The sequence below is a fragment of the Phyllobates terribilis genome, unplaced genomic scaffold (genome assembly GCF_046119375.1).
Source record: "Phyllobates terribilis strain yellow unplaced genomic scaffold, ASM4611937v1 Scaffold_1__5_contigs__length_1240528914, whole genome shotgun sequence".
Lineage (NCBI taxonomy): Eukaryota > Metazoa > Chordata > Amphibia > Anura > Dendrobatidae > Phyllobates > Phyllobates terribilis.
The window spans coordinates 247,129,776-247,251,671 of record NW_027362761.1 but is presented as its reverse complement, the minus strand read 5'-3'; the positions used below and the strand labels follow the sequence as shown (position 1 = coordinate 247,251,671).

The following is a 121,896-nucleotide window of genomic DNA, read 5'->3' as shown; positions in this document are numbered from 1 at the left end:
CCCAATGAATGAGGAGAGGGAGAGCGCGCAGTGGATGCCGTGTGTGACACACAGCCCCATCACTCACCGTGGAGCGCAGCACTGTGTCACGCTTCGGCTGCAGCTGGAACATGACATGACATCAGCAGATGTCAGCGCCGGCTGCAGCCGGAGGTCACGTGATGCCTGTGAGCGGCCAGTGATAGCGCCGCTCACAGGCAAGAAGGACAAAGAGAGGTATTTACAAAAACCCTTATCTGAACAGGGAAAATACATTGGGGACATAGTAAAAAGTACTGGACATCTTCTTTAATTAGTGTACGTTAGATGCATCGATTGTCCAACAGCTATCTTTCCCGACTCCCTAATACACATGAATCCCCGACTTGGTCGATCACTCCTGCATTCTTCCTGCCAAACAAAAAGATCAGGTGTAGAAATTCCAAAGGCCTAATCCTCCTATTCCTAGACATGATTTGTTGGGGGGAGAGTCAAGAGGTCACCATAGACATTGGATGATTGGCTGATCCTGCCGAAATTGTTTGGTTTAGCTGACTTTTACCTGATATATGTGGGGGTCTTTAGTGAAAATGAGCTGGAATGCCAGATACAACCCATGGATAGGAGTGGTGCTGTTTCTGGAAAAAGAAGACAAGCTCTTTTTCTTCATTTTAGGCAATAGATATCTGGCCAAATATTGGTGGAACCCATCCTTTTCAAAATATAGGTGGCAGCAGGGAAATTGACTGCTACGGCAATCTATTTTCTTCTCACAATGTAGACTATACTTCTGATATTACTGTTATAATACAAACTCTGGGCTTTTATCAATGTGTTTAGTATCACAAATAATGAAAAGTTCATGAAAGTACTTCTAATATTACTACTATAGTACAAAATCTGGCCTTTTAGCAATGTGTTTAGAATCACAAATAATAAAAAGTTCATGAAACTAAGAGTATGTCCTACACTTTCAAGTACCAGCCATATCTGTTATCTTTACTAATGCCTTTAGGGAACTGTGATTCTTATCCTAACATATACACTGTGTTCTGAATTATTAGGCAAATGAGTATTTTGATCACATGATACTTTTTATATATGTTGTCCTACTCCAAGCTTCATAGGTTTGAGAGCCAACTACCAATTAAGTAAATCTGGTGATGTGCATCTCTGTAATGAGGAGGGGTGTTGACTAATGACATCAACACCCTTTATAAGGTGTGCTTAATTATTAGGCAACTTCCTTTCCTTTGGCAAAATGGGTCAGAAGAGAGTTTTGACGGGCTCTGAAAAGTCCAAAATTGTGAGATGTCTTGCAGAGGGATGCAGCAGTCTTGAAATTTCTAAACTTTTGAAGCGTGATCACCGAACAATCAAGCGTTTCATGGAAAATAACCAACAGGTTCGCAAGAAGCATGTTCGCCAAAAAAAGGCACAAAATAACTGCCCATGAATTGAGGAAAATCAAGCGTGAAGCTGCCAAGATGCCATTCGCCACCAGTTTTGCCATATTTCAGAGCTGCAACGTTACTGGAGTATCAAAAAGCACAAGGTGTGCAATACTCAGGGACATGGCCAAGGTAAGGAAGGCTGAAAAACGACCACCTTTGAACAAGAAACATAAGATAAAACTTCAAGAATGGTTCAAGAAATATCTTATGACTGATTTCTCAAAGGTTTTACGGACTGATGAAATGAGAGTGACTCGTGATGGGCCAGAGGCTGGATCAGTAAAGGGCAGAGAGCTCCACTCCGACTCAGAAGCCAGCAAGGTGGAGGTGGGGTACTGGTATGAGCTGGTATCATCAAAGATGAACTTGTGGGACCTTTTCGGGTTCTGATGGAGTGAAGCTCAACTCCCAGACCTACTGCCAGTTTCTGGAAGACAACTTCTTCAAGCAGTGATACAGGAAGAAGTCAGTATCGTTCAAGAAAAACATGATTTTCATGCAGGACAATGCGCCATCACATGCATCCAACTACTCCACAGCATGGCTGGCCAGTAAAGGTCTAAAAGAAGAAAAAATAATGACATGGGCCCCTTGTTCACCTGATCTGAACCCCATAGAGAACCTATGGTCCATCATAAAATGTGAGATCTACAGGGAGGGAAAACAGTACACCTCTCGGAACAGTGTCTGGGAGGCTGTGGTGACTGCTGCACGCAATGTTGATCGAAAACAGATCAAGCAACTGACAGAATCTATGGATGGAAGGCTGTTGAGTGTCATCATAAAGAAAGGTGGCTATATTAATCACTAATTATTTTGTTTTTTGTTTTTGCATGTCAGAAATGTTTATTTCTAAATTTTGTGCACTGATATTGGTTTACCTGGTGAAAATAAACAAGTGAGATGGGATTATATTTGTTTTTTATTAAGTTGCCTAATAATTCGGGACAGTAATAGTTACCTGCACAAACAGATATCCTCCTAAGATAGCCAAATCTAAAAAAAAAAACACTCCAATTTCCAAAAATATTAAGCTTGGATATTTATGAGTCTTTTGGGTTGATTGAGAACATAGTTGTTGATCAATAATAAAAATAATCTTCTAAAATACAACTTGCCTAATAATTCAGAACACAGTGTAGACTGGTATCAAATTGTTCAAAAAAAGTATTGTTGTGGTCTTCATCTCAGATGAATGAACGGAGATCCGAGAAAAGATGCTCTATTTTATGGTGGAGCAAGTGACTTCAGCATCCCAAGCAGAAATTGTACATGCGCTTCCATAGCCCAGTATGTATCTTATTCACAGTCTTTGTCAGCTGTTACCCACACATGTCATACAGGAGCACCACAAACAATTCACTGGTCCTAATATCTAAAGTGCTTAATACTACATTTTGTGACTAGTCCTTAGTGGTAGATTTTGTGTTCATTCAGTGAAGATTAAGTGGTATTATACATGCCAAATGGCAAGGAGCCCACTTTACGATAACTCAGTGGCATGATGCCAAGTCAATGCCAACAAAAAGGCACATTCTTCACCACTTTTCTCTTGAACATATGGTAGTATTTATTCACTATCTAGAGTCTTGTTGATTCAGCAGTTATTTGCTTGCTGTGTATTGTCCTATCGATTGTACTATTGTTTCTATGCCCCTTATCCTGCTCACCTGGGGACGTGCTGACAATGTATCATATGAGACACTCAAGTGCAAATAAAAATATAATACATCCCCCTAAGTGCACCCCTCCTGAAGAAAATGTGTTTATGTGTGTCGTACAAAGAAAAAAAATATGGAAAAATGCCAGGCAAGAAAGGGGGGTAAACTAAAACCAGAGATAAATAGGAAATGTTCACCCAAGTGCTTTAAAGGGATTAAAGCTGGGCTCAGTTGGCAGGAAGTTTGGTTGAATAGAGAAGGGGAGGCCAGCTGGTCTAACAGTGGGGGATATCTGCACCGTGAGCCTGGCAAGTCAAACATAATCGCTTAAATAATATTATCTGTAACCAGGACCTCTTGATCCCTTCTTCTTGCAATTCGTGAGAAGAATGAACGTTAGGCCTATGCTCAGCTGCTTTAGTCGCTGAAAATTAAGAAGACAGGAGCCATGGAAACCCAGCACCTTTTAATATGCAGCATTGGCTACAAATTCTCCGCTCTGTCCTGTTTGACGACATTAAGATGTAAATACTTACAGAAGCGCAGCACAAAAGCTGTACAAAGCTGCCATATTGTGATTGTGTTCTTGTACAGCTCAGCTCCTGTATACTGGCTGCTATTTACCACTGTATTTTTCCATTACCGTTTCTTACAGATGCAGCTGTAGGAGGAGGAACTTTATAAAACGCTCGTCTCCAATAAAGTAAGGCATGTCAGCCTAGAGAGTTCTGCTCTGAAGACCAAGTTGCCTTGTATATAAGGCGATGACTCCTGGTTTAACAATTACCATTAATTGCTAGACTGTGCTAAGAATCCAATGGGTTATATTGGATAAGATCCAGAGTTAGAGGACATATACACCAGTTCCTATTAATGTTCCCTTTGTATCGAAATATATATTTGTAAGAAAAATAAGCAACCTTTTTATCGCAGAGATTACTTTTATTAAACAAACACATTTCATATTTAAACTATAGTAAAAAAAACTATGTTCTCATAATTTCTCCTAACAAAACCAACTGTTCAGTATACATCTTTTACAGTTGACAGTCTATGTCTGCCTTCAAACACCAAAGTGTAGATAAAAGGTTGCCCAACAACCGCTTCTTAAATTATAAAGTCCCCCAGATAAAGTTAAACACATGCCTCTTGGACCGCAGTATGTTGGCACGGTTTCTGACGATGGTCACTTGGCCTCTGAGAGGCTGCAGCCTTCACACTTCCGTCTGACAGAATTGTAAAGGCTGTGGACCCTCAGCGACCACTATGAGTAGCACCAGTGATTCCATGCCAGTGCTTAGCCAGATGCAATACCAGTGCCAGTGCTTAGGAGGACTCAAAAGAGCATACAGACAAGACAGCATGGGATCACAGCTGCTGGTTTCTGTGAGGTAAAACATTTCCCTGCCTGTTTAAAAACTTGTTTTACCTCACAGAAAAAATCAGCTGTGATCCCCTGGTGTCCTGTCTGCATACTCTTTTGCTTCCTGCCCTGGTGTCCTGTCTGTATACTCTTTTACTTCCTCCTCTGCCCAGGAGCTGTGGTATGATCAGACCATGTTCCTGTACAGTCAGACACAGCCATTACACAGCACACAGCAGGGGCACATTTATAAGATTATCTCAGCACAGGAACATTTTTTTAACACATCCAATTGTGGAACTTATTATTATTCCAATATCTATTGTTTAAAATGTTCATGGGAAAACCCCTTCAAGGATCTGTTATGGTTCCAATTTTTAGTTTTCTTATGGCATGTGCAAAACCAAGAAGTAAACATAAAATGTTATTTCAAAATTTTGTGGATGGTGAAAATTTTGCAATCATGGTCTTTTGTCCTTTGGACTGTTAAATTAATTTGACATTGCTATAGCAGTGTCAGTCCGCAAGGTGAGTATGTTTTATCTGGAGGACTTTTGCTTTTATGAAAGGGTTATCCAGTAGTGGACACCCCCTTTAGTTTACAGAAACTGCACATACATTGCTTTACTGATCTTGTTCTGGTCCTCAGTTACAACCTCTAGGCTTTGGCAGCATAGTGACTTCGGCCGACTCACGTTGTGCTGCCAAAGACTGTTCTGTGCATCTGCTAAATTGCAGAGGAATGGAGTGGCAATGAGACTGCCAAGGTACCACAACTAGCAAGTCACAAAAAGTCAGAAACTGTTGGATCTTTCAAGACTTGCTTGTTTTGGTCGCCGTAACCTAGTGGTCGCAATGCAACCCCATTCACCTGCAACTGTGCAAACAATCTTTGGCGTGCGACCCGTGCCATGGCCAAAGTCGTCTCATTATTGCGCATTCTCATTCACAATTCAGCTGGCTATTAAGGTAAAACTTTCATGCAGGCCCTGTTGACTCTATAACAATATTGTTTGCTTTGGTGATTTGCATTAGATTGTAGTCCCAAGGCTAGTTTCATTATGAGCACATTACAGGCACATTTTAGCGCCCATGTTACGGCTGAGTATCCTAGACTGACTGCAGGTTTAAAAGGACTCTGTCAGGACAGAATGACTGTTTAACTCCAGTACAGACGCTCGGTGCATCAGGGCTGGGCCAATCATTTAAGTGCACCTCCCCACCTACTTGTTTTTCCTCCATCTCCACCACCCTCTTCTTTGATTGACAGCTCTGGCTTTATAGAGCCAGAAAAGGGTAGAGCTAGATGGAAAACCAGTAGGTATGAAGGTGCATTTAAATGTTTGGCCACACCAAAGGTGCACAGAACGCTTCTTCTTGGTCATTCTGTGCAGACAGGCACCCTTTAATTACCTGAAATGTCATCGATCTATGATCATATAATATACACTGTAAAATATCCTTTGAGGCTGGTTTTACACATCCATGAAACACAGGTTGTGCTTTGTCTGCAAAATCCATTTGAAAAGATGGGTGTCCTAACCTAGGCTAACTGCCTCATATATGCCTGTGAGGCAGTTAGCTCACGTCAGAAGACCTGGCGATTGGGTATTGTGATCTAAGTACGGTCATGTGAAAGCAGCCTAATTTGATGTACAAAATATCGACTATCTCAGAATGTAGTGCAGAAGTCAGCGCTAAATTATAGGAGCTCAGGAACTTGTCTGTCATGAGTTGCCTGCTAGCTCCATAAGCGACCAGCGGAATACACGCTGTAAGTCAGGACCAGTAAAAAGATGACCAGCTAAATGTATTTACAAAGTTGTGCTCTAATTTTTTTTTATATATCAGTAAACTGTAAGATGGTGTCAAAAAGCAGACATTGCTTTCAAGAGGGTTCAAAGCAGGTAGAGTTATTAATGCTTGGCTGGAAGCTATGACTAGAGGGGTTTTCTGGTCTTATGTCCATAATGCTTCTTCACAACGAGAAGTCTCCAACTATCTAATAGTGTGAGTTCCATCTTGTCACCATTTCTGCATCATTGTTTGTTAGCAAACCCGTCCTAATCAGAGGAGCTCTACAACAAGCCCTGCAGTTGGAGATGACCAGGACAGGCTTTTCAACCCCTGGATGCAAGCATAAAATTTTCCATTGACTAAAAGCAAGCACTCATCTTTATAAGTATATTAGAAAGATGCATAACTGTTCATTATAGAGCACTAGTACTTGTTACATAAAACAGAAAACCCCTTAATGGAGTTGTCAGGCTAGATAAAAAAAAGTGTTTAACATAGGTTTTTGACATATGAATTTTGACACAGGAAAGACCTTCTTCCTTTTTTATGATGGCGTAGGACCAGTGTCGTCTGTGAGGAGCAGGCTTGGACTGGCCCACAGGAGAACAGGAGAATCCTCCGGTGGACCCCTGTGCCAGAGTGGGCCACCACCCTCTTATATGAGCAGTACTTAGTACTATATACTGAATCACTATGTACAGACAAAGGCATCATCTTACTCATTTAATAGTCTTCCCAGATCTTTGTTATATACATTTGTGATTGAGGATAATGTCACATTTGCAATTAGCTGAAAAGTGGGGCCCTGGAGTTAGTTACTGGTGGGCCCTTGGCACCCCAGTCCGACACTGGTGAGGAGGACTGACTAGCTCATTTCAGGATCTAAACCAGTTCCCGAATGAGATATATATAGGCTGCTGGCTTATAAACTGGCAAGAGTAGGTAGGCCAGCCTGCTTATGCCCATCAGCGAGGGAATAAAGCTCTCTCTTGTGTAAAAACAAATGTCAAGTAAGTAAATTATTAAGGGGGGGGTTTCCACTTTACGGTAAGTGGACCTCAAACGGTCTTATATAACCAAAAATCACCCTCCGTAGGTCCAGCGCAGGATTCCTGTTGCTGGTTGGCACTCAGTGTTTTGTATGCAGCAGTGACGTCATGATGACAAGTACACATTACCCCTGAGCTTAGTGGCTGTGCCACTGCAGATAGCGCGAGCTGCTGAGCTCAGTGATTGGCTGCAATGGTGATGTGCGCTATTGACATGAGGTCACTGCTGCATGCGAAACACTAAGATATAAGCAGCGGCAGGGAGCCAGCGTTCGACCTGGGAAGGGTGAGTACTTGCTCTGTTAGTTATTTTAGGTATTTTAGAGTGTTTGCGTTCCGCTTTCCTTAAATGGAAAACCCCTTAAAATATTAATTTAGATTTTAAACACATTTCAATTATTATCTAGCAGGACATCCACTTTGGAGTTTGAAAGCAAGTTAGTATAATTATTAATAACAGTCATGAGTTTAAGGAGATGCTAATGATGAGCAGGGAAGAACAATGCTTTTATGTTGATATAATTTCTAAGAAAGCTATTTTATATAAGTTGTATGACATGAAGGAAAATGATAATATCTGTATAGTCCGGTTGTGTGATGCAGGATAAATTGTAATATATTCACATGGCTGTAAACTGATACTGAGTAAAAGACTATAAAGTAAATGTACGACACGGCGCAGCTTTAAATCTGATAAGAGCGAGTCCAGAAATATGTGACCGGTTGTGGGCACCATATTTACTAACCAGCTGAACATTTCATGCAGTTCTAACCACGGGGAGCATGAAACATAGACAGGCATTTCAGAAAAGACATAGGCCGATTCATCATTCTTTTTGCGCCCTTTGTAGAGTAAAAGTTTGCTAAGTTATTATGGCTTCTGTGCCATTTTTACTCTAGTTTTGGACACGGTTTTCATTATCCAGATTAATTAATAATTTGAGACTTTTCAAAACGTAGCAAAATTGTTTTGGGAATTGTACTGCATTACTCCTGTGGAACAAATGCAAAATCTCTCACATTTTTTTGTGAGCAGTTGGAAGACTTAGATGCATTGTTTTGAAGCTTATTGAAAGGGTCATACAATATTTTAATCAAATAAGGCGCGAAATAAAAAAAAATAGAGCAAAAAAAAAATCATCAAACATCATGCGCCATTTTGTTGAATTTGGTGCAAAACGTGCTAGGTCAAAAACAAGAACAAGTAAAAAAAAAATATAAAAAAAAAATGCAAATACTGAATCAGGGCCATAGTTTGTGTAGATTTCATGCTGCCCATCTTTCGGCAGCAGTCATCGGCTGACAGGTTCCCTTCATGTCCTATTTGTACAATTCCCAGCACAGAGATCATGACAAATGTTCGTGGCTTATTAGCTTTAGCTTCGGAGATAACGATAGTCTGCAGACAGAATACATTTACAACAGGTCAGACCTGATCTGGGGCTTACTCCTGTTGGTATTAGTAACCATTTATCAAGAGTTATACAACACAGTGCCCAGCAATATTATTGATATATCTGCCCCAATGTTTATGAAGGTGTTTCCCTTCATTCTGTACTGATTGCTATTGTTCTTTATGGCTAACGTTGACAATGCCGATATACCACATAGCTTCCTTTGAGTCATCAGATTTATGCAAATATACACTACATCCATAAGAGGAGTACATTTAAGCTCCTGAGCCTTAATGAAAATTACATCATTTATAGTTCTGGTGTGTGCTTATGGGGTAGTGGGTCCATTTGGGCTTCCTCAGGTTTCCGGGCCTAGCTGTGACCACAGCCTCTGCATTATGTATAACTTATCCCCTGGGATCTTTAATCATTATGTGTAATTAATACATTCTGCTTTAACCTTTACTGACAGATAAGGAAAAATAGTTCTTCTTAGCTTTTGACTACATTCTTGTAGAAGGCACCTTCTATGTGATAAAGATCGTATGGAACAAAAAAAAAGAGTAGAGTGAGGTAACAGGAAAGCTATGGATACTTCTACTATTCATCTATAGTATAGACTTTCCACAGATCTTTTACATTTTGTAGGTTTTGCTTATTTAAGTGTCTGCAATCCAGGTTGGAGATTTCATGACTTATAGTTCACGAGTGGCTGGCTTTACATATTCCATTTTTCTTCTCTCTCATAGGGTTTTGTCCTCTGATAAAATTTGTAATAGTTTCCTTATGATTCCAGCTGAATAGCTAATTCTGGATAACAATCTCTTTCCACTAACCTAAGTATTTACAATTTGACTGAGCTCTGAAGTTTGTCTAAAATACAATTTTCAAACTCATATTATGCAAGAAACCATAATCTTGGTTAGATAACTCGGATTTCATGAGGCGACTAATCATTAAACTTCTTTGTCTTCATTGTGTCTTCCTCCTGGGAAAGTTCATTGAGATTAGAACAACCTTTTTTAGTCAACCAGTGTCATTATGTCTATTTTCAGATCAGCCTTCTATTTCTCCTCTTTACCTGAGCTCTCATATAAAGCCTCTGTACCACCTGGAGGTTTTTCTTTAACTTCTATTAGCCCTCCAGCAGGAATGTGCCCAATTTTAGCTGCTCGCAAGCCAATCAAAGCTGGTGGTGTAATAACAGCAGTTGAAGAGTTGATGCTACCATTTGATGATGTAGGGCCACTAGTAAGATACGCAGTATATTGGTTCCAGAATGATAACGGACTAACTCCAACCAATTGTGTTGGAATATCTCTGGACAGGAAGTCTTGTAGCTTCACTGGGGTTCCGGATAGTAAGGGACCAAGATTATCCAAAGAGAGACGCCTTCCTCTTCTGGATGAGCTATTATTCCATACATGTGTGCTCATGTGGACCTGTGGTTCAAGAGAAAGGTTTGAAAATGTTAAAAAATAATGAAATGCATGTAGAAGTTTTTGAGAAATTATATTGAAGCAGGACTCCAATGCGTATTATTGAGGGCTTTTACATTTTGATTATTATATATACCTGTTCATCTTGCACTGCACTTACAGGAAGTTAATAGACTATTTATGTTCAGTTTATTCAGTAGTCTATATTATTGAGCCACTCATGTGGTCAGCTAAGGAGGTCTACCAACACTGAACCAACAAAAGGTGGTCAGGCAAGGAGGTCTACCAGCACTGAACCAACAATAGGTGGTCAGGCAAGGAGTCTACCAGCACTGAAAAAACAATAGGGGGTCAGACAAGGAGGTTTACCAGCACTAAACCAACAATGTGTGGTCAGGCAAGGAGCTCTACCTGCACTGAACCAACAATATGTGATCAGGCAAGGAGCTCTACCAGCACTGAACCAACAATAGGTGGTCACGTAAGAAGGTCTATCAGCACTGAACCATCAATAGGTGGTCTGACAAGAAGGTCTACCTGCACTGAACCAACAATATGTGATCAGGCAAGGAGCTCTACCAGCACTGAACCAACAATAGGTGGTCACGCAAGAAGGTCTACCAGCACTGAACCATCAATAGGTGGTCAGACAAGAAGGTCTACCAGCACTGAATTAACAAAGTGAAGCTTTCTTAGGAACAGCCTTCAATTTGACCAACTTAGCTACAATATATACAATTTGCTTGTGTTTAGAAGAGACTTCTAGCTAATTTATTACAAGCAATTCTTACAAGAAGTCACTACTAAAATCAAAATCATTTATGGTGTTTTGTAGTTCATAACATACTAAAATCAATACAGATTTTACATTTAATCTTGGTAATTCTGTGCGCTTTCATAAAAATTCTTTATAATTCTATATATATTAAAACTATGGCATATTTTGCGAACATTTCTACTTGTGCAATATATTTTAGAGTGGGTTTGTGTAATTCAGTGATTGTCACAAGTTTGAATTTCACTGAATAGTTCGTTGAGCTGGAGAGCCTACCTTTAGGTTCCCCCGTGTGGTGAACGCCCTTCCACACATATTGCAGGAAAAAGGCTTCTCTCCTGTATGTATCCTCTCATGTATCTGCAAAGCACTGGCCGAGGAGAACGTCTTCTTACATACTATGCACAGATGCTGCTTAGGGCTGCGTCTCAAAGGAGGGGACAGGGAAGAAGGCACCGTCAGCCGTGGAAGCTGGACCAATGCCAATGTCTGGGTTGGGTTTAATACTTCACTCTTCACTGCTCTCACCAGAAATGTCTGGCCTGGAGTTGGCAAATCTGCACTTGGGTGTTTAGGACTGCCAATTGGCTGCGGAGGGAAGTTTTGGCTCACCTGGTGTGCTTGGAGCATATGCTTCATCAGTATGGATGCCTCCAGGAAGCTCTGCTTGCAAACTAAGCAATGGAATAGCCCATCTTTGGTGTGGCATTTCATATGGTCCTCCAGTAACTCCTTGCTGGACAGTTTTTCAGAACACAGATTACATATGTGCATGTTATCCTTTTTATCTGGACTTTGCTCTGATGTATTGCTTGTATCTACTTCTGAATCCTCTTTCTTTTCATTGTTGCTTTTACCAACTTCCGATTTATTGTTGGCATCTTCCACTTTTTTGTCCTCCTCAGTTTTTTCTTCCACATCACTGTTCAGCTGTTCACAAATTATTTTTTCTTTTGATTCCTCAGGTTCTGTGGTAGTGCTTTGTTCTGGTTCTGTAACAATTTCAGCATTATTGTTAGCTGATATGTCATTCTCTTCTTTTTTCTTCATTACAGAAGCACCAGCATCATCATCCATGCTTGATATTTCTGACTCTACTAATGCTGCTTTTTCACTTTCTGATTCACTAGCATCTAAAGAGTCTTCATCTGTACTCATTTCGTCGGAAAAGTCTGGAGTACTTTTGTCTTCTATTGATTCTGTTTTGCTACCATCCGCGTGGGCAATGTCTCCATTTGGAATCTGCCCATCAAGATGCATCCGTATGTGTTGTTGGAGAGTAACTGCATTAGTAAACTTCTTCTGGCAAATTGGACATGAATTTTGGAGTTTTGAAGATAAACTTGATTTATGACCTACATAGTGAGCTTTCAAATTCCCCTTGGTTGAGAAAGCTCGGCCACATATTTTGCATTTGAATGGTCTTTCCCCACCATGTTGATTATAATGAAGTCTAAGTGCCCTGGGACAACTTAATACTCTTAAGCAGATGACGCACTGATTTGGTGCTGTTACCTGTTTATCAATTTTTTCTACCAATTGTTGCAATTTTGAAGTCTCTGAGTATCCTAATGGATCTACGGCATAAGAGAATGGGAAACTTCCAGACTTAAAGTGACTAGCAAGCAATGCCCAACTAGGAAGGGAAGTTACCAACTTGCTAATTTGCATCCTTCCCGTGGCATCAATTCCTCCAGTAACTGTTCTTTCAGCTGGAGGTGTGTTTTCATCAGACTTTGCCTTTGGACAACCATTGGGACCCTTTAATACTGAAGAAACATCTCCAGATTTCATGAGGACTAGTTTGTTAACTGGTGGCAGTCCTTGAGTACCTGAGCTAGAAAAGAGATTTAAGCCCTCAGTGTTCATTATTGGGGGTATTACAGGCTTCTTTTCTATTGTCTCCTCTTCTGCTTTCTCTGGAGGTACTGACATGCCATATGGGAGTCCATTACTGGTTAAAACATAATCCAAATGCTCAGGAACAGGATGTGGGTTCATTTGTATATGAGGGTACTTTTCCTTATGACGATGAAAATGTACTTTCAGATTGCCTCTAGTTGTAAAGCGGTTTCCACATATGTTGCATTTATATGGTCTTTCACCAGTATGAGACCTCAGGTGAATTTGGAGGGCACTGTCGCTGCCAAAAACCTTTGCACAAAACCGACACTTGTGCTTTCCTGATGCTCTTTCTTGTTGACTTTCAACACGTAGTGACTCGTTATTTTTTTGCTTTAGAAGGCTTGGGGTATTTTCCAGTACTCTTGCCCCTAAAAATAATCCAGTTGGTAAGTTAGGTAAACCTGGTGGAAAAATTGCATGTGGTGTAATGAGTTGGCTTGGTGGGGAGTTTGAAATAGCTGCCTGGCCTGTAGCGGATTTGTCACAAAACCCATCCATGAATTTGTCTTTCAAATTGGCAATACTTCTGGCTGCAAATGTCTGTCCAATAGGGTTGTAGAGATGAAGAAAGGATGGTTTTGATGTTTCATCTCTACAAAATATTTTTGCTGAGTCAGGCACAGATTCAGATTGTTTAGTTGGGCTAAAGATAGGTAAAGATTTTGCAGTAGTGTTTTTTTCTGGTGGAGATGTCTGTAGATTTGATGGAGTCATCGAAAGAGATCCAAGCATAAGTACCTGTTGACATATTTGCTCTGTTATTTGCATTTGATGTATCTGTCTTTGCTGGAGAACTCTCAGTTCTTCCAAGATCATGGGAATGTTAATGGGAGCTGCAGCAGTCTGACCTCCAGGTACAGCTTCCTGACTCATTGGTGCCAGCCCTGCTTTTGGTCCTGAGAGACCTTCCATAATCAGTCCTCCATTGGGAATGAGAAATCGTTGAGATGGGCCCACACCTTTTTTGTCCATTTCTGGTTTCATAGAGTCCATCATTTGAGAACATGCTTCTCTTTCATCTTGTTCAGTCACCATTGTGTGTTTTCCTGATGCAGTACTTTCAGGAGAGCTAGGTCCGGAAGGAGACTCTTCAATGATGCTGGTTTGTTGATTTTTCCTATTGGCTTCTCCTTGATTCTCTACAATTATCACAACATGGCTGTTCAGTGGGCAGCATTCCCTGTGCTTGGCAAATTCTGAAGGTTCATCAAACTGGGCGCAACACTTTCTGCATACTTGAACCTCTTCACCTGTGTCCCCTGTAAAAAGATTACATCAATAATTAAAGTTGGCAAATAGTTAAATCTAATAATGGGATTGACAAACACTATATGAATTCTCAAGTAATGATTTTTACTCAAAAAGGTAACTGTTCTTGCTACCCTTGTACACCTGTGCATTTACAAGTACATTAGTGATGTTGATTGGAGGCTAAATAATACTCAGCTATATTATACATTTGGATTTTTAGACAATAAAATTTGTAAAATAAAGTCTAACCTAGAACATTAGTTCCCTTTATTTTCGATGAAGCCCCTATTTCGATCTTCCTCCACCCCCACATAAACACACACACTCTCTCTTCATTTAACAGGGCTTTCTTTGTATCCCAGCTTTTGTCAAGCATTAATACTCTGGAGAGAAAAGCCAGCTTCACAGCTCCTGGTAATTGATTTGTATTCACACAAGAGCCAAGGGGACCGACTTCCAAGCATTGATATGGTAATCCTTTCATGGTAACTGTCCCTTGTTCTGGCTAATTTACTCCTGGGTTCTTCGAGCTTAATTAAACTTGTTGAATTGGCTGGGGGTACTAGGTCTTTGAGCTACAGCTTGGGAAGAGAAAGTACACAGCACCAAGTAACTGCTTCTTGGAATTTACTTTCATCTTCTATATGGATAGATTAATGTACACTATACAAGTTGTACTTATATCTATTTGCTTCTGGTAAAATAAGATAAGCCTTTTTTTATTTGCCCGAATATTGGATTGGGCTCCACCTTACAAATCTGAAGGTCCACATACACATTAAACTACTGTCGGCCAAACCCACCGATTTTGGCTGATACTGTAATGTGTATGGGAGCCGCAGACAATTGATTGTTGGGGCAGATATCGATCCAGCACATTTGATTTCGGACTACCAAAACATTGTTCACATGGCCTTTGTAATAGCTTGGATGAACAAGTGCTTCTGTGTATGGGATGGGTGCTGCAGATCAGCCAAGGGCAGTGCTCGACAATATCAAGAGTGAATGCAGCAGTTGTGCGCATGATCGACCTCGGATTCATTCAGCCAGGGTCTTGAAACCCCCGGTTCTCGAGATCACTGGGGGCCATGGTGGTCAGAACCCCAATGATTGAAAACGTATCCCCTATTCGGGGAATACGGGATAACTTTTAAACTTGAGAAGACAAGTTTCACAAATCGGACTTTCACAGCCTGAGTATGGACCATGATGTCTGAACCAACCATGGGATCCTAACCTGAACTTAACAGCCTCATGAGCATCAATGAGATTGTTGAGTTTGGGTCTGGATACCCGCTACTGGTTTGGACATTCTTGAACGTAAAACTTGGATGTGTGAAATCAGTGTAACTCCTAAGATATGTTAAAAAGAGTCAGATACATTGCAGATCAAGTCAGTTTATGCTTTACGTGACATTCAGAAGTAGTGCTGTTGCTTTAAAAGCATTCAGCAACTATTAGAAGTAACACAAGCACAGGAGACAGGAAGTGTTGTGCTCCACAAGCATCCAGCAACTAGAGGGGTTAACACAGTCACAGGAGAAGCGGAGTGTTTTAGCAGAGCCCCAGGGGGATTGTGAGGAAGTTGTTTACTGTCTGGCTGGAGCCAAAGAGAAAGGTGGTGTGTGTGTTCTGCATCTGACAGAAGCCCCCTGCAAGTGAATAGGATTCAAGTCAGGGGTGAAGCTAAGCACAGATCAGGTAGAGTTCCTGAACTAGCAGTGCAGAGTATTGCCAAGCGAAAAGATAAGGACTGCAAGAAATTGTGTCAGGCTATGTTCCTGCGAAATACATGCGGATTCACATGCGTTTCCGCATGCGGATTGACAAGCGCTTTCAAATCGATTTTATCATCACTTGGAATGTGCTTGTCAACTAGGCAAACAGCATGGATTTATATAGTGTGACTCGAGAGAATGGTTAAAAATAAAAAAATAAACCTATACTTACCTTCCGATGGCCCCGCATGTGTTGCTGCGCTCCTTCCTGGCTGCCAGCTGATCGGGGGACACTGCACTGAAAGACCTGCCATCACATGACTATGACTTCACCGCAGGTCCTTCAGTCCTGCCCGCAAGCACAGGGAAGGAGACCGGGGGGCCGTCGGAAGGTGAATATAATCTTTATTTTTTATTTTATTCTTGTTTTTACACTTTCTATGGTACCTGGGTGTGGAGGAGAGTCTTCTCTTCTCCACACCCGGGTACCATCCGCACATTAGAACGCGCCAATTACACAAGTACGGATGCAGTCTTGCGGAATTGGCGCGTTCTAATGCAAGTCAATGGCGGCAAAAACGCAGCGCTTCCGCAAAATAATTGGTAATGCTGCGTTTTTTTCCGCAATGATAATCCGCAGCGGAAATTTCCGCAGCATGTGCACAGCACATGCAGATTATCATTGGGGAACTTTGCTGCCCTTCTACCATGCGTTTTTAATGCGTTTCCGCAGCTGCAAAAACGCTGCGGAAATGCATTAAAAACGCATCGTGGGCACACAGCCTCACAGGCATTATCTCCCTCTCGCAAACCCTCCCCCCCTCCTCCATCTCACTATGCTGTAAAGAATGCTGTGTTCATTAATGTGCCTTTGCATTAGAACTGTGCTGTTCTGTACTACTGGGAAGACTATGAACTGCTGTGCTGCTAAGGAAACTGTACTGTTTGTCACTGGAGCCTGTTGCTCGTAAGACTTAACTTGCACTGGCTGTGCGGCTTCTTATTAAATGCTACTGTTATACCGTTTATAAGGACTCTTGTCAAGTGTTTCTGGTCAGCAAGTGAAACAACCTACATGTCTGTGACTGAGGGTCAATACCCCTGTGTGCCTGAGAGAAGCTGCAGCACATGGTCTATGGTTGCTCTGAGTAACGGTTCCCCCAGGATTCCAAAGAATTTATGTAACCTGTCTCGCCCCTATCTGAACCGAGTGACGTGTGTGTAACATTGGTGGCCCGTACGGGGAGTCCTGAGCGGGAATTAGCGTGTAGAGGGAGAAGAGGAAAAGTGTCTGGAAAAACACAGCACCTCAACTCAACTCTGCTACACCAGTTAAAGGGGACCAGCCCTAAAGAAAACTCACTAGCAGCAATAGATGTGAAAATACAAATGGACAGAATTAGTGAGCTGTTTCTTCAGTTAACCTGTGAAGAATTGAGAACAGTAGCAGAACATATAAAGAAGTCAGAAGAACAGATTTCTAAAGCACACAACCGCAGGCAACTGTTAGCTGCCATTAATGCAAAAATGGATGAGCTGGGGGAGAAAGAAGCTGCAGACATCATGGGGACATTCCTCCAGGAACTAACACAGTTGCTAACCAGGTTGAAGTTGGAGGATGGAGGGGCAGAACCAATTACCAAAAGCGGGAATCTCCATCCACAGACTGAACTACAGGAATTGAAAGAACAATTGCATTGAGCTCCAGACAGGAAGAGGAAGAGGAGGAGCCTGTTGGTGCTGGGAGTTTGTGCTGCTGTAGGAGCTGGGAAGGAGGGAAAAACATCTCCAGGACTTTTTCATCTGACCTCTTCCCAGCACTTGACCGGAAGTGAGAGCGTGCGTGGGGTGTGAGCACGTGGGCTGTGGTGTGGCTGTGGTGAGCGGCGTGCGGCGAGGTCCGACTCGGCTCGCGGCCCTCCGGCGAGGGAGCCAGGCGGAGGTGACCGAGTGGACCGGGTGGACCGGTAGGAGGCGACCGGAGGAACGAGTGCAAGAGAGCACTGTGATAGCGTGCAGCGCTGGCCGGCGGAGGGCGCCAGGTGCGGGTGACCAGGAGGTGACCAGGAGGACCGGTAAGAGGCGACCGGAGGGGCGAGCGCGCTGTGATAGTGTGCAGTGTCCCTAGAGGAGGTAAGTGAGGGGCAGGAGGCCGCGATAAGCGGCCCTACTGAACCCGAGTGTGTACTGTACTGTATTTGTATTGTAATTATATTATATTTAAGAGCTCCCCCCCCGGCCTTATTTAAATTAATCCCCTGTCCATACTTGATCGATCTCCCCCCTATCCATATTTAATACAACTCCCCCGGCCATCTTTAGTGATCCCCCAGTCCATATTTAATTGATCACCCCCCGTCCATATTTAAATTGATCCCCTGATCACCCCCATCCATATTTAACTGATCCCCCTGACCACATTTAAATTGACCACCCCGTCCTCATTTAATTGATCCCCCAACCAACCCCGTCCATATTAAATTGATCCCCCCGACCACATTTAACTGATCGACCCCCCCAGCCCATAATCAATTGATCCCCCTTGTCCATATTTAATAGATTCCCTCTGTCCACTTTTACTGATCCCCAGTCCCTATTTATTTGCCTTATCCCCATCCATATTTAATTAACCCCCTGTCCATAATTAATTGATTGATTCCCCAGTCCACAATTAATTATTTCCCCAGTCCATATTTATTGATCCCCAGTCCATAGTTAATTGACACACCGTCCATACTTAATTAATCCACCTGACCTACTTAGCTGATTCCCCCGTCCATACTTGATACTTAATTGATCCCCCGTCCATACTTAACTGATCCCCCGCCGATATCTAATTGATACACTTGCACATCCCTAATTGATCCCCGTCCATACACCTATATATAAATAATTGTGTTTTGGACTTGTATATATATACTGACTGTATCCCCGTATTTAGAATGACGTCCATGTTGGCCGGAGCCGTGCAGTGTACATCTTGCGCAATGTATGCATTCCGTGAGCAACCGCTCGAGGATCCATACTGCTGCGAGAGATGTGAGCATATCGTGCACTTAGAAGCCCAAATTCTGGATCTAAGTACTCAGATAGCGATACTGAGGAGCATCGACAACATGGAACGGAGTTTGCTGCTCACCGAGCAGACACTCAATGGGTCAATACTGGGGGTGGAGCATAGAGGGGAAGTGCAGGCTGAACAGGCAGGGAGCTGGATAACAGTTAGGAGGGATAGAGGGAAGAAGTATAGGAAGGCTGGTTCAGAACCGGCATTATTGGAGCACGACAGATCCTCTGACCGCCGGGGGAGTGTATGCTCCAGTAATGAGGGGGAGGGGGTAAGTGTAGGGCAGGCAAGACAGGTCCTGGTAGTGGGTGACTCTATTATTAGGGGGACAGACAGGGCAATCTGTCACAAAGACCGGGATCGCCGAACGGTGTGCTGCCTCCCTGGCGCTCGAGTCCGGCACATCGCGGATCAGGTTGACAGGTTACTGGGTGGGGCTGGCGAAGACCCAGCGGTCATGGTCCACATCGGCACCAATGACAAAGTGAGTGGTAGATGGAGGGTCCTTAAAAATGATTTCAGGGACCTAGGTAGGAAGCTTAGGGCAAGGACCTCCAAGGTAGTTTTCTCAGAAATACTACCAATCCCGCGAGCCACACAGGAGCGCCAACGGGAAGTTAGGGAGGTGAATAAGTGGCTAAAGAGTTGGTGCAAGGCAGAAGGGTTTGGGTTCATGGAGAACTGGGCCGACTTCGCGGTCGGCTACGGGCTCTACCGTAGGGACGGGCTGCACCTCAATGGGGAGGGTGCAGCGGTGCTGGAGAAGAAGATGGCTAATAGGTTGGAGGAGTTTTTAAACTAGAGACGGGGGGGGGGGAACCAAGGAGATAGGTGGGATGTGAGGCAAGCAAGGGGGAAGGGGAGAAGTGAATGTAATGAGGGTGGAGAGGGGGGTGGGGATAGTACAGTTAGATCGTTAGAGAAGAATAGGATGCTAAATAACCCTAAAGTTTTATCTTGCATGCTGACCAACGCAAGAAGCCTGACCAATAAGGCGGATGAGCTGCGGGCGCTTATATCGGAGGAGAGGTATGACATCGTAGGTATAACAGAGACTTGGCTAGACGATAGCTACGACTGGGCGGTAAATTTATTAGATTATAGTTTATTTAGAAGGGACCGGAAACAGGGGAAAGGCGGAGGAGTCTGCTTATATGTAAAGTCATGTCTAAAGCCCAGACTAAGGGAAGATATAGGAGAGGGAGAAGAGGGGGTCGAGTCCATGTGGGTAGAGATAGAGGGGGCAAAAAATAATAATAAAATATTACTGGGGGTCTGCTATAAGCCACCAAATATAACAGAGGAGAATGAGAATCTGCTATTAGGACAAATAGACAAAGTAGCAAAACATAATGAAGTGATTGTAATGGGGGATTTCAACTACCCGGATATTGACTGGGAAACAGAAACCTGTAGATCTCAGAAAGGAAAAAGGTTCTTGACAAATATTAAGGATAATTATCTCTCCCAACTAGTGCAGGAACCAACGAGAGGGAAGGCCGTGTTGGACTTAATATTGACTAATAGGCCTGATAGAATAACTGAGGTACAGATAGGGGGGCACCTAGGTAATAGCGATCATAATATTATCGACTTCAAAATGCCCTTCAGTAGGGTTATCAATAAGGGAACAACAAAAACATTAAACTTTAGGAGGGCGAAGTTTGATCAGCTGATAGAAAACCTTCAACTTATTGACTGGGACAAAGTTCTTAATCAAAGGAATACGAATAGTAAATGGGAAACCTTCAAAAGAATTCTGAATACTCAGTGCGAGAGATATATACCGTATGGGAATAAAAGGGCCAGAAATAAGAGGAAACCAATATGGTTGAACAAGAACGTAAAAGGGGCGTTAAATAGCAAAAAAGAGGCATTCAAGAGATTAAAACAGGAAAACAGTAAGGAGGCACTAATGTGTTACAAGGAAAAAACGAGAACCTGTAGAAAACAAATAAAAATAGCGAAGGAGGAAACAGAGAAACGTATTGCTAGGGAAAGTAGATCAAATCCCAAACTGTTCTTTACGTATATAAATAGTAAAAGGATTAAATCGGATAATATTGGACCGATAAAAAGTGAGGAAGGCAAAATCATAGAGAAAGATGAGGATAAAGCTAATCTATTAAATAATTTTTTTTCGACAACTTTCACAAAGGAAATAGAACTAACAGGAGAAATGAGAAGTGACAAGCTTAATCCTCCACTAAGTATGACTAATCTAACCCAAGTTGAGGTACAGAAATGCCTCAGTAACATTAAAATAAACAAATCACCAGGACCTGATGGCATACACCGACGGGTACTAAGGGAACTAAGTAATGTGATAGACAGACCGTTATATCTTATATTTAAGGACTCTGTTGAGACTGGGTCTGTACCACTTGATTGGCGACAGGCGAATGTAGTGCCAATATTCAAAAAGGGAGCAAAAAGTGACGCCGGAAACTATCGGCCGGTGAGTCTGACGTCCGTTGTGGGCAAAATTTTTGAAAGCTTCATTAAAGAGGCAATTACGGAGCATCTTGATGCTAATAATCTTTTAATCCCGAACCAACATGGATTCATGAGGAATCGCTCCTGCCAAACAAACCTGATTGACTTCTACGAGGAGGTTAGCTCTCGAGTAGATCAGGGGGAACCAGTGGATGTCGTGTATCTCGACTTCTCAAAAGCGTTCGATAGCGTGCCACATAATAGGTTGGTATACAAAATGAGAATGATGGGGCTGGGGGAAAATGTTTGCAAGTGGGTAGCAAACTGGCTAAGGGATAGAAGGCAGAGAGTGGTTATAAATGGAATATACTCAGATTGGGTAAGCGTCACTAGTGGGGTACCACAGGGGTCTGTACTAGGCCCAATGTTATTTAATATCTTTATTAACGACATAGTCAACGGGATAAATAGTAAAATATCAATATTTGCAGATGACACAAAGTTATGTAAAACAATTAATACAAAAGAGGACAGTGCAGACCTACAGAGGGATTTGGATAAGCTGGGTAGGTGGAGCATTAAATGGCAAATGAGGTTTAATGAGGAGAAATGTAAGGTCATACATATGGGAAGGAAAAATGGAAGTCACCAGTACTCACTGATTGGGAAATCATTGGGGAATTCAGAGATGGAGAAGGACTTGGGCATCTTAATTGATAGTAAACTAAATTGGAGTGCCCAAAGTCAGGCCGCTGCTGTAAGGGCAAACAGGGTAATGAGATGTATCAGAAGAGGTATAGCTGCAAAGGATGAGAACATTGTTCTTCCACTGTACAAAGCACTGGTCAGACCACACTTGGAATACTGTGCTCAGTTATGGGCCCCAATATATAGAAAGGATATAAATGAGCTTGAAAAAGTACAAAGGAGGGCAACAAAATTAATAAAGGGAATGGAGGGACTGCAATACCCAGAGAGGCTGGCAAAACTAGGACTATTCAGCCTGGAAAAAAGAAGGTTGAGGGGGGACATAATAAATGTGTACAAATATGTTAGGGGACAGTATAGAGATCTTGCCCGGGATTTGTTCAAAAGGAGGGATATTACGGTAACAAGAGGGCATTCACTAAGACTGGAAGGGAAAAGGTTTCAGCACCAGCATAGGAAGGGGTTCTTTACGGTAAGAGCAGTGAGAATATGGAATTCACTGAGTGAGGAGACGGTAATGTCGGATTCACTACACCAGTTCAAGCGGGGACTGGATGCATTTCTAGATACCAGGCAGATTTCAGCGTATACTTAAAAATAAAATAAAATAGTAGGTTGATACAGGGATTTATTCTGACTGCTGGTTTCAGAGTCGGGAGGGAATTTTTCCTCAGGTGAAGATTGGCTAAATCATTTGGGGTTTTTGCCCTCCTCTGGATCAACTTTAGCAATTACAGAACTAACAGGTCGAACTTGATGGACGCAAGTCTTTATTCGGCTTTACAAACTATGTTACTATGTAATTCAAAGCCCTAACAACAGCCCTGCAGGAATCGACCAAAACCTCTGAACGGGTGATAGACTCAGACAGGACCTTTAACCTGCTTGGGTTAGATAAATCAGGTAGACAGTCCTCTCTAACACCACAAATCACCATAAGGAAAGAATTCAAGATCCTGGGACCGATTGGAGAGTGTGAACAGAAAGAGAGACTGTCTTATATGAACTTGTTGCACCAGATAGATGCAGGCTTACAGAAAGGCTACCAGCCAGATGAGATCGTTGAGGGGGTGGTGAAAGCGATCAGCCCAGGACTGAACCTCCGTAGTATGCTAGAAATGAAGAGTCAACTGACCTTGCAACAGCTGAAGATGATTTTAAAAGGGCACTATAAAGAAGAGAGTACTTTAGAATTGTTCCACCGACTCATTAACATCTCACAGAAAAATAATGAATCACCCCAAAGTTTCTTGTTCAGAGCAATTGAACTGAAGGATAGACTGTTGTTTGCATCCAGAGATGTAGAAATGGAAGAGAAGTTTGTTACTGACTAGTCCAGAAGAATTTCTTGAGATCATTGGGAATGGGGTGAATCAGCAAAGACATCAAGTTGCAGCTGAAACAGTACCTAGAAGATCCTGGCATTTTGGATGAAGTCCTAATTTAAAAAATGAATGAGGCAGCTAGTTTGGAGTCAGAGAGCGAACAGAAGTTAAAGAAAGGCTCTGCTCCTAAAATCACCAAAATGAGTCAGCTGAAGCGCCCAGTGGCCAATCCGAAGATCATCATGGAGACCCTCCAGTGCCACCTCCAAGAGGGAACCTTAAATCACCAACAAAAGAGAGAACCGCCAGCGCTGACTGGGAGGGAGTAATAGGAGAACTGCGAGCCGAGTTGATTGAGGTGAAAAAGTTGATTTGTTCCAGGCCAGAACCTGTATCCCTCAGACCCAGGAGTGGGTTCCAAAACAGAAGATACCCGGCTTGTGAAGCGTGCCATTCATCAAATCTGAATATGGGGTGTGTCCACTGTCTAAGATGTGGTGAGGAAGGACATTATGCCAAGAAATGCCAGTGGTCATGGTCATTTGGGTTAAAAGACAGGGGGTTGCCAGTATGGGGTGACTGGTAACCACGACACGGAGGAGGCCCTAGAAGCAATCCAAATCTCATCAAACCCCTGAATGGCGCATGAGGTAAAACAGTTGCGTCAGTACTATCCCCAAGAGTGTTCCCATCTACAACAGCTGCAAGAGAGACAGGGGCATCAGTTACTTAATGACCAGTGCGGCGGTCAAACGATGTACTCCTGGGAGGAGGATTCCTCAGTCAGTAAAGATAGCCTCATCAGCCTAATCGGTGAAAGGTGCTTTATAAAGTGCCAGCTAGATGGACTCCTGGTAAGAGCACTGTGGGACACAGGAGCCCGAGCGAGCCTTTTAAATGAAGAAGGCGCTACTTGCCACATACCTGCCTTCGGTCGCTAAAAGAACTTTTAGGATCAGTGGAACTCCACAGCAAAGCTGTCAACCAGATCGAAATCCCTTTCTTAGGCTGGGTGGAAGTGACTTTCCAGCTGAGGGCCACGAAGAACAGCAACACCGTTGAGCTTTTCGTACCTTTTCTCGTGACCAGTCATCAGAACGTGGCAGAGGATCCTATCCTGGATTATAATGTAATCAGTGAGGTCATCACGAAACACAAGTCAGGGACGCTGGTGGTGGATGCAATTGCCACATCACTTGCCATACCCAACGCCGTGGCGGAAAATGTGATTCATAGAGTAAAGAAAGCACAGAATACAATGGACCTAAAAGAAATCAAGGTAGGCTGGAGCCCAACCATCATCCCTGCAAACCAAATGGTGGGGGTGAGGTGTGGAGTCCGGGTAGAACCAGGAAGAAAATTCCAGAAGAGACTGTTTGTGCCAAAAGACTCCTCAGAACTTCCGGAAGGCCTAGTTCAAGGTGAGACAGTGCTTACGATTTATACTGGTGGTTTTGCTCGAGTGACAGTACCGGTGATGAATATCACAAAACACGAAATTAGACTGGATCCAAAGACTGTGCTAGGTCACATTGAAACCGTTAAAACGGTATATCCAGCTAGTGTGAGACCAGCCCAGGGGTCTACCGTGAATTCAGTCTCCCCGCCAAGGAACAGGAGTTGTCCAGGGGAGGAAATTGCATGACCCACCTCAGGGTTATGGGATCCCCCAGAATCCCTGGAACACTTGTGTGCTGAAGATATAGCGATAGCAAAACAGATGCTGAGAGAAGAGTGTCATGCATTCTCTAAAGATGACTCTGATATAGGCTGTATCCCGTCATTGCAATTGAAAATCAATTTGAAAGACACGACCCCAGTAACCAGAAGTTACATGTCTGTGCTGAAACCATTACACCGTGAAGTGAAAGAATATTTACAAGATCTCATCAACAGAAATTGGGTCCAAAAGTCAAAGTCGTCTTATTCCTCTCCTATAGTCTGTGTTACGAAGAAGGACGGTACGTTGAGACTCTGTTGTGATTACCGGGAACTAAACCGAAAGTCAGTACCTGATCGACACCCGATACCAAAGATCCAAGATATGCTGGATAGCCTTTCACGAAGTACCTGGTTCTCTGTCCTCGATCAAGGTAAGGCATACCACCAAGGGTTTGTCAAAGAGTCCAGTAGACCCTTGACAGCATTCATCACACCGTGGGGATTATATGAGTGGATCCGCATACCGTTTGGGCTCAATTCAGCTCCAGCAGAATTGCAGAGGAACATGGAGACATGTTTAGAAGTATTGAGGGATGATATCTGCCAGCCGTACTTGGATGACAATGTGGTACACAGTAAAACCTTCCGGGAGCATGTTGAACACGTGAGGACCGTATTACAACGGTATCAACAACACAAAGTTAAGTTGACCCCAAAGAAGTGTGAACTGTTCAAAAGGCAAGTCTGATTTCTAGGGAAAATTGTGTCCATAGAAGGATATACCATGGACCCAGCAGAAATCGCTCCGCTACTGGCCTTAAAAGACAAGCGGCCCTCTACCGTCGGGGAGTTGAGGCAGATATTAGGATTCCTCTCCTACTATCGTAATTACATTCGGAACTTCTCCAGGATTGCCGCCCCACTATACCTCCTCTTGGGGGGGACGACAGAGACGACAACACCCACAGAGAAAAAGAAGAACGCGGGTAGGACTGAGCTTAAAAGAAGCAACGCCATTTCGTCCCAACAGTCCATTCTCTGGACAGCAGACCACCAGGAGGATGTTGACTCGAAAAGTGAGGAGGCCAGTGATGCTGACGTATGAGACACTTGGTGAACCGAGTGAAGTGCCAAGGACTGTCGACTGGAAACAGGTATCTCTGCCTGCAGACCAGATGAGCCCACTTGTGTGGTATTCACCACCGAGAGGCAGTATGGAAGATGCTGCCTACTGGAAAGACTAGTTTTCATGCTTTGATTTTTCTCAAAAGACTTTGTAGAAAAAAAGAACTGATAGAGCACAGATAGAGAGAGCTGGTTGAAGACGTACGAAAAGCTCCAGCTCAAGAGATGCTGATTGTTTTAATTGTGTTAATTGTTTATTTCTTACAGGCGTCCTACAAGAAAAAGGTTGTAAGAATAGGTTGTTATCAATGTTTATGAACGTTATACCAATTTGTCAATGCCAATTTGTATATAAAGCTATCCAACTTTCACCACTGTCTCAGAATTCATCAGATTGACCTATTCAGACGAATGTTGAGGATGACATTCAAAAAGGAGGGAAGAGTGTGACATGCAGAAGTGCTGTTGCTTTAAAAGCATTCAGCAACTATTAGAAGTAACATTGCGTGTAACATTTAGATGTCTACCTTTGCAATGCATAGGGTAAAATCCATAGCAAATCCACATGTGGATTTGGTTGTGGATTTTGATGCAGATTTGTTGCGGATACACAGCTAAATCTGCAATGAAAAATTGGTACATGTGAATGTAACCTTAAAGTGATGAACACATACAGTACATTTTATGATTTTCATGTAATCTCATTTCTTACATCTTTTTGCTCCATACTATCATTGTCCTACTTGTTCTGGACTATTTCTGGAAAGTTATTAATAGCAAAGGCACACATGATATGATGATAGGCCTCCCACCCTAGGCTATAATACAGTTCCGTACCTCAGCATGGAGCAGTAGGGCAGTACGGCACCCATACAAGTTTATTAGGCCATATCACATCCCTATATGCCTTTGAGTATGTTACGCACATGCCCGGACTAACTGGCGTGAGCGTGGTTAGTGATCCCACTGGACCATGAACCGAGGAGTGCCTGGAGAGGCGTGACTAAGTATCAACTCGGTCCGACCAAGGTCGCACGGCGGCTCAGTCGACTCCGTGAACCAGGGAGGAACCAAGCAGAGGGACCAGGTGCTACTCCAGGTCAGACCCCGGTCACAGCTGTTGACCTACATCGGGGAATGCAGGAACGGGCAGGCACAGCTGGTATGCAGACAGGTGGGTACTGGCAGGCGCGGCTGGTATGCAGACAGGCGGGTGCTGGCAGGCACGACTGGTATGCAGACAGGCAGATGCTGGCAGGCACGGCTGGTATGCAGACTGGCAGATACTGGCAGGTAGGAACACAGGCTGGATAGGGACCAGTACAGACTGGGATACAGGAACAGAGCCGCGGGTGTGGTGGACTAGCAGAGCAGAACCGCAGGCGCGGAGGACAAGCGGAGCAGAACAGAGTGAAACCGCAGGTGCGGTGGACAAGCAGAGTAGAGCGAAACCGCCGGTGCGGTGAACAAGCAGAGCAGAGCGAAACCGCAGGTGCGGTGATGAAGCAGAAGCGGAGCGAAACCGCAGGTGCGGTGGACAAGCAGAGCAGAGCGAAACCGCAGGTGCGGTGGACAAGCAGAGCAGAGTGAAACCGCAGGTGCGGTGGACAAGCAGAGCAGTGCGAAACTGCAGGTGTGGTGAACAATCAGAGCAGAGCGAAACCGCAGGTGCGGTGAACAAGCTGATCAGAGCGAAACCGCAGGTGCGATGAACAAGCAGAGCAGAGCGAAACCGCAGATGCGGTGGACAAGCAGAGCCAGATACACACAAGGTACTTACAATGAAGTAGAGAGTAGACACAAAACTCACAAACAGAAGTACAGAGACAATGAGTTGGAGTTAGGTGCAGGTTCAGACACTGCAGGAAAAGGGCAGCTACGGACATAGAGACAAACAGGTAACGGGCTAGGACACAGTTCAGACAGGAACTGAACCCGGAACAAGATACAGGAACGAGCCTGGGAACTCAGCCCCCAGGGTGGCGGAAACAGACTAGAAGTCACAGATACAGATAACGGGCCCGGGTATACAGCCCCCAGGGTGGCGGAACAGACTAGAAGTCACAGATACAGATAACGGGCCTGGGTATACAGCCCCCAGGGTGGCGGAACAGACTAGAAGTCACAGATACAGGTAACAGGCCTGGGTATACAGCCCCCAGGGTGGCGGAAACAGACAAGATACAGACAAGACCTGGCAACTCAGTTGCACAGAACACACTGAAAGATAGTGTTGCTCAGGCACCTCCAACTGGGTGGAGGGGGTTTAAGTATCCAGTGACTCACAGCAATAGGCTGGGGAGGCATTAGGAGTGCGCACACAGTAACTATAAGAATCAGGCAGTAACCACGCCACCGCCCTAAGCAATCAGACAAGAGACATGCGCACAGCAGGTACTGGAGCAAAGTGTGCAGCCTGGACTGATGGGTAAGATAACGGTCTTGCATGGTGGGAGGTGGTAAGCCATGCCAGCACGCCGCCAGGGATGTTACAGATTACACACAAAGATATTCTGTCTCATTAAAGAAGCCCTCCCATGAGCTTTATTTTTTCTCCCTACACCAATGTATACTCGCCTAGCGCCGTCTTCTCCTGTATCAGCTCCTCTTCTCAGTAATGTCACCATTCTTCAGACTAGCTGGCTCACTCTATGCATGAGCCGTAAGTCTCTTTAACAATGCAAGCCTATGGAGCCTTGTTCTGACACTCTTTAGGCTTACTTTGTAAAAGCCACTTCTGGGCCACACACAGCGCAGCGTTACAACGAGATTCTGCAGAGCGGAGACGTTATTGAGAAGTGGAGCAGAATAGCACTGGATAGGATGGCGGTAGGTCTGTATATTAACACAGTCACACTACAGTACATACACACATACTGTACATATGTTTAGAGAAAAAAATAGTCATGGGAGGGCCTCTTTAAATATGGATCTGTCAGAGAAAAATCATTGCTTGCTCTTTTGGATACCTCTGCATTGCAGGTATATATCCTGGTCCTGTATAAGGCTATGTGCCCATGATGCAGAAATGCTGCATATTTTTTACGCTTCTCCCTGGCAGGAAAAACGCATGCGGATTTTACATGCATTTTTCCCGCCAGGGAGAAGCGTTTGTAATGCGTTCTTCACATGCATTTCTGCATGCGGGTTATCAAGCGCTTTCCAAGCGATTTTAGCATCACTTGGAAAAGTGCTTGACAACTTGTTCACACTATATAAATCCATGCAACCGGCATGGATTTATAGTAGTGTGACCAAGTAATAGTTAAAAAAAAAGAATAATAATAAAAATAAAGTTTATCTCTGCTGCGTCCGGTGTTTGCACTGCTCGGGGTGGTGTGAAGGACCTGCGGTGACGTCATTGAGCCATGTGATGGGTCACATGACTCAGTGACGTCATGGCAGGTCCTTCACAACAGCGCGAGCAGTGCAAGACACTGGACGGAGCAGACAAAACACTGGGAGGACCACGGAAGGTGAGTATAAACTTTATTTTTTATTTTAAATTCTTTTTTTTACAGTTTCTATGGTACCCAGCTCTGGATGAGAGTCTCCTCTCCTCCAGACTTGGGTACCATCCGCACATAGAAACGCATAATATCCGTGTGTACAAATGTACTGACACGGATATTATGCGTTTCAATGCAAGTCAATGGCGGCATTTACGCTGCGTGTCCGCAAAATTAATGGACATGCTGCGGATTTTTGAGCACAGCATAAATGCTGCGGAAAAATCCGCAACATGGGCATTGACATTGCGGCTTGTCATTGGGGACCATGGGGGCGGATTACCAAGCGTTTCCCAAGCGTTTATGCTGCGGAAATTCCGCAGCATATACACTTGTAAAACGCTACTTGTAAAACGCTACGTGGGCACATATCCTGAGACAGTGCAGAAGATAGAAATTAAAGTGACGACTTAAAGGGATTGTCCAGCAGGACTTCATTGCTGTAGCAATAAATGAGGAGCAAGACTTTATCGCTGTAGCAGTAAGTAAAGACTGGAGGGTGACCAAATAGTGACAGAAGAGGAGCAGGGGGGAATAATGAGTGAGTGTGCCTTTTTTAAATATTTGAAATACCATTTTAGGAAATGTTTCCTTTAAAAAAGAGGGAACGCATACACATGGTTTTTTTTCTGTCTATCATGATTTTAGGTAACTTTTAGAACATTATTTCAGTGAGGAACAGTTTAGCATCTACAGTACAGTGGCTTGTAAAAGTATTCACCCCCTTGGCTTTTTCCCTATTTTGTTACATTACAAACTGTGTTTAAATATCTTTGTAACCTTATTTGTGTGTGATGCATCAGCACTATATAGTCTAAGTTGGAGAAGGGAAGTGGGAAAAATATAGGCATAAACTTAATTTGTGGGATCAAATAACTAAAAATTGTAATGTGCATACGTATTCACCCCTTTTTGTTATGAAGCCCCTAAAAAATTCTGGTGGAAGCAATTACCTTCATAAGTCACATGGTTAGGGAAAGGAAGACCAGCTGTGTGCAATCTAAGTGTCACTTGATCTGTCAGTATATACACACCTTTTCGGAAAGACCGCAGAGGCTGCAACACCATTAAGCAAGAGGCACCACTAGCCAAACAACACCATGAAGAAAGTTGTTCAGAAATACAAGTCAGGGTTGAGTTATAAAAAAATTTCCAATCTCTGATGATCTCCCAGAGAACTATGAAATCCAATATCATCAAATGGAAATAACATGATACCACAATAAACCTGCAAAGAGAGGGATGCCCACCAAAAAGAGAGGGATGCCCACCCACCTGGCAAGGAGGGCATTAATCAAAGAGGCAGTACAGAGACCAAAGGTAACCCTGAAGGAGCTGCAGAGTTCCCAAGCAGAGACTGGAGTATCTGTCCATACGATCACCATAAGCCGTACACTCCATACTATAGATGTGGCCTTTAAAGAAGAGTGGGCTGAAAAAAGCCTTTACTTACACACAAAAATTGTAAGGCTCTTTTTGAGTTTGTCAAAAGACGTGGGAGACTCCCCAAATGTATGGAGGAATGTGCTGTGGTCAGATGAAACCAAAATTTAACTTTTTCGTCACCAAGGTAAACGCTATCTCTGGCGCCAAACCAACACAGCTCATCACAGTTTTCGTTCCAACCCTAACTCATCTCTTTAATCTGTCACTAACAACTGGTGTCTTCCCCTCTTGCTTCAAACATGACAGAATCACACCCATCCTCAAAAAGCCCTCCCTTGACCAATCCTCTGTGTCTAGCTATCACCCAATATAACTTCTCCCTTATGCCTCAAAACTATTGTAACAACACGTCCATCTTAAACTGTCCTCCCACCTCTCCTCCCACTCCATCTTTGACTGCTTACAATCTAGTTTCAGACTGCATCACTTCACTGAAACTGCCCTGACTAAAGTCACCAATGACCTACGAACTGCCAAATCCAGACGACACTACTCTGTCCTCCTCCTGGACTCTGCCATCGACTCACTGGACCATTCCCTCTTACTACAAATGTTCTCATCTATGGGCCCTATCTTGGATCTCTTCATACCTAACATACCTAACAGACCGGACATTCAACGTCTCCCACTCACACACCACCTCCTCATCTCACCACCTATGTGTCGGTGTACCCTAAGATTCAGTTCTAGGACCCCTGCTCTTCTCCATTTACACCTTCAGCCTGGGACAGCTCATAGAGTCTCACGGCTTTCAGTATCATATCTATGCTGATGACACACAGATCTACCTCTCTGGATTCTAGATCAACTCCTTACAAACCAGAATCCCACAATGCTTGTCCACTATTTCATCTTTCTTCTCTGCTAGATTTCTAAAACTTAACATGGATAAAACAAAATTCATCATCTTTCCCCCATCTCCCTCAACCGCCCCAACAGACATATCCATCAAAGTCAAATGGCTGCTCACTTTCCCCACTACTTCAAGCTCGCTGCCTCGGAGTAACCCTTGACTCTGATCTCTCCTTCAAACCACATACCCAAGCCCTTTTCACTTCATGCCATCTCCAACTCAAAAATATCTCCCGGATCCGCACATTTCTTAATCAAGAATCTGCAAAAACACTAGTGCATGCTCTCATCATCTCCCATCTCAACTACTGCAACCTCCTGCTCTGTGGCCTCCCTTCTAACACTTTCGTACCCCTCCAATCTATTCTAAACTCTGCTGCCTGACTAATCCACCTGTCCCCCCGCTATTTCCCGGCTTCTACCCTCTGTCAATTCCTTCACTGACTCCCCATTGCCCAGAGGCTCCTGTTCAAAACCCTAACCATGGCATACAGAGCCATCCACAACCTGTCTTCTCCACACATTTGTGACCTAGGCTCCCGGTACTTACCCGCACGCAATCAATCTCCTATCCTCACAAGATCTCCTTCTCTACTCCACTCTTATCTCCTCTTCCCACAATCGCATACAAGATTTCTCCCATGCATCCCCAATACTCTGGAACTCTCTAACCCAACATATCAGACTCTTGCCTACCATGGAAACCTTCAAAAGGAACCTGAACACCTACCTCTTCCAACAAGCCTACAATCTGCAGTAACCCTCGTTCCACCATATTGCTGCACAACCACCTCTACCCTCACCTACTGTATCCTCACACATCCCTCGTAGACTGTGAGCTCTCGCGGGCAGGGTACTCTCTCCTCTTGTACCAGTTGGTGACTTGTATTGTTCAAAGATCATTCTACCTGTTTTTTTATTATGTATACCCCTTTTCACATGTAAAGTGCCATGGAATAAATGGCGCTATAATAATAAATAATAATAATAATCACCCCAAGAACACCATCCTCACAGTGAAACATGGAGGTAGCAGCATCATGCTGTGGGGATGTTTTTTGGCAGCAGGGACAAAGAAAATGGTCCAAGTTGAGGGGAAGATGGATGGTGCGAAATACAGGGATATTCTTGAGCAAAATCTGTTTCAGTCTGTCAGTGATTTGTGACTGGTTTAAGGGGAAACGTGTAAATGTTTTGGAGTGGCCTTCTCCAAGCCCAGACCTTAATCCAATTGAGAATCTGTGGTCAGACTTGAAGGAGCTGGAACAGTTTTCCTTGAGGAATGGGCAAAAATCCCTGTTGCAAGATGTAGAAAGCTTATAGAGACTTATCCAAAGCGACTTGCAGCTGTAATTGCCGCAATAGGAGGCTTTACAAAGTACTGACTTTAGGGGGTGAATAGTTATGCACACTGAAATTTTCAGTTACTTTGTCCTATTTGTTGTTTGCTTCACAATAAAAGAAGACCAAATGTTAACAGTTGTAGGCATGATCTGATGTAAACCGTCAAAATAAAAACTGTGAAATTCCAGGTTATGAGGTAGCAAAACATGAAAAATGCCAAGGCAGGGGGGAGGGAAATCCTTTCTCAAGCCACTGTATATGTTATGTTATGCCATGGCTACAGTTTTGCTAATTTTTATTTACTTTATTTTTTTAGCTAGAATATTTGTATTCTTATCCATTCCTAAATATGACAAAGAAAACCCAACTCATTAAAAAATGCTCCAAATCTGCACAGTCTAATCAAGGGCTGCATCAACTACATTATTTAGCACATTGTGACTTTTCTACCAGGATGAGCCTCCTACTCATTATGTTATTAAATCCTCTGACCAATGTGATGACATCATATGCAATTTATTGTTTGCAAGCCATTTATTGCTGCTTGGCACACCACACAATTGTACAATGATTGACAGGAAAGCATTGAAGAAAAACTGTGTGAACCAAAAATCTCAGTGTGAACCACAAGTCAGAAATTCCCAGCTGATACCACCTGCGAATTACGGACGACAGCACCAGCTAATTAGAACAAATCACTGATTTCACTGTAATTAGCAAAATATTGTTCCCAATACCAAGTTTTGATTCTGGATTTTAGCAGAATTGTGGACTTAGATTGATATAGTTGTATGCACTTAGTCATTCATCTCTTCATTTGTTAAATATTAACTTGTTAAATATCAAAAAGCAAGTTTGACAGCGCAATTTGTGCTGACCCTTCGGCAACAGTGGGCCCCCCTGTCTATCCCATCCTCAAGACTAATACATAGCATGCTTGTCCAGATGTACGTAGACTAGCTCAAGCCTGCTGGGCTTTGGCATCTTTTCAATCTATGTAGTAGGATACTGAGGCCATGATCAGGCATTGTGTTTCCAATTTTCCATAAATGTGGTAAAAATCAGCCTATTTATGTTTTTGGAAAATTGCAGCAAAATAAATGCATCAGGAAGGCGTAATGTGAACACTGCCTTAGGAAGAAAACACACATGGCATTTTTATGGATGCTTTTGACACAGGTTGTTGAACCAAAGCTAAGAGTGAATCCTAAAAGAAATAAAAATGTAATAAAAGTCTGATAAGTCTCATCTCTTTTGTATCTTATGTGTAGCTCAAAAGCCGCATCAAAACCTACATATATTACTCCACATCTCACCTCAAGTAAAATGCCCTTTATAGAAAATAAAAGTCCTTATATTGTAAAGGTCCCCATACACATAAGATAAAAGTAATCCAAACCTGCTGATTTTGGCAGGATCGGCCAACCACCTGATGTGCATTGGGGCGCACTATGTGAAGTGTATGGGGGCCTTTAGAATATAATCACTTTCATTTTTTTACAAAAATTATGTCACGGGAGAGAAGAATCCGGCCATTGGTATTTGAGCTGCTGATCTTTTTGTTTTTTTATTTCAGAACTGGAGTAGTGTCAATGATGATACTCATCAGCCGCTGTCTTCAGGTCTTCGGGGAGCCGCTGCGGTCCCGATTCGCCATCTTGTGACCATAACTTCTGACTGATTGGAAGTCGGCAGTAGCGGTCACAAGCTCTCAGTGCAAGTCTATGACAGCCTCCTCCTGGCTCTCATAGAATTGAGTTGTGACTTCCGCATAGCTCATCAAACACTGGAGCGATCCAGCAGGTCACAATCTGCATAAGACTGATAAGACTGATAAAAGATAAAGACGGAGGCCGAGAACTTACATTAGTGGCACCACTTCAGTGGTAAAAATAAAAAAAATGCTGGAGTGGTGCTTTAAAGATCCATAGCAATAGACAAGACAAGTCTGGCTCCACCCCCAGCAGGTGATTTACAATTCTCTTGCTATGGGTGAGTCCTGTCAATCATCTGCAGCGGCACTAGGAGAAGCTGGCCGAGGACCATAACCAGACACAAGTCATGCCCGACTCTGCTCCAGGCCGGCTCTTCCCAGTGTTGCTATAGGTTATTTGCAGGTCTATCACTCAGTTAGAGACATGTCAATCACCTGCAGAGGCACCGGCAGAAGCCAGACGAGGACCATAGCCAGACACAAGTGTGGTCCGGCTCTGCCCCAGACCGAATCTTCCCAGCTCTGCTATGGATGAGTTACAGGTCTCATCACACTCAGGGAGAGGCATGTCTATCATTTGCTGCAGCAATGGGAGAAGCTAGCTAAGGATCATAGCTGGAGATGAGACTAGATATATAAAGCATGTTTCCTCTGAAATGTCGGAGTGTTTTAGAGAAAAATATCCCTTGCTGCAATTGTGCTGCCGTTGAGCTGCATGAATCAGGTGACAGGTTCCCTTTAAGGCTGTGTGCCCACTATGCGTTTTTCAAGCGTTTTTGCCGCGGAATTTCCGCAGCGAAAACGCTTAAACACTTGGTAATACGTGCCCCATGGTCCCCAATGATAATCCGCATGTGCTGTGCACATGCTGCGGAAATTTCCGCTGCGGATTATCATTGTGGAAAAATACGCAGCATGTCCATTAATTTTGCGGACATGCAGCGTAATTGCCGCCATTGACTTGCATTGAAACGCTTCATATCCGCATCACTAGATGTGCACACGTGGATATGAAGCGATTCAATGTGCAGATGGTACCCAGGCCTGGAGAAGAGGAGACTCTCTTTCAGACCTGGGTACCATAGAAACTGTAAAAAAAAGAATTTAAAATAAAAAATAAAGATTATACTTACCTTCCGATGTCCCCCGGTCTCTATAGCGATGCGTGCGGTGTGTTGGGCGGCTCGCGGTGGTGTGAGGACCTGACATGACGTCATTGAGTCATGTGACAGGTCACGCGGCCGCTGACGTCGGTGACCTGTCACATGACTCAATGACGTCATCGCAGGTCCTTCACACCACCGCGAGACACCGGGGAGACCAGACGGAGCGGAGAAGGAGACCGGGGGCCATCGGAAGGTAATTATAATCTTTATTTTGTATTTTTTACCATTCTTACTCTTTTTTTTTTATTTTGTCACACTATATAAATTCATGCCGGTTGCATGGATTTATATAGTGTGATCAAGTTGCCAAGCACTTTTCCAAGTGATGCTAAAATCGCTTGGAAAAGCGCTTGATAACCCGCATTCAGAAATGCATGCAAAAACGCTTGACAAACGCTTCTACCTGGCAGGAAGAACGCATGTAAAATCCGCATGCATTTTTCCTGCCAGGGAGAAGCGGAAAAAATATGCAGCATTTCTGCGTCGTGGGCACTTAGCCTCAGACCAGAGCTCCACAACAATATTGCATTGTCTTGAGTCAAAGTAAAATTTCACCTGAACTAGAATTATTCCCTATGAGAAAAAAAGTTGCTGGCAATTAGGTGGCCATCACAATTTTTTTTCCGATGGTCACAAGATTACTTGCTATAAAACATTGCAGTTTCTGTCTGAGTCCTGTCTGAGTCCTGCTGTGAAAGTATGCTACCTGTAGACTGTTAGTAAGTTAACCCCTTCACGACCTATGATGTATAGGTACGTCATAGGTTGTGTATCCCCCTTTGATGCAGGCTCCGACGCTGAATCCGCATCTTTCCCAGCACATGACAGCTGATCTGATCAGCTGTCATGTGCCCCTAACACCCGCGGCTGTTAACATATTAAATGCCACTGTCAGTCTCTGGCAAACCCTGCCCATCAGCGCTCCTGTCACATGATCGCTGGGCGCTGATGGGTTGGCATGATAACCGGGGGTCTTCTGTGCTTGCCATTGCTGATCTGCTATGAACGCTGGCCCGTGGCTGTCGCTCATTCATAGCAGATGATGATTTTTGCTATCACAAGCGATCAGACAATTGCAACTTCTAGTCTCCCATGGAGACTATTGAAGCCAGTAAAATGTAGAAAAAATATTTTTAAAAATATCTAAGAGTTCAAATCACCGACCTTTTGCCCCATTAAAAATAAAACTATAAAAAAATACACATATTTGGTAACGCTGCATTCAGAAATGCCAGATTTATCAAAGAATTAATCCGATCGGTAAGCGGCGTAACGAGAAAAAAAAATCGAAACCCCAGAATAAAATGCAATAACAGGTGTGACGCCCAGCTGCGCTCAGTATCACAGTTCCTAGAAGGGTGTATTGATGGATTCCTCCACAAGAGGCCCCCATAACCATTCACACATCTCCACCTTCCACCTCAGACCACCAGAGGGAGCCCGTTAGGGATAGATAAATAGGGAAGGTGGAGCCAGGCAGCAGTTAGTCTAGACTGGAGTCGACAGAGAGCAAACCTGTTGAGAGAGTTCCTGCAGAGTGAGACACAGAAAGAGGTCAGTAGGCAGCGGAAGCACAGTCCAGACTCAGTTGTAGCTCAGAGTAGTGAGCTTTAGGTGTACCGGCGCCATAAGATCAGTGAAGCGCGGCAAGCTGCCGTTAGTGTGAGTAACCTAGTGAAGGCTCGAGTAGGCCGAAGGCGAGTGGAGAGTTAGTACGTAGGGGGCAGAGGAGCTTAACTAGCTCACCCCGAAGCAGTTACCGGACACCGGGTCCGAAGTTTACCGGGATCTCTATGACCCAGTAAGATAAACCGGAATCCCTGGGGAACTACAAGTCCCAGGATCGCTAAAGTGCTGATACGTAACAGAGCCCGGGACACATAGGCCCACAGATAGGGAGCGTGTACTCCAAGGAGAGGCCCTACCACAAGGTCAGCCAGCGCAGGACAGAGACAAAGTTAGGCGTAGCTCCAGGCAGGTCAGAAACTTACTACGCAGAAGCAAGAAACAGGAGGCCCAAAACCCGCTCATTGGGGAGGATCCTGACATGCACCCTTCACCCTACAGTGCTCCGGGACGTGCCTGAATTTCCATCAGTAAAAGGTACTGAAGTGACAATCATGTCTGTCCCTGTTCTTGCTCCGACCCGCCTCGGTCTCGCCTGCCCTGCATTCCCCGTCATACACTGCCCTGAGGCCTAGCTCCACCTGTGGGGAGCTATACCATTGAGCTGCCTTATCATCGGCCTCAGTGGACTGCGCAGCGCTGGTGATCCTCACCAGAAGCCACAGGTGGCGTCACGAACTTTCTTAAAATGAATAAACATTAACGCTTTTAAAGAGTGACCCAGGGTACGGGCCCGGGAGCCGACCACCGCGACATCCCCAAGGCTAAAGGCCCGGGTAACCGAGTCATCCCCATCCCCTGGGCTAGTCACAGGCAATCAAAACATATCTACCCCAAAATAGTATCAATAAAAATGTCAGCTCGGCATGCATAAAATAATCCCTCACCCAGTCCTGAAAAATGGAGGCGCTATGGGTTTCGGAAAATGACGCCTTTTTGTTTTACAAACTTTGTACTTTCACCACATAAATAAAAAAGAACCTATACATGTTTGGTATCTGCGAACTGGTAATAACCTGGAGAATCATAATGGCAGATCAGTTTTAGCATTTAGTGAACTTGGTAAAAACCCCAAAAAACAATTGTGGAATTGGACTTTTTTGCAATTTCACCGCACTTGGAATCTTTTTCCCATTTTCCAGTACATTATATGGTAAAATCAATGGTGTCTTTCAAAACTACAACTTGTCTCGCAAAAAAATAAGCCCTCACATGGCCATGTTAATGGAAAAATAAAAAAGTCATGGCTCTGGGAAGAAGGGGAGCGAAAAACAAAAACACAAAAACAGAAAATCCCAAGGTCGTGAAGGGGTTAAAAAACCAAACAAACAAAAACTATAGATGATTTGCTTCAATGAAAGAAGCGCCTTGTGCATGAGCTGTGTTCACAAGTGCCTTCATTTTAGCTATAGCTTTTGTTATGATTTGTAACTGTTGTTTATTCTTTCAACTACAGTAAAATATTCTCCTATGGCAAAAAAAACATCATCATAACCTAAAAATTTAAAAATTCATAGTTCCTGTTTTTTTCAACTAAAGCAGTTTCATTGGTTATAAAATCACAGACTATGTAATATTCATTAAAGGGAATGTGTCCGGCGCCCCGTGCCCCCAGAACCAGCAGCAGTTGGGTCTGCATATTTAAACTCCCTGCCTAACAGTCCCGGTATTATATTACACACATAAACTGATCTTTTGAAAAAGTACACTACCGTTCAAAAGTTTGGGGTCATTTAGAAATTTCATTATTTTTGAAAGAAAAGAACTTTTTTTTTCAATGAAGCTAACATTAAATGAATCAGAAATACACTCTATACATTGTTAATGTGGTAAATGACTATTCTAGCTGCAAACGTCTTGTTTTTATTGCAATATCTACATAGTTGTATAGAGGCCCATTTCCAACAATCACCACTCCAGTGTTTTAATGGTACATTGTGTTTGCTAACTGTGTAAGAAGGCTAATGGATGTTTAGAAAACCCTAGAAACCCTTGCACAAGTATGTTAGCCCAGCTGAAAACGGTTTGGCTGATTTGAGAAGCTATAAAATTGACCTTCCTTTGAGCTAGTTGAGAATCTGGAGCATTACATTTGTTTGCTCTATGAAACTCTCAAAATGGCCAGAAAAAGAGAACTTTCATGTGAAACTCGACAGTCTATTCTTGTTCTTAGAAATGAAGCCTATTCCATGCGAGAAATTGCCAAGAAACTGAAGATTTCCTACAACGGTGTGTACTACTCCCTTCAGAAGAGAGCACAAACAGGCTCTAACCAGAGTAGAAAGAGAAGTGGGAGGCCCCGCTGCACCACTGAGCAACAAAACAAGTACATTAGAGTCTCTAGTTTTAGAAATCGACGCCTCACAGCTCCTCAACTGGCAGCTTCATTAAATAGTACATGCAAAAAGCCAGTGTCAACGTCTACAGTGAAGAGGCAACTCCGGGATGCTGGCCTTCAGGGCAAAGTGGCAAAGAAAAAGCCATATCTGAGACTGGCTAATAAAAGGAAAAGATTAATATTGGCAAAAGAACACAGACATTGGACAGAGGAAGATTGGAAAAAAAGTTTTATGGACAGACAAATCAAAGTTTGAGCGTTTGGATCACACAGAAGAACATTTGTGAGAAGCAGAACAACTGAAAAGATGCTGGAAGAGTGCCTGATGCCATCTGTCAAGCATGGTGGAGGTAATTTGATGGTCTGGGTTTGCTTTGGTGCTGGTAAAGTGGGATATTTGTACAAGGTAAATGGGATTTTGAATAAGGAAGGCTATCACTCCATTTTGCAACGCCATGCCATACCCTGTGGACAGCGCTTGATTGGAGCCAATTTCATCCTACAACAGGACAATGACCCACAGCACACCTCCAAATTATGCATGAACTATGTAGGGAAGAAGCAGGATGCTGGTATTCTATCTGTAATGGAGTGGCCAGCGCAGTCACCAGATCTCAACCCCATTGAGCTGTTGTGGGAGCAGCTTGACCGTATGGTACGCAAAAAGTGCCCATCAAGCCAATCCAACTTGTGGGAGGGGCTTCAGGAAGCATGGGGTGAAATTTCTCAAGATTACTTCAGCAAATTAACAGCTAGAATGCCAAAGGTCTGCAATGCTGTAATTGCTGCAAAGGGAGCATTCTTTGACGAAAGCAAAGTTTGAAGGAGAAAATTATTCTTTCTAATAAACATCATTATTTCTAACCTTGTCAATGTCTGGAGTATATTTTCTATTCATTTTGCAACTCATTTGATAAATAAAAGTATGAGTTTTCATGGAAAACACAAAATTGTCTGGGTGACCCCAAACTTTTGAACGGTAGTGTATGTCTAAAGTTCATTTATGATATGTAAATGAGGCTTTGACTAGTCGATGGGGCGTTAGTGTCCCCAGACTAGTCAGCCCACTTAGCATGGTATGACGCCCTTGTGGTCGTGATAACATTACTTACAAGCACCGTCGCCATTTCCAGCACTATACAAACCTGCTTCTTTCCCTCACTGCATTGATCCTTGGAAGCCGGGTGAAGGTGTCCCAGCTTCAAAGAGGTGCACTGCGCATGATTGGAAGTAAAAAACTATTGAATCAGATGACAGGTTCCCTTTAAGACCAGGCACTTTATGAAGGGGACCATCACCCCTATACCCATGACCTAAGCATTATGATTTACTATATATAATGTATCAAGGGATGTATTCTTAATGAACTTACACAGTATGTACTCCTGAAGAGCCTATTTGAGGGGAAACGCGTCAAATTAGGCATACTATGTACATTATCTGTCTGGTTATTGATGACATTCTCTGTATATATTATCTTGTGAGTTATCTTTATTTAGTATGATGCACAAGAAGGATACCTCTTTAATCCATTACATTATGTTTTACAATGTTATGGGTATAAATTGCCTATAGCCTCTTGGCATATTACATTTCTTTTTCTTTATGATTTTTCACTTTTTGTGGTGTACCAGATTAATATAGCCGACATTTGGTTTTAATGAATATCAATAAAGTAATGGCTTAGATGTGTATAGTCTGAGAATTCATATTGAACAATATACAGGGTGGTCCAAAAGTAGGTGGACAGAAAGTGTAATAAGGTTATGAAGGGGGAGATTTATCAAACATGGTGTAAAGTGAAACTGGCTCAGTTGCCCTTAGCAACCAATCAGATTCCACTTTTTATTCCTCACAGACTCTTTGGAAAATGAAAGGTGGAATCTGATTGGTTGCTTAAGGCAACTGAGCCAGTTTCACAGATCTAGTTTTCACAGATAGATCTCCCCCAAATCTGTTTTCTTTTCAGATAATTCAGATAACACATAATGGCAAATAATTTAAATACAGATCAAAGAAAATGGATTTTAACAGAGTATTGGAAATCTCAAAATGCTGAAACCGTTAGAGCAAATTGGGTTGAAACATTTGGTGTCAATGTTTGGGGTGGTATTTCAAGTTTTGGTGTTTTAGGACCAATATTTTTTGATGGAACAGTCACAGGAGATAAGTATCTCGAAATTCTAATGAATTAAGTTGTTCCCCAGTTACAGCAACAGCCTAATTCAAATGACCTTTATTTCCAACAAGATGGGGCCCCTCCACATTATTCAAGAGTAGTCCGCGAGTATCTTGATGAAACATTTCCTAATAAATGGATTGGCCAAAGAGGCCCATTGATTGGCCGGCACGTTCACCAGACTTGACCCCAATGGATTTTTTCTTTTGGGGAGTACTCAAGGACAAAGTTTATAGTCGAAAACCAAAAAGTGTCAGTGATTTGAAAAATTACATAAGAGATGCATTTCAAGAAATTAATACCCAAAGAGACTTGTGCAAAAAAGTCGAAGCGTAAGAGGCAGACTTCAAAGCAGTGCAAATTGTAATGGAAAACAGTTTGAGCACCTGCGTTGATAAAATTTAAGGGCTTTTGTATTATTGTTCAGAATAAAATTTAATTGTCAATGTTATGCTTGTGTTAGTAAATATAATTTTATATATAAATCCAAATAAATGTTATTATTTTCTGGCCACCTACTTTTGGACCACCCTGTATACTAAGTTTATACAATAATTCAGTTTCATTGGTTATAATTAAAATATTAAGATTTGAGAGTCCTCAATATAGTAATATTTTTCTATCTACTGCCTAACACAGTACAAAAATATATATTTTCCCTGTGTTATAATTAAAGGGATTTTCCCATGAGAGACCTTAATGGTATATCCATAAGATATGCCATGAATGTCTGATAGATGTGGATCCCACCTCTTGGACCGACACCTATCTCCAGAATGGTGGTCTCCTAAAATAAACACATTTACTCAGCTATATTTGGAACTCCAATAGCAATGAATGGAGAGAGCCAATGCATGTGATGCCATCTCTTCACTTACGGGTGGTCAGAAGAAAGCTGGAATAGGGATTTGGAGGACCTCTGCTCTGGAGATAGGTGCTAGTCTCACCTCTAGAACATGAACCTATCTGACATTTATGGCATATCCTTTGTCTATTCCATAAATGTTTCTTGTTAGACAACCCCTTTAGGCCAGGGCTACACGGCGACGTGTCACATGAAATTGAAATCCGAGTGGCGCATTGCAACTTTGCATCCTGTGACACCAAGTCGCAAGTATTTCCAATTGTTTTGGATTTTCTTTCGCTAGTCGCAAGCGGCTTACTTGCGTCAGACTTCAATGCAATTCACATGCGGCTGCCACTTCTCTACAATTTTGACATATTTTTACAGCAAAATCACAGCTGTAAAATAGTCATTCGACAGCAAGTCACAAGCTGGATGGACAATTTTTTTATGTCGCTCAACATTTCTGAGAATTATTGTGGCATGACACCTGTGACTGTGTAGCCCCAGCCTTAACTTGACTTATTCTTATTGTAGCTGATACAGATAAATATTAGTACAATAAACACTTACTATAATTATCTCCTCATGACTCCCCTGTCCATGTGCCCTCTGAGGGTATATAGACATCTTAGAGAGGGGTCTTCTCTCTATGAGCCAGGATGGAGAGTTGCTCTCTAAGCAGGTATTTTTGAATGTCTCCTATGAGTGAAATATCTTTGAGGAGATGACTTCTAGGATATTTGCCATTAGTAAAATTATGATAAGTATTAATTGATTTTACATAACAATGCTTGGTCTTTAGAACCACTAGCACAGACATGGTCATAGAGGCTACGCTCTACTTGATCCTTCCCCATAATCTCCCTCAGCGTCAATATTTCATATCTTACGGCACTACACATTACACATGTGATGGATCATGCTATTTTGGAATGGAAAATCGGTATGCAAGTCTGGCAAACCCTCATTTAGCATAAGGCATAAGTGTACAAAAAAAATTAGGTTGTATTCACCTGTCTGATCTTGTTTCCTCCAGGATAAGAAGATAAACCTTGAATGAGATGGTCTGACATTATATTTGTTCAGAATTATTACATTTTGCTGGTTGATAGAATCTATCTACCGATTTCTGCAATAGCACACCATGTAAAGGTGAGGTAATTTTCCTTTGTATATATCATATAGTATAAAGAATTACTAAGCTAACTGTACAATTCATTTCACGCTACAAGCTGGTCAGGTAAGGCCGCAGCACCCACCCTTCTAAGATGAGCTGCAGAAGACCAGTGCGTAGATGCCTGCTCCTGCTTCACTCACCCCCTCCTCTCCTGCTCTTCTCCCCCTCCTTCACTCACACTTTTTCTCCTATTCAGATCCTGGGAAAAAGATTTTGCAGCTGGCTGAACTAAGGTTGTGAGTCACAAAAGCCCCCTCTCATCACAGGGACAATGCAAAGAAAGTGTCCCAACCCAATGAGCTGAGAATGGAGCCAACCCCCCTGAATTCCCATCCGAGCTTTGCTGCTGATTCTACAAGCCAGAAAGGCTTTATCTCATCCACACTGTGTGTGGCCTTGCATTAATATTGCGCCTTTGCGAGATGCCAACATATTCCACAGTACCTTGGAAGAGGCAATTAACAAAGGAGCACTGGACACTTTCTAAAGCATGTATATTAGAATGTTCTAAGCCTGTTCATATCCACACCGCTTTATGTTCTTGTATTAGTTGTTAAGGTAATTATTAATGGACCACGTTAATGTAATAGTAATTCAACTTCAAATATACTTTCCAGGCTAGCTGACTTCTCGCTTTAGAAAAATCACATTTATGTGACTGAATTAGGGCATCCAGTTGCAAGATATTGGCATTGGCCCCGTTTCTTCAAAGTGTTCACACCAGAATTCTGCCATAAAACACTTTGAAAAATTGCTAAATTTTTGCACAAAAATGGGGAAAAAAATCGACTTTTTGTTGTTTTCACACCACATTTGGACAGCTCTGCGAAGTGGGTTAAGCTTGACCAGGACAGTACCATGGACCGGACCATGGCAAAGCCCACCCAACATATTCATCTAAAGTCCCCGACTCTAGTAACTTTTCTGGAGAGGCACACGGGTGCATGCCTTTGATAAGATGTGCCTAATTCATTAAGGGCCATGCGCTTCTTAATGAATTCCTGAATCTGTAGCAACTCATTCCTGCATGCCATTCATTAACACTCGTATATGAAATGTATAAACTGGAGCAGCATTTTGGGCATACAAAATGCTGGCATTTTTCATTTCATTGTTGGGCGAATGGGGTCACACACCCATCCAGGTTCGGACTGGCCTACCGGAGAACAGGAGAATTCTCCGGTGGGCCCCTATGGAAGAGTAAGCTACTTATCCCCAACATGAGCAGCAGTTGGCCAAAACACTAATTTACTATGTACAGACAAAAGCAGTATATCATCATTCATTCACTCATTCAACAAACTACCTAGTTTATTTTTATATAGAAGCAGAAGTAAATTTGTGAAAGAGGGTAATATAGTATTTGCATGAAGCTGAACAGTGGGCCCCCCAAGTCAATGTTACGGGTGGGCCCTTTCCACCCCAGTCCAACACTGAACCCCACCCAACCTGGCCCCACCCATTTCATCAGAGCTGTTTCAAACTGGAGTGAAAACACCAAAACTACACATGTGCAAAAATTTTGCAACATTTCAAAGCTTTTAAGTGAGTTTTTCCAGAAAGTTTATTCATTGTGTAATGGAACATATGCAGCTTTGGGATAAACTCATTTTTTCCGCTCATTGCTTACTACTACTTTTAGCAGCAACTTTTAATTGTTCACTCCTGGAACCTGAGAACCTGTCCTGTTCATGTAATGATCAAAAAGGAGGCCAGTTTGTTACAATTGAAGGCCTTCATAACTGTTTTGTAGTGAGTCATACTCCTGAGTAACCATCAGTCATACACCTGCGTAAGCATCACATAACCAGGACAGAGTTAATAAATGAATGTTTCTATTGAAGGAAGCATTATTTGCTGAAACCAAAATTTTCCTTAGGGCAGGTGCAGACAAGAGTGTATTCTCTCATCCGAGAGAATCAGGTCGATTATGTGTAAGGGGATGGACATATTGCCCACATTCCCCCTTGAAGAACAAGTGTGTTATTGTAATGTGTCATGTGAATAGTGATATGCGTTAATGATGTATGTTGTTTAACAGATGGGAAAGTAAGAGAAAATGGTTGGGACTAGCCCAAAGTAGGAGGGAATAAGCTGAAGGGACAGAGACAGCTTCCTGTCAGGAAGTTAGAAAGGGCCAAGAGTGTATAGAAAGAGGACCTAAGGTCTAATGTGAGCAGTGCTGCATGAAGTGGGTGTCTCTAACAAGAGAGGAGACAGAGATGGAGGATAGCGAGATCCTAGCGGAGAGAAAGAGAGAGAAGTGATGGAAAGAACAGAGTGATGGATCGATAAAAAGGGAATGGGTCAGAACGCCTAGAAGTACATCCCAGAGCTTATAATGCACAGAGGTAACGGGCCTAAGCGAGACAGAGTATGTAAGACTAAGAGAGTGCCCGGGCGGAAGTTCCAGAGCATAAGAGACAGAGAAGATAAGTACCAGCCATATTTGCAATATAGTTACCTAGAGGGGAAAGAAGACGCGGAACCGAGGGTTGACTATAGGACTCTTGCTAAGTGGACTGTAGTACGGAGCTGAGTTATGGTGAAGTAGAGAAGAACGTTGAGGATAAGAAAGTAAAGAGGAATAAATTGAAACTCTGGGTGGAAAATGCTCCTTATTACGAAGGAAACGTTCATAAAGTTGTGTACTCGCTATTTACTGTATATTATCGCCTCCAAGTTAACTTTGAGTAAAAAGTTTATATTTGACTGGCGGTCTCCCTCATTGAACATCTGGTGCTGGCCAACCCAAATCATCGGTTACTTGCAGCCTGCAAGGGTGTACTGTCCCCACAGCATAAGTCCTCACACCCAGCCAGGACCTCCACCTTCATGCAACGTGCAAGGGCACAAGAGACAAGTACATCGCCCATGGCTACCGCAATGTGCCATATTATATATGCAAATCACACTCTGATCAAACTCTGATCAAACTCTGATCAGAATATGAGCATTGTGTGATCCGATTCTTTTGGATGAGGACTTATTTACCTGCACACAACCTCTGATCCTCACAAGATCTCCTTCTCTACTCCCCTCTTATCTCCTCTACCCACAATCACATACAAGATTTCTCCCATGCATCCCCCCTACTCTGGAACTCTCTATCCCAACATATCAGACTCTCGCCTACTGTGGAAACCTTCAAAAGGAACCTGAAGACCCACCTCTTCTGACAAGCCTACAGCCTGCAGTAACCCTCGCTCCACCATACCGCTGCATGACCAGCTATAACCTCACCTACTGTAGCCTCATCCATCCCTTGTAGATTGTTTGTGCATCCTTTGCAGGCAGGTTTCTCTCTTCTCTTGTACCAGTCGCTGACTTGTATTGTTCAAGAATTATTGTAATTGTTTTTGCTATGTATACCCCCTTCACATGTAAAGCGCCATGGAATAAATGGCGCTATAATAATAAATAATAATAATGAGGAGAATATGGAGAAAAAAATGTCTCCGTCTTCTCCATTCTGTCAGTCTCTGGAAATCAGAATGCACTCTGATATCATGTGAGTTCAGCCCGATGTTTTCCACACACTCATTGACTTGCATGGCTAAGGGCAATCCGATTATTGAATCAAACTCGGGCATGCAGCGGCCACATAGTATAACTTTGGCACTGGTGCAATTCGATGTTCTGTGGGATTGCACTCAGACCATTAATATGGTTGTCTGCACCTGCCATTATGTGAATTAATTTATCCTTCCAATTCTTTTTTATCTCTTTATTAATGACCTTGTGGATGGGATTGAGAGTAAAGTGTCAGTCTTTGCTGACGACACCAAACTATGTAGGATATTAAAGTGTAATCTTGACATTACAATATTGCAAAACGATCTGGATAAGATGACTGAATGGGCAAACACTTGGAACAGAGTTACTAGAAAGTTGGAAGAATACAATTGTCCAAAATGTCTTGGTTTGCTGAAGCTTTAAGAGTTCATGTCACTGGAACTATTGGTCTACCAACCCCTAAGAACACCTGAAAAACACCATTGTATTATCCCTCATTCACAAAAACCAGATTCACCTATCCGCCTTCCAGGTGATTTGTCACTTCAAAGGTCAACATTCCACTGCTCCAGAGGCCAGTGGTGGTGTGTTTTACTCTACTCCATTCACTTGATGATGTAAGGTTTGCATGCAGCTGCTTGACCATGGGAACCCCTACTATGAAGCGCCTGATGCAGAGTTTGTTCTTGCTGATGTTAATGCCAGAGGAAGTTTGGTAGTTATTGTCAGCTGATTGATTCCGACTTTTATGTACTATGTACCTTGTGGCGCCCCTGAGGGTTTGACCGCCACAGGGATGCTGCACTTCTTTAATGGGGTGGAGTCTTCCTCTGAGGTAAGAACAGTGTGATAGTCGTGACCCAACCTTTGCATCCAACACCACATTTCTCCACCAGAGGGGGCTACTATGCACTAGGTGCTGCTCCCCTGGTTACAGGGAGACTGGGGAACCAAGAGTTAGGGGAACCAGTTAGTAGGTGAGGGTGGAGGACTTACAAGTTAGTTACACTTAATATTTCATATTTAATAGATTGCCATCTTGGCTCATTGTCTTTTGGATGTCATTTTCATGGTGATCTCCCTCCCTGAGCGTGGATCCTGTGTGGACCTGCAGCGGATGGAGTCACGGCCCTCGTACCCTGGCCTTGGGTCGAGGGGCAGGTTGCAGATAATGAAGGTCCCAACCCGGTCAAGGACCATAATCAAGAAGGCCCAGAGCTCGAGAGTGTAGCTCCATAGCAAATGGATCCCAGGGAGGATGCAGACGGAGCGGTGTACGCCACCTGTCCTCGCCATGCTGATATATTCAGAGGGAGTCCGGCTGCAAGAGGGGTACCGGCCCCCGACACCCGACCTTGCTACTCCATGTCCTGGTGGGGAAAGCCCGGTAGGCCCTGAGGATCCCATCGGGTATCGGACGGAGCGGAGCTGCCACCTGTGCCCTTGTTCTGAGAGGAGCTCAGAGGGAGACCCGGCCTATTTCGCACACACAAACGGACAGGAAAGGATTCGGTCTGTAGTTCAGGAACACTCTGGTGTAGGGTCCCGACTGAATGCTGGACTTACTCGGAGGTTGTCGGACCCCCGTCCCTGGTGACCGCAGGACTCCGCTGGGAGCAGGGAGTTGCCTTCCTTCTGCCAACTCTAAAGTGAGTAAAGCCTTGGAAGTTCACCCCTATGGCCTCCGAACTGTTATTTCTGCGCCACACCGCGAGACACGGCATCCGTTCTCCTCTACTACTACCCCCTCCATCCTGTCCCTCTGACCTGAGGCCTCGCTCTGCCTGTGGGGAGTAGCAATAACTTTGGCCGCCATAACACCATGCCTCAGCGGACTACAGTGGCGCTGGTGGCCTTCACCAGGTGCCACAGGTGGCGTAGTCGTAAATCAGCCACTCAACCCGGATAAGCCCACACCATCTCCTTTTAATGTGACGGCCCTGAGCACGGGTCGGGTCCGGGCCACGGCTGCACCCCATCTCTCCATCACGGGACCCAACTCCGAGTCCCCCATCTCCCAGGGTAAAATGAAGGGCTTTTTCGAGTAAGAGGCGTCACATACCTCATCTCTCAATGACCACATTCTGGTCTGCCATTTGGCTGAATTGCTGTGGTTCCTAAACTTTGTCATTCTTCAATAGTTTAGTTCACAGTTGATCATGAAATATTTAGTGGGGAAGAAATGTAATGTATTGGCTTGTTTCAACGGTGACATCCTATTACAGTATCACACTCAAATTCAATCAGTTCATTAAAATAACCAATTCTTATGCAAAAGTTTGTAAATGCAGACTGCATGGCTAGGGGTTGGATTTTACACACCTGTGGCAATGAGACTGAATGAGAAAGCTGATTTCAATGATTGAAGGGAATGTGGCACCAGGTTTTTTGCTGCCTCTTTTGAGAGCAGCATGATGCAGTGGCAGAGATCCTGATTCCAACAATGTATAACTTCCTGGGCTGCTTACTGCAGTTTTGATGAAAAGTTTTATGTGCTGCAGACCTACCAGTTCTCTAAATGCTGAGCTCTGTATAACTCCACCACTGATTGGTAGTTTTCTACCAATACACTGTACACTGTGCATAGGCAGAAAGCTGCCAATCAGTGGTGAGGATGAGGATAGCCAGAGCTCATGAATATGGATGACTACATAGCTTCAGGTTTACAATCCCTCTCAGTGATAATCTTCTGATAAAACAATCTACTATACCAAGCAACCTGTAGCATCGGCGTCTCTGCCCCCTGACAGGCAGAGACGCCGCCCCCCTTACCGCCGCGCTCCTGGCCCGGCGTCTTCCGGCTCTCCTGCTGCTGCCGTCCTAAGGAGTCCCCGGCCAATGGCGGGAGGACTTCTCATATAAAAGGCACCTCCTCCAAAATGGAGGTGCCCGTGCAAGGTTGAAGCTCTGTGTACTAATTCTGCTTCAGCCCTCAGGTCCCGCTGCTAGTCTGACTACCAGTCCAGTCCGCCAGCCTGACTACCAGTCTATTCCGCCAGCCTGACTACCAGTACAGTCCAGTCCGCCAGCCTGACTACCAGTCCAGTCCGCCAGCCTGACTACCAGTCCAGCCCGACAGTCTGTTTACAGCCCAGCCCGCCAGTCTGTCTATGGGCTTGGCCAGTCCGCTTATCTGGAGCCTTTACCTGCTACCTGTCTCCGCCAGCCAAGTACACTCTCCAGCCCGACGGTCTACCTGCGGTCCAAACCCGCCAGTCTGTCTATGGGCCAGGCTTGCCTGCCTACCCGGAGAACGTACCAGTTACCTGCCAGCCTACCAGCCAGCCTACCTTGAGGCTCCTGCCAGTTACCCATGGTGTCTGCCAGTCCATCTACCCGGATCACCCGTCAGCCTACCTGCCGTGCTCATCTGCTGTACCGGTCAGTCCCTGCCTTCTGACCCGTGGGAGTCACCTGCTCTCATACAAGGACTGGTCCAGAGTAGCACCTGGTCCCTCTGCTCGGTCCTTCCCTGGTTCACGGAGTCGATTGAGCCGCCGTGCGACCTTGGTCAGTCCGAGTTGATACCTAGTTACGCCCCTCTGGTCCCTCCTTGCACCGCAGCACAGAGGTTCCACCACCCGGATCCGTAACACAACCTAGTAAATGATACATCACTGGGATTGGGGTCTTTGCCCCTACATTTTGCAGCTTTCAGAGAAAGTAGCAAAAACCTGGTGACAGAGTCTCTTTAAGGAGAAACTCTGATCAGAATGAGCATGTTAACCTGGCCACATCATGAAATAGTGGCTACATAGCTGGGTAAAATATAGTATTTATTTTTAATTTCTCTTCTCTGTTGCAGAGATATGAGCTTGTAAAGTTTAGGTTCTAATTTGTTATACTTCACCTGGGTGTTACCAGAGCAGCCCCTATTCCATGATGTGGCCAATTTAACATGCTCAAACTGGTGAAATGCCTACTTTAAGGCTGTGTTTACACATTAGGGCAGCACGATCCTGCCAAAAACAACATAGTTTGTTGTGATTTTCAGAAATTGCTGTTATCACAGTAAAAAAACTAACTGTGGCTGCTAGATGTAGACGGAGCCTAAGGCCACAGTCACATGTTCAGTATTTGGTCAGTATTTTACATCAGTATTTGTAAGCCAAAACCAGGAGTGGGTGATGAATGCAGAAGTAGTGACGTGTTTCTATTATACTTTTCCTCTGATTGTTCCATTCCTGATTTTGGCTTACAAATACTGATGTAAAAAACTGAACGTGTGAACGTGGCCTTAGAATTGTATCCCAATACTTTTGTCCATATATTGTATCTGAATCTGTTTCTGCGGTATATGTATGTACAGTGGTGTGAAAAAGTGTTTGCCCCCTTCCTGATTTTTTATTCTTTTGCATGTTTGTGACACTTAAATGTTTCCGATCACAAAACAAATTTAAATATTAGACAAAGATAACACAAGTAAACACAAAATGCAGTTTTTAAATGAAGGTCTTTATTATTAAGGGAAAAAGAAATCCAAACCTACAGGGCCCTGTGTGAAAAAGTGATTGCCCCCTTAATCTGATAACTGGTTAGGCCACCCTTAGCAGCAACAACTGCAATCAAGCGTTTGCGATAACTGGCAATGAGTCTTTTACAACGCTGTGGAGGAATTTTGTCCCACTCATCTTTGCAAAATTGTTGTAATTCTGCCACATTGGAGGGTTTTCGAGCATGAACCGCCTTTTTAAGATCATGCCACAACATCTCAATTGGAATAAGGGCAGGGCTTTTAGTAGGCCACTCCAAAGACTTAATTTTGTTTTTCTTAAGCCATTTAGAGATGGACTTGCTGGTGAGTTTTGGATCATTGTCCTGCTGCATAACCCAAGTGTGCTTCAGCTTGAGGTCACAAACAGATGGCCGGACTTTCTCCTTCAGTATTTTTTGGTAGACAGCATAATTCATGGTTCCATTTACCACAGAAAGTCTTCCAGGTCCTGAGGCAGCAAAACAGCCCCAGACCATCACACTCCCACCACCATATCTTACTGTTGGTATGATGTTCCTTTTCTGAAATGCAATCTTACTTCTATGCCAGATGTAATGTGGGATACACCTTCGAAAAAGTTAAACTTTTGTTTTGTCAGTCCACAGAATATTCTCCCAAAAGTCTTGGCGATCATCAAGATGTTTTCTGGCATAACTTAGCTGAGCCTTTATGTTCTTTTTGCTCAGCAGTGGTGTGACAACACAGCTTTTCTTATTATTATGCCAGACAAATTCAGTAATCCAGGAGCTATATGCTTTTATCTTCATGTTGACTTTTGCATTGGTGTTCTACTTTAGTTGATTAACACAGGCTATTGTTTGAATAATCCTGAATGTTGACACCCGAGTTAAGATGTACTGTAAGATATTGTCTGCAAATCTTGCAAGATAGAGACATGGAGCAATACTGTGATAATATGCTGATTATGTATTATACCAAACCATGCGAGTTGATTAAATGCTCAAACAATGAGTCATGAGCCCCTTCCACCTTGATCCCTGACCCTTGACCTGTGAATGATGGCTGCAAGGACAACTGTGATCTATAAAAAAGGGGCCTCTGCCTCTATTCTGTGTCATTCTACAGCATGACAGCTTAGGGGACTTCGGCCCAAGCTGGAGGAATACCGATTGGCTCCATTGACCATTGTTGAACCCTCAGAGACGTCTTGAAGAATACAGGTTGGGACAAACAGGCCACCTGGCCCCAGACCTCACTGCCCTTGGCTAGTTTCATAAGCTTGTCGTTACCTCCTCTCTTTGGGGGTCCGCTAAAAGCGGGTGCCACTGGTGGGGGTAGTCCGCCCTGGAAGCCACGAAATTGCAGCTATTCTATGTGTTTATTGTCCGTGTTGTAGTGCAATAAAGTATTGCCACACTGTTTTACCCACACCCTGTGCTGTCTAAGTAGTGTTACGCCCACGGAAGACCCCGGGTCTTCACATATTAATATGTGAAGACCTGAGGTCTTCCGTTGGCGTAATGCTACTCAGACAACACAGGGTGAGGGTAAAACAGCGTGGCAATACTTTATTGCAACACAACATGGACAATAAACACATAGAATACTCCCAGCAAATACCCAAGATGGTACAACATTACACAGTCTCACCCTTCCTTCTCCGCCCGCCTGGGATAGAACAGCTGCGACTTTGGAGACTTACAGGGCCAACTACCTCAACCAGTGGCACCCCGCTTCTGGCAGGCCCCCACAGAGAGAAGGTAGCCGCAAGCTTAGGAAGCTTAGAAGGTACAAGGCCAGGAGACCCGAGGGTCCCAACCTGGCCTCTCCGAGCGTTTCCATGGAGCCAGATGACCGGCGGGTCATGATCTCGCTTCTCCGAATGTCTCCATGAGTTCCAGGCGACGGGTAAGTCCTTCCTGGCAAACCGAAACAACATATCCATGGGGCCAGGTGACTTCCTCGTCCCAATTTGGTCTCCCCAAAATGTATCCATGTCTCTCTGATGGTCAAAGGAGCAGTTCCAAATATTTCCAGTCGGGGCCGACACCCTTATGCTAGAATCATGTAAAATCCAAATCTGTGTCTCTTTGGATGCCATGCAATCCATCTACTTTCCTGAAGGATGTCTCTCAATCTCCTTGTAAAGTCTTTCTGATTCTCCTTCATTCTGCTTGCAGCACTACAGACATCCCTGTTTATATTTACATCTGTGTAAGGTCATCAGTCACAGGTAAGAAGTAAAGGTGCTTGGCTCACCAGGTCTCATTGTTTGAGCTAATCAATTTACATAGTTGGTATCACAGGGGCTATTGTAAATAAACCTGTAGCTGACTTTTAGTACAATTTGTCATTAGCATAGTAAACATGATTGTTTTCAAACAGATAGAATTCAGCATTCAGGATTATACAAATAGCATGACCTTTTTGATCAGCAAGAGAAATACAAATACATTTATAAGTCAACACAACACAATAGTGTATTTCTCTTGACTTAACAAATCTAATCGTCTGGCTAATTAAGATTTTAAGCTGTATTGTCACAAGTGGTTTTCGTATTGGAACTCTGCCATGCATGCCATTTTTGCCCAGTCTCTTTCTTAAGGTGGAGTCATGAACACTGACCTTAACTGAGGACTGACTTAACTGAAGTTCTTTGGATGTTGTTGTGGGGTATTTTGTGACCTCTTGGATGAGTCATCGCTGCACTCTTGGGGTAGTTTTGCTCGATCAGCCACTCCTGGGAAGGTTCACTACTATTCCATGTTTTCGCCATTTGTGGATAATGGCTCTCACTTAGGTTTGCTGGAGTCCCAAAGCTTTAGAAATGGCTTTCTAATTTTTTTCAGATTGATAGATTTCAATTACTTTGCTTCTCATTTGTTCCTGAATTTCTTTGGATCGCAGCATGATGTCTAGCTTTTGAGGATCTTTTGGTCTACTTTACTTTGTCAGGCAGGGGCTATTTAAGTGATTTCTTGATTGAGAACAGATGTGGCAGTAATCAGGCCTGTGTGTGGCTACGGAAATTGAACTCAGCTTCCCAAAGATGTGATAAACCACAGTTAATTTATGTTTTAAGAAGAGGGTGGGGAAATCACTTTTTCACACAGGCCCCTTCAGGTTTGGATTTCTTTTTCCCTTAATAATAAAGACCTTAATTTAAAAAATGAATTTTGTGTTTACTTGTGTTATCTTCGTTTAATATTTAAATTTGTTTTGTGATCTGAAATATTTAAGTGTGACAAGCATGCAAAAGAATAAGAAATCAGGAAGGGGGCAAACACTTTTTCACACCACAGTATTTCTACAAACCCTATTCATCACAGAAATGTTTTCAACAAATCTGTGTCTGTCACAGAAACCTGAAAGTAATAACTTAAATTCAACACTCTCAGGGCTCGTTCACACAACCATATTTTTGGTCGAGTGGTGTCCAAAAAAAATGGACCACACTTAAACCAATGTTATTCAATGGGGCAGTGCTGACAAGCGATTTTTTTCACTGACTGAATTTGTGTGTGAAAATAATCACAGTATGTACTAATTTCTTCTGTAAATCGGATGAGACTCACACATTCAGTCAATTGGATGCCATATGAAACAACAATATAAGCAGCTATTTTTAACGGATGAATACCAGTTCTGTAACATAGGAAACTGTAAGGCCATGTTCACACGTTCAGTATTTGGTCAATATTTTACATGTGTATTTGTAAGCCAAAACCAGAACTGGAACAATCAGAGGAAAAGTATAATAGAAACATGAGCTTCTGCAGTTATCACCCACTCCTGGTTTTGGGTTACAAATACTGATATAAAATACTGGCCAAATACTGAACATGTGAAGGTGGACTTATAAATGGTATTTCAATGAGTAATTGCTGCTACTGTAAAAAAAATGGATTGAATACGGATTACATACGGATGACAAGTGAGAAAAAAAAGTGTCTGAGTTTTCTGAATGAAACTGATGATTTTTTTAAACGGTCGTGTGAACCTGCAGACAACTACAAGCAAATTAATGGTTTTGGTTTTTATTGAATTTGCGTTTTTCCAATTTACAATAAAATATAGTGGGGACCAAAAGTTTTGTATTTTTTTTTAAAGTATGATTACTTCTGTCTGGTTGTTGTGATGCCATTCCCTGGTGATTTTAGTAAACCGGAAGCAAATAGTCGTCAGCTATAAGGACAGAAATTGTGCTTGACATTGTTTTATCCCTTTATGTGTTAGTTTTCAACATTTGCTGGGCCACATTTTTTGCAGATTTTTTCATGGGTAGTCGAATTTTGGCTAAATTTTTTTCTTTATGTGTGTGTTTTTAGGTTAAAACATGGCAAAGACAAAGCCAAATTTATCACCAGATTTCAGGAATTTTATTATTCTGAGAGTGAAGTCAGGCTAAAGCCAAAAAGAGGTAGCTATGTAATTCAACTGATCAAGTGTTCCCAGAGTCAAGGGTTACGTATATCAGAGAAAGAAAAAGAAGGTTATGGAACAGATGACAAACCTAGAATTGGACAACCATGGAAAACTTCCTCCAGAGATGATCACATTATTAAGAAAAAGTCAGTATCTGATGTCAAAAAAATCGCTGAACAGATTTTGCATGAAATGATCGAAGAATATGGGGTCAAAGTGAGTTGCCAAACTGTGGTGCGACGGCTAAGAGCAGTAGGGTTGAATGCACAAGTTCCAGTCAAGAAGCCTTTCATTTCTGCAAAGAACCGTAAGGTCCGACTTGAGTTTGCCAAAGAACACAGCCATTGGAAAGAGAGACAGATTGGTATAAGGTGTTGTGGTCGGATGAATCCAAGTTCTATCTGTTTGGTAGTGATGGCAAGCACTATATATACCGCCCAATTGGAAAACTTAATTATGTAAGGTACCAACCACCCACAGTGAAACATGGTGGTGGCAATGTCATGGTTTGGGGCTGCTTTTCTGCATCTGCCATTGGCCCTCTGCATAGAATTAATGGAAATATGAAAGCTACAATGTACAAGGATATACTGGAGAAAGTAATGCTGCCACATGGTAAAACCAAAGTAGGCAGGGGATGGAAATTCCAGCAAGACAATGATCCTAAGTAGTGTTGAGCGAATTTGTTTGGCATTTCAAATTTGGGTTCGTGTTCGGGGTTCCGGCTTGTTCGCGCCAAAATATTGGCTCCGCCCATGAACATCTATGATTTGCCACACTGTCACTCAGATGTTAACTGTATGACAGTGTAGCAGATCAGGGATGTTCGTGGGTGGAGCCGATTTTTTGGCGCGAACAAGCCGGAACCCCGAACACAAACCCAAATTTGAAATGCCGAACAAATTTGCTCAACACTAATCCTAAGCACACATCCAATTTAGTGAAGAATTGGTTAGCAAAGAAAAATGTTTGCCTGTTGCAATCGCCAAGCCAATCACCTGATTTAAACCCTATAGAGCACCTTTGGGATGAGTTAGGGTAATGTCCGTACCCATAGCAATAGAGATGAATTGTTTGCAGATTTGCAAATGGAATGGACCAAGATCCCTCAAGATGTCTTGAATACCCTAGTGGCTTCAATGCCCCATCGCTGTGGTGCAGTAATTAAAGCAAGAGGTTATGCTACAAAATACTAAGTTACACATTGTAAACAATGAATTACTCTCTATGTTGTGATCAATAAATAGTATATGCAAAACTTTTGCCCGTCAGTTTTCTTTAATAAAATTACCATACCTATATTCAAAAGCATTTTGGGTAAAATTAAGGTCCTGCATGATGACAACTTCATGCACTTTCAATTCATTGCCAGGGAAATGGCGTCACAACAACCAGACAGAAATAATCACACTTTTAAAAAAAATGCTAAACTTTTGGTGGCCACTGTATGCAACATGGAAAATATCTATAATGGATTACAATTTCAATGATGACTCATGTTACTTTATGTTCATCTTATCTGAGCCATCTCAGAACTTATAAAACATGTAAAGTTTGTGGTCCATATCCGCGCTGCCAACTTGTAAAGAAACGCCGGACGCCAGAAGTATTATAAAATAATGATTTCTTTTATTTTTCTACGCGTTTCAAAGTGTAACCCACTTCTTCTTCAAAGATTAAAAAACCATATCAACACTTTTTCTCTGCCCTTTTATTGCACAAACTGTGTGTTTGTTGCATGGCCCATCATTTGACATGTCAACAGACACAAGACCTCCCTGTTAAATGACCGGTGACCCACAATCAACCTTTAATCCACAACTTAATATCAAAAATAAAGTCTCATAGGGAGTGGAAATGAACAGATAGACTAGCATCCGTTAAAAAAAAAAATCCGAATTCAGAAATCATCGGAATGAGCCTCAGAAGCACCAGGCACATGTGCAGTGAAATGACATGGCTTTATATGTGCACAGCACTGGATTTGTAAGAGCAGGCTTGAGTCCAGTTTTTAGGGACCGTTCAAGCTAGAATGGGTATATTTAAGGTATTGACACGGTGACTATTAATCCAATAGGTTTTACCTCCATGACTCATGACTACTAGTAAGTACATCATGCAGTTACTGATAATACAGATAGTAACACATATAGAAAGTTACTGAACTATGGTACAAGACAGTGGCACTGGTTTAGGGACTTTAAAGGTAGTGACAGATTCCACTTAAGGTATTCGCATTATGTCCTTTTCACTCCTAGTCTCTAAGACAATATGTACTGCAGTGAATTCATTACATACTCAGAGATGATGGAGAATGGGAGAACCGACAGGAGCTACATAATTTGTGAAAGCTAAAAGACTTTATGATTAAATGATTGTTCTATAAATCTACTAAAATTGGCTTTCGCCTCAAGAGGAAATTTCAATTCTTCATGTCTATCCTCCACCAATATTATTGAAAATGTCAAGTCTAAGAGGAAAAATTCTAAATTTAAGATATGATGTACAATACAAAGTTATATTGTGGTACCGTGTTAGCCAGAAAAATCGATGTAAATACTTTTATGCCCAAAAATGACAGAAGTATTCTTGGAGTGATACCCTTATTGGCAAACGAGAATTTTTTTTTTTTTCTGGTCAGGAATACTTCTGTCATTTTTGGGCATAAAAGTATTTACATAAATTTAAAACAATAAGGCAATTGCTGTTTATGCACTTTACTAATGATTAATTTAATCTTTTCTAGCTTTATAGTCAGCGTTTCTGCTCTTACATTTAACACAATAGCAGACATTGTATAAAGACTATCGGGAACAGTATTGTGAATTTGGCCTTTTCACAGTTCACTCCCTAAACTAGTAGGTGAGCGAACGCTGGAAAAGTAAGAATCCTTCTTTAAATGTATATTATAATGAAAGAGCTGTACAATATAATTCAGGACGATTTAACCAGTAGTTTTGCTGAAGTTGGCACTGGTGTTATAAAAGAAAAACAAGAACTGGGCTCAAAGAGAGGAGAATTCTTATGGAGACTGATATACTTATGACTGCGGTATCCATTTCTGAGCAGAGACCCTATATGCTTCAGGCCTTAAAGGTATACCTAATAAAAGGGACATTACGGACACTGATGACAAAATATTGCACAATGTTGGTGCATTTATTAAAGTGTTTATTGGTAAAAAAAAAACAAATACTTAGTTACTTTAGAATCAGAAATTCCAATCTTTATTAAGGTTTTTAAGCAATTCACTAATTCTTTCATTCTATTAGAAGTTTTCCATTTGAAAACTACCGTATTTACGTTAAGCAGACGGAGGCAGAAACTTCACTCTTTTTCCATCCATTGAATAAAAAGTGAAACGTTGAAAATAATTCAAAATGTAGATGGAGACTACAACATTTTAGTGTTAATGTGAAATAGTTTAACATTGTTTAGACTACATTATCATTTGTATTAACATAGTCTTGTAATGTTTTGCACAAAGACTACAGAGAAACACATAGTGTGGAGGGTAAAGAATAGGGAAGTGTCTTAGGATAGACTTGAAAAATGAGATTTAGATATTATAGGTACTGTAAATAGATAGGTAAATTCTCTATACAGTTCCTGTAAATAGATAAATACTACAGATGGATATTGAAGAGATACACGTAATGTGAACAGAGGCTAAAGATAAATACTGTAAATACATACTATAGATATATACAATAATGTAAATAGATATAATATATATATATATATACACACTATAGATAATAGATACTATATATATGCTGTAAATAGATACTATATATATACTATAAATACTGTAAATAGATACTATATATATACGGTATACTATAAATATTGTAAATATAAATTATATATACTATAGATACTGTAAATAGATACTATAGATATATTATAGATACTATATATATTATAGATACTGTAAATATAAATTATATATATATACTATAGATACTATACATAGATACTATAGAGAAACACTGTATATAAATAGAAACTGTAAATAGATACTATAGATATATATTATAGATACTGCAAATAGATACTATAGATACTGTAAACAAATACTATAGATATATACTATAGATAATGTAAATAGATAATATAGATATATATTATAAATAATGTAAATAGATCCTATAGATATACCCTACAGATACTATAAATATATACTATATATACTATAGAGAAACACTGTATATAAATAGATACTGTAAATAGATACTATAGATATATATAATAGATACTGTAAATAGACACTATATATACTATAGATACTGTAAATAGATGCTATATATATACTGTAAATAGATGCTATAGAGAAACATTGTATATAGGTAGATACTGTAAATAGATCCTATCGATATACTCTATAAATACTGTAAATAGATACTATCGATATACTCTATAAATACTGTAAATAGATCCTATAGATTAATACTGTAGATACTGTAAATAGATACTATAGAGAAATATTGTATATAGGTAGATACTGTAAATAGATACTATAGATATGTACTATAGATACTGTAAATAATATTCTCAATAAATAACACTGCATATAGATAGATACTGTAAATAGATAATATATATATACCATAAATAATGTAGATACTTTAGATACATACTATATAGGTAGATACTGTAAATAGATAATATATATAATGTAAATAAATACTATAGATAAACAATGTATAGATAGATACTGTAAATTATACTCTAGACATATACTATAGATAATGTAAATATATATGGATATATACTGTAGTTAGATACTGTAAGTAGATATGATAGATAAACACTATAGACAATATAAATATAGATAAAAATTGTAGATAGATACTGTAAATAGATGATATATACTTATATACTATAGATGCTGTAAATAGTTCCTGTAGATATATACTATAGATACTGTAAATAGATACTATAGATGTATACTATATATACTGTAAATAGTGTCTATATATACTGTAGATGCTGTAAATAGTTCTTATAGATATACTATAGATACTGTAAATAAATGCTATAGATTAATACTGTAGATACTGTAAATAGGTACTGTAGATAAAAACGATGAATACATACTACAAATAGATGCTATAGATAGATACTAGATAAATAGTATAGATAGATACTATAGAGGGATATTGTAAATTAATACTATAGATAATGTAAAAACTATAGATACTGTAAATTGATACTATACAAATATGCTGAAAAGATAGTATAGATGAATACTGTAGATTGGTAGATAATATAGATAATTACTGTAGATTTATAGATGCTGTAGATATTATAGATGGATACTGTAGATAGATACTTTAAACTGATATTATAGATAAAACCATACATATATATATAGCTTCTCTAGACATATACTATAAATATAAAAAAAATGAGATTGAAAACTATAGATAAGTAGTGTTGCATGTGAATATAGACAAGAACGATTAGCAATAGTTTGAATAGACTAGTACTAATGAATCATTCTGATGATGTAAGTTGGAAAGTTCTGTCTAACAAGTCAGGGAATATTTCTTAATGGCTCCAGATATAGGAGACGCCGAGGTGCTATATACCCTTTGTACTGTATGCTGTGCACATCATCACTGAAAGTATGTGATATGAAAAAACATAAAATCCACTACATCAATATGCTGCTGTTCTGGCTATAAGGCCAGGTTCACACTGAAGAATTTTTGATTTGTCTTTTTTAGCCAAAACAAGTAGATACATGGCAGATGAGACAATTTCCCTGTACACTTGCTCCTTGTAGGAGCCTCATATTGAAGTACCAAAAAAAGAAATAAATGTAGCAATAGCAGTCTTTTGTGAAGGCAGCTCCACAAGCTGAGTCCTGTCTCACATATAGCCTTGTAATGTAATCTACTTATCTGCTTGATGACATTTGAATATTTCCATGGAAACAATACTTCTGTCTGTTTATCTGCAGTCCTATGTAAAACCACATATAACACTTCTCAGTTTAGGATATAATGAGGAAAATAAAAGCACCAAATGACTAAGAAATGCTTGCTTTAAGTGTATATGGTCCTCTATGTACATTGCTGTTTATAGCTGCCACAAGTTACATCCAAGTGGACTAGAGGAGCTTAGTCTAAAACTTAAGAGTTGATAGCACTATTTTCAATATGAGTTGACAAACTTTTCCCATGAGACTAATAAGATGGGAAATAAGACAAGCAGGGAATTGTTTCCTCCTTACATCACATTCTCTCTGTCCTTACCATTCTCTGAAGAGGTCGAGTTGTCACAGTCAGAGATGAGCTGCTGAGGTTTTCTCTGTTTCCTGCGTGACATTTCAGCCACACCACGTCCACAGAACAAGTGCAGAACCTGATCTGTGCCTGCTGCTTCACAATAGATGAGACCCTCCTTTGTTCCCTTCCCTGCTCAGTTCTGGATGTCACTCATCATATGTAGTCTCTCTCCTTCATATCATTCTATCTTTCTATCTATCTATCTATCTATCTATCTATCTATCTATCTATCTATCTATCTATCTATCCATCTATCATGCATACAGCTATCCACCCTTCACAAATGTGCTAGGAACTTTCTTTGTCTGTCTCCCTGTAGCATATTTAATCTCACCCTGTGTTTGCTTTATCTGAAGCCCCTGTCCCAAACTCTCCGGCACATCACAGTTGGTCAGCTACTAATCAGACACTCCTACTTTCTCCAACTCCCACTTAATGTGACAAATAAGGCAAGAATTCCATGAAATTGACTGATTGCCCCTCTGAAATGGGTGCCTAGTCCTCCCCCCAGAGTCACCTTCCTTTTACTATAGAGGACAGATTGAAGAATGTGGCTTTGTGAAACTTCTATATGATAAACCCACAGATTTTAATGTTATTTCACGGTCAAGCAATCGATAATGCAGCAGTCACTTAAAGTTTTGACAAGTGATAGACGGAAAGAATATTGCTACAATTACTATAAATAGTATTGTATTACTCTCTATATACTTATATACTCTATATAGCTAAACTATGCTCTTTATAAATACTTGCTTCTTCATAAGTTTCCATTTTTTTCTATTATCTTAATACTTTTATCTGCACTCTGAAGCAAAACTAATATGGACTGTCAAGACATCTTAAAATAAATCCTTTACAATCTCAAAGTAGCCCTGATGTTTGGCTGGAACAACAATGCCAAACATGCTGTTTGAAGGCATCAAATCCTCCAAAAATACTTGTTAATGCTGATCGGGTCAATAGTGCCACATATGCCCCAATCCTGTTACTTGTCCTAAAGGTTGTTTGGGATGATTATTTCTCACTGGAGCAATAATCATCATTGGCCACGCTAAATAAAAGATGACCCTACACATAAGGCTGAGTTCACATCTATTCTTCAAGTTAAAATGGCAGGCACCACAATGGACCTCAAAGTGCCCATTATAAGTCAATGGAGTGCGGTGGGCACCATTGGTGTTCATCATGTGACAGATCAGCACTCCATCACTTTTGCTTTACAGCTAAATCAGTAAATAAGGTTGACCATAATACGGAAATAAAAAATCACACATCTTACCTTACACCAAACTTCTTTGAAGATGTTATTTTATAAGAGTTTTTATTCGTTCATTAATACTATTATTGTTTCTGTGTGGTTATTTTGTGCCAGAAAATCTCCATAGGTACAAAATTAAAGCAAAATTTGGAAATTAATATCTGAAATCTTCAGGCTAGTCCAGACTTACATATACGTTTTGGAGCTGACTTGGAACATGAAATTCTAGAACCAGACAATTCTGAAAAGTGATGATAAATGGAAGAAGATATTTACTAAGACAGTAGTAAAACTTTCTCTGCAATATACATTTACTATAAAACAGTTTATATTTTCGCTGTACCTCTAAAAAGAAGTAAATATATATAGAAACGGTATATACTCCCTAGATACACACTGAACAGTTTCATTAAGTTGGTTGTAAAACCTGAAAGACAAGTTTGGGATGTAGCACTGAGTTTTCTATTCTTTTGTGTCTCTTTGATCCCCCTCTCATTCAGCATATCATGAAGTTCTAGCAGAGAACAATATCTCTGCAGGGGAAGACGGAGGCAGGAGGGGGAGAAAAGAGGGGAAAAAAGGGACAGTGAGGGGAAAAAGAGATTGGGAGGGGAATCAATGAAAGTGACTATGAAGCCACACAGCAGATGTCCTCTAGATGTATAATTTGAAAGTGTTGTCACATACGCAGCCTCAACAGGATGCTGAGGGATATGTGTTCAACCAATTTGTAGTGCCGTAGGAAATCCTGTGACCTTCAGTATTTTGATACATGAGAGGCCAAAAGTGTGGCATGGAAATAGGCAGATTGCACTCAACTGTCTTCAGCTGAGACAAAGTAGAGCTAAAACAAAACCAGAAACTTGGTGGGAAGCTTGACACATTGCCAGTGGAACATAAAGTAATAAAGATGGAATAATATGAAGGATAGGGTTCTGTTATGGAAAACGGAGATGTACACGTGTCTCTCCAAGATATTTTAGGCTTCCTCCCCCTCTCTGCACATCCTATTTTAGTTATAACTTTGCCAAATTTGACAATTCCTTGATAGTAGATGGATTTCAGAGGAATCACGCCGTGGCCTAACCATCTCACCATTAAAATTAACACGTAGGAACAAAGAAAGATGAGAGATTTATGTCAGTGAATGATAGTTTTCCAATGGCTTCCTGACTGACCCCTTACGGAAGATGGTGGGAATAATGTTTGGCAGCATCTTGTCTTCCTTCCTTAATTAGTTTATAGGTAAGTAAAAATGTAAGATAACATGTTGGATAATGGTGGTTCTTTTGTCTGATTCTCAATTGTGGTGGTGGTTCTACAGTCATGGCCAAAAGTATTGCGAATGAGACAAATAGTAATTTTTCCAAAGTTTACTGCTTCATTTTTTGTAATGGAAATTTGCATATACTCCTGAATGTCAAAGAGTGATCAGCTTAACAGCAATTACTGTACTTGCAAAGTCAATATTTGCCCAGAAAATGAACTTTAACCCCCAAAACACATTTCAACATCATTGCAGTCCTGCTTTAAAAGGAGCAGCTAACATCGTTTTAGTGATTGATCCATTAACACAGGTGTGGGTGTTGATGAGGACAGGGCTGGCGATCAATCAGTCATGATTAAGTAAGAAGGACATCACTGGACACTTTAAAAGGAAGCTGGATCTTGGTATCATTGTTTCTCTTCTGTTAACCATGGTTATCTCTAAAGAAACACGTGCAGCTATCATTTCACTGCACAAAAATGGCCTAACAGGGAAGAGTATCGCAGCTACAAAGATTGCACCTCAGTCAACAATATATCGCATCATCAAGAACTTCAAGGAGAGAGCTTCCATTGTTGTCAAAAAGGCTCCAGGGCGCCCAAGAAAGACCAGCAAGCGCCAGGACCGTATCTTAAAACTGTTTCAGCTGCGGGATCGGACTACCAGCAGTGCCGAGCTTGCTCAGGAATGGCAGCAGGCTGGTGTGAGTGCTTCTGTATGCACTGTGAGGCGGAGACTCTTTGAGCAAGGGCTGGTTTCAAGGAGGGCAGCAAAGAAGCCACTTCTCTCCAGAAAAAACATCAGGGACCGACTGATATTCTGCAAAAGGTACAGGGAGTGGACTGCTGAGGACTGGGGCAAAGTCATTTTCTCTGATGAATCCCCTTTTCGATTGTTTGGGACATCTGGAAAACAGCTTATTCGGAGAAGAAGAGGTGAGCGCTACCACCAGTCTTGTCTCATGCCAACTGTAAAGCATCCTGAAACCATTCATGTGTGGGGTTGCTTCTCAGCCAAGGGAATCAGCTCACTCACAGTCTTGCCTAAAAACACAGCCATGAATAAAGAATGATACCAGAATGTCCTCCAAGAGCAACTTCTCCCAACCGTCCAAGAGCAGTTTGGCGCCCAACAATGCCTTTTCCAGCATGATGGAGCACCTTGCCATAAAGCAAAGGTGATAACTAAATGGCTCATGGAACAAAACATAGAGATTTTGGGTCCATGGCCTGGAAACTCCCCAGATCTTAATCCCATTGAGAACTTGTGGTCAATCATCAAGAGACGGGTGGACAAACAAAAACCAACAAATTCTGGCAAAATGCAAGCATTGATTATGCAAGAATGGACTGCTATCAGTCAGGATTTGGTCCAAAAGTTGATTGAGAGCATGCCAGGGAGAATTACAGAGGTCTTGAAGAAGAAGGGGCAACACTGCAAATATTGACTTGCTGCATTAACTCATTCTAACTGTCAATATAACCTATTGGTACTCATAATATGATTGCAATTATATTTCTGTATGTGATATAAACATCAGACAAACACTAATAAAAACCAGAGGCCAGCAGATCATGTGAAAATATAATTTTGGTGTCATTCTCAAAACTTTTGGCCATGACTGTAGGTTGTGAAGCGAGGCCCAACACCAAACTTGACAAACTGCTTGTCAACAGACTTTGTAACAGCTTCAAACAGGCACAGATTTCAGTAATAAAATAACTAGTAGCCAAGTGGTCCACTATTTCTTGGTCAGGCACCGACTACTGCTTCTTGGTTTAAGACAATACAAGACATACCCCCCAGGTAGTGCTCTGCTTAGCTTTCTCTCTGTCTCAGATACATGCCATTTACATACTCATGAGCATCAGCTTTCACAAATTTCAGCAGGTAACATCCGACACTAAGCAGGGCTGGCTGATATCAACTGGGCTCTCAAGACAAAGACAAAATGTGACCTGAATTTATATGATCCATACTGTCCATGTTGGTGAAATTTGCCGATTTGTGAGACATCTCTCCTACTGTGTAGCACTTGAGACTGAATTGGCCCCAGAACCATAAAAAATGAAACCTCACTCTATGTGACCGCAGACTTGTGAATCCTTGCACTGCGTGCTTTGAGGAAACTCCGATGCCGGCGCTGGTATGAGTATGTAATATGCATGCTCCCACCCACATTCCAACTAAACTGTTTCTGGCCTCGCTCAATACTCTTTCAGTAAGCAAGTCTGCACCCATCTAGTCGGAATGTGTCTGGAAGAATGCATATCGCACACTTGCGGTCACAAGAGCATCGGCACGGGAGAATCCTTACAACTTGAAGTGCGCACCCTGTGAGGAGGATTCACAAGTCGTCTGCAGTCACATAGAGTGACTACAAACTTGTAGTTTAAGACTGGACAACCCCTTTAATAGTGATGTCCTTATACATCAACAAAAAATAATATTATCAATAAGCATAAAAAAGCATTTGCAGAACTATCCAGGGGAAAAAAGCAAAACCCCCAGCAATCCTTACAGGGAAATTATGGGTGCAACAGCTGTGTACAGTAGTATTCAAAATAATAGCAGCCCAATATGACCAGGTGTAGCATCGGCGTCTCTGCCCCCTGCCAGGCAGAGACGCCGTCCCTCTGACCTCCCCGCTCCCCGCGCAGCGTCCTCCGCGCTCCTCTTCCTGCTGCTGCCGGCACGCGCAGCTTCCCGGGCACTGTGCTTAGGGCGCGCGCGCTCCCTCTCTCTTAAAGGGGCCACGCGAGCCGTCCTAAGGAGTCCCCGACCAATAGCCGGAGGACCTCCCATATATAAGGCACCTCCTCCAAAATGGAGGTGCCCGAGCAATAGTTGTTGCACAAGTATTCTTACCTCTGCTTCAGCCCTCAGGTCCAGTTGCCAGCCTGACTACTGTTCCAGTCCGCCAGCCTGACTACTCTCCAGCCCGACAGTCTGTCTTCCGTTCAACCCGCCAGTCTGTCTATGGGCAAGCCCGCCTGCTTACCAGGAAGCACCTGCCAGTTACCTGCCTGCTACCTGCCTTATCTGCTAGCCTGCTCACCTGGGAGCACTCGCCTGTTACCTGCCTGTTACATGCTAGCCTACCTAGAGGCTCTGCCATCACTTGCCGTGACCACCTGCCTGCTACCTGGAGGCTCCTGCCGTCACTTGCCGTGACCACCTGATAGCCTACCTGGAGGCTCCTGCCGTCACTTGCCGTGACCACCTGTCTGCTAACCTAGAGACTTCTGCCTGCTCTGCCGTCACGTGCCGTGACCACCTGTCAGCTAACCCAGAGACTTCTGCCTGCTTGCTGTGGCCATCCGCTATACCGGTCAGTCCCAGTCATCTGACCCGTGGGAGCCACCTGCTCTCTTACAAGGTTGTCCCCAGAGTAGCACCTGGTCCCTCTGATCGGTCCCTCCCTGGTCACGGAGTCTGTAACGGGTCTGGGAGGTGGAACCTCTGAGCAACGATACAAAGGGGCAGTCCTTGTAAGGAAGCGGGTGGCTCCCAGGGTAGGCGGGCAGGTAGTCACGGCAAGTGACGGGGACAGTCTCTGGGTAGAAGGGCAGGAGGTCACGGCAAGTGACGGGGACAGTCTCTGGGTAGAAGGGCAGGAGGTCACGGCAAGTGACGGGGACAGTCTCTTGACAGGCGGGTGGTCACGGCAAGTGACGGCTAAGCCTCCAGATAGGCTAGCAGGCGGGTAGCAGGTGGACGCTCCCAGGTGAGCGGGCAAGAGTCTCTGGTCAGGCAGGTGGTCACAGCAAGAGACGGCTAAGCCTCCAGATAGGCTAGCAGGCAGGTAGCAGGTGGACGCTCCCAGGTGAGCGGGCAAGAGTTTCAGGACAGGCAGGTGGTCACAGCAGGTGACGGCAGAGCCTCCAGGTAGGCTAGCAGGCAGGTAGCAGGCGGACGCTCCCAGGTGAGCGGGTAAGAGTCTCAGGCCAGGCAGGTGGTCACAGCACGTGACGGCAGAGCCTCCAGGTAGGCTAGCAGGCAGGTAGCAGGCGGACGCTCCCAGGTGAGCGGGTAAGAGTCTCAGGACAGGCAGGTGGTCACAGCACGTGACGGCAGAGCTGGTAGGCAGACTGTCGGACCGCAGGAATGTAAGCAGATAGACAAGTATCAGGCAGGTATCAAGCAGAATCTGGCAGGTAACTGGCAGGTATCTGGTAACGGGACCTGAGGGCTGAAGCAGAGTGATAGGCTATGCAACAACATTGCTCGGGCACCTCCATTTTGGAGGAGGTGCCTTATATATGGTGAGGTCCTCCGGACATTGGCCGGGGACTCCTTAGGACGGCGCGCGCAGCCCCTTTAAGAGAGGGGGAGCGCGCGCCCTAAGCACAGTGGCCGGGAAGCAGCGCACGCTGCCAGCAGAGCGGGAGGAAGACGCCGGGCACGGAGCGGAGAGGTGAGGGGAACAGCGTCCCTGCCTAGCAGGAGGCAGGGATGCCGACGCTACAGTACCCCCCCTTTAGGCCCCCCCTTTTTTAGGCCAGACAGAAATTTATCAAGGATGAGAGGGGCATGGATGTTCTCCCGGGGCTCCCACGTTCTCTCTTCAGGACCAAACCCCTTCCAATCTACTAGAAAAAAGGTCTTTCCTCTTACCCTTTTGGTGGCCAGAATGTTCTCTACCTCAAACTCGTTTTCAGCGGAAACCGGAGCAGGAGGCGTACCTGTAGACTTGGAAAAAGAGTTAAGTACCACGGGTTTCAGGAGAGATACATGGAAGGAGTTAGGGATCCGCAAGTTGGCCGGGAGTTTCAATTTATAGGCCACCGGATTGATTTGTTTGATAACTTCCAGTGGGCCGATGAACCCAGGCCCTAACTTGTAGGAAGGAATCTTGAGCCGGACATACTTGGACGAGAGCCAGACTTTATCTCCAGGACGGAATTGTGGAGGATCCAGGCGTTTTTTGTCAGCGTGTTTTTTCATCCGCTCGGACGACTGAAGGAGTGCGGATCGGGTACTCTCCCAAATGGAGGAGAATTCGCTAACGAGAGATTCCACAGCCGGATTGTCCACCGAGGTGGAGACGGGAAATGGGATCCGAGGATGCTCACCGAAGACTACAAAAAACGGGGATTTGGAGGAAGATTCGCTCTCGTGATTATTGTAAGAGAACTCGGCCCATGGTAGGAGATCCACCCAGTCCGAATGGTGGGCATTAACGAAGTGCCGGAGGTAACTGGTCAGGATCTGATTTATCCGCTCCACTTGACCATTGGACTGTGGGTGGTAAGCGGAGGAGAAGTCCAGGGTGACGTCAAGCAGCTTACATGTGGCTCTCCAGAAGCGTGAGGTGAACTGAACCCCACGATCCGACACGATGTGGAGGGGCAGGCCATGGAGACGGAAGATGTGGCGGATAAAGTCTTTAGCCAGCTCAGGTGCAGACGGGAGGCCCGGCAGGGGAATGAAGTGAGCCATCTTGGAAAATCGGTCAGCGACCACCCAAATGACCGTACAACCGGCAGAGACAGGGAGATCCGTTATAAAGTCCATAGCTGTATGCTGCCACGGGGCAGCAGGTACTGGAAGAGGAAGGAGGCGACCGGCTGGCAGGTGTCTCGGAACCTTGTTGCGGGCGCAGGACACACAGGCTGAAACAAAGTCTATTACGTCCTTGTGCAGGGTAATAAGCTGGAGGGTCTTTTTCTGACCAGCGTGGCCAGCTAGCTTAGAAGAGTGACCCCAGTGTAGGACCTTCTTCCGATCAGGTACTGTTACGAACGTCTTACCGGGAGGGAGACGATTTCGATTCACGGGGGTCACCTGCATTACTCTGGCGGGATCAATGATGTGCTTAGGCTCCTCCTCTAGATCAGACACCAGGAAGGATCGGGACAAGGCGTCAGCTTTGATGTTTTTGTCTGCCGGGCGAAAATGAAGAACGAAATCAAAGCGGGCAAAAAACAAGGACCACCGGGCTTGGCGCGGGTTAAGTCTCTGGGCGCTCTGGAGGTAAGCCAAGTTCTTGTGGTCCGTGTAAATAATTACCGGGTGAATAGCCCCCTCGAGCAGGTAACGCCACTCCTCCAGTGCCAGCTTAATGGCCAATAACTCTCGGTCTCCTATAGAATAATTGCGCTCAGAAGGGGAGAAGAGTTTGGAGAAGAAGCCGCAAGTTACCATTCTTCCGGAAAACGACTTTTGGGTAAGTACCGCTCCAGCTCTAGAGGAGGAGGCGTCCACTTCCAGGAAGAATTGTTTGTTGCCGTCCGGAAGATGCAGCACCGGGGCGGAAGAGAAAGCCTGTTTTAAGGAAAGAAAGGCTTCCTCTGCTTCAGGCGGCCATTCTCTGGGATTAGTGCCCTTACGGGTGAGCGCAGAGATTGGGGCAGTCCGGGAAGAGAAGTGCGGTATGAAGAGGCGGTAGTAGTTGGCGAAGCCCAGGAACCGCTGAATAGCCTTCAACCCCTCTGGTCGGGGCAACTTCTGGATGGCAGACAGTTTCTCAGGATCCATTCGTAGGCCGGTCTGAGAGATTATGTAGCCCAAAAACGGAAGCGAGGTCTGCTCAAAGAGGCGCTTCTCATATTTAGCGTAGCGGTGGTTCTGCCTGAGCCTGAGCAGGACCTGACGAACATCCCTCCGGTGAGTGAGAAGATCCGGAGAGAAGACCAAGATGTCGTCCAGGTACACCACTACGCAGGAGTAGAGAAGGTCCCGGAAGATGTCATTGACCAACTCTTGAAAGACGGCGGGAGCGTTACAGAGACCGAAGGGCATTACCAGGTATTCATAGTGGCCGTCCCGGGTGTTGAATGCCGTCTTCCATTCATCCCCCGACGGATACGGACCAGGTTATACGCCCCACGGAGGTCCAGCTTGGTGAAGATTCTAGCCCCCCTCAGACGGTCAAATAATTCCGGAATGAGCGTAAGGGGGTATTTATTCTTCACCTTGATCTGGTTAAGGCCTCTATAGTCTATACAGGGACGGAGTGAGCCGTCCTTCTTTTTGACGAAGAAGAAGCCTGCTCCCGCCGGGGAGGTCGATTTCCGGATAAATCCCCGGGCCAGATTCTCCTCAATATATTCGGACATGGACCGGGTCTCAGCAGCGGACAAAGGGTAAATACGCCCACGGGGAGGAATAGCGCCGGGCATCAGGTCGATTGGGCAGTCGTATGGTCTATGAGGGGGTAATGTCTCTGCCTCCTTTTTATTAAAGACGTCCACATAAGACCAATAGGGAACCGGAAGACCAGGTAGATTGGCTGGGGTAGGAGAAGGACGGACAGGATGGACGGGAACTAAACAAGTCTTATGGCAGTCCTGTCCCCAGCGAAGGACTTCTCCGGTCTGCCAATCAAGCACGGGTGCATGTTTCTGAAGCCAAGGTAGGCCTAGCAAGAGGGCGTGAGAGAGTCCAGGCAGAACATGAAAGAAGATGCTCTCAGAGTGCAGCATTCCCACCTGCAGGGTTATGGATTCGGTGATGAGTTGGATGGGATGTGGTAAGAGGCCCCCATCTACGGCAGCGACAGATAAGTGTACAGCTAGGGGTTTGGTGGGAATGCGGTATTTCTCTACCAGGGACTGAGAAATGAGATTTCCGGCAGCTCCAGAGTCAAGTTGGGCTAGTTCAAAATAACGGATCTCCCCGCAGATGATAGAGACCGACAGCAACAGAGATGGAGAGGGTTTACTCTTATCTAGGACGACCTCTCTGAGCGATCCTAGACACAGGCGTTTACCGACATCTCCGGGCAGGAACGGATCCGGTGCTCCTTTCTGCCACAGTAGAAGCAGCTCCCCTCGGCTCGGCGTAACTCTTGACGGGTCTTGACCATCTTGGTCTGGTCGACCTGCATAGGCTCGGGTGAGTGCGCCTGGGGAGTAACGGGAGAAGTGACGGGTTTCTGGAAGGTAGGGGCTAGACGTGGAAACCTCCTCTCACGGGTGACCTCTTTGGCGCGCTCCTGGAACCGGATGTCAATCCGGGTGGCAAGAGTTATTAAGTCGTCAAGAGTGGTAGGAATGTCCCGACCGGCGAGTTCATCTTTAATACGGCCGGACAGACCCTCCCAAAAGACAGACACCAGGGCGTCGTTATCCCAGGCCAGCTCCGAAGCAAGGGTGCGGAACCGTATGGCATATTGGCCCACGGTGAGATTTCCTTGACGGAGGCGGAGCAGAGATGATGCGGATGAGGTCTTCCGCCCTGGTTCGTCGAAGACTTTCTGGAAAGCCGTGAGAAAGGCTGGCAGGTTGGACACCAGGGCGAGGGAGCTTGGGTGCCACCGGGTTCCATGGCCCGAGCAAACTGTAACGGGTCTGGGAGGTGGAACCTCTGAGCAATGATACAAAGGGGCAGTCCTTGTAAGGAAGCGGGTGGCTCCCAGGGTAGGCGGGCAGGTAGTCACGGCAAGTGACGGGGACAGTCTCTGGGTAGAAGGGCAGGAGGTCACGGCAAGTGACGGGGACAGTCTCTGGGTAGAAGGGCAGGAGGTCACGGCAAGTGACGGGGACAGTCTCTTGACAGGCGGGTGGTCACGGCAAGTGACGGCTAAGCCTCCAGATAGGCTAGCAGGCGGGTAGCAGGTGGACGCTCCCAGGTGAGCGGGCAAGAGTCTCTGGTCAGGCAGGTGGTCACAGCAAGAGACGGCTAAGCCTCCAGATAGGCTAGCAGGCAGGTAGCAGGTGGACGCTCCCAGGTGAGCGGGCAAGAGTCTCTGGACAGGCAGGTGGTCACAGCAGGTGACGGCAGAGCCTCCAGGTAGGCTAGCAGGCAGATAGCAGGCGGACGCTCCCAGGTGAGCGGGTAAGAGTCTCAGGCCAGGCAGGTGGTCACAGCACGTGACGGCAGAGCCTCCAGGTAGGCTAGCAGGCAGGTAGCAGGCGGACGCTCCCAGGTGAGCGGGTAAGAGTCTCTGGACAGGCAGGTGGTCACAGCACGTGACGGCAGAGCCTCCAGGTAGGCTAGCAGGCAGGTAGCAGGCGGACACTCCCAGGTGAGCGGGTAAGAGTCTCTGGACAGACAGGTGGTCACAGCACGTGACGGCAGAGTCTCCAGGTAGGCTAGCAGGCAGGTAGCAGATGAGCGCTCCCAGGTGAGCGGGCAAACAGATCCATAGACAGACTGGCAGGGCTGGTAGTCAGACTGTCGGACCGCAGGAATGTAAGCAGATAGACAAGTATCAGGCAGGTATCAAGCAGAAATCTGGCAGGTAACTGGCAGGTAACTGGCAGGTATCTGGTAACGGGACCTGAGGGCTGAAGCAGAGTGATAGGCTATGCAACAACATTTCTTGGGCACCTCCATTTTGGAGGAGGTGCCTTATATATGGTGAGGTCCTCCGGCCATTGGCCGGGGACTCCTTAGGACGGCGTGCGCGGCCCCTTTAAGAGAGGGGGAGCGCGCGCGCATGCGCCCTAAGCACAGTGGCCGGGAAGCAGCACGCGCTGCCAGCAGAGCGGGAGGAAGACGCCGGGCACGGAGCGGAGAGGTGAGGGGAACAGCGTCCCTGCCTAGCAGGAGGCAGGGACGCCGACGCTACAGAGTCGTTAGCCACCGTACGACCAGGGTCGGTCTGAGTTGATACTTAGTTACGCCCCTCTGGGTCCCTCCTTGCAGCACGGCACAGAGGTTCCACCACCCGGATCCGTAACAGTTTGCTCGGGCCATGGAACCCGGTGGCACCCAAGCTCCCTCGCTCTCTGACCTATACCAGGAGGTGTCCCGTCAGAGATCCCAACAGGAAACCATCCTGAACTACCTGCGGAGTGTCAGCTCCCGCCTGGACACACTGCCTGTTCCTCCTGCGTCCACCTCGAGTTGTACGACTCCCGCTCCAGCAGCGCCTCTGCCCACCAATAACATGGCATCCAGCCCCGATCCCCGGCTTTCGGCACCTCCTCGTTTTGGTGGCAACCCCGCCTTAGCTCGAGGTTTCATAAACCAGTGCACCCTGCACTTTGAACTCTTGGCACATCAGTTCATCTCCGACCGGGCCAAAGTGGCATTCATCATGTCCCATCTCACTGGGGAGGCACTGGCATGGCTAAATCCCCTGTGGGAGAGAGGGGATCCCCTGGTGTCCGACCTGTCGTCTTTCCTCGCTGCTTTCTGGAAAGTCTTCGATGAACCCGGATGAAAAACCTCTTCAGCCTCCTCTCTGCTACTTCTCCGCCAAGAGAATCTCACCGTGGGCCAATATGCCATACGGTTCCGTACCCTCGCTTCTGAGCTTACCTGGGATAACGAGGCCCTGGTGTCCGTCTTCTGGGAGGGCCTTTCCGGTCGGATAAAGGACGAGCTAGCTGGTCGGGACATTCCTACTACCCTGGATGACCTGGTGTCACTAGCTACCCGGATTGACATCTGGTTCCAAGAACGCACCAAAGAGACCACCCGGGAGAGAAAGTTTCCCCGCCTTGCTCCCACTTTCCAGAGACCTGCCTCTCAACCAGTCACTCCCCGGGCGCACTCACACGAACCCATGCAGATCGACCAGACCAAGGTGGTCAAATCTCACCAAGAGTTACGCCGAGCTGAGGGAAGCTGTTTCTATTGTGGCAGTAAGGAGCACCTGATCCGTTCCTGCCCGGAGAAGCCGGGAAACTCCAGTGTCTAGGACCGCTCAGAGAGGTCGTACTAGGCAAAAGTAAGGCCCTCTCCATCCCTGACTTTGTCTGTCTCTATCTCCTGGGGAGAGAGCCGTCATTTTGAAATCGCTCACCTGGATTCTGGAGCTGCTGGAAACCTCATTTCCCAGTCCCTGGTAGAGAGATACCGAATTCCCACCAAACCTCTGGCTGAAGCATTGTCAGTCGCCTCTGTGGATGGAAGACTCCTTCCGGTGACCATCCTGCTCGTCACTGAACCCATAACCCTGCAGATGGGAATGCTGCACTCTGAGAAAATTTCCTTCCATGTGCTATCCGGACTCTCTCACTCCCTATTGCTAGGTCTACCCTGGCTCCAGATACAGGAACCCGTGCTGAACTGGCAATCCGGTGAAGTACTCCGGTGGGGTCAGGACTGCCATAGGACTTGCCTGGTTCCGGTTCGCCCGACTCCTCCACCACCTACCCCAGCTAATTTACCCGGTCTACCGGCTCCTTACTGGTCCTATGCGGATGTCTTTGGTAAAAAGGAAGCAGAGACATTGCCACCTCATAGGCCATATGATTGCCCGATCGACCTGGTACCTGGCGCCACTCCACCCCGTGGGCGTATTTACCCGTTGTCGGCGGCCGAAACCCGGGCCATGTCTGAGTACATTGAGGAGAATCTGTCTAGGGGATTCATCCGGAAGTCTACCTCCCCGGCTGGATCAGGATTCTTCTTTGTCAAGAAGAAGGATGGCTCGCTACGCCCCTGTATTGATTATAGAGGACTCAATCTGATCATGGTAAAAAACAAATATCCCCTACCGCTCATCTCCGAGTTGTTTGATCGCCTTAAGGGTGCCAGGATCTTTTCCAAGCTGGATCTACGTGGAGCGTATAACCTGTCCGAATCCGTCAAGGAGATGAGTGGAAGACGGCATTCAATACCCGGGACGGTCACTATGAATACCGTGTGATGCCCTTCGGTCTCTGCAATGCTCCCGCTGTCTTCCAAGAATTGGTCAACGACATCTTCCGTGATCTTCTTTACTCCTGTGTGGTGGTATACCTGGACGATATCTTGGTCTTCTCTCCGGATCTTCCCACACACTGGAGGGTTGTTCGTCAGGTCCTGCTTAGGCTCAGGCAGAACCACCTCTATGCTAAATATGAGAAGTGCCTCTTCGAGCAGACCTCTCTTCCATTCCTAGGCTATGTTATCTCCCAGACAGGCTTACGAATGGATCCTGAGAAGCTCTCTGCGGTCCTAAAGTGGCCCCATCCGGACGGGTTGAAGGCGATTCAGCGATTCCTGGGCTTCGCCAACTACTATCGTCTCTTGATTCCGCACTTCTCTTCCCGGACTGCTCCCATATCTGCGCTCACCCGTAAGGGAGCAAATCCTAAGGTATGGTCGCCCGAAGCTGAGAAGGCCTTCCTCTCCTTAAAGCAAGCCTTCTCCTCCGCCCCGGTACTGCACCGTCCGGACTGCAACAAACAATTTTACCTGGAGGTTGATGCTTCCTCCTCCGGAGCCGGAGCGGTGCTAACCCAAAAGTCTTCATCTGGGAGAATGGTAACCTGCGGCTTCTTCTCCAAACTCTTCTCCGCGTCTGAGCGCAACTACTCCATTGGAGACCGAGAATTGTTAGCCGTTAAATTGGCGCTGGAGGAATGGCGCTACCTGCTGGAAGGGGCTCTATACCCGGTGATCATCTATACGGATCACAAAAATCTGGCATATCTCCAAAATGCCCAAAGACTCAATCCGCATCAGGCCCGGTGGTCAAGAATGTCAAAGCCGATGCCTTGTCCCGATCCTTCCTGTCCTCCAATCAAGAGGAGGAGCCTATGCACATCATCAACCCCTCCAAGGTGATGAAGGTGGCTCCCTTGGTCTAACTCGTCTTCCACCCGGTAACACGTTTGTAGCAGTACCAGATCGTGAGAAGGTTCTTCGCTGGGGTCATTCATCTAAACTAGCCAGCCATGCTGGCCAAAAGAAAACCTTCCTGCTTATCACCCGGCATTACTGGTGGCCTACCCTGCGCAAGGATGTGGTAGACTTCCTCTCAGCCTGTTCGTCCTGTGCCCGCAACAAAGTTCCCAGACATCTACCTGCCGGTCATCTCTTGCCTCTTCCCGTACCTGATGCCCCATGGCAACACATTGCTATGGACTTTATTACAGATCTCCCTGTCTCTGCCGGTTGTACAGTCATTTGGGTGGTCGCTGACCGCTTTTCTAAAATGGCCCACTTCATCCCTTTGCCTGGTCTCCCGTATGCATCAGAGCTAGCTAAGGACTTGTTCCTTCACATCTTCCGTCTCCATGGCCTACCCCTCCACATCGTGTCAGATCGAGGGGTTTAGTTCACCTCACTTTTCTGGAGAGCTACGTGTAAGCTGCTGGATGTCACCCTGGATTTCTCCTCCGCTTACCATCCACAGTCCAAGTGGAGCGGATCAACCAGATCCTTACCAGCTACCTCCGGCACTTTGTTAATGCTCAACATACTGATTGGGTGGATCTCTTGCCATGGGCCGAGTTCTCCTACAATAACCATGAGAGCGAATCATCTTCCAAGTCTCCGTTCTTTATAGTCTATGGTCAACATCCCCGGATTCCGTTTCCCGTCTCCGCTTCTGTGGACAACCCTGCTGCAGAGTCTCTGGTCAGCGAGTTTTCCACCATTTGGGAGAGTGCTAGGTCCGCACTTCTTCGGTCCTCCGAGCGGATGAAGAGACTTGCTGACAAGAGACGTCTGGAGCCGCCTCAATTCCGTCTGGGAGACAAGGTTTGGCTCTCCTCCAAACATGTTCGGCTCAAAATACCTTCCTACAAGTTGGGCCCTCGGTTCATCGGTCCTTTTGAAGTCCTTAAACAGATCAATCCAGTGGCCTACAAGCTAAAACTCCCAGCCACCTTACAGATTCCCAACTCCTTCCACGTATCTCTCCTCAAACCTGTTGTCTTTAATTCTTTTTCCAACAATCCAGGTTCCTCCCCTGCTCCGGTTTCCGCTGAGGACATTTTTGAGGTAGAGAATATTCTGGCTACCAAAAAGGTAAGAGGGAAAACCTTTTTTCTGGTGGATTGGAAGGGGTTTGGCCCAGAGGAGAGAACTTGGGAACCCAGGGAGAACATCCATGCCCCGCTTCTCCTAGAAATTTTTTTTGTCTGGCCTAAAAAAGAGGGGGCGTAAAGGGGGGGGGGTACTGTAGCATCGGCGTCTCTGCCCCCTGCCAGGCAGAGACACCGTCCCTCTCACCTCCCCGCTCCCCGCGCGGCGTCCTCCGCGCTCCTCTTCCTGCTGCTGCCGGCACGCGCAGCCTTCCGGGGCACTGTGCTTAGGGCGCGCGCGTGCTCCCTCTCTCTTAAAGGGGCCGCGCACGCCGTCCTAAGGAGTCCCCGGCCAATAGCCGGAGGACCTCCCATATATAAGGCACCTCCTCCAAAATGGAGGTGCCCGAGCAATAGTTGTTGCACAAGTATTCTTACCTCTGCTTCAGCCCTCAGGTCCAGTTGCCAGCCTGACTACTGTTCCAGTCCGCCAGCCTGACTACTCTCGAGCCCGACAGTCTGTCTTCCGTTCAACCCGCCAGTCTGTCTATGGGCAAGCCCGTCTGCTTACCAGGAAGCACCTGCCAGTTACCTGCCTGCTACCTGCCTTATCTGCTAGCCTGCTCACCTGGGAGCACTCACCTGTTACCTGCCTGTTACCTGCTAGCCTACCTGGAGGCTCTGCCGTCACTTGCCGTGACCACCTGCCTGCTAACCAAGAGACTTCAGCCTGCTTGGCCGTCACTTGCCGTGACCACCTGACAGCCTACCTGGAGGCTCCTGCCGTCACTTGCCGTGACCACCTGTCTGCTAACCTAGAGACTTCTGCCTGCTCTGCCGTCACGTGCCTTGACCACCTGTCAGCTAACCCAGAGACTTCTGCCTGCTTGCTGTGCCCATCCGCTATACCGGTCAGTCCCAGTCATCTGACCTGTGGGAGCCACCTGCTCTCTTACAAGGTCGTCCCCAGAGTAGCACCTGGTCCCTCTGCTCGGTCCCTCCCTGGTCACGGAGTCGTTAACCGCCATACGACCAGGGTCGGTCTGAGTTGATACTTAGTTACGCCCCTCTGGGTCCCTCCTTGCACCACGGCACATAGGTTCCACCACCCGGATCCGTAACACCAGGTTAATCACTGTTTTTGCTATAAATGATATTACCACATGTCAAACAATTTACCAGTTGGTGCAGTAGATTCTAACAAAACCAACAGACTAAGCATTCATGATCTGCATGTTTTTGAGTCTGTGTATTTGAATAATGAATTGAAAGGGGGTGTGTTCAAAATAATAGAAGTGTGGAGTTCAATTAGTGAGGTCAATCATTCTGTGAAGAAACTAGTGTAAATCAGATGGCCCTGGGAGAATTCAGCACATGTTGTTCATGCATTTCTCCTTGAAAGCCTGAGAAATATGGGTCGTTCGAGACATTGTTCAGAAGAACAGCGTATTTTGATTAAAAAGTTGATTGAAGAGGGTAAAACTTATAAAGAAGTGCAGACAATGATAGGATGTTCAGCTAAAATTATCTCCAATGCTTTAAAATGGAAAGCAAAACCAGAGAGACATGAAAGAAAACGGAAGACTACCATTCAATGGATTGAAGAATAGCCAGAATGGCAAAGGCTCAGCCAATGATCAGCTCCAGGATGATCCAAGACAGTTTCAAGTTACCTGTGAGTACTGTGACAGTTAGGCTGGGTGCCCACGTAGCGTTTTTCAAGCGTTTATGCTGCGGAATTTCTGCAGCGTAAACGCTTGTTAAACGCTAGGTAATCCGCACCCCATGGTCCCCAATGGGATTCCGCATGTTCTATGCACATGCTGCGGATTTTTCCACAGCGTTTATGCTGCGTACAAAAATCCGCAGCATGTCATTTAATTTTGCGGAAGCGCAGCGGAACTCCCGCCATTGACTTGCATTGAAACGCATAGAAACCGCGACTGTATATTTGTACAAGCGGCTTCTATGCGTCTCTATGTGCGGATGGTACCCAGTTCTGGAGGAGAGGAGACTCTCATCCAGACCTGGGTACCATTGTACCTGTAAAAAAAGAATAAAATAACAAATAAAGTTATATTCACCTGTCCGGCGGCTTCTCTCTGAATGCCGGCATCGCTTGAGGACCTGCGGTGACGTCACAGTCATGTGACCGCACGCCCTTCACCGCTCTGTCTCGCGATATGCCGGCAGCCGGGAACCAGACAGGAACGAGCGCTGCTGCACACACCGGGGCCTCGGGGTGAGTATAGCTTTATTTGTTTTAATTTTTACGGTCACACTGTATAAATCCATGCCGTTTGCATGGATTTATATAGTGTGACCTAGTTGTCAAGCACTTTCCAAGTGATGCTATCGCCTGGAAAGCGCTTGTCAATCTGCATGTGGAAACGCATGTGAATCCGCATGTGGATCCGCATGTATTCTGCAGGAAAAACGCATGCACAATCTGCATGCGTTTTTTCTGCCAGGGAGATGCAGAAATGCTGCAGAAATTTTCTGCTTCATTTCTGCATCGTGGGCACATAGCCTTAGAAGACGCCTGTGTGAAGCTAATCACATAGCTAGAAGTCCCCGCAAAATCCCAATGTTAAAAAAAGACATGTATAGAAGCAGATACAATTTGCCAAAGAAGAAATCAACTGGCCTATAGAGAAATGGAGAAACATTTTGTGGACTGGTGAAAGTAAAATTGTTCTTTTTGGGTCCAAGTTTGTCAAACGACCCCCAAACTCTGTATTCAAACCACAGTACACTCTGAAGACAGTGAAGCATGGTGGAGCAAGCATCATGATATGGGCATGTTTCTCTTACTATGGTGCCGGACCTATTTACCGCATCCCAGGGATCATGGACCAGTTTGCATATATTAAAATGCTTGAAGAGGTCATGTTGCCTTATGCTGAAGAGGATATGCCCTTGAAATGGGTGTTTCAACAAGACAACGACCCTAAACACACCAGTAAACAAGTAAAATCTTGGTTCCAGTCCAATAAAATTGAGGTTAAGGAGTGACCAGACTAAATCCCCGGACCTTAATCCGATAGAACACTTGTGGGTTGACATCAAAAAGGCCATTTCTGAGGCAAAGCCAACAAATGCCAAGAAATTGTGAGATGTAGTCAATGCATCCTGGGCTGGAATAACAGTTGACAGGTGGCAGAAGTTGGTTGACTCTATGCAACATAGATGTGAAGCAGTTCTAAAAAACTGTTGGTATACAACTAAATATTAGGTTAGTAATTCACAGGAATGCTAAATCCTCAAAAAAGAGTACATATTGTGAGTTTGTAAAGAGAAATGCATACACTTAGCTGGGTGGCTAAAATTGTTGAGATCAGTGAGATGACGCAGTTAATAGTGACATAAAAAAATTATAGTGCTCAGAATATGGCAACACATTTTTTTAAAAAAAAGAGTTTATTGTGCATAAGTGGCAAAACATATATTAAAAAAAAACTTCTAGAAATTTGGTATTGCCATAATTGTGCCATATTTTTTTGTATTCCTCCAGCTCCCTCAAACTGTCTTTCAACACATTCTAGGTACTGCAAATCAGTACCATAAAATGCAACTCGTAACTAGTGTTGAGCGATACCTTCCGATATCAGGAAATATCGTATCGGATTGGATCGGACCGATACCCAAAAAGTATCGGATATCGCCGATTCCGATACCGGAAACCAATGCAAGTCAATGGGACACAAATATCGGAATGAAAATAAACCCTTTCTTTCCTTGTAGGTTAATTCTACATGAAGTAAAACAACTAAGAATAATGTAGAATGTATTACGCGAAAAGCCAGCAATTCATCAGCGGCATACACCAGTACCCGACAATTTACAACAGAAAGAATAGAGCTTCACACATAGATTAGATAGATAGAAACATGTCAGTCACATATATATGAAGTACAGTGACAGTGTTGCTTACTGTACTTGTCATTTAGTGTAAAGGATTTATTTAAAAAAATAATTGTGTTTTCATGCACCGTCTCTTTAAAAAAGCCGGCCGGCAATTCAGCAGCGGTACCCGACAATTTATAACAGACAGAATAGAGCTTCACACATAGATTAGATAGATAGAAACATGTCAGTCACATATATATGAAGTACAGTGATAGTGTTGCTTACTGTACTTGTCATTTAGTGTAAAGGATTTATTTAAAAATATAATAGTGTTTTCATGCACCGTCTCTTTAAAAAAGCCGGCCGGCAATTCAGCATCTGTACCCGACAATTTAGAATAGAAGGAATAGAGAATCATACATAGATTATATAGATAGAAACATGTCAGTCACATATATAAGAAGTACAGTGACAGTGTTGATTACTGTACTTGTCATTTAGTGTTAAAATAAAGGATTTATTTAAAAAAAAATTGGCGTGGGGTTCCCCTTAATTTTAGTCTCTAGCGGAGGTTAAGCAGACGGCTGGGGCAGATGTTTGAAGCTTGGGAAGGGGGTAATACCCGTGGAGCTTCCCAGGCTACTAATATGAGCCCCCAGCTGAATACCTAGCCTTTACTAGCTATTAAAATGGGGGACCCCCTCAAAAAAATGACGTGGGGTCCCCCCTAATTTAATAGCTAGCAAAGGCTAGGCAGACAGCTGGGGGCTGATATTAATAGCCCAGGAAGGGTGCCATGAATATTGGCCCCCTCCCAGGCTAGAAACACCAGCCGTCAGCCGCCCCAGAAATGGCGCATCCATAGGATGCGCCAATTCTGGCACTTAGCCTCGCTCTTCCCATTGCCCTGTAGCGGTGGCAGTGGGGTAATAGGGCTGGGGTTGATGTCACAGCTTATAATGCCAGCTGACATCAAGCCCAGGTTAGTAATGGAGAGGCGTCTATAAGACACCCCCATTAGTAACCCCATAGTCAAAGTTAAAAAAAAAAACACAAACACCCAGAATAAAGTCCTTCTTTTATTGCAGGAGATCGTTGGCTTCAGCTGGAATGGGCGTGATGGTAAGTATAGTTTAATTTAGAACAATAAAGAATTGTGTGTTTATTTCAATTAAAGGACTTTTTTCTGGGTGTTGTGTTTTTTTTAAATACTTTACTAGAAATTCATGGTGGTCATGTCTAATATTGGCGTGACCCCATGAATTTCGGGCTTAGGGCCAGCTCATAATGCCAAGCTGGCCTTAACCCCTTTATTACCCAGTGAGCCACCGCACCAGGGCCCTGGATGAGTTGGGTACAGCGCCAGAAGATGGTGCTTCTATGAACGCGACATTTTCCGGGGTGGCTGCGGACTGCAATTTGCAGCGGGTGGGGCCCAGAAAGCTTGGGCCTCCCTGCGCTGCGGATTCCAGCCCCCAGCTGCCTAGTTGTACCTGGCTGGACACAAAAATAGGGCGAAGCCCCACGTATTTTTTTTTTAAATTATTTCATGAAATTCATGAAATAATTAAGTAAAAAAGGGCTTCCCTATATTGTTGTGTCCAACCAGGTACAAATAGGCAGCTGGTGGTTGGGGGCAGCCCGTTCCTGCCTGCTGTACCTGGCTGGACACAAATATAGTGCGAAGCCCCACGTCAATTTTTTTTAAATTATTTCATGAAATAATTTTTTAAAAAAAGGGCTTCCCTACATTGTTGTGTCCGGCCAGGTACAAATAGGCAGCTGGTGGTTGGGCGCAGCCCGTTCCTGCCTGCTGTACCTGGCTGGACACAAATATAGGGCGAAGCCCCACATCAATTCAATTCATGAATTTCCTGAAATAATTAAAAAAAAATTGACGTGGGGCTTCGCACTATATTTGTATCCAGCCAGGTACAGCAGGCAGGAACGGGCTGCGCCCAACCACCAGCTGCCTATTTGTACCTGGCCGGACACAACAATATAGGGAAGCCCTTTTTTTCTTTATTATTTCATGAATTTCATGAAATTATTAAAAAAAAAAATACATGGGGCTTCACCCTATTTGTGTGTCCAGCCAGGTAAAACTAGGCAGCTGGGGGATGGAATCTGCGCAGGGAGGCCCAAGCTTTCTGCCCCCCCCCCCCCCCCGGTGCAAATTGCAGTCCGCAGCCACCCCGGAAAATGGCGCGTTCATAGAAGCTGGATGCTGTACCTGGCTGGCATACAAAAATATGGCAAAGACCACGTCAAAATTTTTGGGAAAAATTAATTAAAAAATAAATAATAATTTAGGGACTGCATCTTTATTAACTCTTCAAATGTCACTTAGTGTTAAAATAAAGGATTTATTTTAAAAAAAATTGCCGTGGGATCCCCCATAATTTTAGGCTCTAGCAGAGGTTAAGCAGACGGCTGGGGCAGATGTTTGAAGCCTGGGAAGTGGGTAATACCCACGGAGCTTCCCAGACTACTAATATCAGCCCCCAGCTGAATACCTAGCCTTTACTAGCTATTAAAATGGGGGACCCCCCCAAAAAAATGACGTGGGGTACCCCCTATTTAATAGCTAGCAAAGGCTAGGCAGACAGCTGGGGGCTGATATTAATAGCCCAGGAATATTGGCCCCCTCCCAGGCTAGAAACACCAGCCGTCAGCCGCCCCAGAAATGGCGCATCCATTGGATGCGCCAACTTTGGCACTTAGCCTCGCTCTTCCACGCTGCCCTGGTGCGGTGGCAGGGGGTAATAGGGTTGGGGTTCATGTCAGCGCCAGCTGCCATGAAGCCCAGGTTAGTAATGATGGGCGTCTATAAGACACCCCCATTACTAACCTACAAAGTATTAAAAAGAAAAAACACACTACACCCAGAAAAAAATAATTTATTTGAAATAAAACACACAATTTTATTTAATACTTAGTTTACTAAAAAAAAATAGTTACCTGTCCACGTTCCTGCGCTGATCTCCCATGCACAGCTGTCACATCTGGAGATGGTGACAGCTGTCATTGCTGCTGTAAGCTCACACTGCCGGGAACACGTCCGCTCCTGGCAGCGGGAGCCACTGACTGAGGTCACCGGAGTGCATTCAGGCAGCGCAGCTCCGGAGACCTCCTTTACGGCACTGCTGTACCGTGGGAATTTCTCACGATACAGCAGGGCCGTAAAGGAGCTAACCGGAGCAGCGCTGCCTGAACTCCGGCGAACCCGCTTATGCAATGACGGGGCTGCTTTACGGCCCCATCATTCAAGCGGCGGCAGCGGTTCAGAGCGGTCACATTCTATGTGGCTGCTCTAAACTGGAGATCATCGTGGGACACTCGTGGACTACTACGGAGGGGTAAGGATAAGGTTGTGGTTTATTATTTTAGATTTTATTACAGGAGATCGATGGCTTCGGGGAATTAGGTGTCTAGGTGAGTATAGGTGTATTTTTTATTTTTTACTTTATTTTAGGTGGCGATCGGCGGGGACAGGTAATGTATGAACTAATTTATTGTAGGCAACCACTGGCCACCAATGACATGTATTTAAAATTTATTGGGGACACAGTAGGGCAATTTAAATAGCAGGATCAGGCTGATGGGAACTACTGCTCCCATCGAGCTGATCCTGCTGGCACGAGTGGACGGGGGACAGACATAGGCCGATGGGAGTAGTAGTGTCACATCGGCCTATGTCTGCCTGCACGCAGACACCCGCAGACATCGCACAGACACTGCACACACTCGCAGACATCGCACAGACACCGCACACACTCGCAGACATCGCACACACCCACAGACATCGCACAGACACCGCACACACTCGCAGACATCGCACAGACACCGCACACACTCGCAGACATCGCACAGACACCGCAGACATCGCACAGACACCGCGCACACCCGCACACATCGCACAGACACCGCACACACCCGCAGACATCGCACACACCCGCAGACATCGCACAGACACCCCGCACACACTCGCAGACACACGCACAGACACCCCGCACACACTCGCAGACACACGCACAGACACCCACACACACCAATCATGACGGGCTGATCGTCTGGGAGGTGAGGCTGACCCGTGCGGCCGTGGGAAAATTCATGTGAGTTCATGCAATGCAGTCAAGCATGAACTCACGTGAACCCTCTGAGGGCACCGCGGCTACTTCAAATGAACAGCTGATCAGCATCACCTGATACCTCAGCTGTTCATTTGAAATAACCGGCGGGAAAGCGCAGCACAGAACGGGAAAGCCGGCGGTGAAGTCTTTTCACTGCCGGCTTCCCCACCCGGTTCCTTCGCTCCCCGCTCCTTGGTGCTGCGCTCCCCGCCTGGTCCTAACTTACGATCGGGATGGGAGGTGGCGAGGGGAGCGGAGGATCGGGGTGGGAGGCTGTGGGGAAGCAGTATGGGGCTGTGTGATTGTTTAAAAGCCGGCGGCTTTTTACCGCCCGCCGGCTTTTAAACGATCAGGAGAATTCTCCCACGCTGGGATGGCATTCTGATGACAGGCTGAATCTCAGCTGAGCGCTGCCATCCAGCTTGTCATCCTTCAGAGACACTGCAGAGCGCAGGCATTATGGGAACTTCCGATTCCGGTATTCGATATTGTAAAAGTATCGGAATTAAGTATCGGAATTCCGATACTGTGAATATCGGCCGATACCCGATATTTCAGTATCGGAATGCTCAACACTACTCGTAACACAAGCTATTTTATGAAAAATAGAAACAGTACACAGTAATACAATAAAAAATAAAATACACACCGCATGTGTCCTCTAGGTAAAAAAAAGCTGCATTTTAAAGGGGTTAATATACCGCCTTAAATTTGAAACCTTACTAAAGTCAATGTCTCTGTTGTACCTTCTCTACCAAAACACTGGAGTGTAGAGATTTACTTTGCATTACAATATGCCAGGATGGTTGAAATGCTGGTGTCATTCTCAATATAATGTCAATACTTTCCATCAGTTCTTCCCTTGCTTGTTACCCCTTCTATGACCCATCGAGAAGAGCTGCTGAAATGTAAGACATCCTTATATTACATGGACAGCGATCAGGGGCATACCGTCCATACAGGCAAACCACATGGCCACTATGGGACCCGTGAGCTGGGAAGGGGCTCTGTGCCATGTGTCACCACTCACCCCACCAATTCACCCCACATGTCACAATTTCAACGGTACCTGCAACCACAACAACCCTTTACGGAACCACGGTCCCTATGCGTCTTAAAGTGACTCACCACAGGCGCAATGACGTCATTACATTGCGCCTCCTGTGCGGATGGAGCCTTAGCCTGTACAGTGCAATGACTGGAGCAGACATTGGGGGAATAGTGGAAGGTGAGTAGTTTGCATTTTTTTTTATTGTTAGTATGGGGACATGATGGGGACATGATGCCTTGTGGGGGCATCATACTGTGTGTGTGGGGCGGGGACTGCAGAGCTATTAACCCCTTTACCCCCCAGGGTGGTTTGCACGTTAATGACCAGGCCAATTTTTACACTGTCACTTTATGAGGTAATTACTCTGAAACGCTTCAACGGATCCCCCTGATTCTGAGATTGTTTTTTCGTGACATATTGTACTTCATGATAGTGGTAAAATTTCTTCAATATCACTTGCGTTTATTTGTGAAAAATTGGAAATTTGGTGAAAATTTTGAAAATTTCACAATTTTCAAAATTTGAATTTTTATTCCATTAAGTCAGAGAGATATGTTACACAAAATAGTTAATAAATAACATTTCCCACATGTCTACTTTACATCAGCTCAATTTTGGAACCAACATTTTTTTTTATTAGTGCGCTATAAGGGTTAAAAGTTGATCAGCGATTTCTCATTTTTCCAACAAAATTTACAAAACCATTTTTTTAGGGACCACATCACATTTCACGTGACTTTGAGGGGCCTTTATGACAGAAAATATGCAAAAGTGACACCATTCTAAAAACTGCACCCCTCAAGGTGCTCAAAACCACATTCAAGAAGTTTATTTACCCTTCACGTGCTTCACAGGAATTTTTGGAATGGGGAAGAAAAAAAATGAACATTTAACTTTTTTCACAAAAATGTTACTTTAGATCCCAATTTTTTTTATTTTTGCAGGGGTAACAGGAAAAAATGGACCCCAAAATTTGTTGAGCAATTTCCCCTGAGCACGCAGATACCCCATACGTGGGGAAAAAACACTGTTTGGGCGCACAGCAGGGCTCAGAAGGGAAGGAGAGCCATTTGACTTTTTGAATGTAAAATTTGCTTGAATAATTAGCGGACGCCATGTTGCATTTGGAGAGCCCATGATGTGCCTAAACAATTGAAACCCCCCACAAGTGACACCATTTTGGAAACTAGACCCCTCAGGGAACTTATCTAGATGTGTGGTGAGCACCTTGAACTCTCAGGTGCTTCACAGAAGTTTATAACATGGAGCCGTGAAAATAAAATTTTCAAATTTTTCCCACAAAAATGTTTTTCGGCCCCCAGTTTTGCATTTTCATAAGGGTCACAGGAGAAATTGCACCATGCAACTTGTTGTGCAATCTCTCCTGAGTAAGCCAATATCCCATATGTGGGGGAAAACCACTGCTTGGGCATACGGCAGGGTTCGGAAGGGAAGGAGCGCCATTTGACTTTTTGAATGTAAAATTTGCTTGAATAATTAGCGGATGTGCCCCTGATGTGCCTAAACAGTGGAAATCTCCCACAAGTGACTCCATTTTGGAAACTAGACCCCTGAGGGAACTTATCTAGATGTGTGGTGAGCACCTTGAACTCTCAGGTGCTTCACAGAAGTTTATAACATGTAGCCGTGAAAATAAAATTTTCAAATTTTTCCCACAAAAATGTTTTTCGGCCCCCAGTTTTGCATTTTCATAAGGGTCACAGGAGAAATTGCACCATGCAACTTGTTGTGCAATCTCTCCTGAGTAAGCCAATATCCCATATGTGGGGGAAAACCACTGCTTGGGCATACGGCAGGGTTCGGAAGGGAAGGAGCGCCATTTGACTTTTTGAATGTAAAATTTGCTTGAATAATTAGCGGATGTGCCCCTGATGTGCCTAAACAGTGGAAATCTCCCACAAGTGACTCCATTTTGGAAACTAGACCCCTGAGGGAACTTATTTAGATGTGTGGTGAGCACCCTTAACCCCCAGGTGCTTCACAGAAGTTTAGAACATGAAGCCGTGAAAATAAAAAAATCTAACTTTTTCCACAAAAATGATCTTTTTGCCCAAATTTTTTAGCTTCACAAGGGTAAGAGGAGAAAATGGAACCTAAAAACTGTTGTGCAGTTTCTCCTGAGTATGCCAATACCCCATATGTGGGGACAATACACTGTTTGGGCGCACGTCAGGGTTCAGAAGGGAAGGAGCACTGTGTGACTTTTTGAACGCAAAATTGTCTGGAATCAAGAGCGGACGCCATGTCACATTTCATGAGCCCCTGATGTGCCGAAATAGTGGAAACCCCCCACAATTGACTCCATTTTGGAAACTAGACCCCTCAAGGATTTTATCAAGGGGTATAGTGTACATTTTGAACTCAAAGGTACGACAGAATTTGATAACATTAGGTCATCATATTGAATAAGATGTTATTAGTCTTGAGCGCAAGTTCTCGCTACTTGAGTTTACATCGGGTACTCGGGTATGCACCAAGTATCGCGAGTGCTCAATCGACATGCTCGAGTCCCTGCCCTGCATGTTTCACGGTTGTTAGACACCCCAAAAAAAACATGCGGGGATCGCTTGTGCATGGCAGGCGATCCTAGCAACTTTTTTTGGGCCGTGAAGCATATGGGGCAGAGACTCGAGCATGTCACTCGAACACCCGCGATGCTCAGTGCATACCCGAGCACCTGATGCAAACTCAAGTAGCGAGCACTTGCGCTCAACACTGGCCGCCATATTGTCATCATTTTTTTTTCTTTACTTTTGAAAAAATCCCAACCCCAACTCTAATACAACCCTAACCCCAACCCTAGCCCAACCCCAACCCTAGCACAACCCTAACTCTAGAGTTTATTTTTTTACACCGTTCCTCGTGTGGTATAAGTGTTTAGACTACTTTATTCTTCCGGTCGGTGCGATTACAGCGATACCAGATTCATATCGGGTTTTTATGATTGACAGCTGTCACACACTAAAAGACGCTTTTTTTGCAAAGACTAGTTTTTGCATCACCATATTTCGAGAGCTATAATTTTTTCATATTTTGGACGACAGAGTCATGTGATGGTTTGTTTTTTGCGGGACAAGTTGACGTTTTTATTGGTACCATTTTCGGGCATGTGACATTTTTTGATCGCTTTCTATTCTGATTTTTGGGAGGCAGAATAAACAAAAACCAACAATTCAGGATTTTTCATTTTTTTTTATGCCGGTCCGCGTGTGGTAAAATTGATAATGCAATGTTATTCTTCGAGTCAGTACGTTTACAGCTGTACCGCATTTATGTAGTTTTTTTTATGCTTTGCCGCTTTTACACAATAAAAAATAATTTTTTTGCATCGCTTTATTCTGAGAGCTATAACTTTTTTATTTTTCTGATGATGGAGCTGTGTGGCAGCTTGTTTTTTGCGGGACAAGATGACGTTTTCAGCGTTTTTTTTTTTTTTTACCATGTTCACTAAAGGGGTTAACTAGTGGGACAGTTTTATAGGTCAGGTCGTTCCGGATGCGGCGATACCAAATATGTGTACTTTTATTGGTTTATTTTTTTTTTCATAATAAATAAATATTATGGGTTCAATATATTTTTATTTTTTGGGGATTATTTTTTTCATTTTTTTTTTATATTTTTACAATTTTTTTCTATTTTTTTTTTCACTTTTCTACTTTTTTTTTTACTCTTACACATTGTCCCACTATGGGACTTTCACTTTTTGCCGCCTGATCGGCTGCATGGCATAGAGAGCAGCAGCTCCCTATACCATGCAGCCTGTCAGCGCTGCACACAGGGGAGACATTACTTTGGTCGCGCACTGCGCATGACCAAAGTAACGTCCTACCTCCTGGAGACCCGGATGTTGTCATGACGACATCGGGTCGTCATGGCAACATCCGGAAGCCGCCGCAGACATCGCTGAACGCTGGCAGGAGAGGTGAGTATAACGATAACCTCCCCCCTTGCCACCGCAATGCTGCGATCGACTTCGATCGCAGCATTGCGGGGGTTAATGTGCAGGGAGTGGGGCGGGACCGCTCCATGCACTTAGCACCGGGTGTCTGCTGTGACAATCAGCTGACACCCGGCGGCGATCGCCCCGCACCGCTTGTGTGCGGGCGCGATCGCAGCGCACGTAATAATATGTAGCTGGTCCATAAGTCCCAGGGCACAGCTACGTACTATTACTGACAAGTTCGGAAAGGGGTTAAACTGTGTGTGGAAGTCATACTGTATTCGTGGCAGTGAGGTCCCTTATACTCAGTGGAGGCCCCCATAGTGCTTGTAAGAATATCATATTGTGTGTTGCAGCCCTCATAATATGTGGGGGGCTGTTCAGTCACTCTCATGGGGCATGTGGGGGGCATCACATTGTGGTATCCCAGTACCTGGTATGCTGCTGCTGAGTGAAACCGTTGTTTCTTTGGGCACTGTAAGTTAAGAGATGTAATACATCGTATGTGCGTACACTGAGGATTCCACCAGCTACACACTGAGGAAGCGGACAGGACGTCCGTGAAACGCGTTTGAATGTGGCTTTTATTTAATAAAATTCTTATATCTATCCATCGGACACGAGATCATCATTATATGCGGAGGAGCGCGGACATTTAGACACCTTTCTTCTTCTACATTGGTTCGTTGATACATTTTGGAAACCCTGCTAGGGTTGGTGTTATCTGCAGCTCTCCACATTAGCTCTTATATGTGTTGTGCATCATCACAACACGACAATGTGAGCGTCCTTTTTATTTTTCAACCATTGTTTCATTGGGTAACAGCACCATTTGCGCCCCTATTCTATTTTGTTTTATAAATGTACATTGTAATTTGTACTTTCCTGCCATCTACAATGTATGTGTATGAAAGTTAGGTGTTTAATTTCTTCTCAACAAGCTGCCATAGAAACAGCTGGGACGAGACTCCCAGCTCAGTGCACACACTTCCTGTGAGCTGGTGGAAACAAGTTTCAGTCCTGTTTAGTCAAGGGAGAGCAAGGAAGCTCCATTGCTCCCATTCCAGTCCACGCTGAGAGGACACCATTCTCCACAGTCGCCTCCACAAAGGAGTGAAGCCGCAAACAGTCAGGAAAGATAAGGCTTGACAAGTGCTTTCCTGCATACTGGTTTTCCTTTGTACTTCCAGACGGAAACCAGATTCATCGTGTCTGCCATGCCACGAACTTTGTCCAACCTACCCTCTGCAATAGGGAACGGTAGGACCAAAACCATGTGTACTCCCACACTACTAGCCAACCAATGAAGATCCCTCCATCAGTGTTGAATTAATTGGACTGTGTGAAAATATATTTCCTCCAATATCAAGTGAAAAGAACTGTACACCAGCCGCCCTGAGAGGCCCTAAGCTTGCTTATTTCATAAGTTGAAAACACCTTCTTTCATACGCACAATATGCAGTGTAACCTATACTGTGAGCTAATACCATTTTACCTTTCAGTGAGAGACTGTACCCTGTTTTCTTCTTCAGTAAACTGTTACTTTTGCAAGTTCACATGTGTGTCTGGCTGCTTCCAATTGCACAAACATCACGGAAGCTCCAACACCTGCACCCAGACATCACTTCTACAGGAGTGCCCCCGGGGGGCCTTATACCATCTCCATAAGTGCCACCTCCTGCTATTGACAATTGTTGTGGCACAAGAGAAGTGTTTAGAGGTCCAGTGACTTACATCAGCTGCCGTGATGTAGGGGGTCAGCCCTTACTGGACATTGAATGACACTGTGGCTTTAAGAGACCTTGCTCACCTTTGATTATTGCTCTTGGACTAGTCGATTCTCAACCCCTGTTGTTTTGGTGTGTGCTTTGGAAGGGAGAAGAACCAGGAAGTTGGAGACCTTGTGTGTGTCTGAGGTAACTGACAGGACATTTGCCGGTGTCCTGATAAAGAGAGACATTAAGATGACCTGATGTTCTCTGGGGAAAGATAAAGTTTGGACTACTGCAAGATTTATTGCCAGGACTGTGTCCAAAAGTAAAGAGCTGAATCCCTTCTCTAGAACAGCTTCCCTGAAGATTGCTAACCTGAGGTAACAGATAACACAGTGTGTCAGCCATCCCTCATCATTGAGAGGGGGATAAGACTTGCCTGACCTGCAGAGGGAAAGAGATTCAATATACAGGAGAAAGAACTCAAGTGCAACTCATCCGGCTCAGCTACAACAGAAACAAGCAGCAGCTGTCTATCTGTTCCTGATCTGCACAATTGTGAGTGAAACACCAGTGTTGAACTGTGTTAGGGTTTAGCGCAGTGTTCTTTAGTTAGGATGCTGTAGCAGTGTGACCCGATTAGCGGAAAGCCAGATAGAGAATTAGCCTAGAGTAGTTTGTGAAACTTGATTTGTACTGTTTGTATTGAATTTTCATTGCCATAGCTGGAGCATAGTTATGTGATACATTTCAGCTATTTCTTCTTATATTCATGTTATTAATATTATCAATGTAAATAGTTATCTTCCAGGATATAATCCCTTTTTACACAATAAAGCCGGTGTTTAATCTAAGCCTCCTCGTCTGCTGTGCGTACGTGAATCCTGCTTTGCGGTGTTCTTTGGACACCGCTACAAGTGGTGCTGCGAGCAGGGTACAGTTTCAGAGATGGAGGCAGCCGACAGCAATGTGGCTAATATGAGCACTGCAGGCAATGGTGGAACCCCTGCAAGGGCCCTCTTTATGAGCACGTTGTTTAGTGTGCTGCCCAAATTCAATGGCCAGAATATACCACTGACAGACCTGGTCACCAGATTGCAGAGCGCTGCCAAGATTTATAATATTAGCCCAGAATTACAAGTTGAGATTGCTCTGGCCACGCTGGAGGCTGAGGCGCGCAGAAATGTCTTCTTGCAACTGGAAGCCACATGTAACACCTTAGAAGAGATGGTGAAATTTCTGGAAGAGATATATGGTGAAACAGCTAGTGCGGGGCATCTCTGGGCAAAATTCTTCTACCAGTTGCAGTGAGAAGGGGTGGGAGTATTCCAATAAACCACAGCGCTACAGAAAGTACTTGCAGAGGTAAAAAAGAAAGTGGCAGACGGAGTAGGCAGCATGGGATCTGTGGACTGGATATTACGAGATCAGTTTATTCTGGGACTCTACAGTACTTCCCTGAGACAGATTCTGCATGAGCGAGTAAGAGTGGATTCTACCTTAAGCTTTCGACAAATATAAGCCCTCTTGACCCAAATGGGGGTGGATGTGAAAGCTCTCAATCCGGATCAGATACAAGCAGTTGAAGCAATGCTGTGGGAGAATCAGGCTGCATTTGCCCGCCACGCCGACGACTTTGGCTGTACGGACGCCATCACCCATGAGTTACTGACGGGGGACATTCCTCTGATTCGAGAAAGATATCGACAGATACCTCCCAAGCTGTACCAGGAGGTGAAGTCCTTGTTGAAACAGATGTTGTACTCGGGAGTGGCGTGGAGTAGTCAGAGCCCATGGGCAGCCCCAGTGGTGCTTGTCAAGAAGAAGGACGGAACCCTTTGTTTCTGCGTGGATTGCAGGCGGTTGAAAGTGTGCACCATGTGAGACTCATACCCCCTGCCCCATATCGAAGAGTCCTTGACGGCCCTGGGAAAATCTAAATACTTCTCTACTGTGGATTTAGCTAGCGGGTACTGGCAGGTACCGGTGGCAGAAAAAGACAAGACTGCGTTCATACTGCCCATGGGACTGTTTGAATTTAATAGAATGCTATTCGGACTATCCAAGCCCCGGGAACGTTCCAGAAGTTGATGGAGAAGTGTTTGGGTGACCTGAACTTTGAAGCTACTCTGATATACCTGGATGATTTCATTGTGTATTCTGCTACATTTCAGGAACATCTGGACAGTCTCGGGCAGGTGCTTGGACGATTATGGGCCCATGGCCTGAAGATAAAGCCAAATAAGTGTCATCTTTTCAAGAAAGAGATCGAGTACCTGGGCCACAAGGTGTCTCAGGATGGAGTCTTGCCTTCCCAAGCCAAAGTAGCTCCGATACAATAATGGCCAGCACCTAGAACCCTGTGGGGCTTGAAGACCTTCCTGGAATTAGCCAGGTACTACCAGCGGTTCATCAAAGACAATGCAAAAATAGAGGGCCCTCTGAACGAACTGCCAAGAGGAACTGCGGGGGGACCCAGGAATCAGGGCATACCCTGGGAACAGAAACAGGAAGAGGCCTTCCAGACACTGAAAGGCACCCTGACTTCGGCCCCCATCTTGGACTATGCAGATTAACTGTCCGTTTCTCTTATACATGGATGGCTGTCTTCATGAACTATGAGCAGTCCTTTCACAGCTTCAAGACGGGCGTGAAAGAGTCATCGCCTATGCCAGTAGGGATACGTAACGGAACCCCCACAAATATAGCTCCTTCCGGCTGGGACTCCTCACCCTAGTGTGGGCCATTACGGAGAAATTCGCAGAATACCTATGGGAGCTAAGATCCTAGTGCGAATTGATAACAACCCGCTGGCCCATAAGGACATTGCCAAGCTGGGGAACCGGGAGCAACGTTTGGTTGCTCAACTTGCAAAATTTGACTTCTCGATTCACTACTGCTCGGCCATGGAGAATACCAACGCTGATGGATTGTCAAGAGTAACCTTCGAGAATTCGGGAGAAGACCGTGACGAACACCTGGAGGAAGAGGAAGTCCAAGATTTCCGCAAATTCATACCCACCACAGTAGCGGCACAGTCAAGTGGGGAGGCTCGAGCTCTGCCCAAGTCACTAGGGAGGACTAACGAAGAACGGGGTCAAGTTCAAGATGAAGATGCAGGGTTGCAGCAAGTGAAAAGCTGGGTAGCCCAGGAAAAAGTGCCTGTCAAGGAAGAAAGAGCTGACCTAGATCCCAAAATGAAGACTGTACTGCACCAGTGGGATAGATTGGAAGTTCAAGAAGCCATTCTATATTGTAATTGGCAACATCCTGCTGACTTAGAGGCAAGGTGGCAAGTAGTAATCCCTGGAAGAGTGGCGCGAGAAATTGCCAAAGAAGCTCATGACTTTGGAGCTGACTTTGGACTGGGAAAGACCTACTAGTGGCTGCAGAGTTACGTATATTGACCCCGGCTGGAGGAGACGGTTGAGGAAGCTTGCCGACAGTGCCGAGGGTGTGACCTCACCAAAAGCACAGAATAGAGGGCACCCGTACAGACCATACAGACCAAAGAACCACTTGAAGTGTTGATGATAGATTACTTCCTTGTGGGACAATCGACTAGAGGTCCACAGTACTGCCTGGTCATGACTGACCACTTCTCCAAGTTTGCGGTGGTCACCCCGACTCAGGACCAGACGGCTGGGTCTGCTGCGCGAGTCGTCTGTCAGGATTTCATTTGGGTCTACTGGTGTCCGAAGTGGATTCATTCAGATCAAAGAGCGTGTTTTCAGGGTAAAGTGATAAAGGAACTGTATCGACTATACGGCATTGAAAGGTCCCGGACAACCCCATATCACCCCCAATTAAATGGGGCCTCAACCGGACTCTGCTTCAAATGTTGAGGACATTAGAAGAAGAAAACACATTGGCCTGACTACGTACCTGAACTAGTCTGGAGCTATAACAATCTGGCCCACACCACCACGGGTTATACCCCATTCATGCTATTGTTTGGTAGAGAAATCATCAAACTAAATCTGGAACAGCCAAAGGATCTATTTGCACGATCTACCACCTCCTTGGTGAAAGAGCATTGTCGACGACTTCAGACCATCTGCTGGCTAGCAGGCCAGCGGTTACAAGAGAAGACGTATAACAGCCAACCGCCAATTCAGGAAGTTCCGCTTCAGCCTGGAGACTTAGTGTTGGTACGGGAAAAACGTCCCAAAGGGAAGCTGAGCGAACATTGGGAGGTACAGCCATACAAAGTGATCAAGAGAGAGTATCCCGACGGTCCAGTGTACGAAGTGCAAGCTGAAAATGAGGAGACTGATTCGAGAACTCTACACAAGAATATGTTACGGTCATGCCGCTCTGAAGATCCTACATCTGTCCCAAGAGTTACTCCTCCTATTCCTTCATCAAGACCGGCTTTTCCGGACAGTGACTTTGGTGAAGACTGGTGGACCGTTCTTGAGACCACAGGAGGTCCCCAGTCTGTGAATGTTGATATTCCCGACTCAGATTCATTGCCAGCTCGCGGAGGGGAGGAGCCCCAGGCTCCATCCGAATCTTCAGCTAAAGAGAACAGCCCTACGGTGGTTGTCTCCATGGAGGACAGTCAAGATCTCCGGAAATTCAGTAGGCCTATTGTAGGGGTTCCACCAGACGGGTACAATGCTGATCAGTTTATTTGGTCCATCCGTATGTATTGTGATGAAAGTGGCCCTGTTATGTATACCGCTGCATAGAGTCTTTATGCTTTTCCTGACTATACAGCAAGGCCAAGGATGGCCGCCTTTAAGTGGGGAAGCATGTACGGAGTCAGCCCTTACTGGACATTGATTGACACTGTGGCTTTAAGAGACCTCTCACTTCTTATTATTGCTCTTGGACTAGTCGACTCTCTCCCCGTTGTTTTGGTGTGTGCTGTGGAAGAGAGAAGAACCAGGAAGTGAGAGACCTTGTGTGTGTTTATTCTGAGGTAACTGACAGGACATTTGCCGGTGTCCTGACAAAGAGAGACATTAAGATGACCTGATGTTCTATGGGGAAAGATAAAGTTCGGACTAATGCAAGATTTGTTGCCAGGACTGTGTCCAAAAGTAAAGAGCTGAATTGCTTCTCTAGAACAGCTTCCCTGAAGATTGCTGACCTGAGTTAACAGATAACACAGTGTGTCAGCCATCCCTCATCATTAAAAGTGAAAACAGACTTGCCTGACCTGCAGAGGGAAAGAGATCCAATATCCAATATACAGAAGAAAGAACTCAAGTGCAACTTATCCGGCTCAGCTACAAAAGAAACAAGCAGCAGCTGTCTATCTGTTCCTGATCTGCACGATTGTGAGTGAAACACCGGTGTTGAACTGTGTTAGGGTTTAGCGCAGTTTTCTTTAGTTAGGACGCTGTAGCAGAGTGATCCGATTAGTGGAAAGCCAGATAGAGAATTAGCTTAGAGTAGTTTGTGAAACTTGATTTGTACTGTTTGTATTGAACTTCCATTGCAATAGCTGGAGTATAGTTTTGTGATACATTTCAGCTATTTCTTCTTATATTCATATTATTAATATTATCATTGTAAATACTGTTATTCTTATCTTCCGGCATATAATTCCTTTTTACACAATAAAGCCGATGTTTTGTTTCTGCCTCCTCGTCTGCTGTGTGTACTTGAATACTGCTTTGCGATGTTCTTTGAACTCCGCTACAGTGACATTAAAATCCGCTGCCAGTGTGCAACATTTGGTGCCTCCCCTGTGGCTCACTGCAATTTCTGGTGTCACAAACAGGATTCATCTGTGTGCCTATATCAGAGACTCAGTCCAATTGTGAACATTCACCCCTGCATCTATATCATGAGTGACTCCAGTAACAACAGCCAAGCTGGTGCTAGTGGAACCTCTGTGCCCATAGCATGCAACATGTCCTTCTCTGTCCCCTTATATCCTAGGACACCCTTTTTGCCACACAACTTCAGAGACCTCCATGAAAAATTGCTGGCTCTCTTTCTGTTTTACTAGTAATTAATCCTGTTGATATACTGTAATTTTGTCTAACAATTGTGTATAGTACTTTTTCCTCTGTACTTATAACTTTGTCATTTGTACAAAGTTCCATCCTCCAATCCCAGTACCCGGTTTACTGCTGCTGAGTGAAACAATTGTTGTGTGGCAGTAGATTAGTTCAGTGTGCCAGCACTACTTTGGGCTGTGTGATTTAGGAGATGTAATACAATGCATGTGCATACACTGAGGATTCATAAATGTACACTGTAAATTGTAATTTGCTGCCATCTACTGGTCAATGTATGTGTATGAAAGCTAGATGATTCATTTCCTCACAACAAGCTGCCATAGAAACATCTTGGAGGAGAATCCCAACTCAGTACCTGCAACTTCCTGTGAGCTGGTACAAAACCAGTTTAAGGCTATGTGCCCACGATGCAGAAATGCTCCGGATTTTTCCTGAGTGTTTCTGCATCTCCCTGGCAGAAAAAACGCATGCGGACTATACATGCGTTTTTTCAGCCAGGGACAAGCGTTTGTCGCGCGTTTTGCACATGCGATTTCGCATGCGGGTTGTCAAGCGCTTTGCAAGTGATTTTAGCATCACTTGGAAAGTGCTTGACAACTTGGTCACACTATATAAATCCATGCAACCGGCATGGATTTTATATAGTTTGACCAAGTTACTTAAAAAAAAGATAAAAATGATAAAAAATAAAAAAAAAACATTATACTCACCTTCCGATGGCCCCTTATCCCATGCGTACTGTCTCCCCGGTGTCTCGCGGTTGTGTAAAATTACCTTCCATGACGCCATTTAGTCATGTGACAGGTCACGCGACCGCCGACGTCAGCGGTCGCGTGACCCGTCACATGACTAAATGACGTCATGGCAGGTCCTTTTAGATCATTGCGAGCTGCCGGAGAGCCAGGATGCATCACTAAGGGGCCATCAGAAGGTGAGTATAATGTATTTTTCTATTTTAAATTCTTTTTTTTAACAGGTGCTATGGTACCCGGGTCTGGATGAGAGTCTCCTCTTCTCCAAACCCGGGTACAATCCGCACATTGAATCGCTTAATATCCGCATGTGCACATGTAGTCATGCGGATATTAAGCGATTCAATGAAAGTCAATGGTGGCGAAAACGCCGCGATTACGCAAAATAATTGGTAGTGCTGCGGATTTTTCCACAATGATAATCCGCAGCGGAAATTTCCGCAGTGTGTGCACAGCACATGCGGATTATAATTGGGGAACATGGCAGACCTTCTACCAAGCGTTTTTTAAGCATTTCTGCAGCGGAATTGCTGCTGCGGAAACGCTTAAAAAACGCATAGTGGGCACACAGCCTTAGTCCTGTCTATTCAAGGGAGAGCCACAGACAGCAACATATCTGAATGACCCTCAAGCAAAACCAAAAAGATTGGAAATGATTCAAGTGCCACTCTCTGATACTTTTTCTTACCATATGTGAATCATTGAACCAGCCATCCGGTATGGTCCTGTGTAGAGAAAAAAGTGCTAAGTACCGTTCATGTAAAATAGCTAGGAAAGAGGAGACACTGTTAGGCCATGTCCCCACTATCAGTATTGGGTCAGTATTTGGTCAGTATTTTTCTCAGGAGTGGGAGCCAAAACCAGGTGAGGAACAATCAGAGGAAAGGTATAATAGAAACAAGTCACCAATTCTGTATTTATCACCCACTCCTGGTTTTGGCGCCCACTCCTGAGAAAAAATACTAACCGAATACTGACCAAATACTGATAGTGGGGCCGTGGCCTTAAAATGAGACACAGGTAACATGATGGCTCAGTGGTTTACACTGTTGCTTTGCGGTGCTGCGGTGCTGGAGTCCTTGGTTCCAAAGACAACATCAGCAAGGAGCTTGTATCTTCTCCCCCTGTTTATGGGGATGAGAGGGGGTTTGTTCTCTGGTTTCCTCCCACACTCCAAAGACATATTGATAGGGAATGTAGATTATGAGCCCCAATGGGGACAGGGATGATAATGTTGGTAAATCATTGTGGTGCTATATAAATAAATAACAGAGAAGGAGTGCAGTAGTATCACAGCATTATAGACCCAGGGGTCGTTCAATAACGTGAGAGCAGGGGATCAGGGGAGCACTGGAAAAATACAAAATGTCAAATCCTGTACCGCTCCTCAGTGTATCTCCATTTTTTCACAGTTTGTCTAAGAAAATAGACATATTCCAAAAGGAACTGCCACATAGATAATTTGTTTCCCCAGTTTTTTTTTTATGCATATTAATAAAAAAAGCAGCAATTTCCAAACTCTACCATTGGGAACTTCTAACATTTTTTATCTCACCTCATGAGTTATAGGAACGAGGAACATTGATATTTGTACTGATGGAGCCGATCACTGATTCTTTTGGCTCAAGCATGAGTCACCAGATGAGATCCCTTTACAGTACTGTAGAGAATGCAACAATGTTAAAAGTCATTATTGTATTTGAGACAGTTTTTGGTGTTTTGTGCTTTTTTTTTGTTTGCAGCAAATTCATCTTTCCATTTCTGCTCTTTTTTAAATCTATTTTATGTGTTCACTTGTATTTTTTTTTAATTTCACCACTGAGGAAGGAGGTTTAGGGTTTCCAGTGACTAAAATATATAGAGAATAAGACACAAATACTAAAGCCACTAAATATGAGCAAATTACTTCAGAAAACTGGAGAAACAGCAATGATGAATCTGGACCTAAATGTTCTAGTTTCTGCTGCAGAAGAGTAATACTGAGATTATGGCGCCACCTTGTGAACAGTCTTTAAATTACAGTGGGTTATCTCGTTTACACTATGGTGCGTTACTTCTTCAGTGTTCAAAGTGTTTTCTATGAAATTCTGCAACATTTAAGAGTAAAACATGGATATTTGATATGATGGAATTTGTAATTCACTTGTTTTTCTTTAGTTCCCCACTGAGGATGGGGTTTAGGGTTTCCAGATGTTCTCACCTGATTTATCATTTGCAACTTTTCATAAAGTTGCAAAATCTGTCACAAATGTACTCCGGTCATTTCCTGGAGTGTTTTATGAATGCCAGAAATTTTTTAGCAATTTTATTGACTTTTTGAAAAAGATGCCATTTTTAACTCAAAAACTTGCAAAAATGGTTAAAGACAGAAAAAAAATAATCTTTTTTTTGACTTTGTGCAAAATTCATAAACCGTGTGAATCATTTTGATGAATTTGGCCCAATAAATGTCAGCAAATACCAAATGCATCAAACAGTTTGCGCCATTTCTCAAGTTGTCTTTTGTTGCTTCGTTAGTTTTCAATGTGGCTTTTCAAGATGTTTCCCTGGAATCATTTTTTTAAGCGTCAGTCATTTTGGCACATTTTTTGCAACACTTTTCCAATTAGGAAGTTGCAAAAACAGTTAAAAAAGGTTAAAAAAAAAGAGATCATTTTGGGCTTTGTGCAAAATTCACGAATAGTGTGTGTCATATTGATGAATTTGGTACAAAAAAATAGTCAGCGAAAAGCACAAGTCAAAAAATGAAAAAAATGTAACCCCTCACCTCCCACAAACGATGAATCAGGCAATTAGGGTCCTTTTACACTTGTTGGATTTGACAATGTTTTTATGCCGAAATCCACATCAATTGTGATAACAATCGACATCGCATGCATGATGTGAATGGGGTTTCCGAAACCTCCTTCACGTATTAAGTAAAATTTCTGCACAGATTTTTGTCCCAACAACAGAAAGAATAACATCAAAAATGGAATCAGTAGTGGGCTACTTTTTTTCCCCATGGATTTTGCACAGAAAATAATGTTCTCACTGCAAGAGATATAGAGGAGAGGTGCAAGCATAAGGAACATGAGCCACAGTAGCCATTTTACCCCCGACCCTTAGATGCCGCAGAGCTTCAGGAACCGGTGCCAGCAATTCTGTTTTCAGGTCATGACATTTATCTCCCTCGGGTGAGATTATGTAAAAAGTATCTTTGTAGAGGAGACTATGGCTTCAATTCATCATTTGTGATTCCTTGACTTTTTTCGCGACAAATTCTTCAAAATGGCACATGTAGTCCATGAATTTGGAGGAAAATGAGAAATAATCTTTTTTGGTCTTTAACCAGTTTTTGTGATATTTTAGCACCAAAAGTCGCGAATCTTTTATAAGTAGTAAAAATGCAACAAATTGAAAGCTCCTCCGGAAACCTTCCTACAAGGGATACTTGTAGTAAGTCTGCGCACAAGATCCCTGCAGTACTATGACTGAATAGTACATAGTACAGGAGCGCCTTCTGTAAAAAGGCGCGGGATCTGGCCATGGCGACTGCACGGCACAGGGCACTGTGACATGCAGGGGAGGGAGGAAATATTTTAATTACCACAGGAGGCGAGGATTTCTTCCCATCCCCCGGCCTTCAAGCATCAGAAACTTGTATGAATAAAAAGAAATTTCACAGCAACCAGACCTCTAATATAAGTCAGACAGGTAAGTATAGATTTACATTTCTATCACCTGTATGCCCATATTAGTAGGTCAGTTAAGTCCCAGGGGTGACAGATTCCCTTTAAGGCCCATATTTTCTAGATGCTGCTGCAGACATTTAATATAGGGATTATGGCGCCACCTTGTGAACATTCTATCAATTACAGTTGGTTATTTTTTACTTTTTTTTTGGCGCTTTACCTCTCCCCACCAAGACCAGTATTGGCCTTTATGACAAATCAGTTTTGTTCACATATTTATTGTCTTAGTCCATGAGCCATAACTTTTTATAGATCTGTTAACAGAGCCATATGGGGGCTTTTTTGGGAGGGATGAGTTGTATTTGTCATTGTCATTATTTTGGGGCATGTATACTCTAACTTTTAACAAACTTTTATTAACTCTTTATGGGGAGCAATATAAACAAAACAGCAATTTTGCATTTTATTTTTACTCTAACACTATTAAACTATCCATCGAGCTGCACAAATAAAGTGTTATCTTTATTCTGTGGGTCAGAAGCAATGGCTGCAACTACCTCTTTCCTCTAGGAACCTTCCATCAGCTAGGGTGCAATGACACAACTTGAGTAGTTCTTTGCCGGCTCACTGAGGTGGCTTATTCGCATTTCAAGCTCCTTTCTTGCCTGATATATTCTCTCCTCTTCCCTTCTCCTCTCTTCATACATAGACCCTTGTTGTCACGGTAACACATAAGGCATTGGCCTATGCATCAGTTCCGCATCCCCTCTGCTGAATAATAAAATTCCTGGACTCTGTGTTCATTTTACTAGAATTGGATATTGACGTGTGTGTGTGATGGGGAAGGTGGTGTGGATGCTGACGAACCCCCTCTGCCATTTGTAACTCCTGATATATGGGCCAATGAAGTCTGCCCTTCGACTGTTGTTTCTACTGACCCTCAGGAATTCCTTCTCATTTTGCATTCTTTGCCACTTTCAGTGGTCCTGTTGGGGCTTAAGTCCAAACCCCCTGCAAAATAGCATTCGGGTGTATGCGCCGATGGGGCCGTTAACTACACTGCTCAAAAAAATAAAGGGAACACTCAAATAACACATCCTAGATCTGAATGAATGAAATATTCTCATTGAATACTTTGTTCTGTACAAAGTTGAATGTGCTGACAACAAAATCACACAAAAATCATCAATGGAAATCAAGTTTATTAACTAATGGAGGCCTGGATTTGGAGTCACCCCCAAAATTAAAGTGGAAAAACACACTACAGGCTGATCCAACTTTGATGTAATGTCCTTAAAACAAGTCAAAATGAAGCTCAGTATTGGGTGTGGCCTCCACGTGTCTGGGCATGCTCCTGATGAGGTTGCGGTTGGTCTCCTGTGGGATCTCCTCCCAGACCTGGACTAAAGCATCCGCCAACTCCTGGACAGTCTGTGGTGCAACGTGACGTTGGTGGATGGAGCAAGACATGATGTCCCAGATGTGCTCAATCGGATTCAGGTCTGGGGAACGGGCGGGTCAGTCCATAGCTTCAATGCCTTCATCTTGCAGGAACTGCTGACACACTCCAGCCTCATGAGGTCTGGCAATGTCCTGCATTAGGAGGAATCCAGGACCAACCGCACCAGCATATGGTCTCACAAGGGGTCTGCCTAATGGCAGTCAGGCTACCTCTGGCGAGCACATGGAGGGCTGTGTGGCCCTCCAAAGAAATGCCACCCCACACCATTACTGACCCACTGCCAAACCGGTCATGCTGAAGGATGTTGCCGGCAGCAGATCGCTCTCCACGGCGTCTCCAGACTCGGTCACGTCTGTCACATGTGCTCAGTGTGAACCTGCTTTCATCTGTGAAGAGCACAGGGCGCCAGTGGCGACTTTGGCAATCCTGGTGTTCTGTGGCAAATGCCAAACGTCCTGCACGGTGTTGGGCTGTGAGCACAACCCACATCTGTGGATGTCGGGCCCTCATACCACCCTCCTGGAGTCGGTTTCTAACCGTTTGTGCAGACACATGCACATTTGTGGCCTGCTGGAGGTCATTTTGCAGGGCTCTGGCAGTACTCCACCTGTTCCTCCTTGCACAAAGGCGGAGGTAGTGGTCCAGCTGCTGGGTTGTTGCCCTCCTACGGCCCCCTCCACGTCTCCTGGTGTACTGGCCTGTCTCCTGGTAGCGCCTCCAGCCTCTGAACACTACGCTGACAGACACAGCAAACCTTCTTGCCACCGATCGCCTTGATCTGCCATCCTGGATGAGCTGCACTACCTGAGCAACTTCTGTGGGTTGTAGAGTCCGTCTCATGCTACCACCAGTGTGAAAGCACAACCAACATTCAAAAGTGACCAAAACATCAGCCAGAAAGCATTGGTACTGAGATGTGTCTGTGGTCCCCACCTGGAGAACCACTCCTTTATTGAGGGTGTCTTGATAATTGCCAATAATTTCCATCTATTGTCTATTCCATTTGCACAACAGCATGTGAAATTGATTGTCAATCAGTGTTGCTTCCTAAGTGGACAGCTTGATTTCACAGAAGTTTGATTTACTTGGAGTTATATTCTGTTATTTAAGTGTTCCCTTTATTTTTTTGAGCAGTGTATAATGGTGTAGACGGAGTCACCGTGTGCTCTGTCGTGCATCATTTTTGGGCATAGTCTACTACGTCTATGTCTTCGTCTCCAGTAGGCACAACTACCTGAATCCTGTTTGGGACCACTGAACATGGAGAAGAACGCAGTATGAAAAGCATCCTAAGACAGATTTCCCTCCTGTTGGTGGCAATAACCCATACCAATAACCACCCGCCCCTTGGCAAGATCTATACCCTTTGTACTGTCAAGGCCTTCCTCTCATTCTTAGAGATATTGGTATGATCAGGTTACCTCAGCAGCGCATCTTAACCCCTTCACTAACTTTGAGGTACTGGTACATCAAAGGTAATGTCCCTGCCTTTGATGTGGGCTCACACTTGATAACTGACTTAGTGCCTCTAACAGCCATGGGTGGAGAGGTGCTCATCCCGCAGCTGTTAACCTGTTAAATGCCACTGTCAATCACGGACACCGACATTTAACACACGTCGGCCGGGAGCTCGTCATTGCACCTGCACATAGGTGTATGATGAACAATTAAAAATGTTTAAAAAAAAAAATATTAAAAATAAAATCTATATCAATTCATGTAAATACCCCTTTAAATTTTTTGGTGGTTCATGGGATTGGTTCAGTATGTCAATGTGGCCCTTGGACCAAAAAGTTCACCCCTGTTCTTGTTTCTGCTGCAGAAGATTAACACTCAGATTATGGCGCCACCTTGTGAACACTCTTTAAATTACAGTGGGTTATCTTTTGTATAATTTAGTGCTTTACCTCTTCCTTGTTCAAAAAAACATACTCTTACACCTCTTATCAGTTTTGTAGCTTTTCTTTGTACATTTTCTAGCTCCACGGCATCTTTTCTATGAACTGCTGCCCAGATCTGAACTGTATATTCCAATCTATGTAAGGACAGTGTCAAACACTTTTGCAAAGTCCAAAACATTATATCCACAACTACCGCTCTGTCCAGGTTTCTACTCACCTCTTCCTAAAAGCGTATCAGGTTAGTTTGACTACTTTTGGCCTTAGTAAAACCATGTTGGCTATTACTTAGAATAATATTTTCTATCACATACTCCTGTATCGTCCCTTATAAGCTCCTGAAACATTTTTTTCTCAAAGGATGTTAAGCTTAATGGTCTATAATTTCCTAGGATAGGCTTGAAACCCTTTTAGAAAATGGGCACCACATTGGCATTGTACCTGTCGCTTGGCATAGTCCTAGTCACTAGGGAGTCTATAACAGTTATGCACAGTGGTCCAGCAATATTACAGCTGATTTCTTTAAGAACCCCTGAATGCAGCCCATCTGGACCTTAGGCCTTGTTCACACTGATTTTATTTAGCTTCGCTTTGACCGTATTTACATAAACTAATCTGAATATATTTAATGATATATTAAAGGCACTGGGATCAGGTACATCCTCCGTGTCGCGCTCTCTTATTTGATATATACAGAGCTACAGAACCCATTTAGTAATTCTGCCCACTCTTGATCCTCAGTAAACACCTCCCCATTAGCATTTTTCTGGGGACCCCGCTGTGTGGACCTTATCTTTTTGTATTTATATATGTAAAGAATTTCTTGGTCTCTGCCTTACTTTCCTATGTTATCGGTTGTTCATTTTACACTTTAGCAGATTTTATTACTTTTTTTTCAGTTTTTATTCAGCCTTGTAGTTTTTAAATACTAGATCTGACCCCTCAGATTTATTTATATATTCTAAACGCCCTTTATGTTGTGGCACCCTGCTATTACAGGTACCACAGGACCCAAAAGGGTGCATGGATGGACTCCTCCACAAGAGGCCCTCATTACATTACAAACACCTCCACCCTTCCACCTCATGCCACCAGAGGGAGCCCTGTTAGGGATATATATACTGGAGGGTGGAGTTAGGTAGTCAGTCTCAGTCTGAGAGAGAGTGTGCTGCCACAGAGATCAGTGAAGAAGCAGCACGTCTGCTGCTGTGCTGAGGGCCCCGAGTGTGGCCGAGGCAAGGAGAGAGGAGAGAGGAATTAAGGGGGCAGAGGAGCATCTCAGGCTCACCCCAGGACACAAGCCGGACACCGGGTCCGCGCCTACAGGGTCCTCTACACCCAGTAGGGACAACCGGCATACCAGGAGGCTTCCAGACCCCTGGTCATCCTGAAGCTATCATCAATTACAGGACTAGGAACCACGAAGGCCCCAGCGTCCAGGGATAGTGGTTGCCAGAGAAAAGTCCTACTACCAAGCAGTCAGGTGAGAGAGCAAAACAACATAGAAGCTAGGCCATGCTCCAGGCTGGCCAGAAGCTTAGAGAGAGAAAGACACGGACAGGAGGCCTACAACCCGCTGACTGGGGAGAGTCCTGAAGTGCACCCTTCCTATTAAGTACCCTGGACCATGCCTGCCATTACACCAGTAAAGGTACTGAAGTGAATCCCCTGTGTGCGTGTCCGTCATTCCCCCTGACCCGACCGGGCCATCTCTCACCTGCATCCCTTCTATCAACCCTGCCCCGGGGGCCCACTCCACCTGTGGGGAGCAGAAACATCCCAGCTGCCATCCCATCATCCCCAGAGGTCTGCAGCAGCACTGGTACCCATTACCAGGAACCACAGGTGGCGTCACGAGACAAACTGTTAACAACAACCCCCTTTTAAAGAGTGACCCCAGGGTACGGGCCCGGGAGCCGACTGCCGTGACATCCCAAGAAGGTAAAGGCCCGGGTACCGAGTCCCCCATATCCCCCTAGGCGAGTCAATGTCATTAAGGCTATGTTCACACTAGGCATTTTTTCAATGCGTTTTTTTTAATGCTAATTTTCAGCTGCGTTTTACAGTACCACCAAAGTCTATGAGATTTCAGAAATCTCATGCACGCACATTGTTTTTTGTCATCAGTATTTTGTGCTTTGCATGGTTTTTTGTACAATAGAGCATGTCACTTCTTTCAGCGTTTTTTCAGCGGTTTTGCAGCTATTTTTCACAGCGACCTGTGACATGCTTCACTGACACACTGCAACAAAATTTAAATGAAGGCCAGAAATGGCTGAATTTGGAGAGAACTTATGTGATACGCGTGATGGAAAACCACAGTTTTGAATAGCTGGCCTGTAGGTTACTATTTTTCACAGTGACCTCGTGTCAATAACTTCACTGACACACTGCAACAAAATTTACAATGAGGCCAGAAATGGCTGAATTTGGAGCACACTAATATGTGATACATGTGACGGAAAACCACCATTTTAAATAGCTGGCCTGTAGGTTACTTTTTTTCACAACGACCTGGTGTCAATAACTTCACTGACACACTGCAACAAAATTTACATTGAGGCCAGAAATGGCTGAATTTGGAGCGAACTTATTTGTGATACGTGTGACGGAAAACCACAATTTTAAATAGCTGGCCTGTAGGTTACTATTTTTCACCTGGTGTCAATAACTTCACTAACACACTACAACAAAATTTAAATGGAGGTCAGTATTTTCCACGTTCACTACAAATTTCTGGATTTTTATCGCTGTAATATGGAAAGGATCTGGCTGTATTCTGCAGTGGCAACAAGCACATGGAGCAGAAAAACTGTATTCTCTGGATTGCTTTTTAAGCAAATAATCAGGATTAAGATCAAAAATGTATCCCTGATACTTGGGGCTATTTCTAGAAATATTTCTAGAAATATCTGTAGCAGCAGACAGAACTGGAATGGAGCCTCTTGTTCTGTATGCACTGAAGTCTGCCACATACACTAGCTGCCTGCCTAACTCCTGCTGTCACCACTGAATAGATGCAGCTGGATTAGTCCTCAGAAGGACTGTTAGTTCAGATGAATATATATAGATGTTGTGGTATACCTACACGGCGATGCCAGGTCTTATATAGACCTGATGATGCTGTGCGGCCAGCCAATCACTGTAATGCCACAACCAACATGGCTACGGCATTACAGCCTGTGGCAGGCAATCCCTACATGTTAATTGGCTCTCTAAAGAGTGCCAAACATGCAGGGAGGGGACCCGAACTCCAGCCCGAGCAACCAGGAAATACTCGCAGAGCGCCGAGCTTCTTGAGCAGAGAGATGCTCGGGCGAGTACCGAGCAGTGGTGAACACATTCGCTCATCACTATTACCCTCCCAATAAAACAAAAAGTATACTTGTTGATGAACTAATATGCAAAAGAAATTCATCCACAGACACCAGTTTACTGGCTGAAATCGACAAAGTACTCTATGTGAACATCACAGCAAAAGTATCCTTACCGGATGCTACATAGGGTCATGCATGTGGCTAATAACAGAGATTAATTAACAATGTTATTGTCTCATAAGAAAAACCGTGATAGGAGATATACAGTATGTATATGTTTGTTTATATAATTTATATATATATATACATATATATGTGTATATGTATATATTGCATATATATATATATGTATTGTGGTGCAGCGACATTGCTATAATGATCTAGTATGTCTGTTTATGCTATTTCCTCCCCCTCAGCTGACTGGTCACATGACTGTGACATCACACAGGTCCTTTTGCACAACAGAAGGTCTGGACACGTGACTGTGAGATAAGCACAGGTCAAGTGGCTGTTTCTATAGGATATAAAAACCCTGGTAATTTGGGACAGGTGTGTGCAGTGGTGCAAGGGGTGTGATAGGCGTGAGGCCTGTTCCCTGTGTGTGTGGCACCGTGTGAGGCCTGGTGAGGCCTGATGAAGCTTGGTGGACTCCTGGAGGGTGAAGCCTGGGTCTTGTGACTGGACGCCAGTAAGCCTTGGAGGGCCAGAGGCTAGAGACCCCATCTGGGAAGCAGTAAAGCCACAGTGGTGGCGGAACCAAACGGACGGAAGCAGTCATAAGCTGGCAAAGGTAAAAATACGGCTTATATGGACATTGATATGGACATTGTTATTATTACCTTGCGGGGAGGCTGTAACTAGAGCCAAGTGGGCCGGTCTGCCACTTGAGGCTCCTGGACATTATATGTGCGTTGGTGGGCCAAGGAGTTGGACCCGGAAATAAGCGGTTTATGAAGTGCAATAAACTGCTGAGTTGAGAAATACCGGAAAAGACTTTGCGTATGGGCTCTGTTGGAGTTTATGCCGCACAATAAACCCGCAGGAAGTTTACCTGAACTGTGTGTCCTGTGTCTGCCTCTGAAGAGCCGAGCAAGTCACTTTACCACAATATATCTATATATACAGTACAGACCAAAAGTTTGGACACACCTTCTCATTTAAAGATTTTTCTGTATTTTCATGACTATGAAAACTGTACATTCACACTGAAGACATCAGAACTATGAAATAACACATGTGGAATTATATACTTAACAAAAAAGTGTGAAACAACTGAAAATATGTCTTATATTCTAGGTTCTTCAAAGTAGCCACCTTTTGCTTTGATGACTGCTGTGGCTACTTTGAAGAACCTAGAATATAAGAAGGTGAGAATGAAAAGGTGTGTCCAAACTTTTGGTCTGTACTGTATATAGAGCTTATCAAGCTTATTACAGTATAATATATATATTTATTGTGACAGAGTCACTGGTGTGATATACGAGGGGAGGTATGTGTCACTCAGGTTGCTCTTCTGTGTAAACTGAAACCTACTAAATTTCTGCCAGCATGTTATATGCTGGGGGTTAACTCTCTTAAAGGGTGTGGTTTTATGGGAATGGCAAAGAGGGTGGGAAGCCATTCCCCCTACCTTCCCATCAGGGTGTGGAGGAGCAAGGTTTAAATGCTCAATCATTTTTGTTTCCTGGCTGTAGTGTGTGGTCTGGAAAGGGAAGTCTCCAGGCTGTGTTGGGCTGAAGCCAGAGAGCAACACCGAAGGATTGGTGTTGCTGAGACTTCACTGTGCTACCTGCAATGGGCAGAGCCTCGCTGGCTATAGGACTCTGTTATACTTTGTCTTTTGTTTTCCCGTTAACCCTGAGAAGGACTGTTTATTTTTATGGGACACTGTTGGAGTTTATACCACACAATAAAACCGCAGGAAGTTTACCCAAACTGTGTGTCCTGTGTCTGCCTCTGGAGAGCCGAGCAAGTTGCTTTACTACAGTTGGTGTGAGAGTGCTGGCAAAGATCCAGGAACACATGTACCTGCCTCAAAGAACGGTGGATGTCCTGGATGAAGGCCATCAGCCAGTGAGAGATGTCCGGCATCATGGAAGAGCTTAGCAAGCATTTAGTCCAGAGCCAGCAGCAGCAACATCAGCCGCACCTGCAACAATTACAGCAACACCGGGAGCTACAGCACCAGCAGATCCTGCAATAGCAGCAAGCTCAACAGGAGACGACCAAACTGTTACTACAACAGATCTAGTTGCAGCAAAAGGCGCAGCAGCAGCACCAGCAGGAGCAGCAACAGCAGATACAGATTCCAGCGAACGCCATCCAGAGCAGAGCGACCGCCCCACCCCCAGGGCCGACTGATTACTCACACATCAGGAAGGCAGTAAGACAGGCCATGCAGAAGATGACCCCTGGTGATGATGTTGAAGCCTTTCTGACATCTTTGAGATGATGGCTGATCGGGAGAAACTTTCACCAGAACAGTGGGCAGAGGTGCTGACGCCATATTTGTCGGGTGAACCCCAAAAGGCATATTACGACTTGGCACTGCAGGATGCCAAGGAATATGCCAAGGTAAAGACAGAGATCTTGACACACCTGGGAGTGAATATGGTGGTGAGAGCCCAACGAGTCAACCACTGAGAATAAGCTGGCAACAAACCCCCTTGCTCGCAGATGTTTGACCTTCTCCATCTTGTCCAGAAGTAGTTGCTGCCTGAGTCCTCCACTCCTGCCCAGATGGTCGAGTGGGTAGTAATTTATAGATTCGTTCACTCCCTTCCCAAGTCGGTACAGACTTAGGTTGCTCAGGGCAATCCCCAGAATGCAGATGACTTCATCGGCCTGATAGAGAGGTACCAGGTGGTTGAGAAATCCCTCGGGAAACCAGGTACAGTCACTTCCTCAAACTTGGATACCCAAAAGGGGGTGGGTTCACCACGGAAGGGGTCTAGAGCCACCACTGGGGGGCATCCCACTTCCACTGAAGGTGCCGCAAGGACGATTGTTAAGGATATAGTCTGTTGGCGGTGTCACAACCCTGGACACGTAGCCGCCCGGTGTCATATGTCACCTAAGCCCGTGAACTGCAGCCTAGGCAGACGGTTCTCCTATTATGCTTATCCAGCCTGCAGTGCGGAATGTCGACCCAGCGAGGGGCCGCAGGCGTGTGCCGTGTCCATTAATGGAGTAAAGGTGCTTGAACTATTGGACTCTGGGAGTCTGGTGACCTTAATCAGAGTTACTCTTCCCCACCAGTTGATCGCTTCAAGAACTGTGGGCATTTGGTGCATCAATGGGGATGCTAAGGACTATCCCGTGGCCACAGTGACAGTGGGAACAGACTGTGGTGCTCAGTCCCACGAGGTAGGGTGGTTAAGGACCTGATACTGTTAGAACCCTCCTGTTAGTTTTTTCTATCTTGTGTTTTGCGGTCACGTGACCATCTGCCTATATATTCCAGCTCCGCCCTTCTGGCCTTGCTGGACTTCAGTGTTGTTTGACTGTCTCTCTAGCCAGGTGCTTCGGTGCCTATCTCTGTCTAGTTCGCTTGGTCCTCTGGGACCTCTAGTACTTTTTGTCAGTTTGTCTTTTGTGTTCTGCAGCAACTTCTGTTAGGAGGTGTTCCATTTTTGTCCCAGTCCTTAGTACTTTTAGGGACCCCTCCCTTATTTCTATAGGTCTTCGTTCAGACTAGCCGAGGACAAAGGCGGGTCTGTTCACAAGGAACAGGCAGCCCGCTACATCGTAGGGATTCAGCTTAGTCTTACTGTAGGGACAGCTTTCCCCTATCTTTCCTTAGTTTATGTTGCAGATCATAATAGTAAGTCCAGCCCAAAAAAAAACTAAAAGGAAAGAAATTCGGAGATCAGTATGGTTTCCGTCCAGGAGTTGGCTCAACGCCTGCAGGGATTGTCTCTGGAGGTGGCCGAGCTTCAGCAACACGTGAGTAGCTGTCCTGGAGCGCATTTTGTCAAACCCAAGGTAGGACTGCCTGATGTTTTTTATGGTAAACAGCAAGATTTTTTTTCCTTTAAAAATGCTTGTTTGTTATATTTTCATTTGAGACCAAGATCCTCTGGGAATGAATCACAGCGCATTGGTTTTATTATGTCACTTTTGTGCAAAGAACCACAGGGTTGGGCCTTTTCTCTCCAGCCTAATGATCCGTGTTTAAGTTCTGTTGAAGAATTTTTTTCTGCTATGGGGCTATTATATGACGATCCTGATTGAATCTCATCTGCTGAATCAGAACTTAGATGTTTGAATCAGGGGTCAGATGATGTTGAAAATTATTGCACACATTTCAGGAGATGGGCCTCAGAAGTTAAATGGAATGATTCTGCGCTGAAATGTTTATTTCTTGCTGGTCTGAGTGAAAGGGTTAAAGATTTGATAATTGCATTCCCTGCACCTGAGACTCTGCAGGAAGCTATGCAGTTAGCTGTTTGTGTGGACAGGAGACTGGGGTCCAGGGTGATTGATGTAAAAACTCCTGTAACGTCAGGTCCTAGTTCCCAGAAAATCTGCTTTGACAGCGGAGAACCAATGGAGGTGGGGGCAATGTCACTCCGCTCTCAGGAAAGAGACCGGAGATTCGCCGAGGGTTTATGTCTTTATTGTGGTAAGGCTGATTATTTGATTAAGTATTGTGAGCATTGTTTAAGTAAAGAAGAAAAAAAGGTCAGTTACGCCCGTATAGCTTGTTTACGCTCTGCAGGAATATTTCTTTCTGGGAGTACTACTCTGCAGGGAGATTTGATTGAATTTCAGGTATTCGTGGATTGTGGTTCAACACTTAATGTGATTGATAAAGGGTTTTTGGAAAACCTTAAATTGAAATCCAAACCTTTGTCATCACCTATTTCTGTGGTTGCAATTGATAACACTCCTTTGAAATGTATTACTCACAAGACTGCTGCATTTTCCCTCACTATCAATGGAGTTCACCAAGAAATTTTGGACTTGGTTGTTTTAGATAATTTGCCCTCTCCAGTTGTTCTAGGATTGCCTTGGTTAAAACTGCACAATCCTTTATTGGACTGGTCTACTAATGTGATTAAGTCTTGGAGTCCGAAGTGCTATGATAAATGTTGTAATGGTCGCATTGCGGCTGTGGAAAAAGGGGAATTACCTGTACCTATTCAAGATTTTTGGAGGTTTTTTTCGGAGGAGGACTTGCAAGTTTTACCTCCTCATAGGGATTATGATTGCGCCATTGAGTTTGTTCCGGGTGCTACTCTTCCCAAAAGTCGCTTGTTTAATCTGACTATCCCTGAAAGAAAGGCTTTGGAGGAGTACATAGAGACTAGTCTGGCTGCTGGTCACATTAGACCTTCTAAGTTGCCTGTGGCAGTTGGATTCTTCTTTGTTAAAAAAAAGGACGGCGGTTTACGTCCGTGTCTGGATTTTCGTGAAACTAATAAGATTACCGTACGCAATTCCTACCCATTACCGTTAATTCCTGACTTGTTTAACCAGTTAGTGGGAGCCAAGTGGTTCTCCAAAATTGATCTCCGAGGGGCATACAATTTGTTACGTATGAAGGAGGGTGATGAATGGAAAACTGCTTTTAACACTCCGGTAGGTCATTTTGAGAATCTGGTGATGCCTTTTGGTCTTACCAATGCACCTGCATTTTTTCAGAACCTTATTAATGACATCCTGAGACCTCTGATTGGTAAGAATGTGGTTGTGTATTTGGATGACATTTTGATTTGCTCACCAGATCTAGAGTCCCATTGGCAGAGTGTACGTGAAGTTTTGCAGTTATTGGGTGATAATTCACTTTTTGCTAAACTGGAGAAATGTGAGTTCGCTGTGCAGAAAATTAGTTTTTTGGGCTATATTGTCTCCAGCGAGGGCTTTGAGATGGACCCTGTGAAGGTTCAGGCTGTGCAGGAAATGGCCTAGGCCTATTGGTTTGAAATCTATACAGAGATATTTGGGTTTTGCCAATTATTACAGGAAATTCATTAAGAATTTTTCTGTAATTGTTAAACCTCTAACCGATCTCACCAGGAAAGGTGCGAAAACGGCCCAGTGGACTACTGAGGCCATTGAAGCGTTTGAGTATCTCAAAGAGAGGTTCAGTTCTGCCCCTATCCTTATGCAGCCTGATGAGACCAAGCTTTTTTTGGTCGAGGTCGATGCTTCATCGGTGGGGGTCGGAGCAGTTTTGTCTCAGGAGAACAAGGGTGGAGTACATCCTTGTGCCTTCTTTTCGAAAAAATTTTCGGAAACAAAACTAAATTATGATGTTGGAAATCGAGAGTTGCTGGCTATTAATCTTGCGTTTGAACATTGGCTTCATTTTTTGGAAGGCGCTAGATTTCCTATTCAGGTTTTCACAGATCATAAGAATTTGATCTATCTGGATGCTGCCAAGCGCTTGAATGCCCGTCAAGCTAGGTGGGCACTTTTTTCGTCTAGGTTTCATTTTTCTGTTGCCTATATCCCTGGTACTAAGAATGTTAAAGCCGATGCTTTATCTCGCAGCTTCTCTCCTACGGTGGGTGCCGAGGAGGAGGAGAGCATTTTACAGAAAGGAGTTGTGGTGGCAGCTTTGGACTCCGTTTTGGAGAATGGGATTCTGAAAGCTCAAGATGATGCTCCATCTAACACTCCCCATGGGATGTTGTTTGTGCCTAGAGCCTTCAGGAGAGATTTGTTTGTGGAGTGTCATGAGTCTCTGTTGGCAGGTCATCCAGGGATTTCGGAGACTAAGAGACTGATCAGTTGTAGTTTTTGGTGGCCTGGATGGCAGAAGGAAGTTATCAAGTGGGTGCGTCAGTGTACTATGTGCGCTAGGTCAAAGACTTCACATACTCCTGCTGCGGGGTTGCTTTGCCCTCTGGAGGTTCCTAGTGCGCCTTGGACGCATCTCACTATGGATTTTATTACTGATCTTCCTGTGTCCGAGGGTTTTACTGTCATCTGGGTGGTCGTGGACCGTTTTAGTAAGATGTGTCATTTGGTTCCATTCATTAAGTTGCCCTGCGCCAAGACACTCGCTAAGGCGTTTGTTAAGGAGATTGTCAAGCTCCATGGCGTTCCACGGATATTGTTTCCGATAGAGGACCTCAGTTTGTGGCTCGCTTTTGGCGTGCTTTTTGTGACAGGTTGGGAGTTCATTTGTCATTTTCGTCTGGTTATCATCCTGAGTCTAATGGACAGACTGAAAGAAAGAACCAGGATGTTGAACAGTTTTTGCGTTTTGTGGCGGACAATCAAGAGGCGTGGTCGGAGTTTCTGCCTCTCGCAGAATTTGCTCTTAACAATCATACATCCTCCTCTGCTGGGTGTTCTCCTTTTTTTTGTTGTACTGGGAGACATCCGTCTTTTGGTTGGTTTTCCAAATTGGGGTTGGCGGTGCCGGAGGAGGAGAATTTTTCCGGTGATTTGGAGAGAGTTTGGACTAATGTACGTTGTAACCTTCAAGAGGCTAACAAAAAGTCCAAGAAGTATTTTGACAGGAAATGTAAAGAGGCTTTGTTTGCTGTGGGTGACATGGTTTGGTTGTCCTCGAAGAACCTGCGGTTGAGGATTCCCTCTAAAAAACTGGGTTTGTGGGTCCATTTAAAGTGCTTCAGGTTGTTAACTCATCTGCTGTTAGGTTGGATGTCCCTACTTCCTGGAAGATTAATCCCGTGTTTCATGTTTCCTTTTTGAAAAAGGCTGACGTATCTGATAGGGACGCCACTGTCACAGTTCCTCCTGTGGTGGAAGACGGCGAATATGAAATTTCGCGTATCTTGAATTCTAGATGGCATAGAGGGAGATTACAGTATCTTGTCTCCTGGAAGGGTTTCGGTCCCGAAGACAACTCCTGGGTAAGGACGGATGATGTCTCTCCTCCTAGGCTTGTTAAAGCTTTCCACAGGAGGTTTCCGGATAGGCGTGGTCCTGGAGGATCCGGAGGATCCTCATAAAAGAGGGGGTACTGTTAGAACCCTCCTGTTAGTTTTTTCTATCTTGTGTTTTGCGGTCACGTGACCATCTGCCTATATATTCCAGCTCCGCCCTTCTGGCCTTGCTGGACTTCAGTGTTGTTTGACTGTCTCTCTAGCCAGGTGCTTCGGTGCCTAGCTCTGTCTAGTTCGCTTGGTCCTCTGGGACCTCTAGTACTTTTTGTCAGTTTGTCTTTTGTGTTCTGCAGCAACTTCTGTTAGGAGGTGTCCCATTTTTGTCCCAGTCCTTAGTACTTTTAGGGACCCCTCCCTTATTTCTATAGGTCTTCGTTCAGACTAGCCGAGGACAAAGGCGGGTCTGTTCACAAGGAACAGGCAGCCCGCTACATCGTAGGGATTCAGCTTAGTCTTACTCTAGGGACAGCTTTCCCCTATCTTTCCTTAGTTTATGTTGCAGATCATAACAGATACATCCCATCATACTGGGCCGTGATTTTTCTTTGTTTTGGGACTTGTGGGGAAAGGGAACCGAACTAAGTAGCGTAGGCAAAAGCCAAGTTCCTGGAGAAGGACCCCGACGAAATCTCAACTGGATGAGTTTCCACTGTGCGTCCTTGCCGGCGATGAGGGCGAGATGGTGATTTAGGAGGCTGACCTCCCTTAGTAAGATGTGTGCGGAAAGAAGTTTGGGACTGCTCAAGTTCGGGACCTGACCTTAAAGGAGGCATTTGACCAGGTTACTGTATTTAATGGGGTTGCCCAAGACCGGGGGCCGACACCTCGGGGGGAGTTGTTATATCGGGTGGCCAAACTAAGGGGCGGTGAGATAGTGGAGCAGCTGTTAGTGTCGGGGCCATACAGACAGAGGGTACTAGATATGGCCCATTCATATGTTCTGGGGGGTAACCTAGGGGTCGTGAAAACTCAGGAGAGGATATTAAGAAGGTTTTATTGGCCAGTGTGTTACCGAGAAATTTTGAACTATTGAACTACTCCCTCTTAACACTTCCGTACTCCATTAGTTCCACTACCGGGTATATAGATCCCCTTTGAGAGGATTGCTATGGACCTAGTAGGGCCCTTAATCAAATGAGCAAAGGCAACCAATACATTCTGGTGATTATGGACTATGCGACCCGATATCCAGAAGTGGTATCGCTAAGAAACTCATCGAGTAAATGCATAGCCAGGGAACTTGTCCATATATTTGCCAGAACCGGTCTGCCGAATCCTAATGGACCAAGGGACCCCGTTCATGAGCAAGGTAATGAAGTAGCTGCGCAAGGTCCTCCAGCTGCGAACCTCCATTTACCATCCGCAGACAGATGGCTTAGCAGAGCGCTTTAACAAGACCCTGAAAGCGATGCTCAAGAAAGTCGTAGAGAAGGACGGACGTGAATGGGACTACCTGCTGCCCTTCCTGCTCTTCTCTGTAAGGGAGGTTCCACAAGCCTCTACCGGTTTTTCTCCTTTTGAGCTCCTTTATGGGCGATTTCCACGAGGGCTCCTGGACGTCACTAAGGAGCATCATTGAACATGTCGCCCAGATGCTGGATAGAATAGGGGGAGTTGTTATATCGGGTTGCCAAACTAAGGGGCAGTGAGATAGTGGAACAGCTGTTAGTGCTGGGGACATACAGACAGAGGGTACTAGATATGGCCCATTCACATGTTCTGGGGGGACACCTATGGGTCGAGAAAACCGATCGTGAAAACGCATCTCCTCCAGGAGCAGGAAGTTCGGGCAAGGGTCTATAACCGATCGGCGAGGCTAAGGCAGTTCCAGCCCGGGGACCATGTTTTGGTGCTAATCCCTACAGTCGAGAGTAAGTTCCTGGCCAAATGGCAAGGTCCATACGAGGTGGTGGAGAAAGTCAGCGAGGTTAATTATAAAGTCCACCAGCCTGGCCGAAGAAAGCCGCACCAAATATGCCATGTGAACTTGCTCAAGCCGTGGCGGGACCGGGAACCTGTGGAAACTCCTTGCCTGGGTGCTACTCCTGAAGGCAAAGTGGAGGAGGTCACTATAGAAGAGACTCTATCGTCGGCCCAGAAGCAACAGTGTTGAGAACTACTACAGCGGAATAGGAAGCTGTTCTCAGAGTTGCCGGGGCATACTCAGGTGGTAGAGCGTGATGTGCTAACAGAGCCACATGTAAGAGGGAATCTGAAGCTGTACCGGATTCGGGAAGCACGCCGAGAGGTGATTGCGGCCGAGGGGATCTCAGCCGAGGTGAAGAGGATGTTAGACCTTGGAGTCAAAGAGTGGGTGGTCGAGCCCAATCGTCCTCGTGCCAAAACCCAACTGAGAGTGAAGGTTTTGTAATGACTACCGCCCGCTAAATGAGGTGTCCAAGTGCGACGCGTACCTGATGCCCCGCGTCGACAAACTCATCGAGAGGTTTGGACCAGCGAGGTACATCACAACTCTTGACCTGACGAAGGGCCATTGGCAGATTCCCATGTCCTAGATGGCCAAGCAGAAGACTGCTTTCTTGACACCTGATGGGTGCTTTCAATACACGTGGATGCCGTTCAGACTACTGGGGATCCCAGCCATCTTGTAGAGGGCTATGGATCAGATCCTAGCCCCACATAAGACGTATTCCGGAGCCTACCTTGACTACATTGTAGTCTTTAGCCCAGACTGGGATAGTCACCTACCTAAACTACAAGCCATTCTGGATGCACTGAGGAAGGCGGGATTTACTATAAATCCGAGAAAATGTGTTGTTGGGAAAAAGGAGGGCAAGTACTTGGGGTATGTTGTCGGGAGAGGCAAAATAAAGCCGTAAGTCAACAAAGTGGAGGCAATCCAGACCTGGCCGCAACCGCGCTCCAAGAAGCAAGTAAGAGCATTCCTGGAAATGGTGGGATATTACCGGCGGTTTATCCCGGATTTTGCCATGATGGCTGCGCCGCTGACGGATCTTCTAAAAGGCACCAGATCAACCATGTTGAAGTGGACGGAGGAAACAGAGACCGCGTTTCAACAGTTGAAGCTAGCACTGTGTAAGCAGCCAAACCTGGTCGCACCA

General features: G+C 44.5%; 1 protein-coding gene across 3 annotated transcripts; it reads right to left on the bottom strand.

The window, feature by feature from the left end:
* Positions 1–2,993: 2,993 nt before the first annotated feature.
* SALL2 (spalt like transcription factor 2) lies at positions 2,994–63,435 on the bottom strand. Of its 3 annotated transcripts, none has more exons than XM_073671126.1 (3): positions 44,143–44,459; positions 11,188–14,075; positions 2,994–10,139 (listed from the first exon to the last, which is right to left on the bottom strand). In XM_073671126.1, exons 2-3 carry the CDS (start codon positions 13,849–13,851, stop codon positions 9,762–9,764), a joined length of 3,042 nt encoding a protein of 1,013 aa, XP_073527227.1. In that variant the 5' UTR covers positions 13,852–14,075; positions 44,143–44,459; the 3' UTR covers positions 2,994–9,761. The 3 variants fall into 3 exon arrangements, with proteins under 3 accessions (XP_073527227.1, XP_073527226.1, XP_073527228.1); XM_073671125.1 differs by lacking the exon at positions 44,143–44,459 and adding an exon at positions 62,967–63,435 and having other exon boundaries at positions 2,997–10,139; XM_073671127.1 differs by lacking the exon at positions 44,143–44,459 and adding an exon at positions 62,967–63,435 and having other exon boundaries at positions 3,007–10,139; positions 11,524–14,075.
* Between the last annotated feature and the right edge of the window lie 58,461 nt (positions 63,436–121,896).

Bases quoted from the DNA above. Each gene is read 5' to 3' on its own strand.
- SALL2 (XM_073671125.1), bottom strand. From the start codon at position 63,039: ATGTCACGCAGGAAACAGAGAAAACCTCAGCAGCTCATCTCTGACTGT. The intron at 14,076-62,966 runs GTAAGGACAGAG...ATCTTTTTACAG, and splicing joins CTCGACCTCTTCAGAGAATG to GGGACACAGGTGAAGAGGTT. The intron at 10,140-11,187 runs GTAGGCTCTCCA...CTTGAACCACAG, and splicing joins CCACACGGGGGAACCTAAAG to GTCCACATGAGCACACATGT.